The sequence below is a fragment of the Hetaerina americana genome, unplaced genomic scaffold (assembly GCF_022747635.1).
Source record: "Hetaerina americana unplaced genomic scaffold, ioHetAmer1.1.p SCAF_8, whole genome shotgun sequence".
NCBI classification, from domain to species: domain Eukaryota; kingdom Metazoa; phylum Arthropoda; class Insecta; order Odonata; family Calopterygidae; genus Hetaerina; species Hetaerina americana.
Genome location: NW_027287427.1, coordinates 30,936,753 through 31,080,931, shown reverse-complemented (window position 1 = coordinate 31,080,931; position 144,179 = coordinate 30,936,753). Strand labels below are relative to the sequence as shown.

The 144,179-nt window shown below is 37.8% G+C and overlaps 1 protein-coding gene across 1 annotated transcript; it reads right to left on the bottom strand.

The window, feature by feature from the left end:
* Nucleotides 1-27,998: 27,998 nt before the first annotated feature.
* LOC139697978 (nose resistant to fluoxetine protein 6-like) lies at nucleotides 27,999-135,875 on the bottom strand. The gene is made up of 13 exons (XM_071596832.1): nucleotides 135,437-135,875; nucleotides 118,622-118,911; nucleotides 107,163-107,380; nucleotides 106,318-106,415; nucleotides 105,476-105,669; nucleotides 101,615-101,775; nucleotides 100,021-100,189; nucleotides 83,788-83,981; nucleotides 74,138-74,279; nucleotides 42,314-42,503; nucleotides 35,683-35,825; nucleotides 32,435-32,543; nucleotides 27,999-28,186 (listed from the first exon to the last, which is right to left on the bottom strand). The coding sequence occupies exons 1-13, from the start codon at nucleotides 135,873-135,875 to the stop codon at nucleotides 27,999-28,001; spliced, it is 2,535 nt and encodes an 844-aa protein (XP_071452933.1).
* Between the last annotated feature and the right edge of the window lie 8,304 nt (nucleotides 135,876-144,179).

Below are 144,179 nucleotides of genomic sequence, written 5' to 3'. Positions count from 1 at the left end.
ACACATGTCGATGAGCTAGGAACTATTATTATTAAGCTGAGTGATCTCTTGGTCAAGTTAGATATTTGATGGATCCACTACCAAGGTTCCAGCGAAAATTAAATTCATACAAATACAATATTAATACAAATTAGCATAAAAGCTCTTAAAAACTGAATTAAACTAAATGCAATTATTCTTATATTCCATTTCATTCCTGCCTTTCTTTCAATAAACCTTTTCTTTTCCTATCCCTGCTTCGTTTCCCTCACATTCTTCCTTCTATTACTGTCTTCAACATTTCATTGCCCCCCAGTTATGTCCCCGGTTGAATTTTCCTACCTTCTTGCTTCTATCCTTGTTTCAACAGCATTCCCTCGTTGTCAGATCATACAATACGGCTAGGAATAGCAGAGTTACAATCCAAGGATGGTCATGTGAAACATGTGATGGTAGAGGTTAGCGCATGCAGCTCTGAACGAATAAAGACATATGCAGGTAATGTGACAGAAAAGCTTGGATAACTGCTAAAAATCTACCTTTAGAATAATATTTTACGATAATAATGATGATCGTTGAAATCGAAGACTGATCTGTAAAAGATTATAAATTAACTTCTTTTAAATAAGGGGTATTTGTATTTTTTGGTCACATTAAGCTTTTCCTAACGTGTGCCCTCTTGTTCCTACTGGGATCTTCCTTAGCCACGGTGGATAAATCAATAGGTTTCCCAGAGGTTGAACTATGAGATTTTGCGTAACACTATGCGCGACGTAGTTCTGTCTCCTATAGCTCATGGGCGAGCGGATTGGAGTATTAGACTGACGGATCTACTGACTAATTTTAATATCTTATCGAAGCCAGGAATAGGAAAAAATCACCCCTCTTCCATCGATGGGATCTTCCATGTGATACTCGTGGATGCTTGATGTATGGTGAAATGCCTGAGAAATATGAAATAGGTTACCTCTTTACGGCGAGCAGACTTCCATCTGCTTCCCAACAAGCTCTACTCGATCTCTTCCCTCCGCCAAAATGTCGCCCCTTTCACCATCAGCGATCCCATTTAAAATGTTCACCCCATCACGTCTGTTTCCTTCTCCTTCCATGCGAATACTAATTTCGTTTCGATGAACTAAAACTTAGATGGCCTCTCAACTACCGAATTCTAGGGTCTAATGTTGAGTTTTCAATTTCCGTTTAAATAATTGTGTTAAGCACTATAAAAATTGACTGAACTCCCCTATTTTATCTTCAATATTTCCATATGATATATGTGAACATTGTAATTGCAATACATCATCTCCACCAGGGAATTGGAGGACTTACAAGAGTATCCAGTTCAGAGCAGTCAGGTGTCGAAGTTGGGTTTCCTATTACACTTCCTCCTAGCCATTTAATTCACCGCAACTCAATTACCCAAAGACTCCCCATTTTCGTTAATAATATCTGTTATACAGACTCTCTCACTTCTTCTAATATATATTATGTGCTACTACCAAAATACATTCTAACATTCTGCGAACATTTTGTTATAATTTACTCTGTTAACATTGTGCAGCATACAAAAATTCGAAATCTAGAAGCGCATTAGTATTAAAACTTCGCCAGGCAATCTAGACGTGAGATAGATATTCTTTCGGAAATACTGATATTTCAAAAGCTAATTATCAATTCTTAAATTGAGATCGTTTTTCCTTAAAATTAAATGCCATACTTCCATTTGAATGTATAGTCTGAGTACGACCTAATAATTAAACGTAGTAATTCCTAAATAAGAGAAGATTCCGACATTGGGCAGTAATTCCAGGGGTGCAATTTATAAATATTAAATGTCTAAATTTCAATAAAAATACTACTTAAGTCAATGTCTTTGCTTTAAAAATACTTTCCAAGATACCTTTAAGAATTCGTTTATAGTCGGCGGGTATTAAACACGGCGGATTTAAGAACAGTCCGACTAAAATTCCATGATGGATATTATAATATTCAACGTTTCATACTGAATATAATACCTTCAAGGGGACGTTTCCGCAAACATCCATCATGCATTCAGGCTATCAATACAAAAACCCAACATACAGATTTGAGAAAATGTTTTTGGGGATCCCGGTGGGTGAGCATCAAACTTAGAATGACCCCCATTCTCCTAAATATCGCCCGTAATTTTCTTCCTTGTATACACTATTCAACTTTGCCAAGTGTTGTGATATCGAGGTTTGCATCGTCCGATTTAAATTCATCTTTTGCTGAAAAGTATAGTCAAAAATGAAAGCAAAATAAATTATTTTCCTCTGTTGAACTCAACAGATACGAAAAGATTAAAATGCTGACGCAATTCACAATAACACGTGTTTTATCGCATTTCTTATTCGGTTTCACCCTTACAACCCCATGTGAGGAATGGTGTGTCAGGCAACACCGGCCACGTGAGAATTTCTGTTTATTCATGTCGAGGATCATTTGTAACCTAATTAACAAAACTAAAATTACCATTTGTCTCTCTCCGTCAATCTAAACAAGTTTCCACCCCTCTGGTCAAAATTTGGCAAGCTTGCCATTTCTAGGAGCCATTAAATGAGTCATCCCTCGGCCTCGGTCAAAAGGGATGTGGCCGAACTGAATGCGAAGGGTCATCTCTCTCCTTCCAGTCCCTGCCCCTCTCCCTCCCGCCGGAACTTTGGGTCTCCCGGAGATCGCCGGCGGGCCCCTGCGCTACATCCTTCCACGTCTTTCCTCCCAGTGAGCTCTCCCTTCCCGCCCACAACAACACGCACGGAACCAACACACACACACACTCATACGAGAGTACATTTCCTCGTGGCCGCACCTTACAAGGACCGAATCAACTCCCTCCGACGAGAGGTCTCGAAACTACGCCGTCCGACGACTGGCAAGGGGGGTGGTTGAAGGGGGATGGGGGCGCCAGGGACGCCCACCTTCCCGGGGAAGAGCGCGCTTCTGCGAACCGGCGCCAGATGGCGGGGCCCCACCCGACAGTTGGGGACTCGGCGAGTGTTTTCGGGTCGAGCCGTCAGATAGCACCAAGGGGCTAGCCACACACCTTGCCTCTGATACTTAAAGAAACTTGTCGATCTATTCGGTTTTCCTAGGGCAGTTATTTTCCCTTATTTCGCCCCGCCTTGACCCTTGCCCGTGCAGCGGGTCGCGGAGTTTGCGGTAGAAGCGCGGCGATAATGGACGCCATTTCACTCGATACCTATCGATCGCGAAGTTGCGTAATAGACGCCCTGCTGCACTTATCTCCACCTCTCCGACCCTCTCGATCCTTCCCCCTCCATAAACTCACGTGACGCATGCACCTTCGCATCCGTGAGCTTGTGCATTCCCGCCACCGGAAATGAGTGACGAGCTTCGGGAAGGGTTGCCGCGTACGAACCTCTTCATGGACTCGCACTCTCCTCTGTCGTCACCGATCGGATAAGGCTCAAACTCCATGAACATTGAGAATTCGATTCTTTGCAAGGTTCAAATGGATTAGCAATGTCTTCCACATGGACTGTCAGTCCAAGAAAAGGATGAAAAGCATCTCCAACCTGTCCTGTTTCCTGCCAATATTCCCATTCCATTATTTTGCACTCCGCGTATGTCCTTCATGGGTTGCTTTTCTTTCTAATCGTCTATTATTCCTTTAACTTACCCCTCCTCTGAACTATCGTTTCTTAGAATGTGTCCAGTTTATATCCTACTCCCTCACAAACGTGTCATCCATAAGCATCGTTTGCAGACTTAGGCATTTGTTCATTTAGTATTCTTCTTCTTTCGTTGTTTCCAATTCAAAAAGTTCGTTTAAACTCGTTAGTCGACCCGATGGTTTTTAACTTCTCATTCTCCCAAAATCTCTTCATGAACTTGCTGGGATTATTTTGTTCTTTCTCCTCTGAGTATTTTTTTAGATTTTTTTGTCAATATATTTAGTTTGCTAGTTTTCCATTGGCTCCATGATTATTTATGGTGTCTCCTGTGATGTCCAATTTGGTCCTCTTTAGTTTCTCCTATCCAATTATTCATCATCTTTGTATTGTAAAGTATCGTAAATATTTTGTTAGTGATTCTGTTAGTGTCCATCCTGTGGATATGTCCGCAGAATTTCAAGCGTCCCTTGAGTGCGGTGTCAATAAATCTTTCTGTTAGTGGGTAGAAGCCTGTAGTTTTCCTCTTCACCCAAATTGTATTTTCTTGTGTGCAACCTATAGTTTCCTGAGAATCTTGTGTTCTTACTTGTCAATCCCTGTATTTTAGAGACATCAGAAACCTTAGAATATGCGTATAAAGCTTCCAGCAAAACAACTGTATTTTAGTACGATATTCTGTAATACAATGGCGATGGCCTATAAAGAGATCAAATTTTGTTAATTCCACGTAACTCTGTATGCCTCAATAAGTACATTCTTCCCAAGTTCTCCCCCTTATTCAGTCCTGATAATAACGTGATTTCTCCAAGGTATTTGAAGGGGGACATCCATTGAATCCTGCTAATTTTCAAGTAGATATTTCACAAAATCGACCTCTCCTTATTTCTTCTTTGCTCTTATTAATGATTGCTATATCATCAGTAAAGGCTTTCACCTTAATTTTTTATACCATAGTTTGAGTTCTTTAGAATATTTTATGCCCTTTTTCCATCCTTAAATAATAATTTTGTCCTATGCTAATTGATCAATTAATTATTTTATCATCACTGCCAACGTCACTTTATGTAACAACAGCTAAAACTTCAGATACAAGTTTAATGAACCGCTTCCTTATGTCCAAACTCGTCTTGCTTAATGTTAGGAATGTTTTCTCCTTTATTATACTTCCATAATTATTGATCGCATGTTTTTACATGGATTGGAAGACTAAAAATATCAAAATTTCAATTTAAAAATAAACCAACTGCACTGATTCAAGGCTGTGTCCTGTGCTTTCATCTGCATTTTCTATTCAATATTTTTCACTTACGTGCGTCCTTGGAATAGGATACTAAAAAAATCATTCGATTTCATTGCAACGCAAGCTCTGTGATTATATTGCTAAGGGACGTTTCTTAAGGACTGACTCAAACTTGTTGAAAATATTTTTTTTTGCAACTCTAGTGATTTATTGTTCCATGCAACTTCATCGTCATCATCAACTTGTCATCAACCTTAAGATTGGTTTGATGCGGTTTCCCACTCAGTTCTTCTTTCTGCTAACCTTTTCAGGCCCACATGTCTTCTCTTTGTTATATTTCATTATTAGTTTCATTTATCATTCGGATTCTATCTCTGCCGTTCTTTCTGTCGACTTTTATCTCGACAACTGTCTCCATAGTACCATTGTGTCTCAAGATATGTCCGCCAAGATTATACCTTCTTTCCGGACGTCCGCCAAGATTATACCTTATACCTTATTTTTCATTATACCTCTTTCTTTTAATCCTCTTAAGAGTTCATTTATATCCATTCGATTCGACCGTGCAGTTCTTATCACTCCAACAAATTTTAACACCTGACCAATATGATCGAAAAATTTCATTTATTTTTCTCATGAGTATGGGCTCTCTTCTACCGTAACTATTATTGGTAGATTTGGAGGAAATTCCCAAAACATAAAACGAGAAAGCAGTTTCCCCGATGTTGATTTGTCCGGTTCTAGGAGATTTTTGCCGAGAGTATGACGACGTGTTGGACCAAAAGCCAAATTTATGGGAATCGGAAATAAACAGATTTTACCAATGGCAAAACCTAATTCAGGTTTTCCATACTATCACCACTTAGATAAACCAACAATTCATTATAGCTCGTTCCTGAATATTCATAAGACAATGCGTTCAAATCTTAGCACCCCTCCAGGAGACATGGAAACACGAATTAACTCGGCTTAATAGCAACTAAAAAAGGAGCGCCGCATTCGTTAATTTTAAATACTTCGCATCCTCCCCTTTCAGTTTCCATTAAAATTCGATCAAAATTCAATTAGGTAAGGTAAAAAATCATGCCCTAATGTAATTCAATGAAAGAGATGTAAGCCCAATCTTTCCCTAAGTCTCGCTCCTAAAAAAGACATGGGCCAGGTTGGTCCAAATCATGTTTACTTACCAAAAGTTACTTAATGATTCCCATCCCTCACATTCAGAATTTCACTATTGAAAAAATTTAATGAAAAAGTTAAATATAAAATTAAAATAAATATAGGTCCTTCTATATAATATTAAAAATAAATATAGGTCCTTCAAGAAGACGTACTGAGATTCCTAAAGGAACTAATGAGTTATCATATATGTTTGAACTGAAAATTTTATTCGTACCATTTAAAAAATGCATGGGACAATAGGCGTAGGGAATCTTTTTTTCTTAACCATTACACTGCAACCAAAATTTGGATATATTGAAGAATTTTAAATCCCATATGTGCATGTTAAATGCGAAAATTTTCTATCGGTTTTATTCAATCAAGTGCGTGTAAATACACTTCCTCTCTATGTGGTTCCAATCCATAAATATTTTTGAAACTGTATATTCAGTCGTGAAGTCGTGATGCAATTAGTAAATTCCAATAATGCACATGATACTTCACTGCACTTCCAGTTTCCACGCTGACAATGTGTTTTAAATATATTAAGTTACCCAGAGGAAACATCCGTTAATTTCAAACTGTCGGCAGTCAACGTTCAGAAAAGGATTCTGAGGTAAATTAAAACTATTTCACATAGTTTTGGAAATATCAAGAATTAATGAACAATTAAAATTCCACTTGCCGATCTCAATGACATTTATCGGCTCTTCATACGTTTTATACCCTAGGAAGCACCCTAATGGCCTTATTCTCTTCCCTCTTCCCCGATTAGCTGACGTTTCTATAACCTCATCTAAAATTATTTAACTTAACTTCTTTCTCTCACAATTTATGAATTTGTCAGCACACATCCTTCCCTATATATACATGCAAGGTCATCTTCTAATCTTGAGATCATTTCTCCTTAACGTCAAAGCGTAAGGCTTCATATAAAAACGTTAGTTAATGTCTTATTTACTATTTTAGCAAGAGATTTAGTCTTCAATTGCATATTTGTTAAATGCTTCTTCAACCAACTAATTTAACCAACACAAAATAAGTTTTAAACAAACTAAATTTATTTTATCTATTTGACACCTCGCGCCACTTTTATATCAAATGTTATTATATTTATCTAAATTAATCCCTCAAAATTTTACAAGTTTATTTTTTCCCAGTTCAATATTGTTATCTCCCCACTTTTAATACATTTCCTTAGTATTTTTCACAATGATTAAATTTGCATCATCTCTCTTGCTTAGTTTTGAAGTTCATTCCACATAAATGCAATTGCAACTTCTTTGACTTTTACTTCCAATCCCCTGGGAATGGAAGTTGCGGGAGGATATAGCAAACGATTTCAGGTGACGGCCCCGTATCCAATTTAGCCAGTTTTCACATTCACCGCAACGAATCCATTTAATAAGTTTTATTTGTTTCACGAGAGCCGGAAATATGGTGAATACGGGAGGTCCCCAGCAGTTTTAATAAGATCCAACTCCGCTTCGTAGTGTCTATCCCCAAAAGATTCTCCTAATGTTTTGTCCTAGAGAATTTGAGCACAGCGGTCCGTTTTATTAAGGCTGGAAGAAATCAGCATCACCCCAAATACTTCGTTCCATGCACGGAATGTTGACACCAGCGGGAGTCATCCCCCATCACTTAATTTAACCCTGAGTTTCCTACGTAGCGTTCGGATAATTTGTTCCTTTTTCGTTAATTTCTCATGGGCATCCAAATAATATTCAGAATTGGCTCATAAGTGCCAAACAGTAATTGTTATTAAGAAATCTACCGATTATGATAGGTTTAGGATGGATACAACAACTAAATAAATGTTTTGTGGCGCCTAACAAAACACAATCCAGCAACCTACTCTGCATCAAGTCCCTCTTCATCTCTGAGTAATTTCTTCCTCCCTTAAGCCCAATCAACATCCACATCTTATTCCTTCCCTTTCCTCGTTTGCCCAACATTCTCCCCTCTATTACAGTTTTCAACATCCCACGGCCGGTTAATTCCCCCTTCATCCACTTTTCTTGCCTCCATAGGATTTCTCCCAACAAACCCCTCTCTTCGCCCACCATACAAAGTACTTCCTCATTTGTTTTCTTCTCCGTCTATTTCACCTTCTCCATTCTTCTCCACACCCACATTTCAAAAGCCTCCAATCTACGTCTATCCTCCTCCTTCAATGACCACGTTTCCGCGCCGTACATAGCTACGCTCCATATCAAAGTTTTTTAAAGTCTTTTCTTAACATCCTTACTCAACATCCCTGTCATCAACTCCTTCCTCCTTGGGAAAGCCTCTTTACCTAGCGCAATTCTTCTCCTTACGTCCCTACTACTTTGACCGTGTTGGTCCAAAACACTTCCGAGATACGTAAACTGTTCTACCTACTCTAGTTTTTGGCTTCCTATTTCATTGTTTAGCTTAGCCCTTTTCTTTTTGGAAAATCGCATAACCTTTGTTTTATTTATATTGACTTTCATTCCATATCTATCGCACTGAATTTCCAATTGACTCAGAAATACTTGCAAACCTATGGCTGACTGAAAAATTAGAGCTAGGTTATCAGCAAACCTATCTGATTTTACGGGGTCCCATCCGACTTTCAATCCTACCTCCAGTTCTTTTCATACCTCTTCAATCATTTCCTCCACTTATGCGTTGAATAGCACCGGTAATAATGGGCAACCCTGCTTACGCTTCTTCATAACACTATCTATCCGGATTCCCCGTTCCAATACTCGCACCTGAGCAGTCTGAGACATGTATAAGTTGCGCCGGGGTCTCTCATATGGCCCTGAAACGTTATTTTTTTAACAATACTGACATATTTCTTTTAATTTATAGGAAGTTTGTGCATTTTGGTTGAACGCCAAGGCATCTATCAAAAATCGTAGACAATAGATATGATCAAATCGAAACAATAAATTATTCAGTGCCAAAGACTTAAGTCACATTATTTACTGCTCTATACTGAGCGCTGTTAGAAAAGCAGTATAATAGGTATAGAATGGTAATCAATGCATGTCAAGCGGGTATGAGGTGTTGAAGCAAGCGGAAAGGTTACTTAAACGTTAAAACTGATGGGTCAAAATTTGAGCTGTGGGACACTCTATCTAAATTGGGAGTGTTTTGAACAAAGATGCCTAAATTAGTAGTACAGAAGAAAAAGAATCGCTCTAGGCAAATAAGCTGTCACAAGAAGGAGGTAATTGATTGAAATGACGTTGACGTTACAGTAAGACTTGTGAAAGCTGGCATGGAGCGTGGATTTGCACGGCTCAAAAATTTGTTCGTTGAAACATGAATAAATGATTAAATTGAAGGCATTTGAGCTGTAGGTGTGGAGTAGAATGGGAGAGGTAAAATGGACGGAAAGGCAAGCAAAGAGTACGTGACGGGGAGGAGAGATTGTTTTCCAGAGACATCCAATGCAGGCAGAAAAAAAATGCACAGTATTTTGACTGGCAATTGAATGCTGAAGATTGATAGAGGGGAGAGTATTAGGCAAGCGCGGTAGGGGTAGGAAAATGGGATTATGATGTTGGCAGGGGAGAAGGGAAGGAAAATGTACGCTAACGTGGAGAACCTTAAATTGTAGCGTGGGATGTCAGGTAATGTCTTTTTAGGAAAGGCTTGGCTAAATCACTCTGGATCCGTACAAAACCTACCTTTAACGATTGAGTACTGATCAGTTAATTCTTTTAGTAAACTAACTAATTTCGTTATAGGTGGATATATTGTAATATTAGGTGGATATATTGTAAGTGGCTGTGCTATTTGAAAAAATATCCGAAAACTATTCATTTTTCACAGCCAACACATGTATAGCATTTTATATAGCATCGTCTTTAACAAAAAAAAGCTATGGCATTAAAATAATCAAACTAAAATTCAGCGATAAAACTCATACTCACACAAACTCAAGATAACTTCATTTAATTCATCGCATATTAGGAAGCTAAGTATTTACCTATGCTTGGAATCCTTTTAGGGAAATGCTCAGTTTATGTCATTAGGTCGAAAAAGTCATTCGTGATATTCAGGAGATCGCAGATAGATATGGTACGTTTACATTAAAGGAAAAACCTGATAGGTACAGATAAACCGATCGAAAAATGAATACAAAATTAGAAAAATAAATGGCAGGACTACTAGAATCGAAGATTTTTTATTTTTTGTGAACAGCTTCAGGTAAGTTCAGACTTATTAATCATCCTTTCAGAGCCCTTCCTCTACGATTTTTGTACCTGCTACAGTGCTCCTTCTATTTTTCACGTAGACGGCATTTCTCACGCAGAGAAATTATTTTTTGTTCTTTGATCTACAGAATTTTCGGCACCATCTTGGCGCACACCTTGCGCATGGCCAAATCCTGTGAAATAATGCGTTGGACGTTGGATGCAGACAGACCAAACTGGTCTGCAATTTCTTCACTGGTTAAGCGTCGGTCTGTGTTCAGCAGTGTCCTCACTCTGTCCACATTCGTGTCGGTTCTTGCCGTCGACGGCCGTCCGGAGCGATGGTCGTCTACAACGAGCTCCCTACCCTCTTTAAAGAACTTGTGCCACTCAAATACTGTGGAACGGCTTAAGGCAGTGTCCCCATAAGCCTACTTGATCATATCAAGGGTCTCAGTTGCCGTCTTCCCGAGTTTCGCACAAAACTTCACGGAATAATGTTGTTCTAAATTCAGATTCATTTTGTTTTTCGACGCGGACAAAAACTTGCTTCACTAAAAACGGTGTCCTCACTCAACGACAGCCCGCAGGCGACTGAGGTTGGTGTCGGTCTGTTGCTAAGAGCCCTTTCACCTTACCCTGCCAGGCATATTCCCCTCCACCGCTCCGTTCGCGCCAGAGAAAATCAGTCCTACCACTTTTGGGTGCGACCCTGTATTATGCCTCGTGGATCCCTGTTAAAAGTTACCAGTGCACCATTCCAATTCCTTTCAGTCCCGAGTATAATTGAAATATCGCAATTTTATTTTCAGATTGAGAATTTTTCTCGTTCTCATTTAAATGCCTGTCGTCTCAAATATATCCTTACAAAGAAAATTCCTGACCTTTTCACCCGTATCATCTAAAATAATTACAAATACCTTTGTATGATATCTGCAGTCACTACTGTTTTCATGAGCCATGAGTCTAAATTCCGAGCTAGTTTTTTTGTCTAATATTCTCCCCTATATCTTAGTCTTCAGCATTTCACTGCTAATCAAAATCTTTTGCATCAATTTTTCCAGCCACCTTATGATTTCTCCCGACAATCCATTCTTCTCCCCCACCATATCCAGCATTTCCTCATTTGTTTCCTTTTCAGTCCGCTTCATAAAATATTGTCAGTATTACACCCAAGGATATTTTAATGAATTTTTTACTTTTTACAGCGATCAAATTGTATACATTAAAACGGTGAAGTTATGTTATTACAACGTAATGTAACACTGCTTCTTAAGCTTCATCCCATATCCGCTGTCCTTGTGTATCGGGTGCATTTAGCGAATGCTGATTGATACTTCGAGTGTTGATGACCTATATCGGTCATCCCAGCAGGGTTCTAGTTGGCATGCCTCACCGTTGACTCGTACACAGAAATTCCATTACCCTACAACACAACAACGACGCGAGATTCGAACCCGCAATCCACGGATTAGTGAGCCAGAGCGCTGCACAGATGGGTAATAGGGTCGACGTAATGTGCTCTGCCTATAACCAATGTTGTCCCTACCTAGCTTTAGATAGATATTTATCTACATGACCACTAAGATACGGAAATCTGTTACCCTTATCATCTCATCATGATTATATCATCCCTTTGTATTTGTTATCTGTAGAGAACACAAATCTTTTGACGTCACAGTTTACAGTGCCATGAAAACTGGTATGGAAACAAAACAATTTGGTCATAATCTAGGATTCTGTAGAGCCTCTGGAGAGTTGAAGACTTACCTCCAGAATAAACCATGTAAAAATGTATCAATGATGCAATTTTGCATAGGTCATGGTGGAAATAATTCAAATTTTACACTGGATAATCTAGGTCGGAATATAGCGACAGCATTGGAGATATAATGTCTGGCAAATGGACTCAATTATTCGCCATTCCACCGCAAAGTAGGCGACTAAAAGAAAAGAGAGTTCTGTACTGACAAATTAATACTGATCTCCACTTTGCAGGATCCTTCTCATACATTTTTTTTCATTGCTCATGTCCTAATGGATCCTGGCACACACTCCCTTACGACGGCTCCCGGGGTATTGCGCCGATGGAGATATGGCAGGCAACCAGGCAGGTCGAATGGAGCTAACGGGTGAAAAATGAAAAAGGATTTTTCGCGACTTTTGGGTGTTTGGAGAGATTACTTATAAACGTATATAAATTTTTTTTAAGAAATGAGATTTTTTGAAGGCTTTTGTTTTGACTCAAAAATATTTTTTTAAATAACATGAGATTTCTTTAATCATCTAGGCTCATCTGAATCGCACCCGGTTTGCCACCGAAAGGGTGCGGGGATGGTGGTGGTGTCGGGGCAATAGTCATGAAAACAGAGAGCATCTGTTGGGGGAGATATATGTATTTTAATATGTTATCGTTTTCCTCCTGTGTGCTGCGGCCGTGCATTGTGTGAGGGAAAAATGAATCCGCGTATCTCTCAGTTATTTCTCATTTTGTCACAATTTTTTGACCCGATGGATGACGTAGTGAAGAATTTTCCCCAATTCCGAGAGTGAAATCGCACTCCTGACGAAGTTACGATGGTTTTGGTCTAGTAATTAGAATTTGAGGCTACAGGAGCTCCAACATAAGAATTTTTAGCAATAGCATAAATGTTTCGCCACATTATATATTATCCAGCTGAGCTTTCCACTAAAGTTATTTTCTTCAAGGTTGTAAAGAAAACCTTAAAGTATTTTGTTTCTTTACATTAGATCCATTCTCTGGCAACACCAAGGTGTTTTAGTATCTCAGAAACATCTCCGAATATGCGAACGTGGAACTTTTCATTTTTTCTTTAGTTCAAGAGCATGTTTTGCAGTTGGCGTTACCGAGAGAAAAATGTGAATCCCTTTATTGCAAATGATGACACGGTGATTCTCAAAATCTAATTAAATAAAAGTATGGATAAAAATATTAGTTTTGCAAATATTTTACGAAACCATTATGTATGGTGGTAAGGTATGGCTTGTTATGGTATTCCTAAACACAGGTATTACCTGAACCAGAATTATTTTGTATACTTGCAGTATGTTGATCTTCAGAATCTGGGGCTTATCGAGACCATTTTAGAATTCTGAGAAGAGAGCATATGCTCGTACTTCTTCTCTCCATTCATTTCAGCTTATAATATCACATAAAAAGTCAACATTTATTTTTTCACTCTGTTGAGGCCTGAAGCCACACTGATTATTATTTGAACTGCAGAGTAATATTCCCAAATATGCCTATATTGACGCGTTTAGTATTTTGAAGGCCACGGTATCATTGACATTATTCAGTAATTGCTTGAGTTTAGGTTATATTCACCCTTGGAGATAGGGGTGACGTTAGCTATCTTCTAGCCTTGCGGAACTATGCCTTAACTGAAATCGACCTGCTAAATATGCATTCAAGGCACGCTGCAACCTTTGGAGTGAGCTCTTCGAAAACCCTTACAAGAATTTTCTCTAGCGCTGGGAATGTTTGCTTTAATGCGAATGGTTTGCGTAATCACCGCTTTGCACAGTATAGTAATATCATTCATTCTGTTGGGAGATACTATATGAGATGCCCTTTCCTTAACTTTCTCAGATCGGCCGTGTGGACTCATAGGAAAATAATGTGCAAAGCATTGTATATTTTGTGTTCAAATAATGCACTCTGATCTCTCTCATTTTTCAAAGAAAAACTTTATGGCCTGAAGCCCTTAAAGAATGGTCTTTCATGATTTTTTATAATTGTTTTCTCCCATATTTACGGAGTGATTTAATAATATTAATCAGAAAGTATTTTTCTTTGTTTAAATAATCTAATACAACGAAATATAAGTGAGTAAAATATATTATGTTCTAGGATTCCGGAAAAGAAAATTCTGAGGGATAAAAAAGTCAAAGGCCTTTGTGTAATTCTGCTTAATTTGATGAAAAATTTACCGGTTTTTATTTGCGTTACCCATTATCACAAAAACAAAGTTTAAAATTCTAGTGACAGTGTAGGTACATTTATCTTGTTCTACATGTTTCAACAATACCAATTACTCTGGAAAAAAAATAAAATTCTAAATCGTTTTCTCTTGTTTTCAGATATATTGTTTTTAATTAGCAATTTTATAGAAATCACTCCCTTGCAATTTTTATTTGTAAGCATATTCTATAATTTCAGTTAATTTGAAAAATGTATGTAACTAAAAATCGCCATGCAACTGCTAAATTACGACGCACATACAATAACTGTGGCAACGAGTTTAGTACATTAATTTTTTAAATTTAAATTAATGCTTGTTTATATATTAAATCAAGTAAATGGCCATTGAATTATATTCTTAGGAAAAACGATGGTAGCGTCTAGTATGCACAAATTTCCAACACTATAAATGACGGAAACATTATTTTCCAATTATGAAAGGGAATGAAAGTATGGGTATTCCTTTATTTTCCCGAACGTAATTATGAAAATACAAAACTTTGTGGAGGAACTTATGAAGGCAATTAGCCAGCGGGAAGAGATGCTATTATTTGCTCTAGATCCTATTACTATCTAGGGAACGTTTGTGGAAAAAATTTGTTCATTAATTTCGTGTTTCTTCATTAAGGTAGTAAAATACGTCGATGCCAATTGATAATTCAATATTAATTGTTATTTAATGTTAGGTTCTGAAACATGAGTATCAGTATTTAAAATAAAGAAATGACCATATCTGTTTCTTTATTATTGGCATTAATAAATTGAAGTCGCCTTAAAATTTTTCACAAAGTCATTCTACGTTGATCGAAGATAACCATTTGGCCTTGTTTTTTACCTAAAACTGTCCACCTTTATGATATGAAGAAGATGGCTAGCTACCCTATGCCATTGCTTTGTATTGCATTATATCGCTTTGCATATAATTTTTTTGTTTCTGCGAGATACATAATAGTTTTTCTCATTTTTAATCGCGTGTGCCGCTTCTTTATCTTCCTGACTTTTGTGCCAGTGAAAATTGAAAATTTAAACTATTTTAAAACCATTCGCATCCTTATCATAAAGATTAATCATATAAAAATGTAGTTTTGAATAAGAAACCAATTTTATGATCCGTCAACATGTAAGACTCTACACTCACTCCTACTTTGTGTAGCATATAAATCAAATCTCCGAACAAACCTCCTGAATATCCTCCGTCTCGTGGAGATTTTTGAATGCCCTTCTCCCTTCCCCTTTTAATGATTGATATTTTAAAATATGAGTGCATCATCATATTTATTATTAATGAACTTCAATACATTGATTTTATTTTTATGTCAGCTGTCTTGCTCCGTACACAGATTAAGTGGGATAGCTGAACTCAATGCATTTATTGTTCCTGCATACCATTTAATGATCCCTAATGGGTTTTCGAGAGCGGAAAAAAGGTATCTAGGGGTCAAGCTCAATGAAACTCTTTCATCTTTCCTAATAATGCTCCTACTATCAAAATGAGTGCCGTGAATTGTGGAAAAGAGTAGTTCTTGTTCAACATAAAAGCTATCAGCGAGCCTTATACTGGCTGTATGCGACTGTGCCTACTCGTTGATTGTTTGTATGACCGGAATCAAAAACGTTTCTGGGATCTGGGTCAATGTAGCTGAAAATATTTCACTTAAGATCTATTTCTACTCCGAAACATTCCGGGCCCGTTTGAGAATATTCCTATGACCTTCATTTGGGTCATTGACCGAGTTTTGAAAGCCTCTGGTTTTTAGACTATTCTCTCGCTCTGAAACCCCTTCGTTAACCTCGACCGACCGTTTTTTGACGTTCGCTGTGTGACGCTGGGAACCCAATGTTTTATCACGTCTGCGACGCCGCCGAGCCAATTTCGTGATGAGGTCGCCCTTCGAGAGCTCTCATAGTCCCTTCGGTACAAAAGAAAGAGCGCCAATGTCCTATAGCAAGAAATACGAGGGGCATGAAGCGAAACCACAGCGGGAAGGGAAGATACACACCGCTGCAGAGTAGAAGAGGGGACGAAAAAGATACTTCCGCAGTATTAAATGACATTTCCAATCCTCACGCTCTCCGTTCAAGAATGATCCATTACTTTTGAAGAAACCTCTTTACGCACTCTTTTTTTTCTATAAACACCACCCTCCCCTTTGAACGTCGGCGTGCCATTGTACCTCATCAAAGTCAAAAACATTAGGTATATAGTCAATACTTTGGATGACTTAATTAGTTTGCTCATTTGGAAAGGCGCATTTCATATAAAATAATTCATAATTTTTACCGTAATATTACCGGTAAATTATTCTTACCGTAGGCAGTTGTTGTGTCCTTGGGTCTTACAAAAGCCACTTTTTCTCCACCGGAGTTTTCGTTTGAAAAAAGGGGCAATTTTTTGCCAGGGATCGTCGTGCAAGAGAGGATGCTACAAAAGAACAGAAAAGATGAGGGTTACCTTTTTAGGAAGTAGTTTCGGAATTTGTATCCCACCCACCATTTGCGCTTATTTTTCAACGCGTTCAATAATACGGCTGACGAAATGTATTTTTTAACATGTAACATATTCCGTCCATTTATGTACAAGAAGTAAGTAGCTTACAATTACGGCATGCGGCGTGTGAACATCCCGAGTGAGCATCAATCCCGCAAAAGTGTATTATTTTGATCACTGGTAGTGGAGGAAGAAATGATCTTTATTTTTGCATTCAAATTTTAGTTATAGATGAGCTTTAGTTTTCAAGTAAACGAAGTCAGCTTCCAAAGAAAGACTCGCATTTAATATTGATTATTTTTGTGAATTTGGAATGGAACATTATGTAATTTGTTTTTTTACGGCAAATAGTCTGTGCAATGAAATACGAGTAGATAGTTACAGTATAGCATACAGTTGAAAAAATATGATAAAGCTTTCTCTATTTAGTACGTAGAGTATATTGAAGTAAAATGGCTAGGATATATAATTTAATTCCACGAAACTTAAGGTTTATAGAATCAGATAACCATCCTTCAAAAATATCAAAATGAAATACCACTGGGATAGAACTGAAATTTCTTTCACAATTCCATGACATTTTCCACGAGAAACTAAAATATTCCCATTAATCAAAAACTTTCCAAACTTCTCCAGACCTCATTAACGCCCAAAAAATTTCACCCAAACCGTAATTCTCATCCTCCACGGAATATATTATTAAGGGGAAAGTCAATTTGGCATGAGGAAACGTTCAAAAACATGCACCTGAATTAAACATTTGTTGTGACACATAAAATCCAAGCACAGAGATGTGAAATCATAACATTAAGTTACGTCATGGAAATGCTGAGTTCTTTCAATGAGACTTAATGAAGTTTTTCACAGATTGTAGCTAACAGTTAAATTCAAATAAAAAAATGAGTGCTACAGTTTTTACGGTGCATTTTAAGCTGTCCCACCCTGCCGCCTTCTCCGGACCGATTCCCATTTTCCATCGTCCCACGTGACTTTCACTTCTCGTCAAACCGCCTCTACACGCCACTCCCGCGAAGGGTGGTCCCGCGGAAAAATATTCCCATTTACATTTTTGGCCCGAAAGAGAATCAAAAGGATTGCAAATGGCAGAATTAATGGCCCCGTTTTGCCAGTTTGATTTACCACTCCAGACCGATCCGCACCACGCCACGTGGAAGGCAGTTGTTGTTGCTTTGGGTCTTACAAAAGCCACCTTTTCTCCACCAGCGTTTTCGTTTGAAAAAAGGGTCAATTGTTCGCCAGGGATCGTCGTGCAAGAGGGGATGCTACAAAAGAACTGAAAAGATGAGGGTTGTTTTTTTTAGGAAGTAGTTTCGGAATTTGTACCCCACCCACCATATGCGGTTATTTTTCAACGCGTTCAATAATACGGCTGACGTAATGTATTTTTATAAACATTGAGTAACCATTGAAACGGAGTGAAAGGCGTCGGAGTGTACAGAAGTGGTCTTTTAACCTCGGAATGAAAGCTTGTGGCTAAATAGAGTCGTATTTCAAATCCACTCTATAAGTATTTGAACTTCATCGCAGAAATAGTATTCTTTCAGTCCAACACGGTGTGAAGAATAAACATCAAGACCTTACGGGCCTGAATTCTTTTGATCTTTCAATGCAAGGGGAAGTCCGGAGCACGGCACATGGCCAATTTCCGTAGTGCGCTTTGAATGAGAAAACTAAAAATTCTTTCAAATTAATATTTTCCAACACAGACAAGTATTTTTAATGATCATATGAACCCAATTTGGAAAGTTACATATAAAAAAAACGAACAAGAAAAAATTCATTGCTGTGACAGAGATTAAACTTGATTAAAAAATTATTTTTTGATGATTGTGACAATGCAATGGAATACTCTCCTGTCAGTCTAGTCCTGTAAATTAGATATTCATGCACGAAAGCTTCAGTAATAGCTATTGCTATTTCATATGGCCAAGTAATCAAATTCATTTTGCAAAGTGGGGTAGTCATTTTGTATACGTAACAGAAAAAACAATTTTTACGTCACAAGATAAGTGCATTTTCCCTTTAGTCATATTAATTTGCAAAAATATATTTTTTATATCCCCATAATAAAATATTTGTTTTCGAAAAAGCCAAAATTGGTTTTGACGTCAAATATTTGAAAGTTTGTTTTTCTCAGCAACTAAATGAGTTGCATGAAATTTTTTTCATGAATTTATAAGATTTAAGGACGAAATATGATAGTTTACCATTAAAAATTAAAATATTCCAATCTTAAACCATGTATGACATCATCATGTGTTCAGTGAAACATTTAATTACTGAAGATTGTAATGCACAGACACGATAGTTGATTGTCACATAATAAAAGTTATAATTAAATTTGTTAAAAAAATTATAGTTAAATCCTATTATTAAGGATGAAACCACCAAAGTTTTAGAGTCATAACAAGATATTTTATAATTAAAAAAACCTTATTGGAAGTTAATTTTTGTCAGACCAAAGAATGTGTTTTCTCTTAGTGTTTCCGTTGGCAACATTTATTTAATGCTACAAGAATGAGTGTTTTTTTAAAGTAGAATATATTTTAACTTAATTAATTTGTACCTTTGTTTTCAAATATTAGCAAAAATATTCTACATTTTGAATAAAAATACAAGAATTACGAAACATTATAAATATCGAATACTGTTAATGAACAAAATTCCAATTTTTTTCCTATAAATCCTCCTATTATTATTCAAAAATGCTATAATAATTTTCCTTTTTGGTTATAAAAATACTTCGGGGGAAACGACAACAGAGGAGGTTTAACGGTATTAAGAGGATTATTAACGTCACAGGGCACAAAAAAATACCACTTTTTCGCTTTGAAAACCTGCAATTTTTCCGATGCGGACCCTTATTGGCATGAAACACACTTTTGCACGGCACAATTTTTTTGCGGCATTGTTTTCATAAATGTTGTACGCATGCTCTTATTCTCTCCTCACCCCCGCCCGTGAAATTTATAGAACAATGAGATTACGTTGATTTAATTATTTTTTTCATCCAAAAATATGTACGAAGATGCGTTCCGAGCAAACATCAGAAATCTCCGCTCCGTAGAGTTGGAAGGTGGCTAATTAACTCTCTCCCGTTCCGGGTCACCTTTGAACCTTCCTCAAGCGAAGCAACCCATTCGCCCTCGCAGTCTCACGGTGTTGCTCAAGTGCCCAAGATCCGACTACGTCTGCCTCTCTCTCTCTCCCTGGACTCAGAACAGAGCTCATTAGACCGTGGAGCATTTGCATTGAAAAAGATTAGAGGGTCGGAGAGAGAGTGGGTGAAGCACGGGGAGGTCGGAAGGATGGTGAGAACCCGGGGAGAATGACACAGTTTGCGAAACGAATAAATCTGAAAGCTGCTTACGGGAAAACTTAGTTGCTGAGCCTTTATTTCCCCCGCTCAACGCCCATCGCCCCCCTTACCTCAGGGAACTAGGTGGTTCTAAATTCCCTAATAATATCGTCTGGTGCTTCAAACTCGTTTTCGTCCTCCCTGAATCCCTCGTAGGAGTTCGTCGGATTAGAGGTGGCTTCGTCTTTCACTAAGTTAGGGCCATGGCAGGAATCGAGGTTACGCCGGTTCTGCCAAACGAGATGCAGAGGAGATGCAGGCATTCATTGGTTACGGCTGCGGCCGTCTTCAGCAAGGTTGGTATCTTCAGAAAGACGGTCATAGCCGCCCTGCTGATTGCAATGGATTCGGAGAAGCAAAAATCGGCGCTATATTTGTTTGGAACTGACTAATCTGAACGAAAGTTCATGGATCTTGGGGATCCAATTTCCGTGGATCTACTCTGAAGTTACGTCTATTAAAGAAGATGGCTTGATGCACCCATCTTTTGTTTAAACCCCATTCCAGCGACAAGTCATTGTAAGTCATAGTAATCGAATTTCAATACTATGAAATGATTTTTTTTATTGGAAAAATTCCCATTCTTTTCTACAGTGGTAAATACTACTAGTAGTACAGGGTACGGCAACATAACTTCCTTTTTTAAAGGGGTTTTGCTTTAAAAAAAGGAAGTAATGTTGCCGCACCCATTATAAGCCATACCAATAAGGAAATTAATATAATTTTTTTAGAAAGTACCTGATCTTGTGATATTACCACAGGTTGGGTGTAACTTCGATACATGCTTCCCAAGCTGAGACCCCGGATTTGAAACCGGAAGTTGAATGGCTTTTCAAGTTTTTCTTTCCAATTCGTAGTTGTCTGGTTGTTGTTCATATCCAAAGTTGCAAATGCTCCTGAAATACACCAACTGGGATTTTCGACCGCCCATATTCCCTCTCTGAGAGGATAAAATGAAGCTATCGTATAATGTGTAACTTGGTTTTGTTTCTATAAATTCCTTTTTTTCTATAGTTTATTAATGCTAAGTTCTGGTAATTAGTACAAAGTGTGTCGAATGGGACGCTAAAAAGTGGCTTACTTGATATAATTCCTTAAGAGTAAGAAATAGCTAATACAGAGTTTCTCCTCTCCCTCTCGTGCCTTAAAATCCTGTGGTCAAATCACAATACTGACCTTTCCGTCATGGCGAAATAACCTCCGCTGTCGGCCACTTCCCCTAATAGCGCGTGTTCCCACTTTGCCAGTTGCTCTACAATCTGGCGAGAAAGCTCAGGAGCAGGGAGTATTTTATATATGTATGTGTGTGTATATATATATATATGTGTGTGTGTGTATGTGTGTGTGTACATATTTACAGTGCAAATATATTATATAATCATGTAAACATATGCATACATAAACTGAGAGTCGAGAAAATTCAGTATAATTATAGGGTTGTAATTACGAACGTTTTCAAGTAATAATTTTTTTTTCAGTATTTCTTTAGTTTATTGAAAGTCAACTATCTCGAAACAGAAAACGAATCTGAAAATAAGAATTGAGTTTCAAGCGTGGGTGCTTTTTAATATGAGAACGCCAGATAACTTTCAAATGACGTATTAGAACCCTTCTATCACTGATCGCTGGCCTGATTAGATTTAATAATAGCACGAATTACAGCCATTGCAGTAGAGCAAGCTATGTTTCATGAAATTTAAGCGACTATTTACAATTTTTACTCCGTTCGTGGCAATAAATTTGCAAAATTTGAAGGTAAGAGCCATAAATTGCTAAAAAATGAAGCATATTGTGATTAATCAAGAGGCGTTGAGATTATGCGTATAATTTGGGGGAATATTTTACTGAAACTTGTCATCAGAATAGAAAAAACGCTAAAAATACCACATATTTTTATTTTATCTTTAAATTGCGTATTAAGAACATGTTTTTTTATCTCAGGTATGTTGAGTTGAAGTGAAAACTAAAATACATTAATCTACGTGCGTAGATTTTCGCGGTATTGATCTGTGATATCTTCATGTGCCTTCTAACTTCGATGGTTGACCGCAAAGGACAACTTTTCTATTGAAGATAATCATCACCAACAGAACTTGGAAATATGCGGAGGCCGTCACTAATGCATCTTCACTTATCGAGAAGAAGGGCCACTATCACTTCCATTTCCCTCTCGCAGTGATTCAAATTTATTTATTGTTTCTTTCTTCATTCATACATTCGTATTGATTCATATTATTCACATTTCTGAGCAGAGGTATATAAAATGATATTTATATTTCGCTAACACCACCTCTGGCGATATTGATGCAGGAGGTATATATTGATTCGCTTATTTACAACGCAAAGCCCCAACTTATTAATCGTCCATTCTGAATACAGTTTGCGGTAATAACTATCAGAATGCAGCGTATATACGAGCAAACAAGAATTTATTTCTTTTTTTCTGTCTTATCGGGATTTTTGTTGCCAGTAGGTAGATCCCCGTTTCCTTTTTTCTTCCGCAATCTGGAAGTTGAAAAATGTATATGAATGGAATATGCATATATGTTTATGTTGATTACCCACCTTTGAAATACGTAGGTATTAAAACAGTATGGAAAAATATAACGAAAAATATACTTGATAAAAGTGAATTACACAATGAAGCCGAATGAATACTATTATCTATTAATATTGTTTTCATTTTTATATGTTTGGACAACAATTGCTCCACACCATTGATCGCAATTCGTTTCCAGCTCCTGGTTCCAATCTCGCCCGTTGTCCCTTCGTCAGATGACTCTATCTCCCCCTCTCTCTATCTCTCTCCTCCCTCCTCTCTCCTGTCCTGTTACCTCCGCGCAATTGGCCCATTCAAGGGGCAAGCTCCCCACCCCTTATTGTTGCGCCCTCCGGAACGAGACGCGAATATTAAGTGGCCCCCGGTCACGTGATTCATATGTGACGTCGGGCGGTGCGGACCTCTCTGCCCACGGTGGCAGAGTGTACCGGCTCACGGTTTTAAAATTCAACGCCCAAGAATCGCTGAAAGGAATTAATGAGGTAATTTTAAAAGTCATGCCTTTTATTTTCACGTCCATGCAAATATGTTTTCAGTCGCTTAAGTTTCCCGCGTGTGCATTTTGTTTAGGTACGGAAATCCGAGTGAGGGGTGAGCGATTTTTTCCGATTTTTTGCTTTTTTTTTTGAGCCTTTATCCGGAGAGAAAACACGTATTCGTTATAGTTCTCGCTAATCTAATGACTATCCCCCTAATTCTTTCACCCGAATTCACGGAAATGCATTGTAATTTTATGTCACCAATAAATAAGGTATAAAAATGTCTGTCTACATCACAGAAGATATTAATTGTTTTCTTGGATTATTTACTTACCTGATCGTCACAAAATAGTCATTCAAAATCCAATACATTAATAAAAATTATTTTAATTTGGGGATACAAATACTTCAGTTTCGAGTTATGGAAGTATTTTCTTCGTTTTTGTTCAAATATTTTACGACTATTTACAGTTGTGTTCGATTTAATTGAGCAAATTTTTTCATTAAAGAGTGAAGAGCGTCAGTTCACTAATTTTTCAGCACTCAAGGCTGAATTGAAGCTTCATAGCAGCGTTGCCGACCGGGTAAGCGAAAACGTGCTTCAATCAGTGCTAATAACGAGGGATCAAAATGGCCAGAAGAAATTGTTGTCAGAGAAGTTGTCGGAATGGAAATAATGATGCAAAATCGTTGAGAGGACTATTCATGTGATTTCCAACCGAAGTAGTTCAATGACTTCATTAACACTGAAGAAGAGTATGTACCATATTTTCACACGGAATGATGCTCAACTTCCCGGTATTAATTTTAAAGCTTCGTGAAATATATTTTCACGCTTTTGTCAGGTCATTTAATTTATGAAAGCCTGTCCATTGCTTTGGGTCATAATATAAAATACCAAAATTTATTCTCATGTGTGATAATTTTTATTCATTTTTTTTATAAATCCTTACTCAAGTTAAAACGCAAACGTATTTTTACAAGATAATATTCAGTCCAATTTTATTTATTTATGCTTCCAACCAACTTTATAAGGTTGTTGAACTCACATGCCTAGATACAATTCTTCTTCATGCATGCAAATTCCTGCACCACGTCGATTCTGAAAGCGGAATAATCTCTTAATTCTCAGAATGGTGGCATTTATCTCAGGAAATTCGTTCGCGAACATTAATGCATGCAACCTGAGTCTACCATTAAAAAACTCTTAATTCCATTGCATGAGTTTTAAGTTCCATTCAATGTCATTAATTTTACCACAGGAACCTCGGAACCAAGGGTATTAACCGCTTCTCTCCGCTAGCATTGTTTACGCTGCCTTCGATCCTTAGGTACCGGAAGGGAAATCACCCATAAATTGACGTGAAAACGTTTGCATGTACCACGGCGTTATCCTCCTCTCCTCCCGTATGACTATTCCACCAACACATATTGTCTAATTTCGGCTAATTCCCTCGGACATTAACCGCACTAGTTCAAAGTCAGAGATGTACATCTGTGCTGAAATCCTCTCCGTAATTTTGGCGAGTTAAAACATATTCCATTTTATATTGTATCATCTAACAAAACCGAACTGGATTAAATTCAGTTTTTTCTGTCCGTGGATGGAGATTACGTGAAACAGAATCACATGCTAAACGTTAAAAACAAATTTAACTTCCATGATTATGCATAAAAACTTGAACTCTTTGAGGTCACGGTGTCTTTGAAACGTGGAACTTTGGATGTCATAGATAGTTGCGATTTTAAATGCAAAATAAAATCTCTATGTGCACTGAAAAGTTGATCCCGTCATGAAATGATCGTTTCCTTCTCTCTCACCATTATGATAATACTCTCAGTCGTCATTGAACGGTAATAATTACGGCGACGTTTATGAAAATTTGCCTCCTATATGATCTCCTCGGACATGGAAAACAAGCCATCCGGGACCTGCCGACAAACTAAAACGGGAAATCGCTTCGCCTAAATGAAGAGTCCACCCTCTTGCGGCATTAAAACACACATAGGTGCTTATCTAGCTAAGTAGAACTGGTCTCAAAATTGGGTGGTCACCAGTGGGGTGGTGGAAATCGAGAATTCGAATGGTATAGGTAGGCGCGTTACGTGCACACGCCATCCATGCCCGGTTCTAATTGCGTCCGGCCTGGAAGCCGATGGTAGTACGGACAGAACGACTGGCGACAGCAGGTGATTAAGGGGGCGTTGAAGGTTTCGCGGATGTCCATTACCCCCCCTCCAGCTCTTCATCCTATCTTTCCCTTCCCCCACCCTCCCACGCCATAAAGAAGTTCGACGTTCCTCATTGCAGGGCCGGCCGTGGGGCAGGCTCCCTACAGTGCACAGGTTTTTCCGACGTAAAGTGAAGCGGTAGAGATACCGCGTGCCCCCGATTACCGTTTCAACCTCTTCCCTTCCGTTCTCTCTCCCCTTCGGCTCCTGTCCCTATTGCTTTCCACTGCATCCCCAGTTACCCCAGGAGTTTAACCTAAAATTTCAAAAGCGGTAAACTGGGAAATATGGTACACCGAAGGCATATCAAGTCTGGTTCGCATTTCTTTCTATTTCCTAAAAATTAAATGCATTACAATATCCCACATTCATAACAAAATGCTCTATATATTTTTATTTAAAGGTATCTCGTCGAAAATGCTGAGATACGTATTTGTGAATTCAATTAAATGACTCGTAGGTACTCTTAGCAATGAATCCTCATTACCTAACTGCAATGTCTAAAAATATGTTGTCTTCCATTCTGATTTATTTATTATTAATTAACATTAGAAAAGGTATAAACTCAAACAAATTAAACCATTTTATTGAAATAATATTTAAAGTACATATATCTTTGTTATTTTAAATATTGATATTGAAATACATGTAGTTACCAACGAGTTTTGTCATAGTTCGAGCTTAGAGTTTCATTGATTTCTGTTCCACCTCGTTCTTTATAATTCTTTCTTGTGATGCGGATTCATAGGATTTAATATGTAACTATGTATGAGTAATTTTTTTCAATATTCATTTTCCTATTTCGTTGTCATTCTTCGGATAGTATTACTATCGCTGACGTCATATGTTATCGTTGACTTTCAATATATTCATCTATTACTCAGGGCCTCCATTTTATCGTTACACAATCCTTTACAGTGTTTAGACACCTACTAATGACATCTATTTAAATGTAGGCTGATGGAGGGTAATTTTAGGGTAATTATATCTACTTAACTGTAACTATAGCACTTGTGCCATAATCTTTTGGATTTATTCACCAAGATCATTAAGTTGGTTTCGCTTTTTCCTCTCTTCGCACCTTTCTTATTCCCTTCTCACTCGCCAACCTGGTCTCATTCTGCGGCTGATCGGGATGCTCAATATTTGGCACAGGCGTTATTGGCTTTCGAGTGACGTGACGACGAGATTCGTATTATTTGCGCGTCCGCATACCTGAGGGGATATGGGGCGGGGGGGCGGGTCTTTTGGGAGTCGAGCCCGTCGATCCTACGGAAGATGCACAGGCAGAATGGAGCGAAAATTGAACTGCCGTTCTTTAAGCCGCCCTTTCATGCATGCATGCATGCTCATAGGGAGAGCGATGCGGTGAATTCAACTTAGTTTCCCCGTGCGCCCCGAGCGAGTAAATACCGGTATGCCTTTGAGCGACGCCCATTGGAACTTTTACTGTTTTTCTATGGATTAATATTGCTTTGCTGTTTAAAGGACAAAGTAACCCTATCCTGGAGTACTGGAAGAGACTTGTGTACTATAATGTTTCCTAATGCAATGTACTCTTGAAAAATGTGTTGGGCAAAAACCACTTACGGCGCACTTTGGCATATAGAACTACACTTTTAGCCTAGAGGAATAATTTCCTCAACAATTCTTGAATGGCCCGAGGGACATGATTGACCCTAAAAATGTTCCCAGGGAAGGGGGGGTTTTTGGTTATAGAATTTTGATTCATTTCATTTTCTTAGACATTAGCATGTACTAGAATAAAATCGCATTCCGCGAAATATCAGTTCGAAGGTTTGAAATGATTGAATAGAAAATTGAGTGGGTTTTTCCATCCAAATTCCAGCCTGCTGGCATCCATGGTGATATGACGCGTTTTAGTATTGATCAGCAGTTGAAATCCCAGTTTGACAGTTTTATTTACGCATTTTGAGAAACAAAAGAATCATTTTTTGTGCGATTGATTACTACCTTTCTGTGATTTAAAGAACAATTTTGCACATCACTATTTATTTTGTTTTCGCATGTCACGTAAGTTAAATTTAATCAACATTTGACATGCCGCTCGCGAGACCAAAGGGATCCCTTCACATTAAGTAATTTTCCTGGCAACGCACGACCGTTCCAATACGTACTTTAACTTTCAATTACCACGCTACAATGGAAAGAATATTCAACGTCACGGTGATTGGAATAACCTTCCTCACAAACGAACTGTTCTACGACTTAAATGTTATCGTTGAAATTGAAAAGCTTTACTGCTAAATAATTATCACTTTTTTCCGAAATTTATTATCACAATTCCGAAAAAAATACCAGTGTTTTGCACAAACAAACAGCAGCAAACTGACCCATTAGAGATGCAATTTTCTCCCAAAGTTCATGCTGCACTCCCCGACCGAATCACCCCGCAACATGTGTTCATGACTAGTTAGCATTTTTGAGCAGTTGTCGAGTGACCTCGGCGAGATGCCAGGGTATGATGTCGCGGCATGCAGGAACAAACACAATCGCCGCCGTCCGGAACTCCGTTCAGGTCGCTCAAGCGTCTCGTTCTTCGCTCCTGCATGGCGGCGGTCGACCGAGGGTTTCCACTTGTACGATTGGAGGTTGCAGCCAGGAAGGGGGCCGCGCTCCCTTCCTTCCTGGTTTCCCCCTCAATCACTACATCCCCTCCCCGTGGTTACACGTCTCCACCACGGCCACGGTCACGTTTTTCCTGTGTCGGCTCGAGCTGCTCTCTAGCTCTAGCGCCACATTCGGGAAGAGTTGGTTGTTGAGCAGTCTCTGGGGTCCGCCGTTCGCCGGTACCGCTGCCCGCTTTGCCTCGGCCCCTTCCTCGTTCCTCGATCCTTGAGGGTGAGAGAATACAGGATGAGGGAAATATTTTCATTCCAATGGGGAAATGGCACCATTTTTTTGCTCTGACTCGTTCGATAGACACACCAAATGGTTTACTGATGCACAGCATTTAATTTCCATTTCGGCTTACCAATGAGATCCAAAAGCTATGATTTAAATTACGAGATATCAATCTTTATTAGGTACTAACGTGCAACGTTCCCGCCTAACTTGGTGAAACATTTCCATAATAAATCAAACCAGTACCTCATTTTGAAGGGCAAACTTAGAATTAGTGTATATTACTGAGATGGTGTATATTTCATTAAGGAAAAAAATAATAGAGTCGATTCATAATTAACAGATCGTGCCGTAATTTTGGATCGACACACTGAACCTATAGGCAATGCTTGATTGGCATGGGAACTATCGTTCATTATGTACACGTGTTAGACGGTATCGCGATCATACTGTCAAATAATTTTCGTCTCGTTACTTCAAGATCAACGACAACATCGATTAAGGTCATTAATGCGCCTTATGACCTGACCTTTGATTATTCCTGGGCTCGTGTTGCAGTAATTTTGTCGTAGTAGCTTTTTCTCGTACTCAGGGGTCCTCTTAGATTTTGAGACACCAATATTATCACGGCAAGATTATTTCATTAGAAGGAAATTTGGTCATATAAGCATCGGATTTGGATATCCAAAACATTGAAGGATTTGAACATGACCTAGACTAGAGTAAGACAGCAAATAGCATTTTCTATTCGGTGTTAGTTGTTTTTTCAGTGTTGATTCATGAGATGGTATTAGATCTGGATGGTGACACTAGTATCTTATTATTCCCAAAAACGGATCAACTTTGTACCACTCAACAGTAATATCAGGTACTTTTTCGAGACAATAAAAACGGTATATTGAAATTAAAAATCTGTTACCTCGGTCTGGTCACGATACAGTAGAGGAATTTCCTCTTGTTTATGAGATATTGTACGCTGTAATGCATGGATAATCTCGACAGATTGTGAACACATTCCGCCAAGCTGTTTGCTTCTCTATCAACTCTCCTGCTCACGAATTCAATTTGACACATTCGATTCCTTCCTCTGGAATTGGTGTAAGGTAAGCAGATTTTGTCAAGCGATAACTCTTGCAGATTCAACATCATTTGCAAATAGGGAATAAAATAAGTAGCATAGGTAATATAGGATAGAGTTTTTCGGCAACCTAGACATCAAAATCCAACGAAAACACCTACTTTAGTAAAAATTCATCATTCCGGCATCAAAATGACCACAATTCATTGGTTCCTTACCTAAGATTTTGAGTATCAGTGATATTTTTGTCGTGTAAGGGACAAAGGTATGTGTACCAGCGTAATACGTACCAGGTGAAACACGTAAATATTTATGCATTATATTTAGGATGTGAAAGGAATTTTGAAAAATCTCCGATTTTGTTCAAACAGAATGTCTGATTTCGGTATACTATGTTTTTGAAACAAATTGGGCGTCATGCTGATAGATATGGGTACCGTTATTAACTCCTTCCGTAAAACTTAGCAAATCACCAGCGATTACAAAGCTTTTGCTTAACTTTTAACTTTATCTGAAAGTGGTAGAATTGATGTGCATTATACTAGTGTGCGTTATACTATATCTATATATATATATATATATATATATATATATATATATATATATATATATATATATATATATATATATATATATATATATAGTGTTTACTGATTTTCCCCGCAATTACAATTATCAGGTACATGTTACACAAAACAAAAAGTGCTTAATGTTTAATACGTATTCCTTCAAGTGGATATATGATTCCGTGCAACACAAGAAAAACATATTTCAATCGAAATTAGTATAATCATTTTAAGAATTCTTAAATGGAATAAATTACAATTACGTTTATAGGATTTGCTGAGAATAGACTCTGTATGTTGATGCAAAGAACGATGCAGATCCGGAACGAAAAATTTTACAATTTTGCCGAACCAGGAAAACACACAAAGCCAACATCCGCGCATCCACCCGTCGAACGATAAATTTAATTATGCACGGACAAAACTGCCCTTTTTGAAATATTTATTGGAAAACTCCATGGAAACGGAATTACATATTTAAAGGCAGCCAAAACATTGTGATGAAGAGTATTCACTAAATAAAAATGACTCGCTCCTCTTTTCGAAACTAATTCGTCATTCGAGTCCTAAAATGTAGCTGGAAATTAGAAAAACAAAGTTGTGGTGTAAAACTTCGAGAGCAGTGGATTGGAAATATTCCTTGCTCCATTCTCGAACTGTAGGTGTATGAAACAATTCAAACATCCCTGGCCTCCAAGTGTCGTGAGAGGTGTTGCGTGTTTAGAATATAATACCTATCATGCCTATAATGTCGCATTCAGAGTTCCGAAAGAGAGATATACAGTCGTTGCCCCTGTCTCACATTTTAATACCGACGGCCAAGTACCCAAGTCCGCAACCAGGACGCACCAATAAGGTTGGTTCCCTTATGTATAAAATTAAAAAAAAAACAGGAAACCTTTTGCCCTCCGGTACGCGAAGAAAAGAGACTGATGGCGATGAAATGGAAGGAGAGTCGGCTCAAAAACCTGCTCCATGTCCCAAAAACGCTTCCGAGCGGATACCCGAACTTCATTTTTCCCATCGTGCCTCACAGTGAATAACTCTCCACCCATTCCCTCCCACCTTCCGGTTCAACTCTTACGACCGGAGGCGTGGTACAGACACGTACGGACGCGCGAGGCGAAAAACAAAATACCATCGTCTATGGGGAGCCCGAGGCGATTTCTGTCTTAAAGTTCGCAAACTTTCAGGTCGGTGCAAGCCGTGCGTAAGAATTCTCGCAGGAGAAGTTACTCCACCCACCGCGGTCTCCCGGTGCGAATGGTCCTAAGCGAGGCAACGGAGTTATGACGTCTGACTCGAGACCTCATTTGTCTGGCGTGATTCCATCACAAGCATAAAAAATCATAGATTATCACGTCATAAAAGTCGTTTTTGTATTACAGCTATTCTCACATTCATGGTTGTAATGAGTGGAAAACGGCTGTGTCGTAGGAATTTGAATTGTCTGTCCATGCTAACCCCGACTTCCCAACCCATCCGCTCCAAGTTCATTCGCTCTTTAATCTCACGGTGGTACTGACACACAATAGCGATAGAAAAAATCCATAGCCTAATTTATATTATTCTCATGTATCCATAAAACATGTCGATCAATAACATCTAAGTGGTTTAATGCTAGAATCCAGTTCCTGCAAATGTTGACGTTTTCTCACTTATCCCTTGAATAGCATTTATAACTTGTTACAGACAAGACGATGGCGCAACACAAAAAAGAAAATATTTAAAAAAATGATATTTCGGTGGGAACCTCTTTTTTTGCCTGAAGGGACAAGACGTATTTTGCGTATTTTGTGCCATCATCACGCCTTTGACAATAATTAAATCCAATATCTTGGACATTTTCACGTTAGCCGAGTCTTTTGTGAGTCTTCTTCGGAACAAGATTGTCTTGTCACCGAAAAGTTTAATCAACCCTAGTGTGGATTCTTTTATTTGTGCTATATGTATTTTTTATTTGTTTTCTTCATCTCATTGTTATGTATGTATGTGTGTGTGTGTGTATATATATATATATATATATATATATATATATATATATATATACATATATATATATATATACATACACCCACATACAAATCGCTTATATGACACTAGTTGTTAATATATATATATATATATATATATATATATATATATATATATATATATATATATATATATATATATATTAACAACTAGTGTCATATAAGCGATTTGTATGTGGGTGTATGTTCTTGGAAAGGCTTATAATGTGAGAATTTACAACAAGGATGAAATGCGCCCCATTTATTTCCCTTGCTTTCGAAATAGCATGATTTATTTGGTCCTTGGGATACTGAAAACCTGGAAACATGCATATCAAAACATGATTTCGCATAGCCCCATCTTACTTGCCGCTGAATAGAATTTTTAAGCCCAGGGCTCTCTTTTGCGAAAAGTTGCAAGAATGAAATTGTGAAGAGTTTGCGAAATTTTCAACGGTAATTGAATGCCAAGTTGATATCTTCCCACGTGAATTATTTACAGAGCCAAGGAGGGAATACTGGGGAAAGGCTCAAGGAAAAAAAAAGGAATAAAGGATACACATATATACTGGGCATACTTACCTCCCCCAAGGATAATCTTCTCAAGTCCAATAATCGGAGATTCGAAGAGCAACGTCAGCACGAAGGAGGCGCCAAAGGAGAGAACTATGTCCCCAGCGGAAAGCCAGATCTGAGAAGGAAACGAAAATCGATAAGTTGAAGGAACAAGATTCATGAAACATCACGTTAAGAGGAGTGATCTCCTTAACCACAGTGCATGTAAGAACGAGATCAAGCTTATCATTTATACCCGAGGTTATGTCATATCTGTGTCATAATAACTTCTCAATGCCTTGCTGAGTTTCGATTACAAGTGAGTCCGTACAACTTCCTCATTTACAACGTCATCTCAACGAGAGCTTTCATACATAGTAATGATCCTTGGGGTGGATGGACATCTTTCTGACCTAAGATTATTAATGATTATTTTTGCCAAGAAGGCATGCTAAAAATATCCAATATGAAGAATTGTTTATTGCATAAAAAGAAGTGGACGTCTTAGAAAAAAGTAGTTTACTTTATAACAAACTTATCATGTTCAATTTTCAAAACTATATTTTATTATTCACTATGTTCTCATTATTTAAACTCGCCTTCGCACTCTTTTATCTCGCATTTTTGAATATTTTTCTTGCAAATTGGTAAACGGAACCCTTTGGTCAGACTTATCACTACCTTTGAAGCAGGACTGAGCTACTCTCACGCTTCAACCAGTTCGCGGGTTACATCTGTACAAGTATACTATATGTATTCATTGAGCCTTGCAGTTTCAGGCTTCAATTTGTGGAAGTTTTTTTTATATCCGGAAAATGAACTAGAGAACAAAATTTTCCGCAAAATTTATTTGGTTTTGCAAAACGCATTTCATCGTGATACGGCATCATCAGGCACAAATTTGTAAAGACATACGTGTGATGTATACTACTTACGCCGTGTGATAGGTTGGAGTAAGTTGAAACTAAAAAAGAATTAGCTATTTCGTAGGAACCAGTAACTAATTGGAGGTATAATTGTAGTAATTCTGAAAAAGGGTTGGGCGAAAGGAGGAAATGTCAAGACATCAGGGTGAGTTGTAAAATACCCTATCCCCATCTCATCACTTCTCATTGACCTTAACCACCTTCCCCACAAATTACCGACCCTTGATTTCCTGTGATTTTCCACCACCTCTGTCACTCTCCCTCAGAATTACTACAATTTTATCTACCATTGGTCTCTGGTTCCTACGAAATAACCAATTTCATTTTAGCTCCAACTTACACTGTGTGTGTATATATATATATATATATATATATATATATATATATATATATATATATATATATATATATATATATAAAGTATACATCACACGTACGTATTTAGAAATTTTTACCTAATGATGTATCACAGTGAAATGCGTTATGTCAAAGCGAATAAATCCATAGAATACGTACGTTTTCTCTTCCATTTGTTGCCTAAATTTTGTTTCTTTTATTTCATACGTCACTACGCATTTCCTTTAATATTTAGTGCCAACAGTTGAACAAAGTTTGAGAGCGAGAAAGAGATAAATACTGGTTGGGCGAGATACTCCATGTTTTTTGCTGAATATTTTTCACAAATGTATAGCCTCTGTGCTACTGGATTTAATTTTTCAAATGGTGAGGATAAAACCAACGCAGCCAGTCAAAAAATAAAAAGTATACACTCTTTTCGAGTGTAATGCTCATTATTTCGATTACAAATATTTATGAATTATTAAATATGCCCGCAGTCACAGAACCTAAGAGTTAGACACCCTATCTGGGCTTTCATCAACTGTTTACACATAGTCTCAAATGTGTTTTTGTGAAATTATTCGAAACGAATACGTTAGGAATGGCGTCGAAAATAACATAATGCTTACCTATGACAAAGTTATACTAAAGACATTTCCTAACTTAAAGGTTGCAAAGACACGAGAAACTCGTTCAAAAGTGGATGGAATATCAGATTCACGTTATGCCAAGCAGAACATATAAGTATTCATATTAAATTTTAACGTCAAAATGTCAGCTCTTAATTCATACTACAGCAAAATAATGAATATTTTTAAAGAGCTCATTAACCTGAAAAAAGTCGTTATTAAGTTGTAGATTTACGTATCTCTAACAATATAATTAGCATACTGGAATGCTGTAACAAAATAAAACCGAGAATAAATATTTTGATAATTCTGATTAAACTGTGTTTAATTTTCTGTAACATTCTTGTATAAAAACAAATAAATGCCAAATCCCTGGTTAGTTGTATTCCTGAGCGTATGATGAGGAAATTTATTCATTCAAATAGCATACAAAGGTACATCCCAGGTGTGCCTGATAGGATAATTCTATTTCTTAATTCTACTCATAACATTTTCCAACTGAATGTAGTGACCAATTCGATTACTCTCTAAGGAAAAATGCAATTTTTAATTTAATATATTCCAGTCAGGATTCTCGGTCATGTAAGCAATTAGCATTCTATCCATGGCGAACATGAAGTTATAAGAGAAAGGTTGAGAGCGACGATGAATTAAAAAAAAGCAAACAAAATACCAATTCCAAACGCAGCCCTCGATCTTACGTCGAAGGAAAACAGAAATTCACGTAGCTACGTAGAATGGCTTAAAGAAAAAACTTAAGCGCGATTGGACAGTGTAGATCCGAACTCTGGAAATTCTGGTAATTGGAACTTCGGAAAATGAAATCATCGATCGTGAAAAGAATTCCCTTACGTAGGTACCCTGAAATAATACGAGAGAATGAGATTTCCTGGCTGGTAGATTACCGTCTTATTTTACCTCAATGAAAACATACGCGAGCAGATTTTGATTGCAATGTTAGGTCGCTTTCTTCTCTAAAATCTAATCCTGCCATAGAACGAGTCGGAATCTATATGTAATCTTGTCAGGGTTTGAATTACTAAGTAATCATCCTTCTAAGAAGATACACTGTGACAAAGCGATGTAAGCTTCATAGCCATTAAGCTTATGCATTTAAATTTCTGATAGTTGCAAAAATTAGACGACAAATAGTAAAAAAAAATGTATTTTCAGAAAGGTTTGAAATTTAAATAAAACATGCACAAAAATTAATCAAATGCTGATTTATATATTGCAGCTACTATTGGTGTTTTATCATTACATCCTGCAGTAAACTTAACTAGTTTATCTTAATTCAGAGGGGATGAAAAAGTTATGTTGATTAGAAAACACAAATTAATAAGGAATTTCACATTAATTTTAGAAAAAAACATTCTCTCACCAGGTGATATATCGAACCGTAGTAAGGGCTTCGAGCTGATGCTACTGTATACAACTGGAGAGCACCGTGCGAAAGGAATGCGCAGTATGTCATTCTGCTCAGGGTGATAATAGGAGGCCAAACCAAAAACGGTTTCAGGAAGTCTGCAGAGAAAAAAGAGAAAAATTATTATGCATCTCACAAATCAGGCATGCAATATATTTCCCTATCCTATCGTCAAAGGTAGGTTTTGGATAGGCGCACACAGAAATCGCCTACATTGCAGAGTCTCTACTTAGAAAACAACCAAATACTACAATAAGCCCTACTTCAATTCCGCATACTTCCATCTTTACTTTGTTCCATGAAATATTCCTATCCTTTCCCTAGCCCCACATTGCTTGCCTAACTCTTCAGCATTCCATTGCCCATCAAAATGCTTTGCATCAATATTTCCTGTCTTCCTTGGATTTCTCCCATAAATCTTCTCTCTCTCCCACGATGCTTAGTGCTTTGTTTGTTTTCCTTTCCTACAATTTTACCTTTTTCTTCCTTCTCTATATTCACATCTCAGTAGCCTCCAATCTATACCAATCATCTTGCTACGACTGCCAAGTTTACGAGACGTAGCAAACCATACCAATTTTCCCTAGTCTTTTCTTAACCTTCTTTCTTAATGTCAATATCTTCAATTCACTCATTTTGAAAGCTGCATTCGCTAAAGATAACTCTTTAAATAAATTAACTTTGCTTGCTATGAACATTTTTCAGTCCTTGGCAACGGATAAGCCCCCCCTGATTAATTGATAGAGCGAGCAATAATTTCAATATTTTACATGAAATTCGAACTCGAGTTTACGCAATCCAGAGAAAAAGTCTTATCTTTTAGGAATAACTTATTAATGTAGGTATTCCTCTTTCAGTTATCAATGTAATCACATAATATTTGAGTCCATGCTAATCATCTTCTTGAGTGTGAATAAACGTTTAGCATATTTCGGAAATTTAAACGTTGAGGCACACCTGTGAACTATTTGGGTGACATTTTCGGTTATCATAATGAGTTTTTTTATATCTTAGACAAGGACGTTTTTTCTATGATTCTGAGTCATTTTTTTATGCCCAGTGTTGGAAAAAATAATCAACGTCATTCCCCCCCCCTAATCCTTTTGTTTTTATGTAATCCAGCAAAATCTTTGAAATCAACGGATAATACGGACAACTAATGTAAAAGAAGATTTTCCACGTGTGGTTTTTGGTGATACCTCGGCTTTTGGTGCAAGTGGAGTAACCTACACGTATCTTCCACCGGATCAGTTAGTCAACAGCAGGTATTTTAATGGTCCACTCTGCATTGGCCTCAGAATGTTTTTTTATTTTTTCATGCCGTTGGTATTTCCACGATCTGAGCAATCAGTATTTGCACAACTCCTTTGTCTTAAAACTTGGGCGTTACCCATTATTCCAACTCGCTCTTTAATTAGAATGTAACGAATTATGATGGACATTGAAAATGTATGCGTTGGAGATTTTGTGAGTTAAAGTTTGAAGAAAGGAACACTTTATCGATGCCAGAAGTATTTCGAATTCGCCGTATAAGCAGCGATAGAGATAAACGTCTCTCGAGTAGTCGACAATCTTTACTTTTTGAACAGCTATATGGAAGATTCAAAATATATATGTAGCATAGGACAAAATGCCAAAAAAACAATTTAAAACAAACCTAAAACATTTTATTAATTAAAAAAGAAGTGAAGTAAAATTTTAGTCACTTACCACTTTAAAACCTTCTGTACAGTCACGAAGCGTTTCGTCGATTAGCGTCATCTTCTGGTGCACTCTGATAATTTCCGCAGGTCCCTGGTTCTAGCAACCCCTTCACTGCTAATATACACCCGGAACTTGCGGAAATTATCAGATTCCGCCCAAAGATGGCGTTTTGCGTCGAAGTGTGACATGAATACGGAGAAAATTTTAAAGTGGGAAATTGCTAAATCTTTATTAAATTTTCTTCCATAATGAAGCAACTTTACTATTCCCCGTCTGGCCGTTCCAATTTTACACTTTTCTTGACTATTTGAGTAAATTTCAGTACGTTTTTAATATTAATTAGTGGATCAGTAAAGCGAATATAATTGAATTCATTATTCAGATAATTTTCTTAGTGATCAGTTCGTCAAACTTTTAAAAATTGCAAATGCGTATCTCTTTTATGTATTTAATTTTTTTCTTTCTTTCTTAATTTCCTCCACGTTATTTGCGACGGAATTAAAAATGTAACACTAATAACTAAACCCAAATTAAACTTACAAAGAGATCATCAATGCATACAATTTACTGACCATTTAGATGTTCGACCTATGAAAGTCAACGGTATGAAACTTAGAATATTGAACTACCGTCACCGAATGAATAACATCCCCATGATTTTCATCCTTATGGTCGGGAATGGATGATTGGCTGGAGAATCTTTTCACCTTCGACAGAAAAGTTATTAAAATTAAAGAACACTCGTGAAATACGAATATCGCTTAAAGTTAATGAAAAAAAGAGAGAGTTAATCAGAACTTCATCATTTGGACCGAATCGATATCTGATGTAATAAGCAGCCTGGATCCTTCCTATAAATGATTGCTGATTTTGAAAATCCAAACAGAATGAGAGAATATTCAAAGATGATGGCATATTTTAATGGTTACAAAGTCGAAGGAAAGAACCGGGGTGAGCCAAGTGTTCCAACACCTCTCTCCAGCCACAAGAAATTATTGCACTCGGGCAGGGAGATTAAGAAGATAAATTTACCCACTTAAAACGGCTCTCGCCGCAAATGTTCCCTGCCTTGTATTAAAGATCACGTCCACATCGTACGTCCTCCTCCCTGTAACGCTTCCGAGGAGCGCAAGATATAAAACGGAATGAAGAGACTACTAGAGCAGAAGAGAAATAGAATGAAGAAACATGATGGCGAAGATTTGAAGTGAACGAGAGATATATTCACCTCAGGGATTAAAGTGGTAGTAGCATTCCTCCGAAATATTATATGGGAATAATGTAACAACTTCGAAAGAAAAATAAATCTTAAGACATAAAGGAGGAGAAAACACAGAAGAAAAGAATAATTTCAAGGGATGAAATTTTGTGAGAGGAAGTGAACCGGGAAGGTTGACTTGAGAGGTAATGGGAATTGTTGACGGGAGATGAGAGAAATGGTTGACGATGCGATTTCGAAAGTGGGAAGGGGGAGGGGCTAACTTAATATCCTCGGGAAATGGAGACGGAGAAGAGGGAATATACTATGAGAATATATCACAATCACAATAATATGTATTCGGAATGAAATGAGATATTAGTCCCTCTCTCTCACAAGCAGAGCGGATAGTAAACTTTCGGGAATGATAGAGGAGGAAAAAAATGGCTGAAAAGGTAAGAAATTTTGAAACATTTTTGCGTGGAAATTTGAATATTTATGTACAGATTGCTGCAAGGCACTTTGAAAGCCATCAACCCTCGGTAAATAACGGTAGAAATTGAAATGAGCTGGGAACCTCTGCATGATTTGGATTATCTTTCCCACGACCGAGTATTAAATTCAAGAGTGGTATGCTGGGACTCCTACCCGCCGCTTGTGGGATAGCTGACCTTTTCCTGAGAATTAGTACAACCTGACGCCCGGCCACATCCGGAGAGAGAAGTTCAAAATAACCTTCACCGATCAGAACGTTTGTTTCCTAATTACTGCCGAAGCTGGTAGTTGGAATGAAACGCCAGCGTGATCTTTTCAGCCTATGCTTTCCCATTATCAGGTAATCATAATGATGTCTAATATTGTCCGGTGACCCATAACGCTGAAACAAAAGAAGTTATAGGTCTGGATATTTAAGGAAGAACGTTAGAATCATTAGTTAAAATGTTTTCTAAAATCGTGTGATCTTTTCAGCCTATGCTTTCCCATTATCAGGTAATCATAATGATGTCTAATATTGTCCGGTGACCCATAACGCTGAAACAAAAGAAGTTATAGGTCTGGATATTTAAGGAAGAACGTTAGAATCATTAGTTAAAATGTTTTCTAAAATCGTGTGATCTTTTCAGCCTATGCTTTCCCATTATCAGGTTATCATAATGATGTCTAATATTGTCCGGTGACCCATAACGCTGAAACAAAAGAAGTTATAGGTCTGGATATTTAAGGAAGAACGTTAGAATCATTAGTTAAAATGTTTTCTAAAATCGTGTGATCTTTTCAGCCTATGCTTTCCCATTATCAGGTTATCATAATGATGTCTAATATTGTCCGGTGACCCATAACGCTGAAACAAAAGAAGTTATAGGTCTGGATATTTAAGGAAGAACGTTAGAATCATTAGTTAAAATGTTTTCTAAAATCGTGTTACAAAAAATCAAAGTTTTTTTCTAAATGAAAATTGCATTCAACCTTTTAGTTATGCTGTCTGTGAAATGAACAAAACGTGCGTCATGAGGAAGAGCCGTAATAGACTGATTTCTTGTGTTTCATATGCTATCGCTTTCAGTATGATGCTATTTTATTTATATTCAGCCTAGTAAATATGAAACGTTCATCAATATCATGATTTATCCCGGCAAACCCCTTCCACGGTTTTGAAAAACTTTACCTGAAGATGATGCAATGTTGCACAATTAATCGTGATCAATTTTATTTCATCTGTGGTTGGTAAACTCCATTTTTTTCATTTTCTATTGAATAAGGAAACACGGGGAAATACATTTTTCAAATGTCCAAGAATAATTTTTCCCCATTTACGTTAGAATGACGTTTTAGCATATTCTTCCCATTCGAATGATAGAATTGGTGACGCGGAAGGTTTAAAATAAAAATATTTAGCAGCGAATCTAGAACTTGGATGGTTTTTTTGGCTGATTCCTCTTTGGGTAATTTTCATTATGCATCGAAATCATTATTGTTAAGTTGAAACTTAAAAATTTTTTCTCTCCAACCCAAACAGTTGCAAACTCGTGCACGAGAGTAGTCGGTTTCCTAACACTGAACGTGTATAACTTATAGATTCAAAATAAACTAAAATCACACGCCAATAAACGACATACCTACTTCATTTAAGCACGTCAATAAATAAGTACAGTGCGTTTTATTTAAAAGTTCCGGAGATATTTTTGTTTCCTCCACGTCTTTGGCATATCGTAAATTCGAATCAATGGACAGTTGGATAAATCGTTTATTGCTCGGGAAAATCAAGTGTTTCATAAAATCACCTTTTGCTTGACCTCTTACTATTCTCTCAGCCAAGATCTTCTCGTCTTTCCTGATTATATGCTACCAAGTCACCTCTATCTTTCCTATGCAGTGAACTAGCTTTTCTTACCTCACATAAAATGCCTACTTTTGTTCTCCCGTGCATGAGAGTGGTATCACGCTATGGCTTATGCGTAATCCATCCTTTCTTATTATGTCACAGACACGGTCCCCGCTGGGATGATATCAGGAATCCTCATTATTTAAGAGCGTCATCGTTACAGCACTAACCCGATGGCCAACGACGCAACCATTTTTCTTTATCGAATGCGAGATGCGTCGTTGACAGATCTTACCGTTCCTTTCACGAGTATCTATAGCTCACTATTGGTTCCAAAGTTTTCCGATAATATCTAATTGGGAAACACTTGAAAATTATTCCTTTAATTCCGTAATTATATCCTTAATGTTGAATTTACAATATTGGGCAATCATAGAACAGGGTTCACTAGGGCGCCTAATTTCACAAGTTTTTCTCTTTCTCAATAGACTTGACAGACTCCCAAAAACTCCATTTATCTTTGTTTTTATGGCCGTGAATACTGTTACTATCATGTCTAACGAGGTAAAAGTGTATTATATATTGGGTACTGCATACTTTGATGATTTTTTATGTGTTTTTATTATTTGTAATAAGAAAAAATTGTTTTGTTCCAAAGAAGATGTAGGAACTTATAAAAGGTTTCATGTCTAAAGGTTTAATGGCGGAAGGAAGCTACAATGTAATTAATTCTTTCGTTTAAAATGCGTTTATTAATCCTGTATACTCGCACTTAAACGAGTTCATGAAATCAGCCATATTTACATGGTCATCTTTGGTAGCGCGACTCTGTTATTACACCTGCGTCACCGGTCAGCGAAGGACAAACCATCAACATTTTGAATCCCTTTCGCAACAACAGTAACATTAGCAAAATGTAGAAAAATCTTTTGGCAAAATATTTTGATGAAATAATGCCCCCTTAACTCTAGTTTCACCTCATCCTCAATCGTTAGTCGATACCTAGGAAACACTATCGACCACAGTATAATTTACTTACGCGATACAGCATAACGGTTCGCAGATCAATAGATCGCGCTGTAAACACGGTATAAATTTCTATCTCATTTTCAAAAGTTTTCCTTGCTATATACAAGTATTCAGGTCGATTTACATGATGAATCGCTGCAAATAGACTTACCGAAACATGTCAACAAGTCGCACCTCGTAAAAGCAAAACACTTCATATTAAGTATACATTGCTCTTATCACACTTGAAATGTGATGGTGAACATGTCGAAAAATTCTTGACAAACACTTCAAACGCGATACTCAAAACTCGAACGATGAACCTCAGAGCGAGCACCGCCTTTTAATCTCACCTCCATTGCCTGTGGAGACGGCAATGATGATCCAGCTGGTGCCTATGCTCCAGGTAATGCGGTGTAAGGCTCCGTAAAGGGCTGACTGCAGGGCGTCGTAAGGCCTGCCCGGCGAGTAGAACACCCAGGCGGAGAACACCGTGCCCTCGATGCACACCAGGGCTATCATCCAACCGAGCCACACGGCAACCTGGTTGGGGGAGGGTGAGTGGAGACGGCGAGAAATGGGTGAACGGGGAGGAAAAGGAGGAGAGAGAAAGAGAGAGAAGAAACGAAGGTCATAAAGTCAATTTTTCCTCTGAGAGACGTAAAAAAAAAGGAAAATGTCCCTTGAGTTATTGCCACAAATTCCAAGGCAAAATTCAATTTCAGCGTTCAATGAGTAATATGCTTAATATTCAGGGGAAAATTTCTCATCCGGGTTCACGGTGGGGTCCAAAAAGACATAGGACTTACGATCTAGCCTATGGGCGTCCAGAATTATTTTTTTGCTACGTCTCGTATCATCGCCGCTCCTTTCAATATTATTATTTCAAAATATCTTTTCCCTCCCAGAAATTCTGCTGTAAAACCACGGAAGTTTGTCGCAGTAACCAGCCAATTTTACCACTCAAATAAGAAACGCACTTTGAAATAGGAAACACGCGGACTTGTCTAGTTTCGCGATAAAAATTGTTTCATCCTAGACCGATATTAATATCTTTGGCAGCACCTTTTTTCAACTATAATTGGATTTGGTAGTGTGGTAATATCTAGATCCATTAAGTTCGATAAATATTTAGCATAAGAAATTCACAAATAATGTGAACTGCAGATCGATATAACAGCGGCCAACCTTCAAATACAATGAGTATGTATTAACAAATGTATTCACTTCTCTTCTTATTGAAGTCGTTATTTTCCTCATTTTCAAACATCAAATATCATGATTGCGCCTTACGCCCTCCCATAGCATAATTGAGAGCTTTCTCCAGCTAATTGACATTGAAGTTCACTCTTTTTTATTTCGAGAGAAATTTCTAAGCATAATAAATTATTGATTGATATTGATACACATTTATGACACCAAATAAGACGCAAAATTATTAAATTGAAGGAAATATTATAGCATGAAAAGCATTTCACTATTGTTGGAAAAATTAAATCTCACTAGGTTGAGTTAATGATTAAACATAGCAACATATATTATCCCTACAATATTTGCTTCTGACTGGCATCCATTCATCACAAGATAATAACTCTGTCATAATGGTCAAATCATTTTTTTTAATTATTAACTCCTGTGATTAACACTTTTCAACACACGACGGCTGTTCGCTTACGAATGGGTGTTCGAGTAGAGAAAAAAATTTACTTCTTTTCGAAATATTTCCTTGTATTCCTCCCTTTCCCATTTATTTACACTCAAACATTTCCAGAAAAAAATAAATTCATCAACGTTCCCATCACCATGAATATAATTTAAAGAATGGCACCCTCTAGGTTCGTGAAAATCTTTGTAAATAATCTGGGAGTTATTAAAATAAGGAAGTTCAACGACGGAATCTTTGCTGATAAATATGGGGGAAAATGAAATATTTTAACAAATAAAAAACGATCTCGAGGATATATCAAAGACGCAAAATTGAGGAGGGAATTGATTTTCCTTTTATCATCAGATTAATAGTCGGCAGAATTCGGTAAAAGTTTACGTGTGCATGAAAATTTTAACTATTAAGGAATGGAGCGGATCAATGCTTTTTTCTAATGAGCACCATTTAAATTGAATATTTTGGGTAAAAACCCAGGAAAATTATGTAAAGTTATATTTGAGTACTATCAGAAAATTGTTCATGTATTAGATAAAAATAACACACATAACCTCAATAGTACCACTTACAATAATGTTAAATAAAAAACATTGTAGCATTTTTTAAAAACGCCCTCGAATAAAAAGGAATGAGCTTCTCGTGATAAATATTCTACGTAGACAGAATAATTATATGGGAAATATTAATAAGTTTTGGAGGGGCAAAACTTTCTGCAGTCGATCGATAATTGAAAACCAAAATCTTCTCCTCTTCAACTATGTTAAAACAGAATCCTTAATCAAATGCAAGTCAAAGCATCTGAATTATAGAGAACCTCGATGCTCACAGTTACTCATTCAGGAACTCAGGCACTTTGTGGTTTGACCTACATGAAAACTGTTTCTACAGTAAAATCGCAATGAGAAATCATGCAAGTTGTGCTATGAATATATGGGTCCCGCGCATGACGAGTATTATTACCATCGCATAAAAAGTTCAACGAGTAGCTAAAGTGGCAGAAATATTCATGCAAAATTACTGAAAAAATTCCGAATAAAATTACTTGAGCTGAAGTCCAAGAAGAACTATAGCTTCAATCTTGAATTAGAATTTCACTTCAGCTCTCTAAGACTCGCGGACCTAGAACAAATTATGATCTTACCCCTCGGTCTAATTTGACTTTGGCTTTTCATAAATCCATCAGCTTCACAAATGATAAGGAGGAAAGATAGAAAAACTTCGAAATTAGAATATCACTCCTTTGATGAATGACGTTTAATTTTCCTTGATGCCAAATTCTGAATATTCAGGCGATGTTGTGTAGAAATGAAACATCACAAAGGGTCAACGAAGGAAACTCTGCAAAATGTATATATTTATTACAACCTTGGTTTTGCTAAATTACAACATTATTAGGTGATGACGTCAGATCAGTCACAGCTCAGCATCACGTGGTAATGCTGTAAAAAGCGAAATATAGTTCGTAATAAATATTTACCTTGTAGAATTGCTTTTTTTGTGATTCTTTGTTCCCTGAAGTCTCTGAGAACATTTTGAAAATACAGATACGCTGGCTGTCATACTATCTGATAATTAATATATTTTATTATGCGATAACATAAGGAAAAAAGGTTATTTGCAGTCTTTACGGACATAGATATAAATTTGATTTCAATTTTATAGCATTAAAAATATTGTAGGGTATGTTATACAATCACAATTTCTCTCATAATTGTATCTTTAAACTTTTACTGCAACCACTAAGATGAAGCTAACCAGCAACATTCATTTTCAATTTTTTTTTATTTTTAATATCTTATATTTTATTATTTTTAATATCTAAATATTTATCTATTGCAAGCTTTATTCTATAATTTGAACGTCTTATACCGGAATGCGTAATATGTGATAACCTATTTTCTGATTGTCATCAGAGCAATGTAATATAATTCCACAATTTATTTAACAGTTCATTATTCTGAAAAGCATCCCTTGATCAATAAGCGTCGTCCCCTCTGGAAAATACGTGCCCTCGGGCCCATAAAACTATTTCCGAATCCTAAGGACCACAACTTTATGTCGTTCGAGCATATCACACCTTAGTCATTAGTAACAAAACATTTTTTCTATTAATAAGGATGGGTATTTTATTCAAACCATGGAAAAAACGTGTTTCATTTTATTCTAATGTGACTAGGGACGTATACGCCATATTTACAAATGCTTACACCATAAGACGAAAAATATTTGGAAAAAACCCCTCCCTGATTTCCCAAACCGTGGAGTAGCAAGCAAAGATACCACGGATGAGTTTGGTGACCTGAAACGCAAACGTGTTTCTCGTATCAGGACGGTTTTACACCGCAAATAGACGGCAACGTTACCTAAATGAATGAAACGGAAATCAAGCTGAGGAGGTAGAAGGAGTGCAAGCGAAGGAAGGACTCCTCGGGAAATTCCTGGAGGTAAATTTATGCAAAGAAAAGGTGCGGAATAAGGATACGAATTCAAACCGTCGAGCAAATAAGAAGGGAACGGGACTCGCAAGGAATGTATGAAACCCCAGAGGAGTAATGAGTACAGTTGTCTCAATGCGGCAGTGGATGTGTCAGCAAGTAGAATACGTGATGATGACCCATAAGTAAAATTCCTCATTTGGTTAGTACCAATTTACTTTAATTTGACATGTATCTGCAAACGGCAAATATAGTATGTAAGGCTAAGGATAAGTTTACCTTAATTCTCAGCCCGATACTTAAATGATGTTTCGACACAGAGAAAATTATGACTGTGGGGCAAACACTGTTAAATACAATCAGTTTATTGCTAACAGATGATCCCAAAATAATTTTACTATACAAATAATTCTTCCAATTACTCAAATCTTTAAAGTGATGATTAGTGAATATGATGATAAAATATTATGTATTAACGAAGACGACCACAAAACTCCATAACGCTGGGCATGAAATAGAATGAAATCAGTATTACTTCGGTCCATGGTTAAGTATATAGTATATATTTTTATATCACCCAATTTTGAAGTTTACCTCTTATTATAACGACATGAGTGGTCCTACTTAAAGCTTCAAATTCCCTCAAATTTGTCTATATCATATACAAATAAAACCCGAACAAATATTCCCGCCGGAGTGCCAGACGGGGAAATCACAACTTCTGAGATAGCTACTAATCGTTTCCCCGAAATAAACTTCAATACTACATTATAAATGAATTTAATCTGAACTCATAATATTTGCATTATAATGGGATTTAAATTAAGAGATAATGCTAGCTGTAGTATACAGCATCCCGGATCATGAGTAAAAGAAATAAATGGCGTATTATATAGAAATTTCGACGGTGGGTGGTACCAAAAAAATTTAATTCTGAAGCAAGGGTTCTCTGCAAAAATAATAAAAATGGCGACCACTTGAGAAACCTAGATGAGATGTAAATAATTAAACTATGTCCCCGCAAGTTAGGAAGGAATTGAAACATTAAAAAATATGCGGGAACTCAAATAGGACAATAAGTGGACATTCACAGATGGCGAATTCCTTTAGTTCTCCCGTTTTCGGCGACAAAGGTCTTCTATGGCCTTGTAAAGGAGACAAAAGAGCTAGACACGAGCTCAACTCTGTTCCGATGAATAATTTATTGCCACCGTGAAAATGGAAAAAGAAAGTTCTCAATTGGCGTCCGCCACCAGCAAAAGAAGATTTTTTAAATGTATTTTTTGCTCACGCCGCGGAGGGAGCCAATACTTCTGCACTCGCCTGCTGATGACGAATTACATCCCCTTGTGCGTGTTACGCGTTTGCAGGATTCCGCCTATATGAGCGCCTCGGTCGGCGAAAACTAAAGCAACGTGACGACGACCACTCGAACGGCAACGCAAGGATGACGGCGTCTAGTCCACAATATCGCCACGAAAACTCGGGCGATTCCCTCCTACACGACCCAGATTACTTTCAAACATTTCTACACGTCGCCACATTTCTCGGATATATTTTTTGGTTAAAAAGAGAGAAATAAAGTTAGGCACTGTCACTGCCTCGCTTGGAATCCCCGCATGGAAATAATTTCCGCTTCCGAACTGTTTCATATTTTTATTTCCTAATTTCGCATGCGTGACCCCGGAGCACGTGTAGGCGCGAAGAGAAGACTCTTTTCCTGAGTCACCCTTCTCCCTCCCGTCGGCCCCCACCGTCATCCTCCGTGTCCCCTTGGGAAGATGGAAATTTCAGCTGGAAATTCCTTTGCAAGGAAAAATATATTCACGGGGACGATCGCATCCGGAGTCAAAGGGAACTCAGTCACGGATATCAATCGTTAACCCTTTTTCCTCACTTCTTCTTTCTCGGTCTGTCCCTTTATCATCTCTCTATTTTCTTCCACATCTCTCATTCTACCATCTCTCTATCCCTCATTGTCTCTTACAATCTCTTGTCTTCTCCCTCCCATTCACTCCTCATTTAGATTTCCATTCCTCTCGCGTTCCCCCTCTCCTACCTCCGTTGTACACTCTTTCATTCCATCCCTCATTCTATCTCTGAATCTCTTTAATTCTCCCTCTCATTCCCTCTCTCATTCCCCCTCTCACTTCCTCTCTCACTTCCTCTCTCACTTCCTCTCTCAATTCCTCTCTCATTCCCTCCCTCTTATTCCCTCTCTCATTCCCTCTCTCACTTCCTCTCTCATTCCCCCTCTCATTTCCCCTCTCATTTCCCCTCTCATTACCTCTCTCATTCCCCCTCTCATTCCCCCTCTCATTCCCCCTCTCATTCCCTCTCTCATTCCCTCTCTCATTCCCTCTCTCATTTCCTCTCTCATTCCCTCTCTCATTCCCTCTCTCATTCCCTCTCTCATTCCCTCTCTCATTCCCTCTCTCATTCCCTCTCTCATTCCCTCTCTCATTCCCTCTCTCATTCCCTCTCTCATTCCCTCTCTCATTCCCTCTCTCATTCCCTCTCTCATTCCCTCTCTCATTCCCTCTCTCATTCCCTCTCTCATTCCCTCTCTCATTCCCTCTCTCATTCCCTCTCTCATTCCCTCTCTCATTCCCTCTCTCATTCCCTCTCTCATTCCCTCTCTCATTCCCCTTAATTCCGCTCTCATTACGCATTCATTCCTCCGCCATTTCCCTCTTAATCTCCCTCTCATTTTCTCTCTCATTTCCTTGACCCCAGATTCATTCTCTTTCCTGCTATTCAGTCATATGGGAGGACCAGATACATAATGATATAAGGCTGTGTTAAAGGGTGCCTCTCATCCCTTGCAGAACAAAGGGATGAGAAGTACCTGCTTCTTAGTCGCCCTTAATAAGTTTTATCATTGAATGCCTTTTAATGTACAGCGGTTTCTTCACAAATGTGGTCAAAATAACTATTGCTGTTCTAGGTTTATCATCTGCGATAGTATTCCATTTTTCCGAAAATATTTTGCAGTAAATTCTGGGTTTTACGTGATTTCATGTTAAATTTACGTTTTATTATCCAAATGGGAGAATTGAGAAAATCGATAGACATTTGGCACGGTATAAATAGGATTTAAACTACAATCTGGTATTCAATAAAGTTAATATGTATGTTAAATGGGGCTGATATCACTATAAAGCGTTTTAAATATGCTAAATGGCGTAAATTCATTTTCGGATACCATCCAAAACTCCGTGCGCATGACTACCTGCCGTGGATTTCGCCGAGCAGGAGTGTGATATTCTCCGTATAGCCTTCGCTTTATGAAATTTGAAAAAGATTCTTTAAAATGTACCATTCAGTAAATATTCTTTGAATAAATACCGTACAATATCGTAGTATAATATATTTTTCTATATGGAAAGACCAAGAGATAATTCCGCATTAGTCCAAATAAAATATTCTAATTCTTTTCTCCCACCCTCACCAAACGCCATACCAAGAGTAGGAAAAGAGGTCAAAAAACAGTGAGAAAGATCCGAAGTCACATGTCTTGCACAAATTAACGATAAATTCTCAATTTCGCCTGCAATGCCAGGAAGATGAAAAATGATAAGAACAGAAGTCACGATCCCTGTTCGCAAATAGACCGAGTGCCGCGGGCTCCCGTGGGACCAAAAGGAATGAACAAAAAAAACATGAAGACGTACACGCGGTGGATGGGAAATTACTTTTTTCGAGAGAAGCACGTTGATAGGATAGGCGATAAGAGTAGGCAGACGAAAGCGGGGAGAAGGGATAAGGAAGGGGGAGGAGTAGAATGTTGAGCACGGGGTAGGGTGATCTTTGCGCCCCTTGGGGTCAACGAGGGCTTCCCTATTCGTCTTTTCCGGAGGAATGACACGCTTTGAGTCCTCCCAGTAACTAACCACAATAGCCCTCGGCATTTTTTCCGGATCAATAGTTTGTGAAATAATTAAATGACAACTGGTTTTATGCCACACCCTCAGGCATGCGAACTACGGTTGACGAAATGAGGGAAACTCGACGATTTTCCTCGAAGTCAAGGAAGATGAATATTAATGTCATTACAAAATTGATTAAAACCTGTACCCTATGCGAAATAATTATTAATGCATGATTAAATACTGAAAAATTTCCACTCATGATCGCATTAATAAATTAATTCCACGTGTCGATAAAAAATATTACCTTTTCTATAGTTCCGCCAGGTATCCAGTTGATTTTTATAATAATATAAGAAACAAATAGATAATCAGTTACGATTAAAAAAAAACTCTTCACGATTCACACTAAAATGTTACGAGTTTTCAACCTACTTTTATCATTGACGATAACGCCAACTTTCCTGGTCATTGTGCATAAAATAGACGCAAATGAAAAGACTCACACTCGCGTAGCTAAAAGTAGAAGTTTACATTTATATTTTTCTACGTACACTGATGTCTGTGAAAAAATGAAAACTCAACTTATTCTAATTTGTAAACAAGTTGAAAAAATAATGACTATTAACGAAAGAAATATTTATGCGTTAATTTTTTACGCCAAACCTTTTGAGTCCACAGCAACTGGCACGATGATTCAAATGTTAGCCTGGTTACATAAACCCTTTGAACTTTTCCTTTATTTTCAAAGGAAATACATACAAGTTGATGAAAATATTCCAATGGAGAACACCTGCAAGTGAGAAGTGTACTAAAATGAGTTTTTGGAGTGGTTGTGCTATTTGAAAGCCCTTTAGTGCCGAACTGACAGCTTCCGTTTTCTTGACGCGAGGTATATTACTTATATTCGAGATCGTACGTCCCCAGGTACCCTCTGTGATAAAGTAGAAACACAGATGCCTCCCAGCGAGAGTCATGAAAAGTTTTATAATATAAAAATATACCTAATCCATCAAATATCGACTCAGGAGAAAGAGATAAAAACATTGTCATATTTTAAAATTAATTTCGCGCCGTTGCAATCCCTCTTAATTTTTAATCGATCGTACACAAAGGCCAACGCTTTGAGCAAAAATACAGTTTGAATGAATTACAAAAATTACTTTTTGATCCAAACTGCCAACATCTTCCACCTGTCCCTTTCACAGGAATTCGCAGGGATAAAAACAAAACAACAATGTCCCCTTCAAAGGGATCAACAATGAGCAGCGTCTTTGTGGCATCTCGCGAGTTCGTCGTTGGAGTGAATTTTTGAAATGCGAGTACGTACCTACGCGTCTGCATCTTTGATAGAACATAACGCTCCGGGGCATAAAGCGGCATCGCTCTCATTCCGCACACTCGCCTCTTATTTTTTTATTGCTCGGGTTTACGACATTAGAGCTTTTACCAACCTCGGAGAGAGGGAGAAGTAATTTTTCTTATTCTGAGCGGGTGAAGGCTGAAAAGGAAGAAAGAGACCCGACCCGAGCAGCCACCTTCCCGTGCACCCCAACCTCTCCCCGGAAACACCGGTCAGCCTGTCCTTACTAGGGTGTGGGGGATGGCAAATTGCAAAAAGGCTCTCTTCCCCATCCCTTCATCCTCCCACCTAGTTGGCTGATACTCCGTTATGGACCGAGAGATTCAACCGACGACGACAGTAGTTAAAAACGGTCCTCACGAGATTAGTTCGCCGAAAATAATTCCATCCATTTCCCAACCAGCACACTCCCTCCTTTCCCGGTGCTTCCCTCTCCGCTTTCCTCCTCTCCGTTTGCGGGGAGTCAAGCCTCACGTCTCGGTGCAATAAACATAATTGGACCGAGTAGAGCATCATGCGAAAGTATGCCCCCAGTGAATTGGTGGTGAAGAACAGGGATAGATCTTATGAGCTGCCATTTCCAAAAGTCTGTAAACAGTAATCGGTAGATAATTGGGGATATGTGAAAATACTCTTTATGTTGGCATACGATTACTAGCAGATCAATCCCATCACTGGAAGTGACGTAAAACTATCGTAACCTAGGTACATGCCAGCTTTTGAATACTAATATAACATACCTATATCCAATTCTCAGTGGAAATGTTATGTTCGTACCTTTCTGCAGGATAACCCAAAAAAATTAACGTTTTGAGTGGGGTAACAAATTTAGAGTAACAAATCTAGTGTAGTAATGGTTTGTAAAGGGGTGAGACTGAATTTGTCGAGGGTGCCCATCAATTGCTGATCCTCACTCTCACCTATTTCTCAGCCTAATTATTATCACAAAATCCACTTTTTCATCACATAATTTTACTTATCTTGGTTTCTAAAAAAAATAAGGTCAATACTTTTGCATTGCCAAGGTAAGGCTGAACCTTTGATGAAATCGGAATTTCTTTACGGAAGAAACATCTTTTTGTTTTTAAATAAGGATTATATTGTAATTTTAGTCATAGCCGAAGGTTTGTGGTTAACATTTTAAATATTAATAGTCTCATTAATAATGTATGAATCTCTCATTCAACGGGAATCGGATTTCGGTAGCATACTTTTGATGAAACAATCATCTCTTCAGCATAAGCAAACAATATTCTGCATTTCGATACCTCCATGTAGCAGAGTATACTATAAATCTTTTTAAAGAGAAGTATTAGCAGAGTACAATATTTCTAAAATTCTTCCGAATGAGAAATATGGTGCACCTTCTTTAGAAAAAGCGTCCCAGTCACGATTTTTTCCGTCATCTTTAAAGTTAGCTAAATACGTCTACCAACGACTTGCCTTTCGTATATAGGGTTAAATATTTAACCATTCAATATTACATCCACAAATAAACACCTGCTGTTAGTGTAATCATCATTTATTTGCATTACGATGACTGGAATTGTTCGAATCATCTTTCTTCCACTCATATCTACTGAATGTCTTTTATTTTTTCCACTGAAGAATTAGCTTATTTCACTTTGATATTGTTACGAGGCTCGTATATTGTTTTCCCTTGTCTGAATTTACTTACAGCTGAAAAGATACCAATGCATCAGCGAATGATTACATATTACTCCTCTACTCACATCACTTTCCTAAATATCTGTCCGCCTCGCTATTTCTTCCGAATTATTCTAGTCGTGAATTTTACTCAATTCTACCTATATAGAACTTAGCGTGAAAAAGTTGAATGTATTACCACCAAAAAACCTCATGGTGTAGCTTAGTTTTTTCACCCAGTTCCCGAATTTCCTACCATGCAAGGCGCAGAGTCCATTCTTCCTAGTTGAACTGCGACCTTGGTCTTAAGCACGTAATTGCTGTAATTTTTACGGGGGTCCATGCCCGGGAACAATAAACTCTAACCCACTCCTTCTCCCTTTCTACTCCGTTTCCCGTGGATTAAATGCCATGCCCTTTGTCTCGCCCCAATGAAGTCATATATCCCTCGGACTTCCTCCATCCCGAAACTCTCCTCCTACTCCCACCGGCATTTCTTTCGTCTTGCCTTTCCCTTTCTTATCGGAACGGACAAATTCAAGGGGGTATAACTGTGCGATAATAATCGGACTCCCTTAGAATTTCTAAGCAAGGTGAATACCTCTCTTTAAAACTTTATTCTCGTCTAAATCATACTGATTTACCATTTATCGCAAATTACGAGGGTCATCCGTAAAGTAGTACCCGTTCGTGCCGCATGAAGTGCTGACGACGCGAGTAGCCGCTGGACGAGGTCAGATAGCTTCAGTGGCTTGTCTGCCTTCTCTGAGCCAAGTTGCGTGACGCTAGCATTGCCTGTGTTGTTTCTGTGATTGTTTACAATGTTTAAAAAAATTGAGAACGCCGCCAGTTGTGAAGTGAGGGCAGTGATTAAATTCCTCAATGCAAGAAACGTTCGCCCATGTGATATTCATCGCCAATTAAAGGAGGTGTATGGAGACAATGTAATGGACGAGTCGTCTGTTCGGCGGTGGTGTCGCAACTTTAACATGGGGAGGGGGAACACACACGACGATGAGCGTTCGGAGAGACCGTCTGTCATTACAGACCAACTGGTGAGCTCAGTTGACGAATTCGTGAGGAACGATCGGCGCTTCACAATTGATGACATCTGTGAGCATTTTCCCAATGTTTCTCGAACAATTGTTCATGAAATTGTTAAACACCATCTGCATTATGCAAAAATTTGTGCAAGATGGGTCCCTCGCGTATCTCAATGAGCTGGCGGCGAAGGACTATGCAGCAGGAATACAGAAACTTGTCACACGTTATGACAAATGCCTTAATTTGCTTGGAGATTATGTTGAGAAGTAGTTTAAAGTATCCTCTTTCAAATAAATTTTTTTATGTTTGTTAATATTTACTTTTGTGTCTTTATTTCACGAACGGGTACTACTTTCCGGATGACCCTCGTAAATCAACCTCATTGATTCACTGCATAATTTCGCTTCATCCATTGCATCATTTTGTAAAGTACATGTACTTAAGATTAGAAACATTTTGAGGGATTTGGTGACAATAGAAGGTAATTATGTCGTAATTTTAGTCGATTGAATTGAATTCTATGTCCTGTTGTGGCAACGAATCATCTTTTTAACGTATCTAAGCCGAACCGAAATCCATACTACTCGAGTTTTCTTTTGCATTTAATATCCACATTGCCTCTTTACCATTTAAATACTATTTAAAAAGTAGTTCATTCATAAATTATTGAATAAGATTTAAGTTAGCCAATGTGATGCGGTGCCTATGGTTTTCTTTTGCTCCATACCCCTTCCTCATATTTTTCAACTAATTTCACCGAAGTTTCCCCGGTTACAGGTTCGCCCGCTTCAGGTCACGTAGCCGTCGCTTAATCGCTCTCCCACACACACACCCGCTTCACCCTCGCCTCAATGCTTTTCCCATCATTGCACCGTTCCCCGGGCCTCCCTCACGTCATCTGCATATCGTTTCCTCCCCCGCTGATGACTATTTCTGCGTACGAGAGGTCGTGAGACGTTAAGGAAGGAGAAGTCGTGCGATTTGGACGGGGGGAAATGAATTCATCCTCTCCATTGGGACTTTTACAGCCGAACGAATTCCATTCCCTTCTAGTTGCGAGTCCCAGCCAGTCGGCGCATAGGGGTTCGCTCCGTGGCGGTGCTTTTTTTCCCCCTTCGTCCTCTCGACGCCTCCCTCGCGTTCCACATGCATATCAGGGTGGAGGGAAGGGGACTCGGTCTGCGTTTGTCCCACTCGTGAAAATAATCAGTTTGACGCTAGTATTTTTCGTGCTCTAAAGGGAATGGCTCCAATACCGTGATGTCATGGATTTTGCAAACCTTTCACGTTATCCGAAGAACCGTCAATCGCCGACATCAGGGGTTGGTGTTCGATTCCCTAAAAACTTAGGAATGACTGACAGTTAATACTATTTCCAAGACCGAAAAATATTCGAAATTTTCAGTTTTGACGTTAAGTGGTCAAATAAGATGTAAAACGACAAAACTTATTTTCTCATGGGTTTAAAATTAACTTGATTGGTCTTTCATTTTAAACTACGTCTTCGGAGCTCTCAAAACTCTTCTTTTATAACTTCTGGCAAGGTGCATAGTGTTCTGCTCTCATATTCTGCCAACCATTAAAGAAATATGGTATTATCATAGGCCAAATTAAAATTCAGTGGTACATGTATTTATGTGTTCACTTAGCCACTCAAGGGATAAATGCAATATTTGTCATGGAATTTTTCGAGGAGCGACAGGAGTTCATAAAGACATTCATCATTTTTCCTTTGGTATTCAGTCTCTACTTTTTTACGACCTAAAGAGCACCAGATGGCGCACAAGAAAGGCAGGCGGGATTTTTAAACATAGTTCGACCTTGCATTTTTAGATCGATTGTGCTTCGGCACATTCATAAATGAGACGTGATAGAACTGGCCAGAAATTCTCGATTCATACAATATATAATTATATTACGACGGTATAGAAAACTTCCTTGCCTATCCTGTAATTCTACAAGGTAAGTTTCTTCCTTCTGTTCCATCAATTCTAAGGCCAAAGGAATATAAAAGTTGCTGATAACGCAATATTTGATGCCTGAATACTGCTCCAGAACGAGTTTCAGGGATGGAAGTAAAGGAAAAGAAAGGAAGTGGTAGTTCAATAGTCGCCAAGAAGTCGTTTTCGACCCGATTACACTGATAGAGGATTCTCAGAGTGGCAGACGATGCGGGCGAGTGTTAAACCTTTCCCTGAAAATCTGGAGAATTCCATGGCGTTTTATTGTACTCCTTGTCTGAATCAAAAAATGATCTTAGTTTAACAATTCTTGTTCAAGATGCAAATTATTTGTTAGAAATAAATGGAATATTTGTGATCATTTAAAAAAACCATCTGTTATCCTAGAAACGCATATTGAGTGATACCTATTCATATAATAACTGTTGATGTAGAACATAGCTCGAACCTTTTTCCGTTTTAGAGGCGTGAAATGACGATAAGAATTAATCAATGTTTTCCAGAGCAAAAATCCTACTTTATCGTAAATAGGAATGTTTAATCAGCCATCCGCCAAAAGTCTTCACGATGTTTACAGCACCAACGGAAAATATCAATAACTAATATTTCGAGACGAAATGGCATATACTGGCCAACGATTGTCTTCATTTAATTCCTTCCAGCTCTCCTTTTAAGAACTAACTGGCGGCTGCATATTATTATATATATATGCAGGCGTTGTACCGCACTTACTAGTATTTCATGCTAATTTAGTGACTATTTCCAATGTCATCAGAAAGTTGTGGGGAAGGGGGGCTTGATGCAGTATTCTGCCTTACCTCCTACTGCAAAGAGAGAGAGATATAACTAATAAGAGAGATATATAAATAATAAGAGATAGCCAGAGAGTTTTTAAATGAAAGTAAATAAAAATACTGGAGGGGTGGCAAGGCGCAATACTGGAGGGGTGGCTAGAGATGGTGGTAAGTCCGATATGCCACAAGAACAAAAACTCGTGACGAATTTATGGATATTGTTCTGTTGTTTTCAGCCACTTGTGTCAGAGCAAAAAAAACAAATGTTCGCCCTGGAAATAAAAACATGCTTATCCTCCGATAATTAACTATGGAAAGAGATGCATGAAGCTGCTAAAATATCTCTTCCTAATTTCCCACTCCATTTACTTTATATACGTAACATCGAAGGCTGTAATATAAACCCACAAAACGCCGAAAAGTGTTCGAACAGTAGTGCTACGATAAAAGCCATGAAGGAAATGAAGGTAAGAAGTCTTTAACGGTGAGGAATGTATTAATTTGTAAGTTTATCCCTCTATATTGGGACCGTGAACCTTGTGACTCTCTCCCTCCTCGCAACCGAAGGCAACGAGGGCGTCGCCATGTTTTTTCACATTCGATGGACACAGGGAAGAGATAGTAAAGTCTCAATTCCGACGGAATCATGTATTTTGTCTCGCTTCTCCTCTCGTCACCGGTTCTCTCCCTCTCTCTCTCCCGCCCGTTTTCTCCCTCTCCATCCTTACATCCGTCCCCTCGTGCCCATTTCCTCTGCCACCCTCCGCAGACACCCTATCTACTTTTCATCTCGAGGAGCGCGGAAAATATATGAGTTCGCTGCACTGGCAAAACGACTTTTCCGCAGTCTGCCCTTCTCTGTTGCGTGTTTGTTTTGTACGTCCGCGAACGTACCATCGGTAACGGTAATGTCCTTTGGGTGGGAGTTGACGTAAATTGGAACCTGACAGGAAATAAATACATTGCCGAGAATTGGGTCTATTTTTCAAATTGGAACAAGATCTGATTTTTTTTATGTGTAGATGTGTCGATACGCTAATTTAATATACCTTTTTTGGGGAATTACGTGAGTCACAGACGACCATCATTTAAGTCAACTTAGCAACTCTGCAAGTTCTATACATTCATGGTAGTCAAGTGCGACATTATCGAACCGCATCGATTTTATTTCGTTATCTTAAGAGTGAGACGCATCCTCATTTTCGGGTCAAGAATATGGCGATTCATGTGATTAAAAGACTAGATTTATTACCCCTGTTATAGGGATATACATTTTACTTACCTATTAGTAAGTTTTCTGAGATATTGATGCCCACATGACGCAAAATTTTCTTTTGAATGGTAAACGCTAAAAATAAATTGTTGTTTTTTATGACCGGAGATTTGCGTATGGTATCCTACCTTGGCGTTTAGGAAAATTTAACCTAGGACTATCTTTCTCATCTTATCTCTTTTACTTAATTATGTTCATGATATTTCTCTGTTTATTCCACCATCAAATCTACGCCAGTACACAATAATTCTCTTTCTCCTCTAAATTGCCAGCACTATCATGCCTATCTACGTATTCGCATAGCCGTCTGAAAATACCTGCCGCTGCAATTTTCGATTAAAACGATATCAATATACTTCTCGCAATATTATGGTCACCAACTATTTAATCTTAACTTGACTAGAGTCAGGTTAAGGAGTATGGCTTAATACAGGGATACTAATATGCTAATTTGTATTTCAGTGACCCAATATGTGCTCATTTTTCCTAAACAAATCGGTGCACCAAGAACATCAAGGCGTAGCTTGTATATTATAATGCAAATAAAAATAAAAGGGCTAATTATGTAGCTAACATTATATTTTGACGCGCTCAGCTTCAATTACCGCAGTAAATTACCTTGGAGTTGGATTACACCTAACGTTTTTTTTCAGAGATGAGCCTAATCTTTGATAAACCCAGAATTTTTAATTGCAATCAATTTTGCTATTTTTCATAAATACTCTCTTAGATACAAGAATATTTTGCATTTCCAAACATTATACATTTAAATTTTGCCCCAATATTTTAGGGTTTCATACGTATTTGTACTCCGATATCTTTTAGTAGGTGGTCCATCTCTACTATGAGACTAGTATTCGTTTGACCGAGCCTAGATTATCCTCTCCCTGTCATCTTCATCCAAGCACAATACTCAATCAAAGAAAAAGCAAACATTTCTATCATCTAAAGTCGTAAAGAAAAATTTGAAGCTTCGCTCAAACACAGCCTTTACCACATGATGTAAATAGGCATTAATTTGTTTGAATGTACGCGTGCATATGTCTATTGAAATAAACATTTATAATTAATTTTTTAACAAACATTTAAGAATAAGAGGCTGAAGTTCTAACAAACCCCAACACACGTCCTTGCAGCTGCTTGTGAAGTAATGTGTATGTGTCATATATTTGTCTTCTCGGTGGATTTGGGATTGTATTACTATGCAGAAAAAGCAAAATACAACGCTGACTAGAAGAATCAAACGTTTTCTACCGGCCTCTTGAGATACAAGTGTGTATATGTACACAAAACAACGTCACCTGCTAAGACTTAGCATTTACAGGAGTCACACCGCCAGGATCTGTCTCCCACACTCCCATTCCCCTTTCACATATCTCTATTCCGATTCTCTCTTCTTTTTCCTCCACCGTATACAATCTTTCCTTACACACTATACCTCCACTACCTATGGTTCTCAGATCTTATGATGTTAATGTAAAACAAAGGTGATGGAACTATTTGGCAAAAGGAGATACATTTGTTAAAAAATATGACAAATTTTATGTCTTTATGCAAACATAAAAATATTGTACGTGCAAGTCACACATGTAAATAGAAATTCGAATGAATATACAAATGAAAGAGGCAACTGTCTCTTAATTCTCAGGCACGAGGTGCATTTATAAAGAATCGATTGAATTCAATTTATTCAGGCTCCACATAGTGGAGGTTCTTAATAATGATATCAAATGATGGATCCACGGTGGCTTTGATTAATTTATTCCAAGGCACGGACATCTCATCCCTTTGAGGTTTAGTCATGTTCGAGATGAACATGGCTTGAGCTTCATCGATACACCTCCATCTCTTTTCAGCCATAAAGCTTGCAGTATTTTCATTATTCTTCAGTATATTGGGTAAATTAATTATTTTTTTAATAAGCTTAATAGAATTTTTTTTAATACTCTTCCTCTTAAATTAGGCCATTCGGCCCAAATTTGATGCAACCCTCATTAGAGTAGTCTTCTGCTGACGATTTCAACCAAATTTCTTTGAGTGCTTAAATTAGGGAAGCGAAATGGCTACCAAATGCGTGCCCTCATTTCTTTTGTCGTTCATGAGACAATAAGGTCCTCATGTTCTGTTCTACGATGGTCAGGATGAGTGATCGGTACTTCCTTACTGCTTTGAACGGGCTTCGTAAAGTATTTAGTGGCCCTAGTGATTAAAATCTTCGGGTTTAATAACCTTCATTCACCTTTCTTGCTGCTACATTTTATTTTCAATGCCATCATTATCGATAGTCCTTCCTCCCAAAAGAGTAATAGTCTATTTATTCCACTAGAAAGTGAAAGGTCGAAGGCTAAGCTCCCTGTCCCGGTGAATTATTTTCACTGGCGATTGCATTTTCATTAAATGGCTTTCTAAAGGCTTTGCCGAACAAACGCGTTTCTTTGCATCAATTTATTTCGCTCCCTTTTGTTTTTCCAACAATATTGTCCGTTCACGAAAGTGAATTTAATAAAAAATAATGGGCTACGGAACACCTATAAATTTCCATAACTACATAATTGTTTATTGATATTCACTTGTCATATATGTGGTCTAAGGCATGAACACGAATCGCATTTATTTGGTTAGCATGTTGCCGGCTGAAATAATCGTTGAATTTATTATTCGTGGAATCAATTTGATCACAATGAGAAGTTAACTTAAAATTCATGGCATTTGGAGTACACATGTTCATTTGCTGTAATTTTCCGCACATGATTACAGCATCATTTTTTTCCTTGAAATAATTGCCCGAATTGAGGATGTATTTCTTTCTTTAGCAATATTTACGTAGCATTGTTTAATATGAGCAGTATAATTACAAAACTGAGGATAATTCCAACTTAAATACATTGGTATTGTATTACCAGCTGGTTATCTATAACCAGTGTGAAAATAAGTAATTGGAAATAATCGAAGATGGAAATTACATGTGACCAATAGTACTTGAATGCCATAAAAAAGTAGACACCATTTCACCATTTGCGCGTGTACATTACGTAAGAGGCATTTCAAAACTAAATAATAATCTGCATTTTCCATATTTATCTCTATTGCAAAGTGTCGATCTCATGAAAATGTATCAAGCGTATAGGTTGCACCCTCGCAAAACCAACCTTCTTCAAAAGTGTTGTGCCTACATTGCAAGCAAAATATTCCATGTCCACTATTTATCCTCTTCACATTGAAATCCACCTTTACCAACTCGAACACGACATTCGATCGCGGATTCTCCAGGTCTTAAACCCATGAGCCTGCGTTCTTATTAATTCAGTTCGGCTTTCACAAGCCGGAAATACGAGTACGACACAGATTAGTGCGCAGGATAACAGACGCTACTAATGGGATCAAAAATGAAGCTGTGCATATTCAGTGGCAACGATCAACGCATCAACAAGAGACCACAGCTAAATTGTGGAAATTTTGAAATTAAATTCTTCAAACTGATTCGATTTAATATCGAGTCAAAATATCGATTAATTTATTAAACCTGTGACAAAACATTTAAATAACGGATGTTGCATATTCTTGTGTATGCTTTATCTCTCCTGGTTTGATAATGAATTCAAATAGGTCTAAAATTTGAGAGGCGTTACCTGTACTAAAAAAATATTAACGTTTGTCGATTTCGAATTAAAATATGTACACTTAGAATGCACGTAGAACTACATTGGCATATTTTCCGAATGTGAACGTTACCCGGTTCAGATTTTCCTCAAATACTTTCGCCACTCCACCTTCCTTTACTACATGTCCACAAATAAATACGCGTGCGAACTATGCGCATGCATTGCAAAGTATTCCATGACGCAGATTGAATATCTTTCCGTCAAACAGAAAATCCCTGATTCGATTACTGGTTGATACAATCATTTTCTGTAATGAGTGCATAGACATCTGTCTCCCCTTAAAACTTATTACTCGTTTATGTAGGTTCTATAACTTTCCGGTGATTCCTAGGAATACCTTGAGGGTATGATGTCTTCGTCGTGCTATTTTCATGAATTTACAAGTAATGTACTTGTATACGGAAGTATATCAATGCGATTTTGGATGCTTCATATTATAAAACCTGACTATCAATTTGTAATAAAAATATTATGTATGTTTGTATATCAATTTGCTAAATAAATTGTGTTTCATTTTTTTAGTGTTTCCCTATACCATCAAACAAAACACACAAAAAAAAATATATATATATGATGATAATGTATATACATGATTATTTGTGTGTGTATGTATATATATATATATATATATATATATATATATATATATATTTTTTTTTTTTTTTAGGTAATCTACCGGTCAAGGTAGGTTTTTCGATGGACACAACTACCAAACAAATATATATATATATATATATATATATATGTCTGTATGTAAATGATATGACTTGATGCTTGATGATAAAGGAGGAGATAGGAAAACCTGCAAAAAACGAAAACAACTTACATAGCAAATTGTTGGCAGTTAGCCGTAGACAAGGCAAGAAGAGGTTTACCACGGAGTGCGCTGGAAGTTGTGGGTCGAAGGGGGGCTCCGCGGTTGAGTGGAGGGATGAGAAGGTATAGGAACAAAAGGGTTTCAAACAAAATTTCCACGACCTGGCCTTATGCACCGTTAAAATTATTAACGCATGAGCCAACATAACCAACTGACCTGCGTCCACGTGGAAGCAGTTCGTCAAAACGTTCGTATAGAGAATAGCACACTACGTTTCAGTGGCAAGAAACATTGTAAAATTAGCCAGAGGACAATAAAAGCTTTTGAAACATAGTTTTGGAGAAGAATGTTGTTGATTAAACAAATAGAAAAGATGAGGAACGAGGACGTACATAAAAGATCAGAAGAGGAAAAGATCATAAAAATAAATCTATGGTAAAGAAGAATTATATGGCGTGTATACTCTTTGTGATCAGAATGGATTAGTTGGAAACACAATGGAAGGGAAAAATGAAGGTTAAATGAGTCGCAGAAGACCGATATGAGAGTAAATAGGACGCATTAAGAAGGAAATAAAGCAGAGCAAAATATCTGGAGGCAAGAGAATTAACACTGAATAGAGAAAAAAGATTGTATTTTTTTAAATATCTACCTAATGTTTCTTTCGAATCACAAATACGGTAGCCACTGATGAATAGTGAGTAACCCCTGCTCGAGTTTTACCATGAACAAATAAACTTATGAGAGTGTCATTCATTACCACAAACCTTTATAATGTAGTCTTTCTACCTATTATTGCCATCTTGAAAGAATCTTCTTCGTCGATTAATATGTTACCCTTTGAATCAATATTAGTGTAAACGAAATTTACTTTCTTACATCCAGACAAGTGCTTCACCTTTCCATACAGTGCGTCCGTTTCTCCTTGTCTCTGTAATAATCTCCATATTCTCACAGTACTTCCAACATGATCCCTCTACCCGACTCGATTTTGCCCTGAAATTATTCTTTAGGTCTTTGTACTTTCTTCTGCCCAATTCTGTCTCCACATTTTTCTATTTCCTTCTTCCATTTATCTTTCTGATCAAATCTTCTTGAATAATAACATATAATTGTAAGAATTAATCTGCTAACGGTTCCTACCGTTTTCTTTGCTGCTTTGTTTACTCCTTGTTTGGGGTATTCCCACCTTTATTCAACTTACAGGTCTCCAATCTCAACGTTTTATCAAGACCTGTTGGTATTCATTCCTTTTACATCAGCTACTTGTTCTACATTTCATTTTCATACACATACTCCTTCCCTTTCTCATTTTCTTATTTTTAACATTACACACCTAGAGGAAAACCTTGTAAACTGGATTCGCGTCCACTCCTGAGAAACAATCACATCATTTATACATCTATGCCTAATAATAATTTGATCAAATTGATCTCTTCCAGTAACTCCTGGTATTTTCCTGGTATATTCGTCTACTGTGCTGTTTAAGCCATGTATTTATAATATTTATTCTTTTTCTCCCCGCGGTCATTCCTATTCCCCAAGCATTACTCTCATACCTCACTTCTGTCTCCCGCTTTTCCTACCAACACATTTCTTTTCCTCATTATTACAAATGTTTTCTTTGATATATCTATATATTAGATACATATACGATATATATATATATATATATATATATATATATATATATATATATATGTATGTGTGTGTGTGTATATATATATGTGTGTGTATATATATAAATAGAAAAAATATATATAAGATCAGTCAGAAGCATGGCGATGACATATACAGAAAACTTAGAAAAACAAACTAAAGAAACTCTCGCAAATTTGGGTGGCCCGAACCTTTCTCACTGGGCGGAAAGAAACTCAGCCCTGGTTTAAGAGAGAAAACTGCCCTCAAACTCGAGAACATCACGCAGAAAGGAACAAGCAAGGTCTTGGCACTGATTCGACGGAGACTCCGCTTTCGTTAACTGGAGAAAACTAAAGGGTAAAGGAAGAAATAGGGTTGAGGGAGTAGGAGAGGAGCGGAGGGGGATTGGAAAAATTTTAATGAGTTTTATTGACATGTGAAGATCGGTAAGTCTGAAGGGCTCAAATGTATATGGACTCATGAGTCTTTACTTCCATGATGGTAGCGGGATCGGAGAGGGATTCTAGATCGGAAGGAGGGAATGTAGGTCATGCAACCCGGAAAGTGCAGGAATATATAGGTGAACTGGATGCAGATTTGCTTGAAAACCGGTGATTATTTATGCGAAGTGAGAATGAAATTGTACATTCTCCGATTTAGAAGGATACCCAAGTGTTGCAAATGAGAATGTAAATGACATTTATGGACAGACACTTGGCGTGGGAGCGGATTGAACAGGTGATGTGAAGGCTTCGGGAAAGAGAGAGAGAGAGCGGAACGAATGAAACGGCATTTCTTGCAGCGAGGATGGTCGCAGTGCGATGGCCGATGGAGGAAGATGACAAGAGGATCTAACTACGGGATGGTCATTTTTAAGGTATTATTTTAGTTTAAATAAGGAGAAGGTATAATCACTACTTCAATGGTATATAAATATTTACGCATAAGGTTTTACTTAATTTTTACGGGGAAGTTTGTGATGCATAGGTTGATCATGTCGAGTGTCGTACGTTTGGGGTGTAGATAGTGAGAGGAGGAGGAATTTTCTTTTTTAGTAATTTTTCCTGATATCCATGATTAATACGCTCGAATTGTATGTTATCAAGGTACCCGTTTAAAGAGGGATATTGTTGCAAATTCGATGCCCTCTAATGGAAAGTGAAATGGGGATAAACCGTTTGGTGTGGAAGGGATGGCAAACTTGGTCATTCAGATATTGGTTATAACTATTTGGAATAAAAATACATATTGAGTACGATTTTGCATATTTTAGCGAACAATTGCGGTATAGTCTTAACAAGTTTCTCGCTGGGTCAGAGTTTTAGCTGCCGACATTCCAATCGCGAACCCTGTCATAAACTTTTAACTCTGGGGAATCAATGAATCCTACCAATGATGACCCGGTTTCAAAACCCTGAGGACAACGACGGGTTTACACATCGAAAGGACTGCAGTTAAAACTCTGGCCAAGGAGAACAACATCCTTTAAGACTTTACCATATAAAGGACGGGCACAAAGTTAATGGCTAAAGGTGGAAGAGTGATAGATCTGAGGCCACCAAGGAAGACAATTGCAACTGATATCCGCATGGCTCTATGCAACCAAGTTCGCCCGTTCTTTAGCCCAGACTTGGCACTCGGGAGCTATCTTACCAACAGCCAGAGGAATGGATGATCACACATTCGAAAAGAAAAGTAGTGAAAGCAACCATGCAATGTCATGAAGAGTAGAAACAGTGCCTTTTTTAGAAAAAAATAGCCAAAAGAAGGATGTGAGCCGTATTGACCAAATACACACACATGCGAATACCAGGCAGAAAGTATTTTCTCATCGGGACTCAAAAGTCGGACCTCAACTTGCCAGGCTCGGACCATTTAGCTACCTAAGAAGATGCAATTATTACTGAAACCCGGAAGGATTTATGAAGCCTTATGTTCGCCGTTTCTATGTGTTTCTATCCAGTTTCCCTATACGAGATATCCGTAAGAGGAGAGAGAGAGATGTTTTTGGGAATGTATATGTATGTAAATTTATATATAATTATATGTATATATATATATATATAGTATATACACTTATGTATATATAAGCATGATGTGCTACGTACACCATTACACACGCCACCCCTGTTCCCTCACTATCACGTCAACCCTCCCGTCACACGTATCCCCATATCCGATTTTCATATTCCTGCCGTTCTCTTTCTTTCTCCACCTTTTTTTAAAATTGATCCTATCCCAGCAGCATTCGCTCTCAACGTTTGTATCCACGCTCCCTCTCCCCTGAATCGTATCTCAATCTCTCATCCTTTGCGGTTACGTCTCTCCCTTCACCCTCCATTCACGCCGTAACTTGGTCCCGCTCCTCTCCCTCTCCTCTCTCGCTCTCCCTCTCTCTGTCGAAAGTTTCCATCCGAACGATTTTATATAATATTTCTTTTCGCAATGCTTTTTTCGAAATCTCCTTCACGTTTACTTGGATGTTATTTTGAAGTATCAGTCCCGAATGTGGGCCGTGATAGGAAATATTAGTTTTCCGACAGTAGGGCTCTGGAAATTCTCCGGGGAGAGAAGTTAACTAATGTCCAACACCGAACGAAGCAGCGTGGTATAAGAATGTTAAAAAAACGTCAGTGATAATACCATTGCTTCGATTTTAGTGGAAATGGCGATTAAAAAATTGCGAACCATTAATTTGGTATTTCCACTGCTGGGTTAATTTATAGTCCGAATATCAGTTGATTAGAGAATGATTAAATATTTTATTAACTTTCTTTTCACTTCAAAAGGCAATTAATAATAATTAAATAAATATATTTAAAAACTAACTCTCAAAGTTCAATGCTATTTGGCTCAAATTTATGGAACTTGATGGCGCAGACAGAGTACGCGAAGTTTTTAAGTTGAACATTTTTTTTTATCCAAACTACTGGTTTTGTCTGACAGCCTTGAAGATTTCGATTATTTAGGAACTTACAAAGTATCTTTTTGTTTCTGTTCATGTGCTAAATATTGTAGTTATCCACTTTTGACATGAAATTTAGATTGATTAAGTCATATAAGTACTCGATCACCTAGCGCAAAAGTGACTTCATCAGAATTTCTTTAAAAATAAATTTTCATAAAGAGCAGCTATACTATGTTTATCTTAAATTATGGAATACCTTAGATAACAGTAATCCTATATGTTTACCTTTTTAATGTTTTTGTTCATATAATAATGCTCTAGTAAAAAGACACTTTTAAAAATTTGCGACTGTTGCCAACTTTATCCCGCCAAACAAATATTAACTCGAAAAGTTACGTGAACTGATTTTTCTTGCGTTGCCTAAATCACCAGGGCGAAGCAAAAGGAAATAGCTAGATATGGCCGCGAGCGTAGTCTCGAATGCGAATATTCCTCTGTTGTACGTACAGCACTTTTACTCGCAATTTCAATCACGTACACACATTGCTCAAAAAGGCATCGACTGGAGAGAAACATTAGGTCGTCCCGTGTTTGAAGCGCAAAATCAAGTCAAGTCATGGACGTGCGCAATAGGGAAGATACGTACAACTGACGCCAGTTTCGCTCTGAAAAAATATTATTGTAGCAATAAACGCTCAGATGTTATCATTCATCAGAAAGAGATCACGTCCTATCATTTTCCTCTTCGCCATTAGAGGTGGAGCTGGCTTGTAGCCGCTCAACAGCGACTAATATTCAAAAGCTACTTTTATTCTAAATATTGAGTACATTTAAAGATGGTATCACATGGTAAGAGGCAGATATTAATAAAATATTGCGAGAGGAAACAAAAGTAATGACATTTCATATATATTTGAAGGATAGTTTTAATATTTTAAAATAGGATAGAAGCAATAGCAGGTGGCCGACTGATAGAGTGGCTGTCTGGCTGTGAGGGGCAATATTTTAAAAGAAAATTGTACCATGATGAGATTTGTATAATAACTGCAGTATCAAATTGCAAGGAGGATAGAACTGTTAATGGAGGAATTTAATGATGTTAATAAATATCAGTGAAGTCGTACAACGTTTGTTTTCTCGACTTCGCACGACATTGGTCATAAACCTGGTATATAAGGAAAAAGGATGATCAGGGATGGGAGAAGTACGAAAATAACCGTAAAAAGGTTAATTAGCGGAAGAGAGGAATAAATTAGGGAAATTCTAGCTATGCAGCATCAACAGACGGCGGAGATATTAAGAAGCTCAAGGACTTTTTATAACCCTTATCTAAGAGATAATTTAAGGCAAACAGGAAAAATAAATGGGAATGATATGCATTTAAAAACCATTAAAGGAAGTGAAAATGTGTAAAGAATTGGGGAAATAAATATTACGAATTAAAAGGAGTTAATTGCTTCGCAATTTTATGAATGGTTCTCAAGGAATTGTCAAAACCTATCATAAAATGGTAAACTCCCGTCTATGCTACCATCACAAATCAATTGTGCCCAGTAATCCATCAATGTTATTGTATTCTTCATCATTTCGAAATGTGTTAGTCGTGTGACCTACATTTTTTTTCGTTTAAATATTAAGGTCCATTTTTCTGAAAATTGCTATTACCAGAAAATTAAAACTTTTATTTCTTTCCAACCTAACCTTTCAATAAGTTCACTTGCACATTTTTCAAAATATTGAGGTTTTGGTTCCGTGGGCACCGAGAACGGTTCTGAAGGGGTTCTTTTAGCACACTGGAAAATAGCTGATGGCCTTTGGTCGAGGCTTTTTGAGTTTGTTTTTACACAATTGTCGGCCTTCTTTGCGCTTTCCCACCCACAAACGTGCATTTTTCTTATTCTTAATATCACCACCGCACATTCAACTGAATTGACGGTGTATTACGATCGTTTTTAAACCCGTGATTGGAGAAAACAGATGATTACACGTTGTTCTCGTGCACGAGGACGTCATTTTAAATATTGAAAACACATTCCATTCTAGTGGGAGCTAAGCGAAACTTGCGAACTTTACAGTATAGTTATCAATGACTTTAATTCATAGAAATCATATGCATGTTTTATGCTCAAACATAATTTTTCCATCTACGCTCAGTCCCGGGGAAAATATTGAGTAACTTTAGAACTTGAACGCAGCATGCCTGCGCGAGGATATGGAATTGCTTACGTGAGGATATGGAATGCGTGCAAAATTAATATAAGATGGAACAGAAACAAATAAATTGACAAGAAATTTGAAGAGAAAATTTGAAATTATAATGATAATATTCAAAGAATGATGTCTTTAAGTAGGAAAAATATTTATAGAATGATAAATACTCATTTAGTTCCCAATGCAGACGTTTCCGGAAGCATTCAAACACTAAAAATGTCCTAATTAATTTATTAAAAAATACAATTAATAATTTTCTCACTATTCTATAAACTTCTGGAATCTTCTTGCATGATATTTAATACGCTAATTTCCGAAAATTTTAGTGTAAGAAAATTTAATGATTCGATTCTTTATTTCTCGAGCGTAAAATAGGGTAGCCATGTGGAATTCTACGGTGTTGTAAATGCTTAATTTATATAATTTATTGAGAAATAACGGACAGCAAAGAATTTGGCAAAGAGGATTGATGAGTAAGAACTTTTGAACAGGGTTGGAGAACGTTCGGAATCATTTGGTGGAATGCACCGCCCGCTTTAGAGTTTAAACTTACGCGTCGTTTAAACAGATGGGGTGATTAATCAGAGCTATCTTAAATAAAGGAGATAGAAAGTATGAGTAGTAGTAAAGAGACCTTTTCGTAAATGGGGAAAATATGCTGAACTTTTGGAATCTGCGAACCCTGTTGAAATTCCGCGCGGGAAGATACCAAGAATAGTGGCAAAATTTTTCTTTACGCTAAAGACACTTCCGAGTTCATGACCATGACACAGCTGCTCTTATGTTTGTAACCAAGGTTCCGAAATAGTTGTGAAGTTTACGTCCGCCTGAATTTGACCCTTCGCCCTGATACTCCATCTTTGGTAGGGTATACATATAGGTCGCACACTGTGCCGCAAAGGACCTCTCGGCTGGGATTCCGCTTCTTCGTGCCGAAGAGACGCTATTGATTTTAATTAGACAATATATCTCATCTTGCTATCTTCGAAAAATCGGATCATATTTTGCCTATTAAATACTACGCCGACTCCTATGCACTGGCAGGTTATAGTGAGAGAATCACAATATCTCAGAAAATGAAGACCATTTAGGTTAACATCGTTATGACTCTTTTGCTTGAGTCCTTATCGCGTTTTGAATTAAAATAATGCATAATAATATTCTTGACAACTTCCTTAAAACTTAATTCAACTGTGGTATTCTTTGCGATTATTATCCCACCGCCAATTTACTTAATACTATTCTTCAAGAAAACAATCGCGAATATATAGCCTTCAACTTAGCATATAAATAGATATGAAGGCAATAAATCCTATTCAATATAGTGTGCAGTTATATAAATTTTTCTCCTCGTATGTAATTTCGTGAAATGACTTCAGACCAATTATATTGCTCTCAAATAAGGTTTTTAAAATTGGACTAACCACTTCTGGGACAAGATTCTATCCTGGTCCCATAAATTTGTCTTCGCTATTTATATTTAGTGTTAGACTATTCAGTGATGGCTGCTGTTGGCATCATTTGGTTAGATCATACTGTGGGTCTGGGTATTTGCAAATGTACTCAATAGGCGTGGCTCAGGAAAATTAAATTTTATTCTCATATCTCCAACTGAGTTTACGTATCTCGGAAGTGTTTTGGACCAACACGGTCAAAGTAGTGAGGACGTAAGGAGAAGAATTGCGCTAGGCAAAGAGGCTTTCACAAGGAGGAGGCAGATGATGAAAGGGACGTTGAGTAAGGATGTCAAGAAAAGGTTCCTTAAAACTTATTATATGGAGCATAGTCATGTACGGCACGGAAACGTGGTCTCTGAAATGTGGGTGTGTAGAAGAATGGAGAAGGTGAAATGGACCCAAAGAAAACCAAATGAGGAAGTACTAGGTATGGTGAGCGAGGAGAGGGGTTTATTGGGAGATATTCTAAGGAGGCTTGAAAAATGGATGAAGGGGGTATTGACCGGCAGCGGAAGGTTGAAGACTGTAATTGAGGGGAGAATGTTAGGCAAACGAGGAAATGGAAGGAACAGGATAGGGATGTTGGACGGGATGAAGAGAGGAAGAAAGTACTCAGAGCTGAAGAGGGACCTGATGTAGAGTAGGATTTTGTGTTTTGCTAGGGGTCACAAATTATTTTGTTAGTAATTATGTCCATACAAAAACCTACCTTAACCGGTAGATTACCTAATAAAAAAATCCCCAACTGTTTCTCCAAAAATAAAACCATTCAAAAAAGTGGTTCGCAGCCGAAGTACTGCTATACTAAACATAAATACATTCCATCCCGCACACATCACAAAACTATAAATAATACAGCACTAATATTTCATTGGATGAAGGGGTAGTTAATCAAAAACCTGCGAGATGGAAGGCACCTTCAAGACGCGATTTTATAGTTATTTAAATATTTTAATGTTTAATCATTTAGAATCGAGGAATGAAGCAACTGAAACCCAAAAACCCTACAAAATGACAAACATTTGGAATCCAAAACTAGCATACACAACTCATTATGTGAATTCAGAACTATGTCATGATTATAATTAGAAAGTGCTGCAGGATAAAAAAATGCCGACTGTGGTTCGGGAAAAGAACAGACATATTACGCTGGGAACACTGGCAATAAAGAGCGGACAGCAAAAACAGCGAGAAAATGGGGAGAAGAGAAATGTAAGGGCGAGTTCCCCGGAAATGGAGTTAAAGCCACCATCTCTCATGTAGCTTCATTCATTCATGTGACTTCACCAAGCGCACGCACACACGTAAATGAATGCGTGTGTGTGTAATGTATGTATATATGTGTGTGTGCGATATGTATATATATAAACATATATATATACATATATATATATATATATATATATATATATATATATATATATATATATGTATGCTTGTATGTATGTATAGATACATTTCATACTAATAAGATGTTTTGTATATGCTCTCCTTTAAACAAATTATTTCTCATCAGCAAGGTGTTTTTCGAAAGTGCCACTCCCAAGTTCAGAGGCAATCCATCTTTACTCATAATATAACCCGTTATTTACGTATCATTGTCAAATTTTTATGAAATGAAATGCGCTGGAGGATGTATAGAAATTGTGATTCTGGTTGCCATAGCAACATCTTCTAATGAATAATGTTCACTGTGAATGCCATCAATATTATTTTCCTATTAGTTATTTATGCTTTAATTATAAAATAACTTTTAATATGGATTAATACGTATGGTGTCCTCCATAATCGAGAAGCATCATAATTTACGAATTATTTCTTCCTATTTTCACGGAAAGAAAATAAAACAACAAAAGGAAATTTATATCAAATGCAATTGTAAGTCCATGCGTCGATTAAATTCGAACAGCTTGGGTGAGCTCTACCCTCAGAAATCAAACTTCGGGATGATATATACAAATTCATAAACACACGTATATATAAATTTATATATATATATATATATATATATATATATATATATATATATATATATATACATATACATATACATATATATACAAAAAAATACTAGTATATACACATATATTTACATATTATGTCATGGCCTAGATGTAAACTTTTGAGCGCGAGTCTGTGCACGCGGCGAAGCACATAATTCGTAGGCCACATGTTGTGAGAGGCAGGAAACAAAAAACAGCAGGAGCAGCAAATTAAAAAAGAGAACGATAGCAATGAAAACAAGTGGGTAGAGAACAGAGTGAAGGGGAGGGCGGTTGATAGGGAGGAAGGTAGGCAAAAAAGGTTCCCTCGTCCCCCCCCACCGACGGGGAGGGAGGAGGAGGAAGGAAAAGAGTGTTACGAGCGCGGGAAGTGGGATTTAAGATAGCAATGTTCATCCATCGCGCCCTTTTTTCCGGACCACGTCGACGTAGCGGGAGTGACGTGTGGCGGAGAACGGGTGGGGAATGCAAGGTTTGAGGAGGAGGGGGCGGAAGTTGAAGTCTTTTTTTTTATTTTCCGGGGGAGACACGTGAAGGCCTCCAGGAATTTACCGAGACTTCACTCCCGTGTCGCCTAACCCCGCGGGGCGTATATCAAGGACCCCTTCCCCTTTCCCCGAAACCCCCGAGCCTCTTCTACTGAGTCCGACTTCCCTCCCCGCCGGCGGAACTTCCCTCATGACCCACCCTCCCCGGTAAAACCCTACGAAATAAGGACTCGTGGTGGGGATAGAGGCATTGGGTAGGGGAGAAAGAGAGTGGAGAAAACACTTTATTTCGGAGTAATAGAAAAAAAGTTAATTCAAGCGTTATATGATACTCTGAGGCAGTTGAAACTGCTAACAGCATTTCATGGTCTCCGTACTGCGAATGTTTTGGATCCCTTTAACACTTGAATTATTCACTCCGTTATCACTCTTCCACGCGTATTTTTGTAACCGTCGACCGTGGATTCATAGCTTCAGCGTCATACTCAAGGTACATTAACTTGTCCATTGAGAATAACATTAACGCTTCCGAGAATGCAAAAAAAAACAATTTTTGAAAAACCAACCAAGTATTTAATAACAATTACGAATTCCATCTACAAAGTAAGCAATAAACCCTGCAGTATACGTTTGTCTGTGTGGTACAATTTTAATGAGCGATAATATGAAGTTTAAAGCCTGGGAAAGAGAGAATTAATATTGAGAGCGATATTTTCCTGGAGTCTACAGTTACAGTTTCCAAAAAAAAACTGTATCCAATGCAAATATGAGGAAATGCTAAGGGATCAAAGCGTGGATGGAGAGAAGGTGGAAGGTAAAAAGACTAAAAGAGAAGGGGATTATTAATAAAAAGTAATATTGGGGTGGGGTGATTGGACCTACTTTATGAGAGGTGAGACGGTGTTACCAACGTGATTAACGTAAAGTATATCGGTACCAACCTTCGGGATTTTCATCTGCTTCGACTGAATCAGGTATTTGGCGTAGCCGGCGGCCATTCCGATGAAATACGGACTGGCCCTCGTGTGTGTCGGGATGTACATGGAACGGAAGGTGTCGTTGGAGATGGGATCACTCAGCGTCCTGCGTTTGTTTTAATTTTGGTTTAATGAGAGAAAACACGAAAATTAGAGGAAGACAACAGAAATCGGAAACACTTAGTAGCAATAGAAGTAAAAATAAAAGAAATAAAGGTTTTTATAATTAGTCGTCATGAATATCAGCAGTGTCATTCGCTCACAATATATTTTTGACGCACTGATTGGTCGCATTTATAAAATCATTCTTAGACTTTGTCCGATGAACACGAGATGATGTTCATGAGATTTTCGGGATTAATTTATAGTTTAAATCACTCAATTTTGAAATGCATGAAACATTTTTATTGCGTATGACTCTATCAACATTGAAAATACTAATAAAGTAAAAATTTTAATATGGATATCATTTCATTATAAGACCACTATCTATCTATCTGTTAAATATGAATTTAGCATTTGCTATTCTGATAAATATTCTAATGTGTCCAAATCTCCTGCATGGTCAAATTTACCGGAAAAATACGTTTCTAAAGACCAATTACACATAGAAAAATTCTGTCAATACCACCACATGTGCATATATATATATATATATATATATATATATATATATATATATATATATATATACATACATACATATATATCAATATATATGTATATGTATATTAATATATATTAATATATATATATTAATATAACGACTTTATTGGGGAGAGGTTGAGACTTCAAATTCTCTTCTTCCACCTAACCCCTACACATTACAATGAAGACATTCAAGAACATCCATGCTCTAGGTGGAGGAAAACTCACCTAGGCAGAAATCGAACCCGCAACCTCTGGGTTTGTTACCTCGTCGCCACCGAGGCCAGCGGAAAAAAAAACCTTTTGCTCTTTCATTGTTGAACACTGCTATGGACAGTATTCGATCCTGGGCTGTTGCGGCCACTACGCAGAGTACTAACAACTATACGATCGCTGCTATCTCGAGGCAAAGCCACTTAGCCAGCCCAGCTATTCCTGCAGGATGAATATTCACTATCGCAATGAAAATATAAAACCTTCGTTGGGCGCGAGATATTTTTTACAAAAAGTAGAAAACAGTTTCGTTAGATCAAAGTGTTAAACGTTTCATACACTCGACTATTCTTATTATTATGCATTTTGATTACTTGCGCCCAATTCTCACCTATTTGGTACAGATTGTCATAGGACGATCCACGATAACTGCTACACCTTTTTCAAGACTTCTGAAGAAATTATAAAACTGTGTAGGCGACACAGTTTTATTGTGATAACACTGCTAACTTAACATATTTCAAATTATTCACTCTTTAATTCCATCCAAAGTTCCTAATATCTATCTCTTCTCTTAAAAACTTACCCAAAATATACAATGCCGTCTTCATTATCTTCACCGGCCATACTCAGATTTACTGCCATAATAATATGCTATTCAACCGTAAAATTATCTCTTTGTATTATGCCTTTCCTTCTACCTAGTTTGTTTCCTCAATTTTTTGATAAATCATCTCAAGCTTCCAAGTAATATTAGCTTTGCCGAAACCCCAGGTTAATACAATCAGCGCAGTTTCGTGAATTTATTTTTATAAAATGAGAATAAAAAGAGTTTAGTTAACCCTGATCTTAACCTAATAAAATCTGCAACTGAATTATTATAAGAAATAGGTTCTTAAAATTATAAGCTCGTTGATATCAGGCCTCTCCAAATACTCATTTTGTTGAAACAATCAAACTGCAATCCGTATTAATAATTGTATTCTCCACGGCCATGGGTTGCTTTCGACGTAGCATCATCAGCTGACTAAGTATGAAAAATTAGCAGTATGGATACACATTGACACTGATATACTGCATACATCAAAAATACGCTTTGATTTATAACCATTCATACATGATACCCAGCAAACCACCCCTCAGATGTGTGGCAGGGGGTGATGTCACACCAGGCGTACTTATGGCACAACATACTTTCCCCCCAGGTTGATCGGACCACGTGATTCTGATCCCTTATTGTTCTTGAGAAAAATGATTTTTTTTTAATTTATCTGTTCTACAATTATTCTCTCTAATTTTATTTACTCGATCTATCCTACCGTAGTACGATGGGGTTAATAATACATTAATTAAAAATTGGCAATTTACCATAAAATTAAATTTAATACGACCGGTTTCAATGTAACCACATCATCATCAGGTGATCCTGATGATGATGTTGACTCATTAAAACCGGTCGTATTAAATTTTATTTTGTGGGAAATCGCAAATTTTTAATTTCTGATGACATTCCACCATAGCATGCCTGAAATGTCTAGTAATAAGTTTTCAACTCCTTTGCTAAACAGATATCCTTCCAATTTATGCAAGACGTTTAATCCGTAATTACTTTCGCTCCGTGAAAGATTTCTAAACTAGCTCCTCTAGTAATTATGACACACTACTTAGTTTATCATATCCGCTCTCTGCGACCACGGCTCCTCTACGCTGCACACGATCTAGTTATTCGTTGGATTGATTTGATGAATTAATTCAACTTAATGGGGATCTCATATACTAGCAGTATATTCTAAATGCGGCCTAACTAGTGAAATATAACATTTCTCTTTGATCCTTCATTATATTTACCCAATACTCTCAAATACTTCCTTATTTTTTTGTCTGGTTATCCACATATTGCTCGTTTACGTTCCACTCAAAAGAAGTCGTGCGTGAGGGTAATGCTTAACTACGAGTCTCCACTTTCCAGTTCGGTATTCCTGATATAGCCGGCGTTCAGCAGGGAACTGTTTTTTGTTTTCAAAAATCCATTATCAAGTACTTTTTGGAGTTAAATTCTAATTACCAAGTGTCGCACCAAGTGTATAGTATTTAGGTCATGTTAAAAATTTACGGAGTCGGTACTTCTGAAGACATTTTCAGACAACACGCATGCGTACAGCCCTGGAGGATTTGAATGAAAGAGAAAAAAATATTCCACAGAAATTCCTTCTATAGGCGCCAATGTTATTTTTTAAATTAAATGCCAAAGTCACTTTTCTGAGCAAGGAGACGGTTACAAATCTCCTTACTGAAAATATACCAAATTTTACATCCCTATAGCAAATGCAACGCAGTGTGGGCATCCGGTCTAAATTAATATTGTGCCTGTACATCTTATTGTCGGTATTAAAGGGTGACAAACGTTGTTTGACGTCAGTTGTCAGCACAGTTTTGGCTTTTTTCTCTCTGTCTTTACCAAACTTTCATTGATAAAAGTTCTAGCCATCTCGATGAATAGTTTTGTGATCGCAGAAAATTGAGTTACCAAATTACTCAGTCAACTTAGAAGAATATAATTGATACTCTAGCTGTCTATCACAAATTGCTAAAATAATAATGTGCGTATTGAGGACTTAGAAATATATGTTGAGCAGAATACACCACACAAAGAAAGATTCTGCTCTAAGATTTCTTAAGCCCTGAAAATGTCTTGTAAACCCAGACCATTACCTTGAGATTAACAGAAATTACCGAAAGCATTTTTTATTATCATAAAGTCTATTGCAAAAACTGACTGTGCTTTATCTTCCCAACAGAGAAGGTCTTTTTTCTGTTGGAGAGCATATCCTGAATCTTATCGATTAATCCATGTCCTTGGTTTTATTGCTTACTGAAATTTCTCCGCAAGCCTTCTTAAACTCTATAAACATTATATTCTCTTTTTATTTAATTCTTCTTAACTTATAAATCATTTAAAAATGAGGCTTCGATAATTCTTAGATTTGGAAGTTTCCATCTGAAGACGGCCCTGGAGACGAATCATTAAGGAGTAGCCACTCAAATGTTCTGCTAATTACCGCCGTTTAAAAAGAGGATATCTTCGTTTCTATTCATATACGGACATCCATAAAGTTACACATGAAGTTAATATACTGGAAACTTAATTGCTGAGATCATGTTCGTTTTCAAGGTATGGATTTAGTTTGCTAATTTTAAGTCCTAGAGAATCTTGTCTTATGATTAAAAACTGAAAAAATTGCATAAGGGAACAGTAGCATTTTCATAGTTTACTTTTTGGTCAAGGTTTGGATGAGACTATTAATAAATGATAGTTCAATTTCCAAAGGTACCAATTGTTTCTCCTCAGGACTGAGATTGGATAGTAAGATGTGCCTAAACTTAAAATACGAGTCTACATTAAAAGAGTTTGTCATTTTCCACAGACTATTTCACAGTAGAACGCGTTTCACCGACTTGCGGCTTCATCAGGTTGTACTGGGTGATGCCGCAAGTCGGTGAGATCAGTTGTACTGTGAAATAAAGTCTGTGGAAAATCACCAAATATGTTAATATGGACATAAAACAATTCCACGAAGTGAAGCCTGAAAGTGTGAAATATATTAAAATACGGAGACAAATATAGGGCATAGATGACTACACTGCACAGTGCACGAGGTGTTCAGAGCTGCCGCTAGAGTGTGAAGTGCTTTTAACATATCCATTTGCGTCATTTAGCATTTAAGAACAGCGGGCCATTCGTTTTCTTCTCACGCGTGTTTAAACACCCGACGAAATTCATCGTCAGTTTAGTAAGACATCCCATGATCGTTTCGCGGATGTGAAAAATGTCCGTTCTTGGGTTTGAAAGCTCAAAATAGACCGAATTTCAAAGTGACTACGAAGATAAACCAAGCAACCCCTGCCACGAGCCAGCTGGTTTTTCCAGTGAATGAGAAAGAGCCACTACATAAGCGTTCCCGGCGACCATGGATTCATCGCACGGACATTATCAAAAGTGTTCACCCTTTAAGGATGTCATGTTGATGAGTAAGAGAAGTTTATTCTTTCTGGTGTCAGTAGTTTTTCAGAAAAAATAAGATAGCTGGAACTTGAACGCAACTTGTGCCTTTTGTGCATCTACTTATTGCTAAAAGAAATCTGTATTGTTTTGCAACTTTTCTTATCATCCCGTACCGATGATATGCATATATAATCATTAAATAGCTGGCCTCAGGTTTACTTATCCTAATCCGATAATCAGAGGTATTCTACGGTTCAGAGAGTTTCATTCCATTCACTTCAGCGTGAGTTACCTGTCTATTCTTCATTCTCATGTGCCTATTGCAAATACAGGGTTCGTCCGGAAAATAAGTGTACTGACTCCTGGGCTGGGCGCGCCGCTCCAGGCGCGCCCAGCACCGCTCTGACGGGCTGCGATTGGAGGGGGGTATGTTGGCAAGCGACGCCGAAAAAGGTAGTCGGCTCTGAGCTGTCGTGTAGTGAAGAGCTCTGTTAACGCGAACCTCCACGCTCGACCCACGTCACGGAACGCGATGCCGAAGTTTTTGGAGCAGCGTTATTCCATCGAATTTGCGGTAAAGCTTGGGAAATCGTCTACTGAAACTGTCGGTATGATTAACCAGGCTTACGGGGAGTCAGCCATGACCAGAAACATGATCTTTCGGTGGCACAAGATGTTCGTGGAGGGCAGAGAAGAGGTCGACGACGAGTCTTCGAGAGGTTCCCGATGATGCCTTCGCGGGAGCGTTCCAGGAATGGGAACGCCGCTGGAACAAGTGTATCGACTCACAAGGGTCCTATTTTGAGGAATATTAGCTTAAGATATGTAAAAGTGTAATAATTTTTTTTCCTGAGCTCAGTACACTTATTTTCCGGTCGTTGTATATATGTTGAGAAAACATGCCATTTCTAATAATCAAATTCCAAGGTAGCTAAAATCAGAGGAGAGAATTCTAGCGATTGAGGCAAGCATGTTATAAACTAAAGCAACCTTTTCCTAGTACCAGCACAGGGTTTATGCGAAGAGTACAGCTGAGCACTCAAAAGATCCCCGTGGCAATACTATATAGTATGTCGTCAAGCTAACACGCACTACATTTTTTCGCACGAAATCGTACGTGAGGCGGCTTCGTACCTTTCATTCCTCTCCCCCTTCCAATTTTTCCTACCGGCACACGGATGCGAGTGCCGCGGGTCACAAATATCCTTCTCAAATGGAGTTTTATGTCCGCAACCCCGCTCCCGACTCCCCGTGTCCGCAATCTGAGAGGCTTTGGAAGCGCTCGCGTGGTAGTGAAGCGCGCGTCTCTGAACACGTTCGGTTTCGTTTTACCCCCACCCTCCACGCAGGAAGAAAAATAAAACATTTTTTCATTCCACCTACCTCTTTCTCTCTCATTTCTTCCTTCCCGGAGCATTCAGTGCATTCCGAACCGCTGAATAAATAATGGTGTTCCTATTTCCCCGCTTTACCGTGCTCACGAAAGGGGACAGGTAGGACGCCGCTTTGTCGAATGGCGTGCTGAGGTAGGGTTTTTATAAGTAGTATATTTGATAAAATATGGCTGGTATGGTGGTGTGCAACCCATAAATTAACCTTAAGGTTGAATATTACGCTATGTTTGGTGGCATGAGAGATAAAAATGCGTGTTTCTCCCCCCCCCCCACCCCCCCGCCCCCACAGTCAACACACCGACTGCGTCCTAAGAATTACAGATGAATTTAAATACACAAAAACGCTCAACGGGTTTTCATTTGTGTTCCCGAAGAGGGCATACGCAAATGCAAAGATGTGGAATGTAAGTCATAGTATTTCAGCTATGTAATTTTAGACTGTGAATTACATGCAATAGTGGATAGTCCAGATTAGTTAATAGTAAAACAATGGCCGCTCTAATAAATTCAGAGTTATTCTGAGGTAACATTTCTACGGTATTACCAGTAAAACAGTTTAGGGCTTCCAAATTCTGGCACATTTGACCAAATTTTACGAAATTTTTCTGAAGTATCATCGCATGACTACATTTTTTTCAATTATCTAACAGTTAAGGTAGGTTTTGGATGGACACAACTACCAAATAAATATTTTGTTGCTCATAACAAACCACAATCCAGCAACTCACTCTACATCACGTCCCTCTTCATTTCTGTGTACCTCCTTCCTTCCCTCATCCACTCCAGCATCCCTATCCTATTCCTACCCTTTCCTCGTTTGCCTAAAATTCTCCCCTCTATTAGAGTTTTCAACATTCTACTGCCGATCAATACACCCTTAATCCATATTTCCTGCCTCCTTAGGATTTCTCCCAATAAACCCCTCTCCTCGCCCACCATACCTAGTACTTCCTCATTTGTTTTCCTTTCGGTCCATTTTACCTTCTACGATCTTCTCCACACCGACATTTCAAATATCTCCAATCTACTCCTATCTTCCTGCCTCAGTGACCATGTTTCATGGACAACGGGGTGAGAGGGGATATGTAGGCGACTAGTGGATATTGACAAAATTTTCCTCCTTTGGTCCCAAGAACCTGAAAATTTATTCAACTTCATTTCCTCTCTTAACTCCTCTTTTTCGGTATATTTCACTTCATCTATTTCTGATTTAAACTTTACTTTCATCAATATCGACATTCACCTCCAGGATAATAAATTTAACCCCTCAGTTCACATTAAACCGACCAACAACCAACAATACCTTCACTTCAAGAGCTACCATCCATCACTACATCCTTTTCTCACTCTCAGTCTGTGGTCTCCGTCTCTGGAACAACACCCTATCTCAACAAAAATACATGTACCAGCTACACGACTCTCTTAGGAAATGTGGGTACCCGGAACATTAATTGAATAATAAAATCCTCAAAATTTCAACCAATACCGCCCAAGCCTCTTCCCAAACCAAACCGCCCAAAATGTTTTCGCCTCATCACTACTTTCACGTAACCGTTTCTTTTAAGCGCCCGTGGAACTTGCGAGACATCGTAAAGTCCACAAGACCACCTGAGGGCCCCTCTGTTTCTTCTCCGTCCCTCACTGCCCACGCTGCAAATGCTGCCTTCTTCTTCGACCAGCAACCTCAAAACTACCAAATTCAAACCCAAGAGTAATTTCTTCGCCACCTGCTTTCCTGTAACTTCTGCCCCGTCTCCTACGTGGGTGAATGCACCATCACCCTTTCCCTCCACGTGAATAACCATCGCTGCCCCACTGAGTCTTCCACCTTCCTCTATCATCCCATCCCTACCCTCACTGCTTTCCACGATCAATTTTTCGATGACTGCTTATGTTTAGGTGATTGATACCCTTCGTGAATCTGTAAGTAGTATATAGGTGAGAACACGCGCGACGGCGCATATCTGGGTGTTGCAGTCAGTTAAACCTCCCGGACTCAACTCAGCCCAGTGAAACCATCCATCTAATAGCCGCCTACTTATTTCCTCCAACCCCCTAGTCCTTTTTCTATTCGTCCCTTACTTCTCCCCCCTCATACCTCCATTAATATTTTCTCCGCTCTTCCCTTGAGAATGGCATTCTGAAGGTGACGGCCGGGCTGTCTAAAATTCACACAGATATATAAGTGCCCTTTCTCTGTGTTTCTGTGCACAAATATTTTAGTCTAAGCTTTCAATATATTTGAGTATAAAACTATATAAATATATATAGTTTCATATATATACAGTGAGTCGCGGTAGTCCAGGGGTAGAGCGTTGGACCGCTGACCGTAGGACCGGGTAAGCCTCTCGGGGCACCCTCAGCTCCACCCAAGTTTTTGATTTTTTGGGTAATAGGTTTTCCTGGTACCCGTCCCCCCTACCCTAATATGTGAATTCTACACGCTGCCAGGCTTAGTACTGGGGGAACTCTACCATCACCTATCAAACCGACTGTCGGGTTGATTACTGTGTTTATGGTTTATACATACATAATTAATATAATATTTTTTTAAATTCATATTTACAATTATGTAAAAGGGAATTTTTTTTAATTCCCTTTAAAGCACATTTGAGAATTTCTGAGGCGCTTTAGACACCTTCAAAGGAGTGGGATAACCAGCCTAAGTCTGTGAACACTTATTTATAAAATATTTTTCGCATAGAGTTCGAAAAAAATAAGCATGCACATACAGTTTTCAGGGATGCGATGACACATGGGTCCAAATAATCGGAGGTACTCGATAAAAACATTTTGCTGACATCAAATAAAAAGTGAGAAAGAAAAAAATGCGTAAAGTATGATTGAGACATCCAATTAAGTTGTCAATTTATCGTAATGAAAATTGTTCCAAAGCACAGGCTTATGTCTGTGTTATTGGACAATTATAAGTGTCTCGACGCACGTATCTGTATATCAGCGAGTCACTGACGTAAGAAAGAAACTTGGTGAATATTACTTCGATTCCCAAACCACTCATTCCCCTGAAAGAGGAGTGCGTTTGCTCAGGCCGCATGTGGACGAGGATCAAAGAAAACCTTGATTTTCGACGTCACGAATCCTCACACGTAAGCGGGACGTGAAAATCCGGTGGGGACTATTAGTAAGAAAAATAAAACTTCCCACTTGGGAAAGGCCTCGCGGGACTACATCCAGTGAGTATAACCCACCTCCATGGCGCACGCGACCAGGGTTGGGACGTTGCACAAAACGGAATTGAGGCAATTTTTGGAAGATTGAGGGGAGAGGGAGGGGTGGTGGAATAGAGGTGGATGGGAGGAGTTGAAGGGGTCGCGTGCCCTCACAGTTTCACTTACTTCATGTAGAGCAGGAGGAGGGCATCCAGGCGCTTCGTGTACGTGACCAGGAATGAGACCACCATGGAAGCGACGGTGACGGTCAACAAGAGGATCTTGCCAAACAGTGGTTTCTTCCAGAGCAAATAGACGATAGGCGGCGAGATGATGAACAAGTGCATGTCGCACGTGATGTACCAGGACTGGAACATGCACTGCGGGAGAAAGAAGAGAAAGAGAGGTGTAGGTGGTTCAATATGAAGATGGTGTGTTGAGGGAAGGGACGTATCCAACATCAGATGAGGGAAATGCTGATAATGAAATTCTGCGTGTCATCGTGACGCATCATTCAATCTCATTAGGAGGTACAGCGTCGCAGCCTCCCGATGGCGAGACGGGAGGGCATTAACTCCAAATCTTCCTTCCTCCCCCAATTCCTGTATCCTATTTACGGTCACTGAAAATGGCACAATCAAGAAACCTCTGCCTCGGGTTCATCGACCCTCACAGTGGCAAGTTGCAAAGTTGAATGTTAATTATCAAGAAATTAGAGGCAGATATTTTTCTGTTGCGAATTTTGTCAGGGAACATCTGCCCAATCCTCATCGTTGTAATAATCCTAAACGCATAATTGAGGTAGCTCTTACGGTTAACTTCTAGCCTCGTTTTAGATTGATAACAGCTTTTAATGATCTCGACAGCTAATTATTCAAAAGAAATTAAGCCATGATTTTTCCGACTCAGTGAGTTTTGTCTGCTAATCATTATCAGCTCTCGACCAACTTCTAAGCACGTTAGAACGCCTGCAAATATTCTGCGAACCGAAAGGCGTGAAGCATAAGTGATTACTTACATATCTTCATAAAACACTTAAGTATAATTCACAATATGCGGATGATAAAATCAGTGGAATCATTTTAACCCTCTATGGAAAACCCGAGTGATCAAATTTTCACTTTCATTCTAAAGTTTGTTCATGTCGTTCCTCAATCAAAAATATTGATTATGGAAGGAAGAAATCATTACTCTCCTCTTTCATGTAAAATATCCTATTTAGGAACTAAGTTCTAGGAATTTTAAGCATCTAAGGCTTCATCTATAATATATATATAAATTAGGTGTTTAACTGTATTTCAGTCCCTAACACGGAGTTATAATAGACTATTTATACCTACCCAGAAGTGAAAATTAAACAAAAAACCAAGTCAGTATATGAGGTCTGTTCAAAATGTATTGCGACTTTTGTGTTTTTTCAAAAATAATTTGTTTATTCATTAATATCTATTTTGCCCCCTTCAAAGTAATCCCCATTAGATATTATACACTTGTGCCAACTTTTTTTCCAATCCCCAAAGCACTTCAAAAAATCATTTTTGTGATATTGTTCAGCTCCTCCTTCGATGCAGTCTTAAACTCGTCAATCGTAGCATAGCATCATCCTTTCATGGGCCCCTTCAGTTTCGTGAACAAAAAAAGTCACTAAGGGCCAGATCTGGGGAATACAGTGACTGCGACATCATTAGTGTCTATTTTTGGACAAAAATTCGCGCACAAGTAACGATGTGTGAACAGGGGCGTTGTCATGACGCAAAAAGTCAATTTTTGTTATTCCACAAATCCGGGCGTTTGTGGAGGATTGGTTCGCGCACATTGGGCATAGCTTGCAGGTAACATTCCTTATTTATCGTTCTACCCTGTGGCATGATGCACCACGCCCCTGCAATTGAAGAAAACTTTAAGCAAAACTTTCACATTCGACCAAACTTGGCGCGCTTTTCTCGGTTTAGGCTTGTACTGCAGTTCCCATTGGGATGATTTAGCTTAAGTTTCCACATCATAATCAGAAACACATAATTCATCACCAGCTATGACCCTCTGGAGCAAATTTGGGTCGTCAGAGACCGAGTCCAACACCTTATTAGCAATGTTAATCCGTTGCTGTTTTTGGTCGAAATTGAGCAATTTTGGAAATACAAATTTCGCGGCGACCCAAGTCATGCACAAATCATTGGTAAAAATCGAATTGCACGAGTCAATCGATATACTACATTGATCAAAAAGTTCCCGGAATAACCACCGTGTGGCGCTCCCATCGTTCCGATTTGAGTTCTGTTTTTTTTGTTAAATTGGTACATCTGTTGTTGATATTCCCTTTAAATCTTAGTGTCATAACTTGACATTTGCAAAAGTTACGGTCGGTTTTCGGTATGTCCATCAGTGCTTCCTGCGATTTTTCCATTACTTCCTCTCGGCTGCTAAAACGCGTTCCCCGTAATGGTTTTTTAACTCGATTGAACAGAAAGAAGTCACAGGGAGCCAAATCAGATGAAATTCGGTGGCTGTTGGATGGTATTTGTTGCATTTTTCGTCAAAAAATTACGAATAATGATAGCACTGTGCGACGGTGCGTTATCATGGTGCAAAATCCACGAGTTTTCTGCCCACATTTCTGGTCTCTTTCGGCGAATTGCTTCACGCAAACGTCTCATAACGCCCAAATAATACTCTTTGTTTACTGTCTGGCCTTCTGGCAAAAATTCATGATGCACTACACCGTTGTAATCCATGAAAACCGTCAGCATTGCCTTCTTTTTTGACTGAAAACGACGTGGTTTTTTTGGTCTCGGCTCGTTTGGTGAACGCCATTCACTTGCCTGATGTCTGGATTGCGTGTCGTACTCATAAACCCACGTCTCGTCTCCAGTAATGATCCTTTTGATGAATGTGGGATCGGATTCAGCCTCGCAAATCATGTCTTTTGCGACGTCAACACGGTCTCTTTTTTGCATGAAATTGAGGTCTTTTGGCACCAACTTTGCTGCTACACGACGGAAACCCAAATCATTAACCACAATGTCTTGGGCGGATCCATAGGCAATGTTCAAGTCCTCCGCTATTTCTCTGATGGTTAATTTGCGGTTATTGACCAACATTTCTTTTACTTTATCAATTTTTTCACCGACTTTCGATGTCGATGGTCTGCCACTGCGTTCATCATCTTCGATTGACTCACGACCACTTCTGAACCGCTCGTGCCACTGGTAAACGACCGTTTTTTTTAGAGAATCGTTGCCGAAACACTTTTCCAACATTTCCAACGTCCGTGCGCCACTAAATCCGTTTTTTACGCAAAATTTAATACAAGTTCGTTGTTGCAAATTTAAATCCATTTCTGCAATTGTAAAAAATCGCCAACACACACAGAGATAGATGTACTCTTGGCTACGTAACTTTTGCAAATGTCAAGTTATGACACTAAGATTTAAAGGGAATATCAACAACAGATGTACCAATTTAACAAAAAAAGAGAACTCAAATCGGAACGATGGGAGCGCCACACGGTGGTTATTCCGGGAACTTTTTGATCAAGGTAGTATTTAGGACATCAGCAACTTCTCTAACGGTGATTCGACGATTGGTCATACTATTTTTTTCACTTCATCAATGTTTCCGTCTGTTGTTGACGTGCTCGGGCGTCCGGCACGCTCCCCGTCGTTCACATCTTCTCGGCCCTCTGAGAAAATCCACCGATAAACTTTGCTTTGGTCCAAGGTAGCTTCTCCATATACCAAAGTCAACATTTGAAATGCGTCCGCACACTTAATTTCGTTTTTCAACCAAGATTTGATACAGATTCTTTGATCCTTTTTTTGAACAGGCAAAAATCGAAGACAAGCCAAATCACGTCCAAGCAAAACAGCTGTCAACAATCAACGGAACATTCAAAACGACCGAACTTTTCGGCGTAAGTGAGAGACATAAGTACCACTCTAAACACACAAAAAGTCAAAAAACAAATATACGTAACCCGCGGAAATTCAAAATTCGCGAAACTTTTTGAACAGACCTCGTACGTGTAATACTAACCATGAGACACGCAAAGCTCCGTATTAAGATTTGGTTAGACTTTCAATTTAAAATGTCGATCACTTAGGCGTAAAAACGAGCTGCTGAGAATATCAATCATTCAGTATGTCAAGTCACGTATAAATTACCGTTATCGTAAATTTCTTTAGAAGTTATATAGCCTCTGTACACAAATGAAAAAACGCTCTGCACGATCCCAGTCAAATTTCCTGCTCATCCGTACGCTCATAATGTAAATGCAGTTGGCACAATATATGGATGTAATGGATCCATTTGAGACAGCACTGTTCAATCAAGCCTGAAATAAGACGAACTCACTTGTAACTAATCAAGTTTTATCGAAATTTCCAACATATCGTCTATAACGATCGTGCCTACATTTTTAACACTGCATTGTTTCAGTGGTTTTAACGCTGAAACAGCGAAACCAATACATCATAAGTACATTGCAAAAGCTTCTCTCTAGTCTAGGCCGAACAACTTGGTTAAAATAATGGCATGTATTAAGGAAGGCAACAAGAAAGCAGCAGATACTCCATCCAAGCATCCGATCGATCGATACATTACTCATATAGAAGAGTATATGTACTAGATATGAAATCCAATGATACTATCAGAGTATGCACTTATTCGTAAAATCCGCTTAATGTCGATATCCATAAATCATATATCCAATGCACGCGGCACATCACATCAAATGCCGAAATTCGGACATCGCGCAGACCCATCGTTATTCCTAGTCTACCCTTGGACTGCAACGCGGACAAAAATATATGATTTTCAAGTATTAAAAAGTGCATGTGACGTCATCAAAAGACTGAAACGGAAGGTTGGTGTGATTGGTCGACTTCAATGTACTTATTTTTGCTATTTCCGTTCGGTCCTCGCAATTCCACCCAAAAGTGCATCGTGTTTGCGTGATGTCAAAGTTATGATTCTGAAACTCGGCATCACATTTTGCCGAAAGCATTTCAACTATCTTGAGGCATCGATATCGACTTGAGGAGGGTTATTGGCATTTTGAAGAATTATAATATATATATATATAAATAAATATATATTATGAATATATATTTAAATGTGTACGTACATATTTATACACACTTGTATATATATATATATATATATATATATATATATATATATATATATATATATATATATATATATAATAGATATATATATATATATATGTTTGTGTTTGTATATATGTATGTACACCTGCAAAAACACACCCACCAAAGATTTCGTTTGTGCAAGGCTGAAAATAAAGATGAAGGTGGAAGAATAGGATATTTAAGATTGCGGATGTTATTGGATGTTGGATCACGGTGGGCACTGGTGATTTCTAGATCGCCGATGACACATGAACGTCGCCTTTTCCAAAATATTCCGTTTTTCGAATCAGACATTGCGTACGACAGTTAAAAGCTTTAAAATCTTCGTCGTCTCGCACCCCGAAAATCCGCCTGCCTCCGGCTTCTCGTGCGCCCAAAAACCACCTGAAACTCCCTCTTTTCTCTCCCCCCTGCAAGTACTCTGTCGCGACCCCCGCGTCGTTGAACGGCGAAAACCTTTTCCGACCACCAGCTGACGCGAACTCAGGAGCGGACCACGCACGGGAGAACAATCAGGGAGCGTTTGAAAAGAGTTTGACGCAGTAACGATGGGTGAGGCGTTCCCGACTCTTTGGATAATTGCGAGAGCAACAGCCTCCCTTTCCCCTCCCCCCCCCCCCCCAGCATCCCTCAATCCCCCTCCCAAACAGACACCTCCGGGTGCCTCATTCTTTTATGGCGTCAGGGCGGTTTTAGGGGGAGGTGCGGAGGGAGAGATGTGATTGATGAGGAATCGGTTGGGGGAGGAAAATGATATAAGCCCTGGGTAGGCAAGCCATTAAAGTCGCGTACAAATCACACGAGGAGAATAAATATCGACGAGTACATGGTAAGCTGGAAGCCGGCAATAGGTTTTGTGGCAGGGGATGGTTCAGGAAGAGCCAGAGATTCACTGCCCGCAACGCATACCGCTACTTGGTTAGGTTAGTGTGGTAGATAGTTTATAAAACTGATAAAATAAAAGCAACTCAGGGTGCAAAAAGCTTCCCACGTTCATAGTTTTAAATTTAATATTACTTGAAAGTGATAATAGCTATTATCCAAGACTGTAATATGAGTCACATAAAATTTACTACTTGCTAGATTAGGAGTCGAAATGGTTTTCCTCTGAACGACTCTAAATGGTGTACATTTTAAAATGCTGATTTCTTATCATCTGCGTATAAAATGGCGTTTCACATCTTTCCGTTTCACAGTCCCTCTTTCTTTACCCATAATATTTTAGATCCAATTGGTGGTGGTGAAGTAGTGATAAAGTAAGGTACTCTTCTGATAGTTATTTTGAATCTCCGTAATGAGGTCTTTATTTATGCAACAGAGTTCTTTTTAGCATTTTCCGTGCTCATTTGCCTTCGTAGTGAACGCATCCAGCGACACACTCCTTGCAAGGTGGAGCGTGAAACTTGGAAATGAAAATTGTTTACCCTCATTATAGAGCACCTGAGACGGATGAAAGGGGAAATTCTAGATGATAAGAGCTATTATTAGGTTAGTGAGAATTTTTTTGCAAAATTTAGGAGTCGGTATATACCGGAAACACATGGAGCGAACATTGAATTTTACTCTTTGTTTGGCGTTCTCAATTTGAGAATTTAGGTTCAACGTGTGTTACGTTCGAATAGTTTTTTTTTTAAGTTTAGTTGGTGTGAAATTGATCCTGGAAAGAAATCCATGATTTCGAAATAACATTTTTCAAATAAGAAAGCGATCATGTAATTTCAGTGGCATAATAGAAATGTAGCTGCCGATTTCTCAACCACTACAAGTAATTCGAACATTTCCTTCTGGATTAGTGTTACGCAAGGGTCAAATTAAGGCTGACTTATAGAGCAAGTAAATTTAACTTTACATGATCTAAGTGGCATTCATGTCAAGTGCTTGATGAGGATGTCATAATCACCGGATAATTCAAAATCTCACCCTCGAGTACGTATTTGGAAATACTTTTTCATAGCTTACATTCTCAGGTTTTATTTCTAAATATATGCCCTGCCAAATGCTTGGAAGGAGGCATATGTTACGCCAATTTTCAAAGGAGGAGATAAGGCACTAGTTGATAATTATAGACCGGTAAGCTTGACATCAGTTGTATGCAAGCTATTAGAAAAGATAATGGCTGATTATCTCTGGGGCCTGTGGGAGAGTGAGAATTGGTTGTATAGTCGCCAATACGGTTTTAGAAAAGGGCACTCTTGTGAAACTCAGCTATTAGGGTTCTGCCAAGAAATGTTCGACTCTATGGATGCGGGAATAGAGGTGGATGCTATAATAGTCGACCTGTCAAAAGCCTTTGACAAAGTTGACCACGATCGCTTAATGCTTAAGATGGGCCAATTGCCACTACACACAGATGGAAGAGTAATCTCTTGGGTCAGAAATTTCATGGAAGGTCGAACACAAAGGGTAAAATTAGGAGAAGTGTATTCTGAAAAAGCAAGGGTAACATCGGGAGTCCCACAAGGAAGCGTACTTGGCCCGCTATTGTTTTTAATATATATAAATGATCTCCCAATAAATATTAATTCTCAGTTAAGACTTTTTGCAGACGACTGTATTATCTACAGGAAAGTCGAAAATGACAGAGACCGTGACAAACTTCAGAGGGACATTAATAAAATGGCTGATTGGGTGACAAAAAATGGGATGGACATTAATGTTAACAAATGCAAATCCATCACTTTTAGCAATAAGGTAAATGGAAACCATAGGGAATATAAATTCTCAGAAAATGTCATTCCTAGAAGTGATACTGTCAAATACTTAGGTGTATATTTAACTAAGGACTTAGGGTGGGGGCTAAATGTGGAGTACATCTATAAGAAAGCTTTCAAAACTCTTCATTCGGTAATGAGAAACCTAAAAGGGAGCGTTAGAGCAACCAAGGAGAAGGCTTATCAGACCCTAGTAAGACCAATTTTAGAGTACGCTTCTCTTGTATGGGACCCTCATGAAGAAGGTCATATTAAAAAACTGGAAAAGGTGCAAAGAAAGGCTGCCCGATATGTACTGGGGAAGCATAGGAGGATGGAGAGTGTGTCTGACATGCTAGAAACGCTGGGCTGGGAACCTCTAGAATCTAGAAGAAAAGTAAGCAGACTTTGTGGAATGTTCCGAATTTTGAAGGGGGAGAAAGCTTGGGCAGATCTTAGGAAAGAGGCGGGGAACCCAAATTTTATAGGCAGAAATGATCACAAATTTAAGGTAAAATGCCGGGCACAGAGGACAAATAAAAAAAAATTTTCATTTCTAAATAGAACAATTGTTGAGTGGAACACCTTACCTGCAAAAATATTCGAGCCCTTTCCTAACAGAGTGTATACTTTTAAGAATAGATGTAAGGTATATATGTAAAAATTTGATTTATGTGTGGTGTATGGTATTATATGTTATAGCTTAATTTTTTTTTATGTATCTTTTTTTTCTTGCTGGTTAATGGTTGTAAATGGGATGGGGATTCACTTGTTTTGTTAAAGAGATCTGTGTTTGTCTGGTTTTATGTATTATATTTTGCAATTGTTTGGGACTTGTGTGCCACCTGACAGTGTCTATTAGCACATGTGTATTTATAATAATAATAATATTCGACAAAAGCATTACCATATTTGTTTGACATTGGCATTTGGCTGTTTAGACAAATTTTTGGCAAATATCAAGTGACGTAGTCATGCTTGAAATATTTACTAGAAAATTAAAATTTATATGCTTATTTATGGTTCATATATACGGCGGTGTACTAGTATTTAATTTAAAAAATATTGACGCTCATTTTAATTTGAAATTCTGAATACGACTGCATAACTTAAGGTGATTAGAGATAAAACATTCTATAATTGCTAAATACATAAGCCCAGTGCACGATAAAGCGTAAACGCAAGTATCAATTATATAATTACCACATTTACTCATTTCCTATCAATCATCATATTTCCTCCGTTAGACGCCATAATCCTTCAGTAACGCCATTCAGTATAATGTCATTTTTTTACCTTCTTACATTGTCGCACTCGAATCAAAATAATAGCAATTTTTCCTCTTTCATTAACGCCGGTCCGATTCGTTTTAAAAATATACTTCCCCAATAGTTTTGCAATAAAATGTAAGCATAAATTTACGTAAGCACCATAAATATAGTCAACGCCATTGAAGTACTATTTTATCCTAGCCCTCGCACAGTGTTTGAACTATGTTGCTTTGAACTAGTTAGTCTCGATTCCATTTCATCCCACGACAGTCGTAATACATTTAGCCAACGATATTGTAATTTGGAAGTATCAGCATTATATAAAATTAAATTAGATGGTAATAACATAAATAATTCGTTAGCTGCCTCACAGCTAATTATGGAAGCTATAAATAAATAATGTCCAAAACAACTATCATAATTGGGCTCAATTAACGCTATTAACTGGGTTCATTATTTTATTTTGTACGAGTATAATTGAACAAATAGTGGCAGTATGTTCATTCTCGCATGAGTTTCATTAATGTAACGATGACCGAGACAAATATTACGCTTATTTATGGAAACGACTTCATCGGTGAATTTCATAAATTCATTTTTAAAACAAGTACAGATCACAATAATAGGTACATTAGGACATTTGGGTTCGTGCATGGAGAAGTACTGAGGAGATACTGTATCAATCCCCGAGTTGCGATATACCTAAAACTAGTATAGATCGTTTAGTCTTCCTGCGATGAATTGGTTTATCAAAGGATGTTTCCAATATTAGATAATTATTTCGTCGGTAATTGCCGCAGGAAATTGCTTTTCGGGCTATTGACGATGCCTTGAACTCATGGAATCTATGGTTATTACCGAAGAAGAGCCGTCCGTGAAAATTGGGTCAATTTAGGGTATCAAAGGTCAATCAAAATGTCGAAATAAGTGTTTTAACGCTAATTTTATTAATTTCTAATTCCATAATTTTTCTGTGGAAGAAATTTAAAAAAATAACCGGAAAATAAAATGCGAAAACATAATGCAAGTTTTCCTGAAGTCTAATTTGTGGTCTCACACTTGTACCTCTCACGTTTCTACCTGATACCAGTTTACCTTCGTTAGCATTAGATTATATATCTATCAATCCGCTAATGTTTTTCCCGGTGTAAAATTTTGTACTTCCTAGCAGTTTGTTTCATATCTAACATTCAATTCAAGTTTTCAAAGTATTACACCCAGATTTTCATAAACAAACTAATTCTTACTATTTGGCCAAATTTTTTTTAGGATATCATAAAGTTAGTGTATATAAATAAGAAATCATACAAATGATTGTTGAAATTATAAAAAGTATCTTTAATATAGATGCCGATAAAAATGTAATAAGCTGAAATGTTACCTCAATTTAAGTTTTATAGTTTTTGGTTTTAAATAATGATATCAATAAGCATGGAATGATGCATTTGACAGAATACATTTTTCTTGACAGATTCGTTCGCCTTCGGAAATGCGTGAAAAATAATAATATCTTTTATTTTTATAATGATGTAAGTTTGGGTAAAAAGAATGCTTATCACAATTTGTCTCAGTGTTGAGGGGTCATATAAAACCATATCTCTATTTATAGACCTCTCGTTACCAATATTCTTGAAATCGATTACAAGTTGACAGTTACGTCCGTTTGGCCAGAGGGCTATGGAATGTTAGGTAGTGTAACAATGCTGGTATTTTTTCTGCTTTTCTACCTTCAGTACCGACCTATATGAAATAATTAATTGCGGTATTATAGTTTTATTAACTTATTTGGTTTGCTAAGACCTTACCTTTTCAAAAGAACGAACAATAAACTATTGTAATTAATTACAAAAAAGAAAATGATAATTAATATTTAATATGCATCGTTGAATTATAATTTCAATGAATGCAATTACTTAGTAAGTTATTTTTGTAAGTGAAATATTGTAATAGAATTGGTTTCTAACATTTCTGTGAACATAGGTATATGCAAACGTCTCTCTCGAGACCGAAGGTATATCTTGTTGGGCGCGGCTGTTGTGCGAGGATTACAAACATGCGAAAGCAAAAGTGTGTATGTGTGATGTTGTGCGCGAATGACAAACACGCGAAAGGTTAAACTGTTTGCGTATGTACGCCAGCGGTTAGCCAGGGATCAGCTGAAGTGGGAGTTATTTGGTAAAACTCTAACTTTCAAAGGAAAATGGGTTCGAAATATCACAAAGTTTTCAAAATTTCATGAAAATGATTACATCTTTTTATATAGTTTGAACCTTATTTTTCATGAAAATCTGTTTGTATTTACATACGTTTCTAAACCTCATATATATGTTGGTAATCAACACCCTCCGCAACCTCCATAGCTGTCGAAACGTGTCCAAGTGACAGTTAGATGCGCTTGAGCGATCTGTCAAGAGCAGTAAATTACAAGACTCTTCCATTCAATGCTTATTTGTGTGTAATCTCTCCTGACATTCACACGCTAACACTCTAAGCCACTCTTTATAAAATCCTACACCTGTCAATGATGAAGATACGTATGCCTATTATAATAAAGCGCGTCGGTGATCTGTCGTTTATTTACAAATAAACTCAAAAGTTGCTCTTCCAATACCTGCAAAATATTCATTTTCTCCGGGAAAATACGATAGTTAGGAAAACTACGGTTGAGGATAATAATTTCCCACATTTTGACAAGGACAATTCAATTAAACGATGGCAGATCTCTTGCATCCGGTGCATTAAAAATAATTTTACATGCCTAAAACCGAATAGCATTTATCTTGATTTGAAATAGTACCACAACAGTATAATTAACTCCGGTCTCTCAAATATTTACTCTAAATTGATTATTTTTCTTGACGAAAAGTAATGAATTCAGGATTTATTATTACTATTAAATCGCGGACTTGTTATTACTATTTAATTGCGGACTTATTATTACTATTAAAATCTCATGGTCCATCAACAAAGTATCAGAGTTGAAAATAATTCCCCATTTCTTTTCAGACTGAGGTTGAGAAACACTGTTTTTAAAACTTCGTTGCTCCAATCATCCAATCAATGACTTTTTGAATTCCCTATGTTGATTGCTTCTATGCTTGAAAATTAAGTATCGACATTTGTAAGCACTTACATTTTATATTAATAACCGAAAATTTTAGGGAATAGAAAGACACGAACAGTGACAGAACACAGGCAATGACTTATTATTACTTATTTTAACCCAGACGATAACTTAAAACTTTAAGCACGAGACTTCTGCTTAGTATAAACCACAGTATCTAACCCCAAAAATTAGTTCAATAAGTTAAGGTATAATTCAACTTCACGCCCAATACGGCGTTTGGAATTCACGTATCAGGGTATGTGGACTAGTTTTTTCCCTGCCCAACATATAGTTTTTCAGGAAAATCTGGTACTCCAAGTATCAAACAGCTTGTGCGGTGCAGAGGGTGTCCAGAAGCGAAACCGGGAATCAAACTTGGGTCATCCGGTTAGTAGATCAGCTCTCTTTACATTGAACTACGATGCCACGGTATACTGATTAGTTAACTTGAGATAGATCACCGATATCCTCCCGTTGAACTATCGCGAAAAAAACAACGGACGAACTCAAAATAAATTAAATTATAAACATGCGTAGACACACTTATGTGTCATGTCAACTTCCCATTTCCCATTAAGTCCTTTCCCCCCTACTTTTTACACCTAAGAACACGGTTAATCCCTTGGTAAATACACTTTCTAACGGCTTGTAGGGGTAATTTGTATCTGTAAGTGATGGAGATATATCATCACAGTCCCACTAAAACGCGCATTATGCAAATGGTCAGTGTACGCCCAAAGGAAAACTTGAGAAAGAAATTCACGGGGGAGCAAGATGGCGACGCAGAGGTGGAGGGAGTTGGAAAGAGGGAAAACTTCCTGCAGCCACCCCAATCCCCCTCCCCATTCCCTTCAACTTCCCCACCCCACACTACCTCCGACCCCCCCCCCCCGACCTTTCCCCCTTTCCCCACACCCTCTACGTCCCTCCTCCAGGAAAAACGGGGGATGTCTTGATTCTCGTTATCGTGAAAAATATTTTCACCGAATCCGGAATGCAGAGTGACTTCGCGAGGTCATTTCCTGATTGAATGGCAAAGATATCGAGGGGGGAGCAGGGGAACTGCTTGCTTCATTCTTGCGAAGAGAAAAAGGGAAAGAAGAGGAATAAAAAAAATACAAAATGACATGAAAAAGTGGCGACGAAACAGACTCGCTCCCTCCCTCGTCACCCTCCCATACCCTCACCCTCTCATGCCCCCTTCTCTCCTGCAGGGTTTTCATCATCTCCACTCGAAAGTTAGTTAACTTCGTTGTGCTCTTTCATTAAATTTCCAACGCAAAACCTTCTTTTTCCGTCTCCTCAAGGAAGTCCTCAGGACTCGAGTTTTTCAACCAGCCGATGAACTCTGACCCTCGATGGACCCGGAATTTAAACAAACTTCTCGAGTTTATATACTTGATTACGAATGCGAGGAAATAGTAATGCGTTGCGATTGCAAAGGAAATGTTAATTTATGAAATTCATAACGAAAACAGTTTGGTACGTGCTTTAATTGGGACCGGATGAACGTCTAGTATCTTCAAATCGCAATTTATAGTAGCAGTAAAAGACCTGAACCAAATAGTCAAAACTGCATGAGTAGTTTGAAAGTATCTCCGAGTCATAAAGATGAAAATAGAGTCCTTTATTCTAATACCTTTAAATTAAGCCTTATAGCAAATCAGTAAAAGTTAGTAGATGAGATGTGATCACGATTACCTCAGTACTCAGTATCCGAAACATTAGGCACAGTATTGAGATGTTCATGACGAGTTACCTCGTTGGTAGGCAGTAGCCTACTTACCAGAAGTCCCGATTTCGATTCCATATGACCTTGGAAGGACCTGAAACTCTTTCCTAGATTTTTGATTCATCAGGTACCAGATATTCACGTGGAACCGCACAGGAAAATCCACCTACCCAAACTGGAAAAGTAGTCCACCTACCACAATATCTGACTTTAGTACGCTGACTTTAGTATGGGATTGAAGAATTTTTCGTGCCATATTAGTCATGGCTTACGACTACAATGGAGTGTACTTCCCGATTCCATCAAAAACCTACCCATGGACGGTAATATGTTTATAATAATAAGTTTAGAATATAGCACCAAGGTGAGCTCTTCCCTCACATATTAAAACCAACCCACGCGGTGATTACTGTGGCTTGTAATGCGTTCGTTGAACACGTACTTAAGACGCTTTCCTTCGCAATACCTTAAATAGCATATATTTATTTTACCCTTTTGGACTCTATCTGAAATATCCGGAAAACCCTAATCGGACTAATATTTTAATAGAATATACGGAAAATTCCATCTCCCAATGTGTATAATGAGATTTTTTTAACTAATATCACGATCAATTACTTATGCTATGGGATTGCAGGGATCTACGTTATCTATGTAATATATAATAAGGAAGGACAAGCCAACAAAAAATTAAGATTTATTAGACGAGTACTGGATAAATCTGATGAAAAGGTCAATGAGAAATTTTATCTTTCGTTGGTTAGGAGTCATTTAGAATATGCTGCTAGTATATGGGATCCTCACGAAGTTGGATTAATTGCCGAATCGGATCGCATGCAGCGTAGAGGAGCTAGATTTTTAAAACGTTGATATGATAAACTTAGTAGCGTATCCAAAATATTAGAGCAGCTAGGTTAGGAATCACTCACGAAGCGAAGGTTAAATTACAGATTTAATTACTTCCATATATTGGAAGGACGTCTCTTTAGCACTGATTTTGAAAATATGTTATTGCCCCCATCGTACTACGGTAGGAGAGGTCATGTCAATAACATTAGAGGGATTTTGTATAGAACAGATATTTTTCCACGAACGATAAGGGATAACATTGTCCGACCGCGTTCCTCACCGACATAAATGAAGCCACGCTATTCTTTGACTTCCTCCATCCCATAACCGAATAGTTGCGCTTCGTCACGCTATGGTTAACCGGTGTCTCCATTTGGTGATCTTGGGTTGCTTTCACATTCCTTCACACATTTTAATAGAGCCAACCCTGGAGTCAGGTAATTAATTTATAACAAATGATTTGTTTTTGTAGATGTTAAAAAAGTCATCCCCAGTACTGTATTGTAAAACATAAAATAGGAATAGCTCTTAGCTCCTTTCCATGTTCTTACATGGTTCTGGAGAATTCAAAAAATTGAAATGTACACTGAGATTTTTAAACCCATTTTTTAACCTAACCGTAAGTAACCTCAAATCAACCCCATGCATATTTGTTGATTTTCATATCCTAAAAACACCCAATCTGAGTTATAATAGCCCAGCGCTTATAGATTTAGAATTTTAAAAGTCTCTATTTGTTGAGAAAACCTTCGATGTTTTTTGTCAATAATACAATGAATACACATTAAAAAATTCCCGTTCGTTTCACAACGGTGGCCTGTATTTAGAATGTCAAGAGTTCGTCACCTAATAGTCAGGGCTCGTATTCCTATTTTAAATAATTGGAATCGAAAAGAGTGTTTATACATTATTTTTAAATTTGATCGGTATTTTCTACTTTTCAGGAAATAGTTTCCTTTGAGTATTGCTTGAAATCCACTCCGTTCTTATATTAGGCGCTGCGGACCCTGCGTCGTTCATTATCACCAGCTGACACAAATATTACTCGTTTGTGAAAAGACGTGCTTAACTGCCAACGTCTTTACTTTAATCTCGAGTATTCTCCTTATGACATTCTCCCAACCAATGGGAAATTTTTTTAGCATTAAAGAATACTTTATAGAGGACTTAGCTGTCTGGTTGAATATCATGACGTCGCGAATATCGGAACGCCTCTCTCCCCCGTGAAGAAGGGGAAAACACTGTATTCATCCCCGAAGTGTGCGACGCCATTTGTTGACGACGTCCGAATTCATCCCCCGCACCCCACATCTACATCTGCAGACGGACCATAATGGCGAGTGAGAGGGTTTGTTAAGACACTGGGAAGAACTATGGGAGAGCTAAATTGGGAACTTCCTCCCATCGACCTCAATTTCAAATAATCCTTTACTTTCGACAGGGCATTTTTCGAACCCCCAATTTCGTTCCTCGATGAGTGAAATAAGGTAATTGGTGCTTTATTTCAGACCAGGATGCGGGAACCCCAAGTTCATCAGCCGGAGGATATATATTTTTTATTGAAACGGTGGGGAGACCATTGGAAAGACCGTCGATCTTCGTTAAATTCGACCTCACTTACCATTTTTTCAGGGGTGACATAGTTATTGATGTACAGTACGTTGGTCCACCAGCTCTCAGAGCACCTCTCAGCTTCCAAGCCCACTTTCTGCTGCCAGAGCGGGCCGGAGCCAAACTTAACGAGTAGAGTAGTGTAAAATGCCAGCACAACCATGTAGACAGGAGTTAGCCTGAGAAATTTAGAAAAAAATGTGAAAACTACTAGGAAAGTTAACAGCAGCTAATGTCATGAAGTTTAGCTTGAATTAAAATATTCAATTCTACTGGAAGTTCTGAATTAACGGTAGAATAGATTGTGTTTCCTGGTGATTTTTCTTTATATATTTCTATGATCACAATGTACTTATTTAGCTCTACACAAAATATCATAGGCATTGGAAAATGAGAGGGTTCTATTTGTACCTATTTGTGAGAACCGAATATGTCTACAGAAGAAAAGAGCAGAAGGCAATGTAAACACTAAAGAGAAAACACATTGGTATTGCCGGAGGTACTGAACTTAAATTGAGATATAATCAATTTTTTTAAAGCATGATAGAAATAAAAATAGAAGGAAGTGCCTCAGAAGGAAGACCAACGGTCTTTGATTCATCGACTGATTACAAGTGTCGTCCAAGTTCTAATAAAGTCCAATTTTTTCTCAAGACTAGAAGTAGATGGATTTGGTGAGGCTTAGACAAGTGCGGGCACTTTTACAAATAGAAAATATAAATAACAGCACCATATATTGTAATGGTTTATCTAGCTCCCACTAGAACGTATTCAGTACTTGAAATGGCGTCATTAAACAGGCAAAAGAAGAAAAAGAGCCTATAAAAGTTTAACCTTTCTGGTGTGTATAGTTTGCCAAAAATAGGAGGCGTTTGAATGTAAGGAAAACCTCTAATGACTTGAAAGAATTGTCAATGGCTAATGTCTTTCTTTATTTGACGTAAAAGTAAAAGAATAAGTATTTGATGACATCGTGATTTATTTACAAGTAATTAAATACTTAGGAATTTATGTTTTATTTATTCTAATACCCTGCAAGCCACTGCTAGGGTGTGTGACAGGGGATGAATACACGCCAGACTAATTTTGACCCGAATATGACCTCACCGCGGTCGGAAAAGTCATTATTAGTTTTAAACGTTTGTTTACATTAAACTACCCTTGGTGAGAAAACCAGATTGCGTCAAATATTGTCTTCATTCATAACTGATGATGATACACGGGGGCGAAACCATGGTCATTCACAGAGTTTAGATTTAGAATTGGAGCTTTTTCTCCCTTTTCTCTTTTAATCCATTACTTTGTTTCGAAGATGCTAAAAATGCAAGGTTGAACTAGTATTAATATAATATAATATTTGTTTAGATTCAATGTTAGCGTTCAGTCTTTCAAAAAATCTAAATTAATTACCGAAATCATTTTATTCCCAATGAAATAATATTAAAATTTCAGTCTCTATTCAGAATGCTAGATTAAGCAGTTAACTTAGGCTTGGAGAATATCCGCTAATGAGACCCAAAGTACTATATGTACAATCCCTTGAAAACCTGTACACGTGTTTACATACCATACGCAATGAGAATTGTAATCATTATTTCCCTCACCTGACATAGCGGTGGACGTATAACATGAATATGTTGATCCGTTTCTTCTTCTCATACTCTTGAATCATTAAGTAGCACACCAAAAATCCGCTTATCGCAAAGAAGGTATCCACAACTATTGGTCCATTCAGAAGGATCATTGCCGTAACTTTCCTGTAGAACTAAATGGGAAAAAAAATAAAGTTAGGAAATATTTTATAGTACTCTCAATCAAGAGAATTCAATATTTTCCATTTTATAAAATGTATGTGGGAATAGCACCCAAAAATATAAATATATGAATTTTCGAAGTTACCCGTGAACATTATTACGGATTAATCCATTTAATTTCGAAATGCTGTAAAGTATGAAGGTAGTCAGGACCCACATAGCTGCCTGCAACTGTAACATGACTCAAGCCTCTTCAAAATGTTATAATTAAAATAGTCACTCTTGCACCTATTTCACCATAGAAGTTTTAAAGTGTAATACGGCCACCACACTACCTTACACTTAATTGCGAAATCCATTTTTTGATGTTTTAAAAAAATATTCATTTTTTTCTTTTGCGAACGTATTTTATCACCATAAAAATATAAATATGGTAAAGAACACTTTAATGAATGAACTCTATAACCATAGTATTGCCCTTATATCATTAATATAGAATATATCGCTGAGTATAAAATATGAGATCTTCCTTTTGTCCCATTGCAATTTCAATTCATTTATTTTTTTATAATTGTGCTCAGGGAAATTTATAAGTCATTTCCGATTGTAATTATAGAATATTTTTGCTCCAAATTATAGTATTCGACAGTTAACACTAATTGTCCTGATAACGCCACTTGCTAAAATAAAAGCTCACATTGCATTTCCAAATATTAATGCTTGCATTTTCTTATGCTGCTAGATTATTTTTAAAGGGCTGGTGTCCTTTTTCATTGAAATAGTTCTCTTCAATTATAAACAAGGCTTTGCGATTATAATGGTTTTCATTAATAATTTAATTCAGTTATGATTAAGGCTCGTATGTGACGTATTTTTAAGGGTCTCGGGGAGGGGTGGTGAACCTTATGCCGATTCAGTGCCAAAGTTTATATAATAAAACTAAGTCTGATAAGACAATACACTTCGCTTGCGGGCCAACCCATCGAGTGAGATAGAGGTATCAGTTTTTCATGTATATAATAGGTCTAGGATGTTTTTATAACAAAAAACAATAATTTTAAAATGGAGTTCACAACTATTTGTTTTGAAGTTTAAGATATTTTATCAGATCTTATAGCAAAGGTTAATTACGTGAATTAAATATCATAGAAAATCTCTTTATAATTTATTCAAACTTCTTAATTCTTGGGATATGCAATTGCCTTTAGTTGGAGGATGAAGTTAATATTTTCAATTAATTTTGTTGATTCGCCTCAAGTCAGAGAAATATTATTCCTAAAGGAAACTCTCACGTCATACGTAAACAAAACGAATTTATACTGACGTAAGATAGCATTCTAGTGAAAATATCAAAATGGTGGAAATCATCTAGCTGATGCACACAGTCTACTAGTCTTGCTCTGACACACATATATGGCATATGAGAACATCGTTTAGCGTGCAATGACGAAAACGGAAACAAAGTATAAGGCGCAGAAAATGTTTGATAACTCAAAGTAAACGGTATTGTTCCGATGGCAGAGGCTACTGACTTATACGGCGTTTTCTTTGTCTTCCATCTGCAAATTAACCATATAAATTTTTGCTACTTTTTTGGCATTGTAAAATAAACACACCGTGGAATCCCCACTTTGCGCACGCGTGCCATAGTTTTGCCAGTCTAGGGTTACTTAAAAGATCGACTTAGCTTCATTTCTATTCTCAAGAACTGAAATAAGTTCAACAAGAGGAACCAGGAACTGCAGAACTGAACTGGCCTATAACTAATTATAGCTTAATGTACAAAGTTTAATTTTTAGTTTTTCTATATTTCATAAATGTCTACTCTATCTATAAATACTAGTCATATGAATGACTAGATATAGTCGCTGGTTGCTCTTGTAAAATTTAATATTTCCCGTTTACAGGAGCATGTTTTAATTATTGTTCCCAGTCATTACTTGCAAGTAATATAATTTGAATGAAAAATACTCTCCTCAAACTTCACCCGAATAAAGAGTACATTTGTTGAAAAGAAGTTGATTTGTCTTGACGAAATTTTGTAACAAAAACGTTGTATACAAGCACACTAATTGCATTTTTCTGGTTAAATGTGTTGGCAACTTTTGTGATTTTAACCGATGGAATCGCTTAAATAGTATAACGTCAGTTTTGTTTTCGGTGGACCAAGTTTGATTACCATTTTTGTCAGAATGAAATTGCCTGCTTTTAATTAAAATGTTGTATAAGTAATTACTGGAATAACTCGGACTCGAATTAATGATATTTTAGCTATCGGGCCCACAAATTCTCAATTTCATTGCGTATATACTGTTACATGCATGTACGCCCACAGATGGACATCATCGGGGAAATGGCCAAAACGTGTTCAGAGGACCGCAAAACATGCATTACCATTGAAATCACTCGGTCGATTTTTTTATGGATACAATACTCCTCCCACGTTTAAATTAAATAAAAATCAAATAATGTGGATCAGCAGGGTTGGTCACATTTTTATGAAAATCTCGTTCAGCGAAAGAATATTTATTCTCACTCCCAAAATACCACTTCAAAAAAGAAGTATGTGCAATTAAGAATAATGATAGTTGAAATCTTTATTGAAGCTCAGTGGGACTCAAAAGATTAATTAGATACAAAAAACAAATTTAAAAATATATTTTAAATAGAGAAATTCACATTAATCATTTAACGGATGTTACGATGAAATTATAATCAATCGTTACACGACCCAATTAACAAAATATTCCTAGAAATCATCCGATGATTACAATTCAATTCTAAGATTTGCAATAATTAAAGTTTATGTTATTTTTATGAATCCAAGTTTATGCTCTGAATAAAATTTGTTTTGCATATTTTTCCTTCAGGTTCTTTTCTTTATTATTGCCCCCTCTGATGTCATAAAATATCTAACCAAGAAGTGGTTATGAGTAATTTATTTCTCGGCTTATAAATTTCTGTGCATGAACATCATCTAAACGAAAAAATTGGCATCCTCTAGTGTAAATGAACCCCGCACGAATGTTTGGAAAATTTATTTCGTAAAATGGAATGTCCCTGGGCAATGTACATATCAAAGAATTCCTGTCAGAAAACAATTTCGTTTGTCTTGATATAATTAGGTTAAGTTCAGTCACATCATCTTAAGAGGAGGAAACACTTCATTACCCAAAATCAAACTCGAGCGTCGCCGCACATCGTCTTTCCCTCGGCTTTGGTTTCGCATACAATGCTATTTGATTAATCGGGCGCAAGGCTTAACGCGACGGCTTTTAATTTCCACGCGTGAGCCAAATAATCCGGGTATCGTGGTACTCCGGGAACGAAAATTTGACGAAGCTAGTACTCAGTACCACCCCACCCACCTAGCCAGCCGCCAGCCACCAGCTTGATGGATGCGGAGTCGCGGAAGAACTTAGCTGCAGTGGCACTAAAAGGGAAGTTGCGGGAAATTAATGCCACGGAGCACTTCTCGAGATCATGAGTGATGTTTTACGAGTCCCCATTGCCGAGAGAGAGAGGGGTGAGGAGACGGAAGGAAGGAGAGATAAAGGCGGATACTGGGCGGGTGTAGAGGAGAATTCACGGGAGACCTCCGTGCCTTGCGTAAATTGGTTGCGATTAAACGGAGTCGAATTCTAGCAAGGTTTGCTCGAGTACCGAGCGTATTCGTTCCTCGTGTCGGTCGGAATAATTGAGCCCACGTACGCTTTCGATGAACTCCGGGTTCGTGAGCGGTGATCCCAGGTTGAACATGAGGCGGTGTCCCATTATGATGAGGCAAAGTGACATCATCTTGAGGCCGTGAATGCACTCCAATCCGTCTGATGACTCCTTGTAGGTCAATAACTTCTCGATGTTGGCGCTCGCGGAGAAGCAGTGGATCAGCTTGTGTATCAACTCTGTGGAGAAGGATGGATAGTTGTCGTAAGACCTCGTTAATGCATTCAAGGCATCATCGAAATTTACCCCGTTTGCTTTTGCCCCGTGCAAATGCCGTGGCAATCACCTTGTGTGCTGCTTATTTTAATCCGGAGTGTATTTAATTAATGAACGTGGCAGTTGGCATTGGCGATTTGCATTTGTCATCGGTCACCACAGTGCTGTGGTATTGCTAACAGATATATGGCAAGTAAATCGTTTAATAAGTTACCAAATTAAATCAGGCTCCTCAGAATCACAGTGCTTTTCCTTACGATTACCTTTTGGCAGAGATTAACCCACATTACAGTCCATAGGTACTAGTTATCAATAAGACTGAAATGATTCAGAATTCTAGAACTTTTACCTTGAATAGATGAGTTTTTATCAAAGAATTATCGGAGAAATATGTGTGAATGTAAATGTGAGCATATGAAAATTAACCTTTACTTTGCATCATACCGGTAGTTTTTGAATATCCGAAGAAAACTATACAATTTACGGAACAGAAATTATTACATTGAAATCAAAATTTGAGTATCAGGAGCTTCCAATCGAAAAACAATTGTACCGAACATGCATTAGAATGATTGGGATACGATGAATGAGAAGAATATTGAATTACTTACTGGGTCTTTTGATATCCCTAGGAATTCCTGTCAGGTACGGATATACATCATAGAGTGTGCAAGCTGACACAACCATAAGGAAAAATCCAAACACCAGCCTAGAAAAAGGAAATAATAAAAGAAATTAACATGAATTTAAAAATCTATTTCTACCTGAGCACAACTTCGGCTATATGAATCATTTAACGAACGAAAAGAGTAATCATATTGGTTAATTCAGATTTCTATTAAATCTTATGCATAGGTAAAAGTACTTATCGAACACCATCGATAATACATATACAAGTTGAATAATTGGTTCAATTTCATATAGAAATCTTTAAAAAATATATATTATATATATATATATATATATATATATATATATATATATATATATATATATATATATATATATATATATATAACTTCATTTATATAAAATAAATATACAAATTCTTGTATGTATAAATATATACAAATATATTTGTACATTTATTTCTTTATCAATGGATTATATATATGTTTATATCTATATATATATATATATATATATATATATATATATATATATATATATAAATAATCCACATTATATATATCATATGTATATATATAAATACATATATGTATATATATAAGTATAATATAGTATATATAAGTATATATATATATAATGGAATATATATACATATAAATATGTATATAATCCATTGATATAGAAATAAATATACAAATATACTTGCATATATTTATTGGTCAATCATCAATGATTGAAAGTGTTTTTGGTGGTTAATTTGGGGAGTCTCTGACCCATTGCCAGTATGGGCCAGTATTCCCAGTATGGGCCACCACTCTTTTCTCACCCAAGTATGAATCCTCCAACGGTGAGCTCGAAGGGTTCGTGGACTTGGCACATCTTTTCCTCCACTGTGGCCACGGCGTGGATTTCCAGCATGGGGGCGATGTGGTTGAGGACGTAGTTGAGGTGGGCCTCCCAGTCGGACGCGGAGCAGGCGGACGGGATGCAAAATCCCCAGTGGACTTCATTCCGGGAGTTGCGGGAAGGGTCCTGAGCCGCCAGCTTTCGGAGGAAATAACATGCTTTCGGTACTCCGTTGGACATGCACAATCATTCGCTCGGATAGGCATCGTCGGATGCCTGAAGCGAAATTCGAACTCGATCGACCCATTACCCCCTCAGGGCTCGATTATCGTAGGAGCCGCAGAGGCAATAGATGCCAGGGAAGAGAGAATATTTTAGCATTAAATTTGACCCAGAAATATTGTTCACCGATCTATCAGAAAGCTGAGCTATGTTCATGCATAAAATGAGCAAAAATATTTTCCATGCTTTCAAATGACTTTCAGTATTTTAAACCCATAATTAAATGCAACTGCCAGCTAGTTTTTAGCATCCAAGAGCTATGAGAATTGGCTATGATTTCAATTGCTGAAGCAAACTCAGTGGTTTCATACTATTTAAAAATTGACTCTCAGTACTGGTTTAGTAATAATCAAACTATATCTTTAATTCATTAGTTAAGTTTGTTGTCAATTAAATGCAACAATTTCAGAGTGTAAAAATCGTTCGCCTTGACTAGGATTTTTTGTTGGCCTAATTTAAAGTTGATTTCCTTTCTAGTGTGATAATTCGTTGAAACAAAAATTCATTAATAATGTGAAGCAGGGACGATGAGGGCCAATGATTTATATTTTCGGTACTTTCGTCAATTTCAGTGATCACTGCGACTCATTTTAATAGCCTTTCAATTTACTATGTGGTAGATGAAAATGCCACCGTAAAAGGAGTAGGGTATAATTCAAGTTGATGAATAATGGAAAACTTTGGTTAGTGTTTGTCACCCTCTCCACAAAGTATACTTCAACCCGCAGGTGCTCATAAACAAAAGCTCTTTGCAAGGGGAAGGCCTTTTGTGCACCGCAAACTGACGACAATAGATTACAAAGGAAATGATTTTCTGTTACAAATACTTCTATTAATCACTGTCAAAATATAAATTAGATGCCATGCATCGCCATCCTTGCGATTTTAAAATTTTATAGTTTTCATAAAACTACAAAATTTTACGTGAGAAGAAGTTTTGCATTGAGCTATGTAGAATTTGTTCTTAAATATGCGTATTTTTAGGACTGACTTCTGTCTACTTGTGCATTATTGAATAGCCGTGTCAATTAACACTGACTTGGGCACTATTAGCCAATCTTCTTCAGTTTGCGAGCTCTAGAATTCAAATATCTACGGGAGATGCCAAGGCATGGCAGTTTCCCTCCAGTATTATGTCTCCAAACCCTCGCGCTCGTTTCACCAACCTTCATTTATGCAATTTGTTATAGATGACGAAGACAGACAAGCGTATTCAATTTAAATAAACTCTCAACTTGAAAATATGAAGCATGAGGAAACAGAGATTCGATTGATTGAGATAACAAGAAACATTTGAGTTCCTAAGAGCTTTATTTGAAATGAAAATATTGGTGCTTTGCATTCATTTATTTCGTGTTTGGGGAATTTACCGCGGAGAAGCGTGGTGCTAATTGCAGGTAAAGCAGTGCCGCGGTGCGGCGGAGAGTATATTATAGCCTCGCGAGGATAGTCTATTTGACCCGTGATCCTCTTTTGAGCTCACTAATACTAAATAATTGCGCCAGGAAAATTTGAAAGCATTATTTCCACCACAATTCTTGCGGCATACCACAGGATTAAAAACTAGTTGTACAGGCCACCGGATGAATGCCTGACCCAACTCGGGGTCTCCCAATCCCACTCCACCGATCAATGCATTTTATCCTCGCGGGGCCCTGGTGATAACGTGAACTATTGGTCAACGCAGACATAGGCTAATTTGGTAATATTCAATGACCCACGTTATCGACCAGGCGAAGATTTTTCTCCCGCCAACCTCGCTTTTGTTGGTTAAACGTTTTTTATTCCGTATTCACCACCGGCCATAAATCCAGAATGGGCTATAGGAGGAACACAACAGCCGCTATATTCACGGGGGAAATAATGTCAGAAATTAAGAATAAGTTGTGATGAAAATGTTGAAAGAGCAGGAGCTCAAGGGACGCATTGAATGGATCGTAATGCAACACGGTCCGCGATTTTGGGGAGCCTCGGTTCGTGACCTCCAGGGTTGAATCGGAATTAGGCCGCTGCCTTCAAATCAGCGCTCGAACCGCACAAAATCGCATCGGCGAAAGGCAGCAATGGGATAAATTTTATCATTTTCCAGCAAACCTTGATTAAGAGGAAAATCGTGCACGTTCCCCCAATTTTCCCAGCTTGAGATCGGCAAAAAATATTTCGTGCTCTGAACTCTATTAGCGTTTAAATGCAGTGACCTGAGATTTTGATGCAGGAAATAAGGTTTCCAAATTTCATATTATTGTATTGTTCGGATAAAGTTAAATTTGACATTACCTTTTGGATACTGCTTCAACAAATTGAATTTGGCATTTCTTTGAACAATATTCCTCATAAAATAATATTAATAAAATCTATAATTAAAATTATGCTAGTCTTCATGCCCAGTAAGGTATTACATATTTAGAAATCAAATCAAAATAGATTGACTCCTTTTGCCGCTTATCGAAGAGATACGAAATATGATCAACAACTACGAACACTGTAAACAAAGTAAAATAGTTATTCACATCATTTATGTGGTTTTAGTGCCTTCCAAATTTCGGTGAGAATTAATGGCCTCTTCCTCCTACATCACGTCCTCTGGCGAGCGCTGAACGCGAATAGTCCAAAATTATGGGACATGTAACTGTGTAGTACACTTAACGCGTGAAAAATAAATCGATACCTACCAATCACAACGGATTTGTTTCTCACTGAATTCCCACGGGCTAATTTCCTCCACGCTGCAAAACAGCGGTGAACAAAACGAACCAAAGCAAAGCAACGCAAACAAATGAGCGACGAAAAGAATGAAACAGGGACGAGGCAGCGATTTGCATCCCTCGATTTACTACCACGCGACACGATTATCTGCTTTTCTCGAGCCAAAAAAAAAGAAAAAGTATAAGAATCCTGTTGCCGAAAACGCAAGCGTAAACCTGTCAATACCGTAAGCAGTACGGCGTAATAAAATAAATTTGTTCATGACTAGGGTTTTTCTTTCATTTTTGTAAACGTGGCGCACTGGATAAACCTCGATCTAGAAAACTACTCCCGATTAATGTCCAATGCTCGATTTTACCGACGGTGTACGCATTGATGAAAATGTTCAGCGGATGTATATAGGGACTGCGATTGATATCGTCGAAACAAATGGGAGCCCGAGTGCACCAGCACTTGGCGCCACCTTTGGTACCCGCCCCACCAGCGCGCGGCGGAGATGCAGGGTCGCCGGACAAATATGTCACAGCTTTCACACCCAAACACATTACGACGTGCGTGACCAACGAAAGTTTTTTTTGCAAAATTTATACACCATTTTTAAGTGTTACCTTTTCATCTGAATGAAATGCAATGTGAACGTCATGTGTCTCAATAACTTGTTATGCATTCCACATTCCCTTCGGCATATCGTGGATTTCAAGGCAATTTATCCTCGTTTTCGCTGCCGATTTCCTTGCTTTCTTAACAAAGTCGATTGATTGATGTGTATGCTCTCATGTTCCATTAGCGGGACGGAAGTTTAAAAATAATACGACATATTTCAAAATTTCCCTGTCGTTTAAGACCGTCGATGAATCAGGGCTCACGGAGGCAATGCTTTTTTGTCGAGAGCTTTTCCTCCAACTAGTTTTCCCCCCTGTACACATTTTAAAAGCACTGTACAGAATTTCCTTCGTTTTCGCTGATATTTAGCACAGTATTTGCACCTATATTGCATCCTTGCGATAATATTCACAGGATTATCACCGTATAGATAGTGTTTTTTCGCAAAGTGAAAAATTATCCGCCGAAAACGTTTTAAAAAATCGAATTCTAACGAAAAAATTGGTTAAATTAGCCAATGGAATGGAGGGAAAGAGGGCTAATGAATGTGATGACACGAAAAAGAGGTACTGATTGCGCGAACATTCATTTTCAATATTTTATTGAAGACTTTAAATGAAGACGCTACAAAAGAAAAGAATTTCATAGGAATTAACTTTGAACTAATTTAAAAGAAACAGAGCATGGATAAAGAAAGAAATAAAATTACTGGCGGGAGCAGGACTAATGGCTCGGAGGGCTTCTACTACCCATTCCTGGGGTTTCCAGCATGTTGTTCACCGAATAAACCACAGCTAAAAATTACCAATGAAGAAAATTAAATTGAGCATAATTATTTCTAATAGGAATCATTGTCGTCATCCCCTTGTACACATTATTATACTCATATTGTTGAAAAATTCATACAAAGGTCTTCTTTTGTTACATTCATTCCCTACAAGATTATCACGAATCTACCTAAGTCTGAGTGAGAAAATATAGTCTGTCGAAGATGGCGTCACAGGTCGTCGAAAGGTGGATGAAACAATCCGCCCTCCCGCGCGAAGTAAAATGAAAAGATTATCTGGCAATATAAACGGAAAAATAATGCGGATTCGGCGAAAAGATATTTTTATGGGGAAGAGAGCGTGCGAATTTATTATAGTAGAAGGCTCAAATGGCCACCCCGCAAATATCCTTCGGCGGAGTTAGCACTTTGCGTTCAATGCTCACAGGGAATTGGGGCAGGGACGGATGTAGGCTGCAAAGCCAGATCGGAGAGACGCCCGAGTCGGGAGGCGGCGTCATGGGAGACAAAACGCTATCGATTACCGGTCTTCATCCCGCGGGAATCCGGCAGGATTTCTTCCAGAGGACCGCACGCGGGATGGAAGGACGTCATACACCCTGGGGCAGCCCGCCTTTCCTATCTTCTCCCAAAACCCATTTTTCCTTACTACTCTATCTATCTATTGGGATCATTCCCCAAAGTTTCGCGTCGTATTTGCACCGCTAATGTTCCAGAGAAATTGAAAGCTACTCGAGCGAAATATTCTTCTTTTTCTTCCACCGACCGAAAAATAGTGTTTACCTGGTGGAGATGAATGAGATGGGATCCTACAGGATGATAAGTGTAGGATTCAAGGTTTGTACTCGGACGTGTACGTGAGTATTAAAGTTACGATAGGAAGTATATAGAACGGCCAATTTTAACTTCCCAGTCGTAGGGAATAAATTACAGGAGGTAGATAACAGTCCTCGTGCTCCGAAAGTAGTCTGAACGAAAACCGGTATAATAGTAATGTCATACGGATGATAAATTTGTTGATAGAGGACCTGAACAGGAAGGAAAGATTCATATCAGACTATGAGGGAATTATTTCTCGTAATTTTTAGTAATATCTTTTAGAAAAGTTTATTAAATTGTATTGTAGGGCAGGAATATTGGTTTATATCTATAGGGTGTGTGTTTATTTTATTGAAATATGATGTACGTGTATAGAAAGGAATTTTTTTTAAATTGCTTGTTCAAATGTAGGTAATATCTGATATGAAGTTTTTGCTAATGTATCAAAAGAGAGAAAGTTGCGGTAAAATACGATGGCTGTCAAGAAAGTAACTTAAGCTTCGGTCTAATGTGGCGGTGAGTCGGGCTAGGGCCACCATCTTGGTGTCTAAACGTCCCTACGCTCAGTACCCACCCTATTGTAGTATAGTTCAGACTTTGGTTCTTCTAATTTGCTCACAGCGAACTGTTAAAATATACACTGCGATAGAAAATCCCGCGAGTTGGGAAGTGCGAGCTGTGAATGGGTTTTTACTGGTAAAATACCACAAGCCAATAGAAATTTATAGGAAACTTTGTGAAGAGTATGGAGAAGGAATAATGAGTGAAGGTGGAGTGAGACAGCGGTGCATTCAGTTAAAAAATGGCCGCACCAATGTTCACCACGAGGACCGCAGTGGTCGGTCTAGCCTTGTGATAGATGAACTGACGGATGGCCAGTTCTGGGGCATTATAGATATTTACCCCTTCACCCAAACTAGCAGCACCACTGACGCAAAATACTGTCTCTCATCACTTAGCCGGTGCACGGCATAGATTTCCCGATGAATGTCAGCAGGTTTGAAGTTTATTGCCAATAAAAACCTCATCACTAAACGGCTCTTATATTTGGCGTAATTATCAATTTTATTGTTCATTTTGACTTGCTACTGTTAACATTGCCTTTCAAACATTGCAGCTCGAGGCGTACTGCCCTAGTGTGTCTATCAATACAGCAAACATTCGGCCCACCGCACTACTTCCCTTGCGACACGCAAACGGATGTTACTTTCTGGACAGCCCTCGTATAAAGAGGATAGAAAAAATACATTGAGATTTAGAGGAGAGGATTTAGATATGAGAAACAAGGCTCGGTTTTTACTTGGTGGAAATTTGTCATACTTCGGAAGTTAGATGAAATAATGGTGCAATTTCCAATAGTAACTATATTTTCAAGACTGGTTTCTTTGCAAAGTAAGTTCATCTGATCTGATGATATTACCAACGAAACGTCTCATTGAAACCATCGCCGTGAAAGATAAAATAACATGTGGAAGTGTCATTGCAGTGCCATTTTACCGAACCTTTGTATAGTTTTCAATACTTGAAAATTTAAATAGAATTGAGGATTCAAGGTTAGGAGAGAGAAACCTAAATAAGTTCTGGACAGCTTGAAGAAAGATAGAAAGTATTCATAAAAAAAGAAAGGCAAGAGTAGCAGAAGTCGTACAACAGGATATTTTAGTAAGGAGCAAGGTCTTTATTGTGTATATTGTCCTGAAGCACCAAGGTAATACGCAAGTATGATAAATATTTCACAAAATAGATTCATTTATATTATTGTTATTGTATCTGTTGAAGTAGATTTTGAATGGCCGCAACTAATATATCGGTACAGCGATACATTTCCTTTCCTCGCCTAAAAAAAGTACCACCTGACATCTGGAACAAAAATAAACCCCTCTTCAATATCGCATGCTTCTTTCTTACCTTCATTCTATCCAACTTGCCTATTCTCTTTCTCCGCTTGCTTCAAAATCCCATTGCAATGAAAGCGCTCTGCATCCATTTTTCCTGCCACCTTTGTATAACTCCCAGCAATCCTCTCTCCTCCCCACATGTCTAGCACTCCTTCGCTTGTTCTCCTTTCTGTCCATTTCACCTTTTCCATCCCTCTCCTCACCCACATTTCAAAAGCCTCCAATCTACTTTTATCATCATGATTCAGTAACCACGTTTCCCCGCCGTACATAACTACGCTCCATATGAAAGTTTTGACGAGTCTTTTCTTATCACCCTTACTCAACGTCCCTATCATCAATTCTCTCCTCTTTGTAAAAGCTTCTTTGCCTGGCACAATTCTTCTTCTTATGTTCTTATTGATTAGACGATTAATGGTCCAAAACACATGCAAGCGAGGTAAATTCTTCCACCTTCTTGATGTTTATCAACTCGTATTTAAATATTTGACTTAGTCTCTCCCTTCCTCGAAAGCTGCATATTTTTTGCTTTGTTAACATTGACCTTAATCCCATTCATGCCGCACTAATTAATTGTCTGATGCACTTAGCAATGCTTGCAACCCCTCGGCTGACTAGCAAACTAAAGCTCGATCCTCCGGAAACCTATTTGATTTTATAATTTTTTTTAAACGTACACTTTAACTTTTCAAATCCAGAGAGGTTAGGGACCTTTCTGACCTTGTTCATTGTTGAATTGAATATATAATGATGAAGTTCGTTCAGAGCGTCGCGACAGAGCTTTGGTTATCCCTTCTTCTGCGTCTTCTTCTCAGCTGCAACTTTTGGTTCCCCTTTGCAAAGACTCACAGGGTTATGACTCCGAATGCCTTGCCTCTCTCATTGACGGAAACATCACATGGCCGAGTCACGTAGTTGTCATTAATGATACTCTGATCTATTTTCATCGTGTGTATTGTTTCGTAAGTGGCACCGTCACGGTGGGGTCAGAGGTTGACGCAGCCACCGTTTTGAGGAGCAGACGCAGCGCTAACTATCTTTCGTCTGGCTACCAACTTTCGACCTACCTGACATGGGTGACCCTATAAGGAGCATGTATGTATGTGTATCATAGCCCAGCCCAAGGAGTCATCAAGACGTACATGCCCTTTCATTGCGTCAAGCTTGTAGTCCATGAGGAAGGAAATACATTACATCCTACAGTATTTTCTACGCCAGTTGATCTTGCTCTCTATTCTTTTTCATGCGGCACTATCTACACACAACTTCCTCCCACCTCATATTTCATCCAAATCTGAACATTTACCAAATCTCTACCTCATCCTCAGGCCTTTTCTGCCAAAATATTTGAATTTCCTTTGAGAGCCTTATATCTTCCCATTCCATGATACCATAGCACTTTGTTTGCTTTTCTTTCCATTCAGCTTATGTTTTCCATTCCTCTTCATCCCAATGTATTCATTTGGATAGCTTGCGTCGAAATTCACTTAACATGGCTGAATTAGTATAAATTGCATAAAACCAACGAGATATTTGAGAAATTAGTCATTTTTTTCTTTTGTGTGAGTTCCTGTTATGCATGTGTGTGTGTGTCACTTAAGGTAGTACAACGTCACACTTGACGTTGTTTTCAAGTTTATTTGACACAATATACTTTGACATACTTATACAATATTTAACAATTTTACGTCCATATACAAATTATTACATTAAAAATAATGCTATTATTTTTGTTTAATTCCTCCCACAACGCAAATCGAAACATGGAAGGTCAGAAACGGAGACCCTTTAGAAAACCAATAACCTTTGATTATTATTCATGAGTTTCTTATTTTTATTTTATCATTTTCGACGCATTTAAATTAAAATTACCTTATGGGTAAATAAATTTCCTTCAAGAATTTGTATTCAAAGAAACACTATTCTATTACTTCTGAAACGCATCCCCGACACGACAACAATTCACGTGTCCCAACTTTTGAGTCGTAACCTTAATACTTGGGTGCAGCTACTTAACGAAATGAATGCTTTCTTTGGTGATTACCCACATGTCGCGAATATTCTTCGCGAATTAATTAATTACTGAAACTAGGTTTTTAGCCTAGAGTGTTTTGCACCATGTTCGTGGAATGCTTGGATATCAGCATTTGTCCTCCAGCAATCTCAAGACAAACTCTTTCATCACCAAGCGTGGGACTTCCCCTTATTAGTAATTTATGATGCACTCAACCTTAGAAAGAAAGATGACGGGATCTCGTCTTGGACTAATTCTCCGAATTGAACCTTTCAAGGAAGAGCTCGCACAGGGAAGTGTAGAATCTGATAATTATGGACTAATGGAACCCGCCAGGGAAGAAAAGTTATGGATCGTTAAGTGGGCGGAGTAATCATTCCTAGGAAGGCTGGAGGACTGTGGAAGAGCGAGGCGATCAGATTGGAGGGAATTGGCTGTAGTACTCTGATTCCATTTTGAGCCGGCAAGTTATTCGTGAGCGTGAGGATGAGCATCGTAACTAGTTGTTTAAAGTGAAGGCAGTCGATTCAATTAACGGGAGAGATGTTCATGTTTTTTTTTCCTTTTTTGCTAACTGCTTTTACTCAATCGAGATAAATTTTAACCGATACCGAGGGCAAACAGAGTATGGACATTTCTCTTTTCTTCCTCTCCCAACTCTCTCTCTATTATGAGTGGGGTAGGGAAACGAATCATTATTGACATGTCCTTTTGGTCGATTTCACTCAAAAAATGTTTTGATTTGGAAATCCCTTTCTCCCTACCCCCACCACCCCCATCCACTCACAACCCTCTTCACCCCCTTTATTCCACCCTATCCCTACTACTCCTCCCACCTCTTCCTTTTGGTCCTTCCCCTACACGTGAGTGTTTGTGCCATCCCTTCTTATTTTTTTTCCACGGGATGATCTCTCGCATTTACCCATGAAACACGATTTTTAGGATTTCGTTTGGACGTTACGGCATTAAACGCCGTCGCACGGTAGGAGACATGTAATGCCCGCTTTAATCACACAGACGAGAATGGAAAATAAAGCTTTCGATGATCAACGTTTCAACGAACTATTGAATCAATATAAACCTACAGAATTTTCTATCTTTTATAAACGATATGTTTCATTTTTTTTCGTTTGGCGGAGGAAATCAAAGCTTGGCTTGCTCAAACACTGATTAGTTTATTAAAGTTTTGAATATTTTGGTTGAAAAATTATATCCTTCGTGGAATCACGCATGACGTCCTCAAAAAGAGCAAATATTCAAATACCGGAATTCAAAAAAAGCTCCTCTAAGTAACGGAGTTTCTTTTTCTTTTCGATGATGAAGTCATTCCACTAGTTTCTACTTGAAATATTTCATTAAATTTATAAATCAAAACAAAACAAGAGCTTAATATCAATGTATATGTGCATAATACATGCATTAAACAATGCACGCACAAGATTTTACAGTTAATAGTATTCTGATATTAGCTGAAACATTCAAAACATCGTCAATGTAATGCTAATGACAGCGTTGCTGAAATTATTACAACTTCCTGAGACTTAAAACTCTACCCAATGAATTTTCCCTCGGACGACAGAAACGGCAATTTTTTTCGGCCAAAACGGTCATTGCGAGTCACGCTAGGTTGCGAAACAAAAGGATTCCGGGTCAAATTTGCATCTCTTCTCGGTTCAAATGTTTTCCTGATCACGGATATGACGGCAAGCTCAAAACTTCCCCACGTTTCTCCTTCATCCAGCGTCTACCTCATTTTCATCTCCATCCTCGTATAACATTTGTAAAGAACTATTTTAATGTGAATGCGTGCTCCAAACGCAATCTGCTCAAATAAGGTAGACATTTGCGAATGCGTATTACAATTACACGTTGACCCTTTTGGCAAGACTTGTGTTTTGCGAATGCAACTGAATTTTTCATAAATCAATATGCGATGAAAGTTTGGATGGAGGGAATATAGTATAATGAGAATTTACAAGTAGGGTTTTGAACAAAGGATTGCAGATAAACAGAGTTCCTTCATTGGTCAAATATAACCATCTATATACAGAAAGTTATAAAGAAGAGTTTTGAGCAACAACTAATTGTTTTTAGTATTTTTATGCCTTCCACTTTAAAAATACAATATTTCTTATAAAAATATAAATGCTTGATTGGTTTTCCCTATTTTAAATATTCTCTTCTTAAGACAAAAAATTAAATGCTACGTTATTGTTTAATAGTGAACATAACTAGATCTTGAGGAAGGTCACATGAATAAATATCAAATGGATAAAGGTAAAAAGTTTTAAAGTTCAAGAAATTATCATTTCCCATTTTCTCTAACTTACCTGTATCTTAGTCCACGAGGAAGTGTTGGCGTGTCTGAGGAATTCCTGATTCCTAAGGTCGAGTTTGGATCTGGGCGCTCCCTTGATTTTCTGGTCGAAGTTGATCCTGCTCAGGCAGTATTGGCCCCGCATGTGCACCACGCCACCCTCCTGCGCCTCCTCGCGGCTGACGACGTCCCCAGCCGCCTCGCCAACTTCCACGTCCACTAGGGTACACTCGTCGAAGTTGCCCATACTGGCGGTGGATCCATACAGTACCCCGAGGGGAAACTTAGTTGTGGAGTCAAACACTTTTTTTAAGGAGAAACGAAAATAAAACGGTGAATAAGCATAAGAATTATAAATAATGGATAGATTACGACCAAAAGATGGGTCGAAAAGACACTTTTATTTCCTTTTACTCTCATCCTTGAATATCAAAATGCGAACATTCCGATGAAAAATGTATTCAAAAGAAATGTTTACAAAAATCAATAAATAAAACATTAATTAGAACAAATTCAGAAGCATATAACCATCCGCGGTCGGAGAAGCAGATAATTGTGTAAAAGGACTATTGAAGCAGCTTGAGCGTGTGGAAGAATGTTTTTTGTGGCAGCAGTTTGCCAGCGATGATATAAGCAAGCTTTTTCTAAGTTAGCTCAATGAAATAATAGTTTCATTAAAATCAACAAGAACCAAAGGTAAATATTATCTTGGGTATCGGTAAGCAGTTCGTAAACCCTTATGGGCAGATATTGCTTTTCTAAGGCTCTTAGAGGGGAACGAAATTAGAAACAGTAATGAAAAATGGAAGTTAGGGTCTACGGAGTATTTATGAAACTATAATAAACCGTACTAGTGGGATATGGAAATTTCTTCCGAAGAGTTGGTAAGACGATTCAACTACATGAAATACTGATAAGGAAAATGGGGAGAATAATTTTTGGCATTTTGAGACTCAACAATTAACTTAAGATCGTAATAGAAGATTGGTATTGTGAGATGGAAGAACTTAAGGGGAAGGCATTTAAATCAGAAGAAAGGCATCGGGGGAAGAAAGGTTTTAATAAATTAGCAGGGGTAGATATGAAATACTTTTGAAAACAAATCATTATATTAGATTCATCATACGCAATAATGACAGGAAAAAAATGGAGATAAATAATATTTCTGAGCATAATTTGACGAATGTGTCATGTTAAAAAAGCGATCAAATTAACTCAAAATCGTTTCCCCGGGAGCGCGAAGGAATGTATTGATCCGAGGAGCGTTGGGTCCCACTAAATGTTGAGTGGTGGATTCTTTGAATTTATAGCGTTGTTGCCTGCATCCCAGGCGAGTGAGAAATTCGTGGAAACGGATCGTGAATCAAGAAGCGAATGAGATGTATAACGTGTACGCCGTTTCAAAAGAAAAGGTTGATAAGTCAACTTGAGAGGTATATTTTACACTCATTAAATCAGCCATATGCTTATCTAAAAACTTGGGAATGCACACGCTCCGCGAAATAAATCAATTCCAAGGTACTTCATTCTTGATGAATAATTCATTATGAAAACATCTGTACTTTCATTAGGAATAATTTTTTTAAAATCTATAATTTAAAGTAGCGATTGTGAACAAGTTAACAGGTTGAGCCCTGAGTGAAATTTGAAAACCTTTTCTTCTCATATCATTACGTGCGATGATACGGCACCAAAGCATTATTCGAGGGGAATAATGAGCGAACATGATGATAACAACTGAATAACTGAATGTATCCAACTTTAAGAGAAAGTAAAAATTGTGAATTCAGTCTATGATCATTCCATTCAGTTATTTAATAAGTAATTTGTAATTTGGCAAATATCAATTTTTCCTTAACTTTCGCGATTCAACGCCGCTAAATTTCATATATAAGTAACTTAGTCTCAAAACTGATTAGAATATTCAAATATTGAAATTTGACGGCCCAATAAACAAGTATTTCGAAGATTTTCACATTAATTCCAAGAGTTTGTCCCATTTTCCAGGTACTTAGGAAAAATTACCCGTAAAAAATATCACTGAAATGTTATCAAGAGCAACGAGCTCAGAATTTTACGACATCATTCTAAAAATATACCTTTTTGGGACAGCTTTGAGAATTCACCGATAGAAATTCCCCATATTTCCGCACACAAAATGCTAATACTCCGCTCGAATAATGAATGGCTCTTGCAATTATACCCTCCAAAATATTTCAGTTCCTCCAATGACAAAGGTTTTCCATAAATGTGGTCGATGGAAACGTTCCAAAAACCAGGTTGGAAAAGACACCATTAAAATCTCATACAGACTGGATTTCGGCACATTTAACTCATTTCAGAGTGAATCGTTGGTATCAGACTTCAAAGAAATTTTAAAAATGGGAAATCGAGAAGGGAAAATGGAAAACAGCACCATAGAAAATGGGGTGTATTCTAAGGAATTCATTTGCAGCAACCTGCTGAGAAAAAATGAAAAGCAATGCTCTCCTTGGTTTCTTCATCTTCTCTCGTTAGTAATAACCCCCAGACAGTTGTTCCGTCGGATCATTAACGTGAAGCAAGTAACATTGAATCTCTGTTTCTCAAATCGTAATTGCAATGGCTGTTGCACAATTTTTCACTGTGCCATGGCAAGCTTCGTAAGCATGACCTGCATTCGTCTTTCTGCAGTTTCTAATCACAATTTTTTTCTTCAAATTTGACGATTAATAAGAACATTTTCTTCTTTCGTTCGATTTTTTCATTCGATTTTTCATCCTTTAACATCAAGCTCGAAACTTACGTACGTGTCATTAAGCGAGCAAGGAAAGGCATATGTTAACAAATCGAAAAAAAAAGATATCGCTTGTTGAATATTTCAACGAATTACATTTGTTTCGTTAAATTGTATTTCTATCGAAGAAATATCATTTGAGCAAACTATTTGTCAGAGCCTGAAGTTCGGATTCGAAGTTTATTCTATTTAACTGCGACACGTATTTGAACTTGAATGGATATGACTTACTTTAGCATTACCATAGTCAATATGCTTTGACTCTGAAAACTCCTAAGGGAAAAATAAAAACAAAGAGGCAGAAAAATAAGGCTTATAACAATATACAATCTTCATCTTGTTCCACTGGCAACTTTAAAATAATTAATTTTCACGCACTTCCATCTCAGAATTCATAACCTTCATCATCATCAGTAAGCGTCCGATAAATAATATAGCAATGAATATAAAAAAACCATAAACACAATAATCAACCCGAAGGTCGGTTTGTTTCGTAATGGTAGAGTTCACCCTGTACTAAGCCCTTCCTTTCCCTGTGCTGGCTATGGTTTCCCAGAAAGATGTGGTACCCGAAAAATCACATTACATAGCTTGCGTGGAGCTGCAAGTGCCCAGAGAGGCTTCCCCGGGAATCGAATCCGAGCCCTCCGGTCAGTAGTCCAACGCTCTACTCCCAGACTACCACGATCCACAACTATGAATATAATGATATAATTTAATTCTTCTTTCGCTCCAGTAATGAAGTTATCATTTTCACGCAAGGTTATGAAAATATATCTTGTCACAAAGTATGTTACGAGAAAATACGATGTGTGTATGATTCCGCCTAAAATTTCATATCATCGGAGTCTAATACGTGAGTTTCTGCTTAAATACAATGAGATACGGAGATACTAAGATACAAAGACGCACTATTTGGCTCGACCTAGATGAAATCCCAGTAAAATATCATGTTTTCTCACGTTGCATTATCCACCGATTTAAATCGCGTATAAGCCATATAAATGAGCAGTTGCAGTCGCTATGTGCTCGTAAGACTTTCGCAAAAATCTCAAATATCCCTGTTTGACTAAAGGAAGCAATTTCATCACCCTTGCCTTCGAAGCATTCGATTCACAGACAGAAATGTCTCCTCTCTGTCGTGGACGTCCAACCTTAAGACGCTTACAACCCTCGTATAGTCGTAGGCCGGAAGGGAATGTCTTTGACTTGAGGGCAGGAGCTCGAGAGGCGGCAAAAGTGTTGACTCGAGGATCGAAGGTCTCTTCCGCGAAGAACGGCTTGGTGCAGTGCCGAGCGGCTCAAAAGCCAGATAGGTAGTTCCGCATAATACTATATACACGGAAAGTGAATGAAATTCACGCAGGAAAAAATAGGCTGAATGAGGAAAAGAAAACGGGTAGAGAGGAAAAAGGGATGGGAGGGCAAAAGAAAGAAAAAACCAAGGGAGTGAGACAAGGGCAAGAGGACGTATCCTCCGTATAGAGACCGAATTCATATATGTTCCTTACGATTGAGCTACCACTTTTCCCGGATTCTAAGCACTTCCTCTTCTGATTTTTCAGCAGAAGCCTCCACGAGGAGTGAAAAATCTTCAGCTAATTTAAGGAAAAAGTAACAGCTTGTTTGCAAAAAATCTTAAAAATTATCAAATTATCATGTACTGCAAAATTTGTAATTTGCAAAACAAAACTCTCGCTCAAGTTGGAACTCCTTCCAAGAGTAACTACATTGAATTTATATCAGTAAAATACATCGTTCTTGAAGTTGACCGATGATATAACCACAATATTACTGTATTTTCTGCTTATTTTAATAATATATTGAAATCCTGTAATGCTGACATGTCAATAGCTTACCCTTGATGTAATTTTTAACATACTAGTATTTTATGACGTTGAATCTTAAAACAAAATTATAACGTTATAGTGTCATTGATGAAATGATTATTAACATTTTTAAAATATATGGTAGTTAATATACATATATATATATATATATATATATATATATATAATATATATTATATATATATAATATATATTATATATATATATATATATATATATATATATATATATATCTACATCTACATAATACCCCGCAAGCCGCCGCAAGGGCGTGTGGCGGGGGGTGTTAGGTCACCAACCGTAAAAACGAAAAATACCACATGCAAAAAACAACACGGAAAATTACACCCCAGCAGCGCACACACTCATGCAAAACTCATATATATATATATATATATATATATACATTCAAACACGAAATCCCGCCAAACGGCGAATAAATACTCATATATACAGAAACAGATATAAGGAAAAGGGATAGGAACACATATAAAGGACGAACACAATAGAGGTGGGGAAGGCGGAATCGAACGGATCACAAGAGTAAAAATATTTCCTCAACCGGGACTCGAACACCGGATCTTTCCACTTGCCGGGCGGATGCTCTTAACCACTTGAGCTATCGAGGATAGTCAATATATATATATATATATATATATATATATATATATATATATATATATATATATATATATATATATATAGCGTTGAAGCTCAGATAAATATTATTAATTGATATATATGAGGGAACGAAGAAGTATATGCGGCTAAAAAAACAAACATATTTTGAAGTTAAATACAAGGTGCCAATTTCATTTTTTCTTCATCACTGATCTGTATTTCTTTAAATTTCTTAATCTATTAAATTTTCTCTAGTTCTTTATGTCCGCGGACTTTCATTTCTATTTACATTTTTTCTCATGCCTCTTTTAACTATTTCCTCTGTATATGCATGGAGCATCACAGTTGATAACGGTCACCCCATGTCCTGCCCCTTTTCCCAACACTGTCCATCCAGACTCTCCATCCGCCATTTGCAACTAAGCAGTGTGAGACAGATACAGGTTTCGGCTAAGTCTCCTATTCCTCCAATATTCTCTTATTTTCTAATATACATTCATTAATTCTACCCAATTCAATCTATAAAACGCCTAATGGAAATCTACGAAACAGACAAATCCTGATTGCATTCTGTGTTCCTCTCTATAAGTGAACTTATCACTGCATTGGCATCACGTGTGCCTCTCCGCTTCCTGAATCCAAAATAGTCCTCATTTGCCTTGCTCCATCCTCTCGTTGACAATCCTGAGAACCTTATTAGGTGCATACGAAATTATTCTTCTGTATTCCTCACATATTGCTGCCTTTCCTTTTTTTAGGATAGGAACTAAAACTGATCTGACGAAGTCTTCCGGCAAAAACCTTCCTTAATAAATGCTACCAATCAGTCCATAAAACCTTTCCTCATAACTTCTCCTAAACTTTCAAGTAGTTCGCCGTGAATGTTGTCTACCCCCATGGCCATTGTTGATTACAATTCCCTTAATTGCCTTTCTGTCCCACCATCGAGTTAGGCTGAGCTTCAGCTATCCTCATGTACATAATACTCTCTTTCCCAGTCTATTTCTTAGAGCCATTAAGTATCTAACCTTGCTGGTCTATTGCCTTTGCCATACATCCCACTGCATCACTATTCCATACATCCTGCTGTTCAATCACACGTCGCACAGTGCTAGAACAACTACGAGTATACAGGGAGATGGAAAGAGGAAATACGCGTCTTTTTTCCATCTCTCGTTTTATGTTCTTTAATTTTCTTGGCCTCATTACTGCCCTGCTGTTCCAAATTCCTATTAAAACTAATGTAGTCCTTTTCTTCGTCTTGTTTGCTGCTGATGTCGTTGTTTTTGCTTTGCAAATATTTCGTGAGATAACAATCGTGGAATCCTTGCCTTCCTCGCTGTCGGGCACGATTGGGCCGAGTCTCGTGGTTGCCAGGATTCGTTTTCATAATGGTGTCCATCCTTAAAATCTTAAGATAAATAACTATGGCGGTTTCCCATTGCCTTCCTTAATAGTGCTACAATTGTTACACTATCACTCAATGCCGTCCCTCTGGGATCTGACGCCTTTGCGGCCACCTCAGAGGGGAACAGATGATACGCAGACTACTTTTCGTCTTGCTCCTACCCGTCAACCGATCGGGCATGCGTGACCGTACAAGGAGCAATATCATTACTCCCGCCGGCACAGCTTTAGAGGTCATCAGATAGCACCAGCCCTTCTACTCCGTCAACACTGTAGTCCATGTGAAGGAAAATTGTTTGCGCGTGCAAGTATAACAAAATATATATATCATTATTAATAAATAATTTATTATTCATTAGTATAAAATATGCATATAAATATATAACATATTTTATATATATATATATATATATATAATGGGCTGACACAATATAACACAAATAGAAAAGAATAGACACATTTAAAAGAACACTCACACGGTAAATTGTTCGAGCTTTCGGCCCTCTCAGAGGCCTTCTTCAAGAGAGACTGAAAATATATGATGATATTTTCAGTCTCTCTTGAAGAAGGCCTCTGAGAGGGCCGAAAGCTCGAACAATTTACCGTGTGAGTGTTCTTTTAAATGTGTCTATTCTTTTCTATTTGTGTTATATTGTGTCAGCCCATTATTGTGCCGCTCGTGTGAGTTTTTCCATACAATCGTTATATATATATATATATATTGGTGTGTATATGATTGGTATTCAATCGGTTAAGGTAGGTTTTGGGGTATATTCAGCATACGAATCAATTCAGTGTGTACATTTCTAGGCATTTACTTACATTCCATGGGTGCATTCATTTACTCGTATATAGATTTCTCGGTTACGTGCCCCACACCGTGTAACTTCCACTGTAGAGTTACTCGGAATTTTATACCATAAGTCATCGAACGTTAAGCTGAAGTATGAAATTGAAAGTTTGCTCATGGCTCTTTAATTACAACTGACTGGATAATTTTAGAAGTATATTTATTTTAAGCGGTGTTTTTTAACCCCAAATTGTTAAAATTAGGCTCAATTAGGTAAGAATTAATTTCACTGCACATATTTCCTGTGTTCTTTATAAAATTAGTTTCTCTTAAACTACGATATTGGATCTAAAACTAAAATTTGGCTAAATAATTAAATAATAATGATTGTTTTTCGCGTCTATTACAAAACATGGAAGAAATTTTTTCAATGTAGGGCTTTTTAAAGATTTTTACGAATTTTTGGAGGGGATCGCCCAATTATCATGCAATTTTCATTGTTTACTGCTAAAATTATTATTATTTTATAAAAATATGGGAATATGGAAACTTTCTCAGTATTCATTTTAAAATTTAAATTCAATAAGAGTTTTTTTGACGCATTTACTTTTAAATGTCTCTTTTCCAAAGTCAATGCACTTTTATTTATATTTTCCAGTCATATATGACCTGCAAATAATAGTTGAGCAATACGGCTTCCATCGTTAACGCAATTCTGCCATAAATAATGATCTGTTCCTTGATTCAAAATTCATTGGACTCAAAACTGGACAAACACCTATTTAACTTCTCGAAACGTTTAGATAAGAGTACTGTAACAGACGAGCATTCTCATTCCGAATCGACGCCAAATGTTCTTTGCTTCATAATAACACCAATGGAATTGGCAACCATTGAAGCTAATAGAATTTAATGTTGTGGAATCCATTTGCTTGTTTATCATATGTTGTTTTAAAATTTTATGCGATGTAAAGAGTTCGTAAAAGGTCCCGTTTTTTGACAATTAAGTAAAATTGCTAAATATTGGTAACCATTAAATTAATGACTTTGTATACCACAGCTATCCCATAATTTACCAGGTTGTCGAAGTTGTTTCCCTCTCGAACTAAATAGATAAGGCATAAGGCTGTTGAGGCACGATAGAAGGGTGGGTAGGAACCAGGATCTAACCCTGGCGTACTCAGAATATATAACGTCCCTAATGATAGGCGGTGTACTTACTGCACTCGCCGCGGTGTTTCCACGAACTACATCCTCTAGGGGAACGGATACTACTAAAAATAAAACCCATTCGTATCTACGTGGGGTCGAATCTGAGTCCTGAGCTTGGAGAGAAATGGCTAACCCAACGCAGCGATCCGATGTCAACGACGACCTGGTTCCACGCAGAGTATCGCCTCAATGGCGTTGATTTGAAGTCAGCCGAGCCTTATTTTTTAAAAGAAAAAACATACCGGTGGGGTGTGAAGCCGTTTTGGGAAAGAAATCACGTAACTTAGCGTGAGAGACCCTGCGATATGTCGGAGAGGGATGAATCTCCCCGTCCTCCAATTCTTTCTCCTCGTCCCTTTACCTCCAGTCCTTCCCTCTTCCAGTTGACCCCCACCGTCCCTCTCTCCATCCCACATGTTCCAATTACGTATTCAGGTCGACAAGTTAATTTTTCTTTTCATTTGTTTCTTTTTTTTCCTCGTATTCTCTTTTTTTTAACATTCAGTGTCTCTCCCTCCCTATCTCTCTCCCCCCCTTCACCTCCCCGCATCCTGTCTCACGCCACTCCTCAAAAAAGGGAGCTAAACTGGTTTCCAAGAGCCAAATGTGGAAAGAGAGTACGTGAGGGTGAGGAAGGCAGAGTAAACTTCCTACTTACCTCCTCTTCCTCCTTCACTGTCCCTCTCCCTACTCCATTTTTTTTCATCCCTTCCGCGTACGACACAATCTCCCTTCACCCCAATCCCACAGCCGCCGCACGCCTCCTACTGCCCCTTTTTTTTATTTTTAACTCTCAGCACCCATCGCTCCGCCGTCCCTTCCCACAAAGACACACCCAAACTCCCTCCTTCTCCCCCTCAACACCATCACCACCACCCCGCCTACGCGGCCGGCAAGTAATGTTCGCTTAGATAGACTCCCACCTTCTTGAGTGGAAGGGTTGTTCGCGGGGGGGGAGGAGGGAGTGTGAATCAGAGGGGTGTGGAGGGGAGAGGGTGTGATGTAGTGTGTTGGTGTTGAGGGAGAACGCAGGAAGGAAAAATAATGAAAAAAAAGGGAGTTAGAAGGGAAGAAAGAGGGAAGTTGAAAAAAAAAGTCTCTCGCCGGCACGTCGTCATGGAGACACGCGCTTAATGCAATTTTAAAAGGTGTCGATTTGTGACCCTTTTCGAGCCCGGGGAAAAGGGGGGCGGGGTGGTGGGGGAGAGGGGGTAGCGGGTACGGGGAGAACAGGAAATTAAAGACAATAACGAAAGACGGTCGCTAAGCGAGCACCGGCGGAGACGCATGTATGTGTGTGTGTGTGTTGGGGGGGTTGGGAGGTGGGACTGGGTTGGGGAGAACATTCCGCTCGCTGCAAGCGAGAATGGCAAAGGCGTTAAAGAGGGCTCTACGCTCGACAACTCTCCTCCCCTCTCCTCCACTTCACCCCTCCCCCAAGGAGTGTTCGCGACACTCATGGCGGTTAATTCTTGGGTGGCAGCCTCTCTAATGCGTTACCCTCCCATTCTCGCTCCGCTTATTTTTAAATTCGTAATGACTAACCATTAGGGAGAAAAAATATTTCCAACACGATTGTATCGCCTCTATATTCCGCATGATGCTAAGGGAACATGCAGAAATACCCCTCGATTGGCCAAAAGATCAAAACTAAATGAATGAGCAGTTTCATTAATGGGTCGCCACCCTCAAATACTATATGTAAACATGTATTATGCCAAGTAAAATTTCGAGCAAATTATCTTAGTAATAAAGTTGTCTTTCCAGGGGAAATCTTCAATCAAAGGCTCCCTCTCGAATCAAAAGAAATAAGTATTGGAAACATTTTGTTTTATAGCTGCTAAATCGCACATGATGGGTGACATATTACCTATAACAGGGCTTCCTTGTCAGTTGTACTGTTATATTTATAAAACTGTTGTTGTAATACTTGTTATTGTTATTCAGTACAACTACTTGAATAAATAAACACCTTTGAGACTGAGACATAAGGGGTGATTTGACATATGACAATATTTTATGATCGATATCATAACAACGTGAGCAAATACGTTAAATAAACTGATTATTCTTATGGTTCAGGAATTTCACAGCATATTAAAATCTATATAAGGATAAATTTTATATATTTTTTTAGGCGCCGGTAGATTTTAACAGGGATGTGGTATTCCACTGGGTACAGCACTTGTCTGCTGAACGGAGGTCCCAAATACGATCACCTAGAGCGTCCCTGGGCTCCCTCTGCTCTACTAAAAACTGAGTGATCTTTTGGATACCAAATATTTCTGGAAAACCACAGGAAAAGGAACTGGCCCACGTGTTCCGATCTCAGTGAATTTCACACGCTATTGTGATTAGTACTAGATTAGTGCTATCCTCACCTTTCAAACCAAACTTTTAGTTTACTATTTTGGCTATATATCGTAATAATGATGATGTCACGCTAAAAAAACTTTTGTCGAAGTCAACAGGAATCCACCTTGATAATTTTTCTTAAAACCATTTGATGGATACAAATATAAATATGAGCCCTGACAACTGCGGAACCCAGTCCACAACGCGGTGTGTGGTGCCCGTCAGCGGGACGAACAAGGCTTTCGCGGTCATATCACGAAATTCTTGAAGGCGGAACCGACCGCAGTGGCATAAAATAAAACTCAGAAGAGGACCAAATCAGTTATAAAAGGGATTGGGAGGCTTAGGATCAAATTGAGGACAGTAATCTCAGTAAAGATAAAACGGGAGATGGAAAATACGACATAAATATGGGGGATAGCTTAGGTCCAGGCATACTTGATGGTGATATAGAAAGGACAGCAAGAAAATTGAAATCAAATAAATTCATATAGTAGGTAAAGTTCTCGTGTAACTACTTAAGTGCTTAGGAAAACGATGAAGTAGGAGTTATATGGTATTTCGTAGCATTCATGATGGAGAAATTAGGCACGAAGATTATTTTAGATCAGTGTTAGTTCCATCCTAACCAAGGGAAAGATATGCGTGGACTGTAAAACAATAATTTTGATTTCACATGCATCAAAAGTGTTACTTAAGTGTATTACCATCATTAAAGGGATGGAGAGGTTTGTGAATGATTACTTAGTTGATGATCAGTTTGGGATCAAGAAGGGAAGAGATAAGCCTGATGCCATAGCACTAACGTGACTACTAATAAAAAGGAACATTAAATATAAGCTGTATATATTTGTTTGTTCCTTAGATTTTGAGAAGGTGTTCCACAGAGTATATTGGGTAGAATATATAATTCATCGTAGAAACTAGAAATATATTTGAAGGATAGGGTTAGCTGCAACTTGTGCATATATAAAACTGCGCAGGCGGATGATGAGTCCGCAAGGGAGTACAAAGGAAATGGCCATTAGCACTCGGGATTTTCAACTCATGAATGCAGAAAGTAGAAAAAAACAGATGGGCAGGAACAGGAGATAAGAATGATAGCAGATGGGGAATTCATAAAACTACTCATGTTTGCGAATGATCGATCTTTAGTTTTCCAGTCAGCCAAGGGGTCCCAAGCATTTCTGAGAGCATTCGATCAGTGAAATGCCATGGGATCAGAATTGATCTAAGACAATCTATGGTTACGAGGTTTTCGAGGTATAAGAAATTTAAGTCAAACTTTGAAATAATAGGACAATAACTGGAGCAGATGGAACAGTTTATGTATCTTGTAAGTGTTTTGGACCAAGATGGTTACAGCAGTAGGGAAATGTAAAGAAGAATTTAATTTAAGGCAAAAAAGTTTAATAAGGCGAGGGAATTGATAAAAGGTACATTATGTAAGGATGTTAACGAAAATAAGTGAAAACTTTGGTATGGAACGTTGTTTTGCACGGCTAGGAAGCTTGGTTGTTGGGTCAAGATGATAGGCGTAGATTGAAGGCTTTTGAGATTTGGGTGTGGAGACAGACAAAATGTTAAATTGACGGGTAGGATAACAAAGGAAGAAGTATTAGGTAAGGTGGGGGAGGAGAGAGGGATTTTCGGGGAGAAATTCAAAGGAGGCATCAAAGGTGAATACGATGGATTTTAATTGGCGTTGGTATGTTGAAAAAGATTATAGAAGGGAGAAAGTTGGACAAGCGAGGTTGGGGTAGGAAGAAGATAGAGATGCCGGGTAGAATGAAGGGACAGAGAATGTATGAGGAATTGATGAACAGTTTATTTTAGTCCTATGGGTCAGGTTTTGTTTTGCTAGGCCAGATTGACAAATTTAAGAGTGAAGAGACTGCGTTAACCCCAAAACTATCTTGAACAATTGATTACAATTTGCACCGCATAAGTTGAAACACGAGCCATCATGCTTGTTCTTTTTAAGTATTTTAAATTTTAATTATTTTGAGAATGGATACATTTTCTTACTTCCATGTCATAATTATTTCAAAATACCCTTGTAACTCGTCACCATGATAGCTTTTTAGGTGAAAGTTAGGTAAATAGTTAAAAATATGCGTCAGACAGCATATTTTCTCTTAGTTTGGTAGTGTGATGGACAGCTGACAAAGGGATCGTAGAAACTAGAAATATATTTGAAGGATAGGGTTAGCTGCAACTTGTGCATATATAAAACTGCGCAGGCGGATGATGAGTCCGCAAGGGAGTACAAAGGAAATGGCCATTAGCACTCGGGATTTTCAACTCATGAATGCAGAAAGTAGAAAAAAACAGATGGGCAGGAACAGGAGATAAGAATGATAGCAGATGGGGAATTCATAAAACTACTCATGTTTGCGAATGATCGATCTTTAGTTTTCCAGTCAGCCAAGGGGTCCCAAGCATTTCTGAGAGCATTCGATCAGTGAAATGCCATGGGATCAGAATTGATCTAAGACAATCTATGGTTACGAGGTTTTCGAGGTATAAGAAATTTAAGTCAAACTTTGAAATAATAGGACAATAACTGGAGCAGATGGAACAGTTTATGTATCTTGTAAGTGTTTTGGACCAAGATGGTTACAGCAGTAGGGAAATGTAAAGAAGAATTTAATTTAAGGCAAAAAAGTTTAATAAGGCGAGGGAATTGATAAAAGGTACATTATGTAAGGATGTTAACGAAAATAAGTGAAAACTTTGGTATGGAACGTTGTTTTGCACGGCTAGGAAGCTTGGTTGTTGGGTCAAGATGATAGGCGTAGATTGAAGGCTTTTGAGATTTGGGTGTGGAGACAGACAAAATGTTAAATTGACGGGTAGGATAACAAAGGAAGAAGTATTAGGTAAGGTGGGGGAGGAGAGAGGGATTTTCGGGGAGAAATTCAAAGGAGGCATCAAAGGTGAATACGATGGATTTTAATTGGCGTTGGTATGTTGAAAAAGATTATAGAAGGGAGAAAGTTGGACAAGCGAGGTTGGGGTAGGAAGAAGATAGAGATGCCGGGTAGAATGAAGGGACAGAGAATGTATGAGGAATTGATGAACAGTTTATTTTAGTCCTATGGGTCAGGTTTTGTTTTGCTAGGCCAGATTGACAAATTTAAGAGTGAAGAGACTGCGTTAACCCCAAAACTATCTTGAACAATTGATTACAATTTGCACCGCATAAGTTGAAACACGAGCCATCATGCTTGTTCTTTTTAAGTATTTTAAATTTTAATTATTTTGAGAATGGATACATTTTCTTACTTCCATGTCATAATTATTTCAAAATACCCTTGTAACTCGTCACCATGATAGCTTTTTAGGTGAAAGTTAGGTAAATAGTTAAAAATATGCGTCAGACAGCATATTTTCTCTTAGTTTGGTAGTGTGATGGACAGCTGACAAAGGGTTTATTATCAGCTAGAGTGTCTGCTCTCTCTGGAGATTTTGGAAGGCTTCCGATAAGCTCGAGTACTAACCTAATATTCCAGTGACACTCAGGAGCACCAGAACGCACTAAAGGCCTATAACAGAACTAGGTTACGCATTATAGTATTCGGTTGAACTCTCGTCGGAGCTACAATTTTGACGGAATTGGCGTGTGGAGTAGAATCCTCAAACCCCGTATTCTAGATGTGCCTATTCAGTCTAAGCATCTCCGATTCCCTTTGAGTTGTGCTTTCGTGGTGCTAGTTAATTAATCTCAGAGAAAAATTTTAAAGGTGACGGGAATGAATTGATACTGGTACACCGATACCTTACCTTCCTCGTAGGTAGCTATGTATTCCTTATTCATTAGTCTTCAGCGATCGAAATGTTAATGTCCTGTTGACAAAAAGGAAACCACTCAATGCTGTTTCTAAAAATGGACTGATGTTAACTGAATTAATCACCTGCATTGCAATCACTACGACGGCAATGATGCTCAATGATGTTTGTGGTTGCAAAAATAGGCGACTAATAAGTAACACGCTGACTCAGAATAGCCATATTATAATATATTCACTATACAATACTTAGTATTTTTCTTTTACGAGTGACTCAGAAATTAAACAAAGTAGTAACTAAATTATATGCCTTTTTTAAACTGAAAAACGTAATATTAGGAATGTATGGTGAAAATATTATTCCATAATTGTTCATTGGGGGGGGGGGTAAATTCTGTACATAATCGAGTCTTTCAAAACCTATGGATAATATTACATTATTTTAAATTCAAAAAATAAATAATCCTACAAATGAGACTCATACTCACCATATTGATTAATTACACGATGTATTTCTAGTAATTTGTAAAACGTGTTTTCTATGACAGTCGTCCATAACCAAAAATGTTCTTTGCAAATTTATGTTTCCACTTGAGTCTCTGTTTTTTCATTCACCGAAAAAAGAATAAACATTTAATTTTTGAACGTCCCTATTTTCAAAATGTTCAGAAATTTATCTTTGATGAATTTTTCAGTTATTTTATGACCATTTAAATAAATATTTTAAATAAAAATTTCTTTTTTGTTACAAATTTCTAGTATAAACTCTTTTCCTGTATTAAGCTCTATTAATTAAGGTTTAAGCACGCATTTTGACGCACGAAATTGATTTTGATTGCAGTAATTATGGTAAAAAACAACCTTTCAGATGTGATTTTTTATGAGAAATTCATGGACTTACCCTTATGAATAAAAATCATTTAAACGAAATATCATTCGAAGGTCTTAAAAAAACCACAATCTACAAGTGACAAAGTAGTCTTACACTCCGGGTATCAAGTCTTTCAATGAGTAATGTCTGTTTAATAACGCATAACAGTAACTTCCAGTTAGCATAAATATGTATTTAAAATAGTTATCGCTGTATCATAAAAATTTTTAGAGGTATTTTATGAACTCTACCATCGCCTACCAAACCGACTTTCAGATTGATTACTGTGTTTATGGTTTTTTTTATTTAACGACACGATCTTCAGAATAGTCAAAGTGAATATAAACTTCATATCATAATAATCGCTCTCAAGAAATCAGAACCTCTCATTATTTCACTCGTAAATGTTTCCACTTCTTCGCCACTATTATATGGGGTAAGTACTTGGGATTCCATCTACAAAAATGAAAGTAAGAATATTGCAATGCAACAATTTCAGAGCGTAAAAATCATTCGCCTTGACTGGGACTCGAACCCAGATCCCTCAATATCCGGTCGAGTGCTTTAGCCACTTAAGCTACCGAGGCGTCCTCTTAAACTCTGAAATTTTGGGGCTTTTAAAGGAACTAGATGTTATGACGAAATACCGTACATACAATGTCACATGTATTCGCAGTCGTGCGAGAGGCGCCGCGACTTAAAGACGCCACGACTTTAAGAATATTGCGTTCATTTGCCTCCCCGTTACCATGGATATATTTTTCAAAAATAAAATCAAGTTGACGATAGCATATGGTAATATTAATATATGTTTTGTCGTTTTCGTATGCCACCTAAAGCAATAACTTAGCAGGCCGAGTGTCATAATATGGAAAAGCGTATGAATGAAATACGGTTCCAGTGTGGTTCTTTTGTAGGAATCGAGTGCGTATGATTTTTGAGAGACTGAAATCCTGCACCATTGAATCATGATAGCTATTAGTTCGAGTCATGGCATTGACTTCGTTTCAGAAGATGTTTGTTTTTTCCCTTCCCTTTAGACTTCCCCGATGAGGGAACATTATGGCTCTATATATGCATGCGGAGAATGTTGACGCGAGCCTCTGCCACATCGGCACCAGGAACTTCCTTCTCTACTTCCCGGCAAGAACTTACTCTGGGAGGCCCACAAGGTGAACTTCTGCAGTTCCCGCAAGTACAACCGCCCTTGCTTCCTGCACTCCTCGTTCTGGATGCTCGACGATATCGGGGCATACAGGGCCAGGAAAGAGGTCAGGTTCAGCCCTGCGTGTTCGAAGAGCAGCTGGTAGTCCGGAGACTTGGGAACCGCGACTTCCGAAGACGACGAAAACACGGAATACGATTCTCCGCCGGCGATGTCTCCGTGCACGTTCACTGAGGCGTTCCCGCCGCCCACGTCCTGATGTACCGCCACTTCATCCGACTGCGAAATCGACGCTTCCGTCGTGGTCATCGCGGCCCGCTGCACTTGCCAAGTGGTGCTCTCGACCTCTTCGTCCCCGAACGACCCGGGGGCCCAGAAGAGAGCGACCACCGCCAGGAGCGTCGCAAGGGCCCAAACCTTCGGAGCCATAGCACTGTTGTTGGTTTAGAGTATTTTTTTTGTTTACTTCGAGTGGCAGACGGGGGAAACTAATAGGGTTTACAACTGCGCAGGACTACGACCCCCAAGCAGCGGCAAGACAGACTCCGGCACACCGTTCTCTAAGGCAAGGTACCTTATCCTGCGATCGATCCTCATCCATGGGCCCACGCAAACCACACCGACCGAACTTCAGCGTAGCCCTAGAAAGAAACCCGTACTGCGGCGGGCGGCACACGGTGACCAACTGGTGCCCGTGATCTGGTACGGATATTTTTATTAAAGCAGTCCCTTGAGAGCGTCACGAGTGCGCATAGTGCACCATGGTGGGGCTAGGGAGGGGGAGGTGATCGGAAGTAGGGTGGGAGGTTGGTTGAAATCCGTGATCGCAACTCGCACGAGGTCATTATGTCTTTCGCGTTTTCTTTCCTCTCGTTTTCATATCCTATGTTTTCGAATACCAGCCGGAAAAGCAAAACCAACACACGTAATATACCTCTCCAATTGTATTAAGTATAACAAATGGAGTGCTCACTGCAGGCCACATCTGGAGTAATCATATGAAAATTTCTCTCATGGCCAATTAATTAGAACACAAATTGTTTTTTAAAAACATAGAAAAACGCCATTGTCCTAATCACAGCCGAAGTCAAAATGCAGTAAGTGCTTAGTAAAATTTTTTTATTTACAATTGTAAGTGATGTATTTTTTCTATTTTTTGTAGGAACGCGCCAATGTTCTTTTGCTCTTTTGGATGATGGTAACAAATAAATAAGTAATTGATCCCATCATTGCTGGACGACACTGCTGCGAAGGAAATTTAAGACATAATGCGAAACAGTCGTCGCCTTCCCAAATCAAAATTAAGTCATATGAGATGGTGGAAAATTTCTCCGAAGCAATTTATATGGAGGCGAAACTATATTTTACTCAAAAATAAGGATTTGAACTCCTTCTCACATGTACATATTTTCTTTTGTTTATCCTCGTTTTATATTTTGGGAAGTGTGGTTTCAAAAAGAGGTCCTTTAGTTGGACGAGCTTGTTATTAGCCTCTTACTTCGAAGGAAGAGGATAAATATTTTCTTAGAATTAGTTTCTCTTCCTATTCCTTCAATGTTATTTAACACTCCAACAATCGATCGAAACTCTCTAAAATGTTACAATTTTGTTGTTTTTTGTGTACAGAGATGGAATATAAGTATATCCAAACTTGTTGGTCACTGAAATGGGATGATTCCTGACAGGGTGTACTTGCGTCAAGACTTTTCAGTCACCATGTTTCGAAGAAGCAAACTGATTGATGGAATAAAAACACGAACTCGACGAGTGTCACCATCGTGAGAGAAGGTATTATAATTGAGAGAGATTCATTAGGGGAAATGAGTCTTGGAAGAAAATCACCATTAGTTGACCAGGGAGAATACTTATTGGAAAATAAATATCATGAAGAGAACGGTAGAAGACACCAAGGCTTGCTGGCTATGCTTGAAAAATGGAGAAGGAAATTATGAAGCTCCATACTTCGTATTTCAGGGCCAGAACAGGAGCTTATTCCATTCTATTATCAATGAAGAAATATGAATCAGAACCGAGGGTTCTGATAGAAAAAAATCTAAAAACTTCACCAACTGGGATCAAAAATTAGTTCAAGACGGTAAACTAATCTCAGTGCTGTTTTGATCCAGACACGCAATAGAGCGAAAGACTCAACAAACACTAAATATTACCCTAATAAATATAACTTCTTATATTCTGCTTATAAAGTTTATTTATGTAGTCATCATATTATTAATTACATTGTTCATGAAAAGTATCTAATCGGAAATAATGTTTTTTCCCATAAACTCGTTGAAAACAACATATAACGGGCCATTATTTAAACACAAACTGAATGAGTGTCTCAGAAGTATTTGGCTTGAGGACGTGTATTACATCCTCATACTCATTATGACTTTACTTTCACTATTTTATCAGCTCTAGAATCATAATCATTGTGAAGCTCCACTGAACGCAGTCGTATAAAATATGTAGAAAACTGATGAATGATTTCATCCTTTGTACTGTTCCCGATGGCATCAATCAAATCCCATTGGGTATCCCAACGCAGAATAAATGCCCATTTGGAGGGAATTTAAGGTTCATCCGCCGGCTTCATATCGCCAATAACCTAAAACCGTCAAAACTTTACCTTTAGAGAAGGCATTTTTAAGGTGTGGGTCAAGAAACGGATATTCCTTCGAGACCCATGCAGAAACTGACATGGTCTTTCATTCGGAGACTCTAGAGTTGAAATTTTAGAGAAATTTTGAATGCTATTAGCTACATTTACATAAAACTAAGATTTATTTATGAAAACAACATTTTCAACTCCCGAAAGAAGACACTTTTTTCATTCCAATCCATGCCACAAATTGAAGCAAAACTACTGTAGTTGCTATATAAATCTAAGAATATACGTATTTAACTGCATCAATATGATTATTAAAATCATAGTAATGAACTCAGAAGTAAATTTTGATAAGAGCTGATACCTCAAACAAAATACAATCAGTCGCGTAAAAATTCACACATTCATTGTATTTTGGAGTTATTTTTCACCTCTGCAACCAATCGGTATCCGGAATTTTGAGAAAGAGTTTAACCGCCTATTTAAATTTAGAAGCAGTTACTCAAAGGCATCATCAGTCGACACTTAAACCCGAAACTTTCCGGTCAATAGCCAAACTTCCTGTCCCCTACGTAATTATTCCATCGATACTTAAAGCATTCCAATTGAAAGACCAACATAAACAGACTTATTTTAGACACAGGTGTATTTTACAATTGGGTAAATGAGTTTAAACTTGGGAGTACTTCCAGAGCTGATGAACAACATTCAGGATGCCCAGTGGAATTGACTTCCTCCAAAATTCGCCATATGTTTTGAGTGATAGACCAATCAAAGTTTTCGAAATAGTCATTGAGGCCACAGATATATCACTATGTACAATGTTTTCAATTTTGCATGAAAAAATGGGCGTGAAAAAATTTCTTTATGCATACATACATGGGAATGTGTCTTTCCAGCGGTAGAAGGCTGGACTTCGAACCAGAGGGCAAGGGTTTGATTCTCGGGCACTATCAGCTCCGCCCAAGCTGCTTTAACTATAGGGTAATACTGTAGATCTTCCTGGGAAACCATTTCGCACGCCTTTGGGCTATGTACTAGCTGAACTCTACCAACGTCTACCAAACCGACCTGCGGACTGATTACCGTTGGTGGTCCAAGGGTAGAGCATTTGACTACTGATCGGAGGGCCCGAGTTCGATTCGCACCTCTCTGGGTATCCTCAACTCCACCCCGTTATGTAATTTTTCGGGTACGTTATCTTCCTGGGAAACCATAAACGGCACAGGGAAAGGAACTGGCCCCCCGACACCGATGCGTGAATTTCACATATATGTATATATACATACATAACTTAAGTTTATATATAATTATAAATATATATATATACACACACACACATGTACATAAACCACTTAAGGAGTTAAAGAAACGTTGAAGGAATGTTTTATTGGTGCTTCATGCATTTATGATGGAGAAATTAGACCGGAAGATTTCTTTAGATGAGTGTTAGTTCCCATTTCAAAAGAAAAGGACAAGGCAGCTCAATTTGAAGACCATAGAACAATATGTTTGATTAAAGTGGTGCTTTAAGTCATCAATAAGAGGATGGAAGGGAAGACCAAATGATTACATAGGAAATTAAGGCAAAGAAAAGTATCATAATTCAGTCTCCGTCCCTCCATAACATCTCTAACTATAGAATGTCAATATTAATATAAATTGGTATATATAAAGAATAATGAATTCATAATCCTTGTTTCTACTACCCCGGGTATTAATGTGATGAAAATTGTCAATAATTTACCATTTATGCTCGTGTATTGCGCCGCAACCGAGATTTTTTTGATTATCACGTGGAAATGTCAAAGAGTGCGATTACATCCGAATCGCCTGGGTATCCGATGGTCGCAACAATCGTAACTGATATCCGATTAGAGAACGCTATTGTTTTGAGGATTGTCGTTTAACATGTATTCCACTCTAGTTCAGATGATTCCTATGATCAATTCCGCAAGAAATTTCAGATAACTGGGCTTGAATGCATGCATAAGTAAACGTTTTGAGAGTCAAAATCAAACAATTATCGCCTTTCCAAATATCTATGCTCCTGTAGACAAATGAAATACCTTTAATGTCTTAAAAAATGCATAGTAAGTTTCAATCACGATTTAAAAAGCTATATAATAAATTAACGGTAGTTTTGAAATTGCATTCCTAATGATTTTTCATAACTTAGTTATTTAGAATGTTATTGAGGTATTCCGGAACGCCCACGATTCTCCAGAACTGAACCAAACGAAGTGACGTTGTTATAGAAGAAGCTCTTTTCTGCCTACCACTTCATCAAATGAATACCTCAAAAATTACTGGATAAACTAATTCGATTAATTCTCCGAATCAACTGTCACTATTTTGAATCGTAGTGCTTTGAAGATTCGGCTTTCTCATAATAGACCCTAGCCTCCAGTTCACACTTTGAAACGACCCTAGAAAAACCCATGCGAACGGTAAATTGGTGGATGAAGGAACCTGGAGTTTCCTCACAGTAGTGGGTAAAAACTCACATATTCGCGGGATTGCATGATTATTTTTTCATTTCACTGTACGTACGTAATAAGAAGAGAAAGAAAGCAATCTAATCCACATATTTCAGTTGCGCATTTTTAATCCACGTAAGCTGAACAAGAAAATTGACCCGCCAGGATTTGATGAGGTTTTCTGAAGACGTTACACGGGATTTGAACCCGTAACCCTTTGGTCAGCAGGTCAACGTTCCATGTGCTCGCTCGGTACCCACACCGGCACGTTTTTCCTGCCACTGGTAAATTAAAATGGCCTCCATTTAGCCGTAACTACCGTATTTTTTCATATTGCGGACGTCTACTGTGAAATTTTAAATTATGTATCCATACCTCCTGGCAATTTTTAAGACTTCATGCTAACAAGTCAACCGATTGAAAACGCTCTTTTTTGGTTAAATTGCGTTATTAACATTCCTATTTTATATTATTAAATTAATTATGAACAGCAAAAATAAGGAAACCTTGTGTATTTATAGTTAAATGATTTTTTGTTTTCTGAAATTTATTTGGGGAAAATTAATCGTAATTTTGAACTTGAATCAATTTCTTAAAATCACATTGTTCATTAAATCAGTTGGAGAAAATTGTTTCAAAGTCATTAAAAGATTGAAATGTTTTTTCGCACACTATTGATTCGATGCTTTGAGTTGCTTCGTTCTCTGGGGAGGTGAAAATTGGCGATGGCCTCATCTAGATTGTATCATAATCGAATCATATTCTTTAAATAATAATCTATTAAAATCAAAAATTATTTTTTAAGAAAAGGAAACCGAAACAGATTCTTCCATTTCCTATTTATTAATGCGTCAATTTTCAACTAAACAGTTTGATGGGACATTTTTTTAATTCTGTTTCGTTTGATGGGATATAGGAGTCATGGAGGTTTCTTAAAAACGGTGACTACTGCTTCTCAAGAAAACTTCTTTCGTAGAAATTGGTGTAGAACTAAAAATGCTATGTATTTTAAGAGTTAGAGCACCAATACTTATTTAATACGTGATAGAACACGTCGGTTTGTCAGACTCATTAACGCAGTTGAATTGTTTTTTATGGCAATTATGGAAATGCATGTCCTAATTCGACTTGGATTCGAATTAAGAGAGTGACTTCCTTTCCTCTTTTCATGGCAGACAGATATATTTTACAATTAGCATAAGGATTTGCAGAGGTTTCGTTTAAAACGTAAAAACGTTTCAATTACGACATATCGTATTTAACGTATTAAGACTAAGATAAGTATATAAGAATGAATGAAGGTAGGACAAATGGATGCAGGGGAAACTGAGAGGTAATGGAATGCTAAAGGTTGTAATAGAAAGGAGAATATTGGGTTTCTATTCTAACCCTCACTATGTGACCATCATTATCATATCATAACTGGAAAGGTCAGAAATTTATTAGTCATCATCAGTTATTTTGTTAAAAATTAAGGAATAACGTGGCTCAGCAACAGTAATCACTATCTATCATTGTCATACATTGTCCATCTGCATATGTAAGTATTATTAATAATAATAATAATCCAAACATTGACGTAATGGATATGTTTATCATTATCAGGATGTCTGGGTGTTTCCTGTATGTTTGCTTCTTAGACTTGGATATGGTTTTACACAGAGTAGTTTGAACATGCTTCATTAGGGACTTCATTATCACTAAGCTATAATCACTGCCTCAGTATACATTATTTACACTATTTGACTTGGATTCTTAATTTCTAATTCCCTGAGATGTAATTTATTTGAAATCCTCCTCTTTTACGAGTACAATTTTAATAAATTTTCTCTTCTTTTGTCGTGTTTTCTCAATTTTAATCTCCTAATAGTTTCTATGCCTTGGCCTTCTTATTGAGGGGCTCTAATGCCCTGAGATTATTTAATTTTCTTTTTTTACTTTACATTTTTAATTACTTTAACCCTTCTAATCCCTCATATTTATAGTCTGTCCTACCCAGTGGACTTGCAAAACTGTGGTTTCCATGGACTTCGGTGATACTAAATTACGACTTCAATTGCAGGTGGACCATTGGATGCATCAAGCACTCTTTTTGAAAACCATGACCATTCCTTCATTTTCTTTCATATATAAAATTAGACGATCCTTTTTCTTCCGTTCCAAAGGTCTCCGAGTCATTGCATATCATGATTCCTGAAATATTTACAACCTTTCTTTGCATTTAAACTTTCAGGGTCTCCAGTCTTCCACAAGTCCAAATCGATTTTATAAAACATCCATAACGTATTTCGTATCGCTTACTGCAGGTTCCAAGTCTAACTTTTTTATCGCACTAGAATGACGTATTGTCTCGAGTAGTTCCATCCCCTTAATACCATTGCACGAAGTGCAAATATGAAATATTTTTCCCTATAGTTATCCATTTTGCCTTTGTTAAAGCAAATTTGAAAATAAAACTGTGCATTATCCGCTACTCCTCGAAATAATAATGAGGTGAATTTCCGTTTAACAATCGCGTTCCAGAATCGATTGAAAAATTTTTATCACGACTGCAATGAAATGAATGTTGCTGTTTTGACATTTGTGATCTCCATTTTCACTCATTTAAGAATTGCTGCCTTCTCCTTCGGGTATTTTTCAATAAATTGGCAATGGTTACAGTTATCATCATCAAAATTTCTCATAATTTAGAAATAGCAAGCCTTTGTGAGAGTGCATTGACCAGGGATGGAAAAAAAATTAGCAAACAATTTAGAAAAGAGCCTAGCGTTGCATGGTCCTGAAAAAGTTCTTTAACTCCTTGTCTAGTGCCACATAATCTGATACGCTCCGCTTTCGTCAATTTTTCAGGCGAGAAATATTCACCTGATCTCACAACAAGAGTTCCCAGTTAAAATAAGAAAAAAATTTAAGTCTTCAGTAAAAGAATTCTTCATCAACATCTGATTACATTGCACAACATCTCTCCCTTCACAAAATATATTTTTGGTTAAGTAATGCAATAGTTCACTGCAAATTATCATTTATTACAATCTTTTACGAAATCGTAATAATATTATTATTATTATTAAACTTTTAATACAAATAGTAATTTTTGAAATGAGTGTGTCACAAACTTACTGATCAAAAGGTTTCTTTGCAGTCTTCCATTTTCATATCAAACGTTTCCTACTCGTTGAAGGCCCTACTTCAGTAAAGTCAGTTTTTCGAATTGCTAAAATGATACTTGACATAAATGATTGATACAATAAGTTTTCAAAATAAATTAAATTAAGTAATGTAAATATTCAGCTATACTCGTATTACCTTAATTGCTTTCCCATTGTGTCCATTCAATGAACACATTCGGAATTCTAATTAATTAAACTGACGTACTGTCACTTAATTTCTTTTTCCTCACTATATCAGGATGTTTTCTCGCTTCAATTTTTCAATTTCGCTTGTTCTAATAGAAACCATGCACGTTTCACACATTTGGAAAATTATTGTACGTGTTATTTGCCTTTTAGTAAATAACTCGGAAAGGCTTTCATTGCTGCATTTCCAGAAAGACGTGGAAATGGAATGGCAAACGGTATCCACAACGAGCTGAATCATTTAAAAAAAAACATTTTTCGTTAATAATCATTTAAAAATTCGTATGGC

Excerpts from the sequence above, each read along its gene's own strand:
- LOC139697978 (XM_071596832.1), bottom strand. The coding sequence starts at position 135,875 with ATGGCTCCGAAGGTTTGGGCCCTTGCGACGCTCCTGGCGGTGGTCGCT. Across the intron at positions 105,670-106,317 it reads TAGGGATATCAAAAGACCCA|AGTTGATACACAAGCTGATC; the intron begins GTAAGTAATTCA and ends CCTTCTCCACAG. Across the intron at positions 42,504-74,137 it reads AGCAGATGAAAATCCCGAAG|GTTGCCGTGTGGCTCGGTTG; the intron begins GTTGGTACCGAT and ends TCCCCCAACCAG.